This window comes from Sinohyriopsis cumingii, chromosome 17 (genome assembly GCF_028554795.1).
Source record: "Sinohyriopsis cumingii isolate HCF-2022 chromosome 17, ASM2855479v2, whole genome shotgun sequence".
NCBI classification, from domain to species: Eukaryota; Metazoa; Mollusca; class Bivalvia; order Unionida; family Unionidae; genus Sinohyriopsis; species Sinohyriopsis cumingii.
Window position 1 is genome coordinate 61,472,798 of NC_142977.1, and position 123,893 is coordinate 61,596,690.

The following is a 123,893-nucleotide window of genomic DNA, read 5'->3' on the forward strand; positions in this document are numbered from 1 at the left end:
GTAATGGTGCAAGCTTCTTTCAAAGGATCGACCCCTCCGTGTTCCATGAACAGTTCTCGAAATTTTCCACAGCAACGTCGTAAAATGTCCACGTCGGAACGACAATACTTTAACATTTCTTCCTGAAAGTCGAAAGGGTCCGAGGTGTGAGCCTGGTACCAAGCGTAGAAAGCTTCTCGTTGTTCGGTACGCATGTTGTCGGGGTCGTAATAGTGAGCCTCAGGTAAATGGGGTAGAACGGCGTGTTGATTGGCTTCCGTATTGAAAAAGTGTGGAAAGTACCCTTTAGCCATTTCTGTCAGTCCAAACGTTTTAGGCATTCGGCTCAATGGCCAAGTAACTCATCGAATCTTTAAACTGTACTTGTCCCACTTGCATGAAAATGATTTTGGCTCCGTTCAAAGTCACTTTAGGACGCTCGGTGCCTTGTTCCGTATAGTATCTCAAAAGAAACTGTCCATCGTATCCGGAGAAATTGTGAGCCATCACCGTGGCATGACGATGACAATCTCCGTAACGTTCGATGTCCTCTTGGCTCCACGTCTTGTCGATGGGGTCTAAAACCCATTGGGCAAAATCGGCTAAAGTGTTCGGTCCTCGAAAGATTTTTTCACGCCCTCCGGGAATCTTGCTACAGTGAGGGCAATGACTGAAGATAGGTTCCTGAATGCACTTCTCGCACGCTCGATGAGCCACGCAGAAATTAGGAATGTGAATGCCGGTCTCTTGCATGCATTCGAAATAAAAAAAGATGAAATTGCCTTTCTTCTTGTGACCGTCCTCTTTCTCTGGTGGAGGTTGGTATTTTTGCACGTAGCTTTGGTGTTCCAAGTCCACGATGTGGTGACAAATGTGACATTTTTTCTTTCCTCGACATACGTGTGCCTTGGCAGTATTGGTACATATGCCTTGTCCACACGTAGGGCACAATCTCAGGAGTTGACAAGCACATTTCTGCTGTGAACCTTGCGTCTTCAGATGTTGTTGGTAACAGGTAGGGCTGACAAACGTGCGCAGACAAGTTGAACAAGGCACTGGTCCTTCGCTCAGACAGGGTGGAGAGGCCAAACATCCTGAGCATTTCAATCCGCAATGTTTGTGTTGCTCTCGATTATTATAACCATGGTCACATTTCTCACAATAATAACCGTATTCCAGGAATGCAGTGATACTGGTAATGGTTTCGAAATGGTCATCATGATAATAGACATGAATGTATTTTCCGTCCTTAAAGTCTTGGCCTCGAAACAACAGAGGTCGGCGCACTTCTTGAGGGTGCACTTTCAAGGTGTAGCGTGGAGCTAGGGCATCTTGCAATTTTTGCATCTCAGGAATGCCACAGGGTGTGTCTTTGGATAGGTCAGCTTGTTGCAACAGGAATTCTGCTTCGTTTCGTTGTTTGGCTCGGTCGGATCGTTGAATAGTTTTCCAGGTTCTTTTCCATTCTACCGTGTCGTTCTTGTTGGCATAGGTTCGTCCCACCACGATGGCTCGGGCTAAACACATCTGGTCTTGAGAATTGTGAATTTGGACGAGGCTACGCTTAATGCTGCGAAGCTCATTCACCAATAACATCTTTTTGCGTCCAGTCCCTTGAGGAGGAGAGACGTGGGTCATGTCCAGTGTGGCTTTTCCATCGGTGATGTCAAACTGGTCATTGGATTGTTGCACGTGTTGAATCTTGTCCATGACTTTGGAAGCAGTCAATTCTGCAGGGGTGCTAAACTCGATCCAAACAGGGGATTTCAAACCGTCGTGTTGTATGGAAAGTCTCAAGCGATCGTCTTCTTTGGGTTGACATTGTCGCTTGAGTGCGGTGAGCAAAGAATCCCACACCCCCGTAATGAACCCTTCTGCTTTCTCTAACGGTACTTCGGACTTGAAATCTTTAAACTTCACTGAGTATTTGTAAGCCGTGGTTCTAAATTTTCTAGAGGAGCGCTTTTCCGTCTCTCGAATGGAATAGTATTTTTCAGGGTTGACTAAGGGTGGTGAACTTGGTTTAGAGGGTTCGGATTCTGGTTCACTCATGTCCTCTTCAAAATCACTGGCATGAATTTGTGCCAAGACTTCAGCCCTGGTACGAGGCGATGGATCACGTTTCTGCCTCTTACTTTCTTCTTCTTTCTTCTCGAATGAATAGGATCGTTTCATCTTGAGTAAAAAACGTCAAATGACTCAAGTTTAAACACCATAGACTAATTTATAGTCATGGCAAACCAGCGTATATAAAAGGGTGTGTGTCTTTGTCCTTTCACTATTCTTTTTACTCTCTAACCGAGCACAACGATGGAAGAGACTAGCCAAATCGAACGTTTCATCAGGGCTTTGCGAGGGGTCATTATAAAATTCTCTTTAGACCAGCCCACGGACTACTCTCCTTCCTTTCGAGATAAAAGTCAAGATACTTGCTATATCAGTCAAAAGAAAGGGCATTGGTCTTCAGAGTGTCCAGACCGTCAAAAAAGAAAAAAAGGAGCTTAAAAAGACAAAAGTCAAGATACCTGTTATTATTGTCAAGAAAAAGGACATTGGTCTCCAGATTGCCCAAAAAAGAAACAAAAGGAGTCAGAAGAAGAGAGGGATTCTTCAGAAGAAGAGAGGGATTCTTCAGAGGAAGAAGAGGAAGAAAGAAGACAATTCCATTTACAAGAGGCAAAGAAAAAGGAGAAGAAAAGAAGAAGGGAAGAAAGTGAGGAAGAGGATGAAAAGATTGTAACGGTGAAGAAATTTAAAAAACAGAGAGACTAAACAAGGAGACAGAAGAAGTTTATGAACTTTTTAAAGTGCTCTGTTGTGAATTGTGAATTGGATTGTAACTATGGATAAAAGAATAAATTAATTATATAAGGTAAGTGTCTTTGAGTTTTGATTTTAAAATAAGAAGCTACACTCACGCACTCATATACACGTACTATAGGGGTAAAATGTTTTTTTTTCTTTTTTTTAGTTATTGGCAAATTGAAAGGCTATCTCTTTTCGAGAAACGTGGGTGGCCCTGAAAAGGGCCTTTTTTTTTGGTGTAGGGGTGAGTTTAAGCAATCAACTTTAAGTGCCTTAAGCCTTTGCCACGGCCAAGGCCTACTTCTGGACTGCGTACTGTTGATGATGATTGGGTTGAAATCACTAAGGGTGGTACGGTAGGCTTAGTCACAGGGTTGACGTGTTTAGCTCGGGAAGGTCGTATTCTCTTTGGTCGTAATAAAGAAGTCTGATACATTTGTTTCAGACTTCTTAACTCCGCTAAAATGTCCAACAGTACCGTGACCGTTTGATTTTCACCCTCTTGTTTCTTTGCTGCTACTTCTTCTTGTTGTTGATTTTTTTCTTACCTCTTATTCCTGTTGCTGTTGCTGTAGGAGAAAAGCTTGTTCCGCTTCCTTTTGTCGTTGTATAAATTTCTCCAATTCTTCTTTCTGTCTCTGTCTAAAATTCTCCACTTGCGGTAATGAAGAAGGTAACGAAGGTTCCGGAACAAATTCTTGCGAGGTAAGAAAATCCACAAAATCCCAATTCACCTCTTCTGAAAGTAAGTCCGGGTTCCCTTGGGCGGTCTCCACTGCTGGTGCACTCCAATGAATCGTTTTTTGAGTTTCCGTCATGTTGAATCACTGTCGCATAGATTGACTGCACACAGGCGCTAGCGAATCTATATAGACCACGTGACGTCACAGACTGCTCTCTTCGGATTGGATGCGGGCTGACTGAATTTTGTAACGCGTGTTGGGATTGGTGAATGAACTCAATCCGTTTCAACCCTTCCTGTAACTATAAATAAGCGCAGTTCACTGCATTGATTCACCTGTTCTCGTCGCCTCACGATGTGGACCACAGTTGAATCATCCACCCTTGTGTCTTCAATGATGTTTAGGACGGACATGCTCATGTATGTCCGGTCCAAGTGGACTGTTGTTGATAGGACAGATACTAGTCTATGGATGAGAAGAGTTTACATAGAAAGACAAGGATGTCTCAAGAGGGTACTTGTGTATGGACCTGTAGTTAGAAGGAGTTTAAGAAGAAGAAGATGTGACAGATGCCATCTATGTTAATATTAATATTAACATAAACCCAAAGGCCCTTTTCAGGGCCACCCACATTTCTGGAAAAGAGAATGACTTTCGATTGCCTACCCCTTTTTTTAAAAAAAATTTCTCTTGACGCTATACAGTCCCACCCTGTTTAAATTCCTTTGACGCTATACAGTCCCTTATTCCCATGTTCAATTCCCCTTGACGCTCAACAGTCCCACGATTTTTCTCCATGTTAATTTCCCTTGTCGCTAAACAGTCCCACGATTTTACTCCATGTTAATTTCCCTTGTCGCTATATGTTCCCACGATTTTTCTCCATGTCAATTTCCCTTGTCGCTATATGTTCCCACGATTTTTCTCCATGTTAAATTTCCATTGTCGCTATATGTTCGGGGGGGGGGGTCTGTAATGCTAATTCCCATTGTCGCTATAGTATCCCTATTCACTACTAACCATGTTCAGTATGACGTTTTGCCAAATAATATTTTTTATGTCTGACAAAACGATATTTAAAGTCATACATGTATTTTACTATGTCCGCCATATTTGGTTTGGGGTCAGTTTGTGCATTCGAGCACATCCAGTTTTCACTATGAGGTATATGCAAGCGTATTGAAACACTTATAAAAAACAGTTTATGTAACGAGTTTTTACGCAGAATCAGTTTTGCTTACAATACAATAATGCACTTACCATGTCCTCAAAAATAAAATATCCATATTGTACATGTTCTAATTTTCCTGCAACACAAACCTCACTTGTAGGCCAATATTTACTGTTACCCGTCTTACAAAATGGTTTTAGTGTTTGGTCACGAATTGGTAATTACAAATGGAATACATACAATTAGCATTCAATATTTGTTTTGAATCGCAATATTTTAGCGGTAGTTATTATTTATTGCAATTTAAATCTATGTCTGACATTCATTATTTTAGCGGAGTGTTATATGGTGTAGCGCAACCGAAAGTTATAAACACGGTTATTGTGAACGTCATTAAGTATTCGTTGGACTGGCATCGAGTTCGTGTGAAATTATAATATATACTGTGTTCACATTTTGCAGATCTGCTTCCAAAAGTGGTGGGAAATATTATCATTCTCTAAACGGAAATTAGTTTCAAGCTATCATAATTGAAAGTATGCATTGAATTTTGCTAAAAAGAATATTAAGTAAACATCTGTAAATAAGAAAATCAAAGCTTCAGGTATTATAACATAGAGTACATATACATACGAGTATTTGACCTTCGTACAACTTACATTTGTGTTTCTCTATAGACCATTCATAATGAGATCCTCATGAATATTAATGTGTCGCGAAAACGAGGCTAAGCTAGGCAGATCAAGAAAAAAATATGGCGTCCTACTGTACATCGAGTAACAATCTGAGCTGTTTGCGAGATATTTATTTTGCATTCGTTGAGAATTTCATCACGGGTGTCTCCAGAAGTTTAAGGAATGAACAGATGACAAAAGGATTAAAGTATTACAGTGAGGGATATCTCTATTCTCTTAAACGTAAGTTGACTTACATCCTATCTTAAGTGGCTTTTTTCTCTACAGCACACAAAATACAAGTTAAAGATAGAGAAAAGAAACTATTTAAAGCATGAACTTACCTTTACGTTTACACACATTGTAAACGCCCCCATTCTTTTGAAAGGGTGTAGGTTAATTGGCGGATTGTACCTTCTTTCAAGGCGTCCGCTTTATTCGGTTCTCGTTATCTAGGAGATGATCGCCCTAGGTGTTATTGTCCGGATCTAGAATAAACAGAGATCGAAGCAGATATATAGAACAGAATGAGTCGAACCCAGGTACACATAAATCAAAATTTAATCAATTACATAAACGATGGAGATAATTCAATACATTAGGAACGTACACTTCCTTTTGGAATAATTCTTTCTACAAATTCAAAACATAAATATATCTATAATAATTTCCGATCTGTTTTACTGATAGAATTAATTCATCATACGACCAAGTGAACAGTCGAAGTCATCGCCTTGTACAATTGCATAACCTGCTTATCTCTAGTTCACTCCAATTTCACTGTAGCTTTTCTCCGTCCTTTCGCCGTATCTTTTCTTTCCTTTTCCTTTTGCTCTCCAGTGATTAGGTACATCTGAGGATACGTCTATGAATACGTCTGAATAGCTATTTTCCCCTTTTAAAACAAACAGAAAGAGAACACGTAAATTTTCTGTCGGTGATCCTACTGGGGATAGATCATTCCTCCCCTCTCGTTATCAGATCTGACTATCAGTATTGAAACAGATACCACAGCTATTAGTCGGCCCAAGCATGACAGACCAAAACAAACCTAGTTTCATAAGATTAATGTACTTCCAAATAGCTAATATATCACTTCACATTAACACACAAGACATAACAATTTCGTTCTAGTCTCAATTATACAAATGAATGAATGAAATTCATTATATGTCGGAACTTCGTTATTTCAGTGAAAACACACATTCAAGTCTTTATCATACGCAAAATCACACTTCGTGGCTTAACAACTTTAATTTCAGTCAATATGTACTTAAGTCTTTATCATACGTGAAATTGCCAACGACTGGTGAATTCACACGGATTCTCGTAACTCATATACATTAAAGTAATGTGAAATTCTTAGAACCCGATTCCTATACAAACAAGAGGTTAAATTCAAACAATTCGACAACCTTACATAAAGAAAGTTATTGTATGAATTATATATATATATATATATATATATATATATATATATATATATATATATATATATATATATATATATATATATATATATATATAGATATATAAACTCAACACAGTTATACTCATATCAAGAGATTTGATCTACAAATTTAAACAAATAAATTCATGCATATATTATCAAATATTTCAAGCAAAATATTATATTGGTATCAACAAATTACGTGAAAATTTACGCAAATACTTCGTGCTTCAAGCTTTGCTCATTTATACCGCCAAACTGTGTATGTCGACCTTCCAGACATCCGGTCCCTTGGACAAATGTTTTACGAGAGTATTTATTCCAAACTGACTCTCGGGGTCCCCTGTACCTTTACTCACGCAGTAAGATTAGACTAATTAGAAGTATCGAGGTGGGGTATGTACAGCTTGGAAATTTCTTGTGGGAAACATGCCCCTATTTTAGCGTAACCAATTATGATTAAATATTTTTACCGCCTTTTATCTAGGCGCCCAAATTGTGGTCAGCTTGGGTGGCGTTCTACAGTTTCGTATTTTGATTAAGGGTAGGAATTTTAAAGAAATGAATTTCCCCGGCTTTCCTCACTGGTTATACTGGCTATTTAAAAAGGACCTTGTATATCTTACGTCTAATACAAAGAACCTTTAATTCCCTTTATTTTGATGTATGATTGATGGGTGTACTATGGGTTATAGAGTATACAGCTTGACCTTACTCCAGATGTGCACCTTTCAAAAAAGTGCTAGCTCTACTTGGTCATTTTCACATCCCGAACTTCAGAGGTAAATTGCATAAAAAAGAGATAATAACTTTTTTTTACATTTTATATATTTTTGGTAATTCATTCATTGCACTTTCAGAAGCTGGTATTGTCTAGTCTGGCAAAATTCAGTTTCCCTATTTTAATAGCTGCTATGGATAGTGTACTTTAGACTAATTCAGGCTGATTTTTCAGCACAAAGGAGCAGTCATTATAGTTAGTAGTGTGCTTAAATCATATACAATTTTCCAAAAGTACAATATCCAAAGAAATATCATCCACATTACATTACTGTAGCATAGAGGTATGCCAGCCTTCTCTCCACTGTGCATGTTTTAAATGCGAACTGCTTCACCTTACATGCGTCACTCTCTCAAAAGTATATAATAACTGGTGAGCTCCCCCAGGTTTTCGACTAATGGTTTCTGGTAATTTTCAATTTAATTTTGACAGTTCTACTATGAAATCGAAGCTAGCCGTGTCCCTAATAGTTCGCATTGCGGTTAAGTAAACGAATGTATAATTTAAACATCTCTATCTCTACCGATCAGACATTAGAAATCATTGCAGTATAGCGATTTAACAAGCGCCTGTCCTCATAAATCTAACTAATTGTTCTCTGGCCCAAACTAATGTGCTTTTCGTAGGTCGACAGAAAATTGCCCCCCTCACATAGGCCCTTCTTTGAAGAATAAAATCAGAGATTTTACTCTCCAAATTTTTGGAGACCTAATCTGATGCATTTACACGTCCTCAGGTGAACCCTTTAGCTCAGACGTCCCTAGTCTACTTAAGCAGTCAGCCCCTACATTCCCGTTGCCCTTTATATACCGTACATGGACTTGGTACTGTTGCAGAAATAATGACCATCTCATTAATCGTCCATTAGTTATCTTTGCGTTAGCTAAATAGGCGAGTGGTTGGTGGTCAGTTTCTAAAAATATTTTCGTCCATACAGGTAACGTTGAAATTTAGATAGCCCAAAGATAATTGCCAAGCATTCTTTCTCAGAGATTGAATAATTGCGTTCTGCAGTTGACAATTTCCGGCTACTGTGTGCAACTGGGAATACGTGTCCGTCGTGCTCTTGTAATAACACTGTCCCTAAACATCTATCACAAGCGTCCAGGGCCGGCGCCAGACCCGGCCAGACTATCTGGAGCCCTAGGCAAGGTTAGAGTCTGGCGGCCCCCCCCCCCGGCAAATATCAATTTCCAAATTTATAAACAATAAAAAAAAATTTAAAAATGCGCCCCCTGAAATCAGCGCCCTAGGCGGCTGCCTAGTTTGCCTATATGGTAGCGCCGGCCCTGCAAGCGTCAGTACGTAGGACAAAATCTCGTGTCACATCAGGTAATTTCACAACTGCGTCTGACGTCAGTCTGTCATTCAACGTCTGAAATACTCGTTCATATGCATCTGTCTATATAACTTTCGTCGGAGCCTTTTTCCGAGTCAAGTCAGTCAATGGTTAGCAACATATCGACGATAATTCCCTGCCAGTCCAAATAAAGATCGAACTTCCGTTGGTCCACCTTTGAACAATCTGGGGTTAACATGTCTTCGCTGAGGAGTATGACATAGGTAGGTTAGTTTCCTAAACCCTACATGGCACTTAAATGGTCGTGCGGTCAGTCCCGTTTGTCAAAGTCACTCCTAAACGTTTTTCAGCAAAATGATATGATCGTCCCATGTAGCTGTCGTTTAGAGTAAACCGTCCATGAAATTTGAAATTCCAGTCCCCCTTAACGGTTCAGGTAATTTTCTCATCATACTCGTGAAGACACTCGGCGCATTCTGGACCCCGAATGGTATGATTACCCAGTGGTAGGTCCCATCTGGAGTTGCGAAAGCAAGTTTTGCTCTATCTTCACTTCGAACTAGAATTTGCCAGTATCCCTTGGACAGATCGATTTTCGAAAAATACTTCGCATTGGTCACCCCGGCAAATATGGACGAGTAAAAGTTCTACCTGGAATAACGTGGTCCTGTTCAACTTCCTGCAATGGGCGCAAAATCTGTGTGTACCGTCTTTCTTCTGCACCAATACAACATGAGAGCTATATGCCGACTCACTTGGTTCTATAACTCCCAAGTCTATAATAGCTTAAATTTCATTTCGGACAGTTTCTAATTTCGCATAGGGTAGCGGATATGGTTTCAAATTAACTGGCTTCTCATCCAATAACTTCAGCGTAAACTCCTCTAAATCCGTCTTGCCAGGTCGTTCTGTCAAGACGCTTGAGTAATCTTGGAGTAACGACTTCACCTCCTTACGTTGCTCTGACGTTAACGTCTGTCAATGACAACGTCGACGTAGGTTTCTTCCCTCGTCAAAGGACAACTAGAAAGTACTTCCGCCTCTCCTCCGTTGTCGTCAACTTCTTCAGTTACAACTTCAACAACCACGAACTCTGTGGGTGTCTCTCTTTCACGGTAACGTTTCAGGAGATCTACGTGGTATAGCTTCTCCTTGTCTCCTACCTGGATCGATAGTTCTGCCCACCCCTTTTCTCCGTTACCACGAATGTTCCCCTCCATAAGACTTGAAGTTTGCTGTGCTCTAACGGCAGCAACAACAACACCTTGTCACCCACCTCGAAGTGACGTTCCTTCGTCTTTTTATTGTAGCATTTGGCTTGACGCCCCCTTGCTTCGTATATATTCTCCTGAGCCAATTCAGAAACCTCTTACAGCTTGTTGCGGAGATCAACAACATATCGGTATGTTGTCCGCACTTCCTCGGATGCTTGTTCATCCGTCCATAATTTCTTTAATACATCCATGGGTCCCCTGACTATCCTCCCATATACTAATTCAAAAGGCGACAAACCCAAACTAGCCGGTGGTACCTTTCGATACGCAAAAAGTATCGCGGGAAGGTATCGATCCCAGTCACTGGATTTACCTTCACACAGCTTCTTTAGAGCCTGTTTCAATGTTCCATTGAAGCGCTTCACCAGACCATTGCACTACGGGTGATACGGGGTAGTCGTCAGGCGTGTACCGGACAGTAATCTGTTTACCTCTTCCATCACCTTGCTCACAAACTGCGTCCCCTGGTCAGTCCGTATCTCCTCAGGAACACCAAGTCTCGACCAAACTCCTGACAAGGCCTCTGCCACCAAGACTGAGTCAATGTTCTTCAAGGCCAAGTCATCCGGGTACCGGGCGGGGTAATCTACTATCGTTAGTATCAAACGATTACCGCTTACTGCCACACGCTTTATCAGACCTACTAGGTCCATCGCCACCTTCGAGAAAGGTTCGTCAATCTGTGGAGTGATTCCTAGTGGCACTGGGCGATGGGAAGTCTTAGGTGCCACCCGCTGACACTTGTCGCACGACAAAAACAGAACCTCCGAACATCCCGGCACACACCTGGCCAGTAGAACTCCCTCATCAACCTCTATCTGGTCTTCACCACGCCCATGTGGCTTCCAAGTAGACCCTCATGTGCCAGCCTAAGCACTTCTGCTTGCTTTGAACGTTTCGGTCCCTTTTTTGGCTTACCGATACAAAATACCGCGTTTCGTCGCGAGTTTCACCTCGATGTCTGGCAATTTCCGTATGGACCCATCCTTTGCGTACCTGCGTACCTTGTTGAGAGACAAATCTTCATCTTGAAGTTTCCTCAACTCGCCAGGTAGGAAATTGTTTATGGACGAAGTCGTGGGTCGTAGCGGCTTTGACCCTGACCTTCGCTTCATAACCCTCGACTCAACGGACCTGACGTGTACAGGGGTACACGTCATAGGGTTAGGCTGTGGCAACCCATACCTACACCCTTATATTACGTCATGAGACAGTCCCGACAAACACGCCGCTTGAATTCGCCCCTTTACATATGGCCAATCAAGATCAATGTTAACGACCGGGAGAGAATCTTTCGTCCGGTTAGCAAACTGGACTTCAACCGTCTCGCCTGTGTAAACTCCAGGCTTGATATATCTAATATATACCAAAGCCGGATAATTACAGCCGGTATCATATAACATGGTTGGTATCTCACAATGAACTGTAGCTACCGCTGTGTTAGTCAACTCCACTGTGTTCCGTTTCTTAACAGTAAAACAGATCGGCTATTTTTATAAATATATTTGTGTTTTGAATTCGGTGAATGATTTATTCCAAAAGGAAGTGTACCTTCCTAATATATCGTATTATCACCACTGTTTATGTAATTGATTAAATTTTGATTTCTATGTACGGGGGCTCGAGTCATTGTATTCTATATATCTGTTTAGATCTCTCTTTATTCTACCTTTAAGTTTACTCTATCTGGCAATAACACCGAGGGCGATCATCTCCTAGATAACGAGAACCAAATAAAGCGGACCCCTTGAAAGAAGGTACAATCCGCCAATCAACCCACACCCTTTACAAAGAGTGGGGACGTTTACACACATCAATATGTTTTATCAACAGTTTCATTAATTCTTATCCAGTCACGCTCTCTCTCTCTCTCTCTCTCTCTCTCTCGTAATTATTTCATTCATCTTGTCCCCTCATCATTTTAATTGTCCTGTTGCTATCTCTCTTCTCTATCGAGGTCATTATCATTCTACTGTTTCTATTTATTTTTTCAACGAGATAATAAAGTTCACTTTTTCTGTAATTACCACTCGTACAACAATTCATAATCTCTGAAATAAATGCGCTGCGTGGAGGTACGCCAGTTTTCGATGACACCCTTTTGTGGAATGGGACTAGGGGTAACATGTTTAGAAATCTACCATTATAAAACACCCATTTGCTTCATCGACATAACCTTGGTTGCGTTTGGATTTCTCTTTATTACATCATTCAGTTGCAAGAAAATACAAACACACCAACAGTCATCCAGTTTCTAACCTTAAAATTTGGCCCCTCATCACGACGTATTGCAACAATCCATTTTCTTCGAAGCTCCATGTTCTTCGCTGATGGAATATGATGGAAGCTTAAATCTATGTGAATTCTAGTATTGCCATTGCATAACGGAACATAGCACTATTCGTCACGATTTTTCCCCTTGCCAGTATCAATTGTAGCAGCTCGGTTGCGAGGTAAAATGAAGCTGGTGCCTAGCTTAGCCTCGTTTTGGATTCTTTGACCCAAGGTCACGCGAATACACGAATACATAAATGTATTCTGAGAATGGTCTATAATGTTATTATAACTGAATTTCATGAATTTCAACCATTTCACATAATTCTATTTATTAAGTTTGTTTGTTATTGTGAGTTTAATCTTACTCCTATGAACATTCTTGGATCTTAATAGTAACTTGTGATCACTATTGTTCTTTATACAAATTGTTGAGACTATTAGTGTGTGTTTGTGTGTGTGTGTGTGTGTGTGTGATTTTGATTTTTAACGTAGCTTCAACTATTTTTCTGTCATACCACTTTGATGTCTGCAGTGTAGCAGATTATAGCGATGTCTAGCATGAGGTCCCACCCAGTCACATTATCCTGAAACAAAGCCTACCACTCCAAACACTTACCTCCAACATAGTAACATTTTTATCAGTTTTTGGTATGACTCGGCCGGGGTTCGAAACCGCGACATCCCGCATCCGAGGAGACGCTCGAACCAATAAGCCACCGGAGTGGTCAAGGCTGTTAGTTATTATGACATGTCATGAAATAAAAGGAACGTAATAAGAGAAATGTAAATTCTGTTGCATTTATTTTTTTATCGACTAATATAGCATCCTTTATTTTTTCTCATTCAAGTACGGATTTTTGTGTGTAAAGTGGAATTTTTTCTCTTAACTGAAGAGAAAAGTACGAACATTTATTGCAAATTTTTCGACAGCCTGGCCGAACAGATTGGCGGTCGACCTAGTTTCCCAAAATTTGATATTGTTCTTGCATTTCATTTCTGTACAACAAAATGAATCATATCTGACCGTTTTCAGTAAAAGTTAATTATGAGGCACCGTAGTGAATAAAAGCTGGTCCAATCAGAACGCTTCCATTGAAACTGTAATGCCATATGTCCAGAATTCCAATTTCACGTGTTGATTAAAAAAAATCTTGTCCTTAAAGTTCCATTTTCTAGGTCGAGAATTTAGATTGTATCTGTTGAATTAAACAGTAGTGGTTGGAAGTTATATTTTCTATGTCTAGGTTTTACATTGTGTCGTTCGAATTACACGGCGGTGGTCGAAATTTCAATGCCATACGTCGAGAATTCCTAATTTACGTATTGGTTCAAATAGTTTATGTTGAAAGTTCCATTTCATATGTTGAATAATTTAGATTCGTCTGTTGAATTACACAGCGCTGGTTGAAAATTCGATGTCCAATGTCTAGGTTTTAGATTGTATCTTCTGAATTACACGGCGGTTGTTTAAATTTTAATGTCATATTTCGAGAGTTTCAACTACACATGCTGAATCACATTGATTGTGCTGAAAGTTCCTTTAGGTATTTTGAATTTTTAGATTGTATCTGTTGAATTATACAGCTGTGATTGGACATTTTATTGTGCTTGTCAGAATTGTTATTTTTATATGGTGAAATGATGTATTGTTGTTAAAAGTAGCATTACCGGTACACAATGTCCACTTTAACAGTTCCAAATAATATCGAGTATTAACATAAACCATTCGTGTATTCAATTATGAGGCGCCATTACATTTCATGCATTTACAGTCTGAAAGTTACCATTCACCGGTCGAGAATTGCTATGAATTTATTCGCTAGAAGTCGCCCTCGTGAACGGACCGCGTTATTTTTAAACAAGGAGGCCGCTTCTCGTTGCTGTGAAATTCAACAGATGAAATATAAATACTCGCCATATGAAATGGAACTTTCATCACAAACAGTTGCATACAAAGTGTGAATTAGGGATTCTAGGAATATGATATTGAAATTTAAATCATCGCTGTACAATTCAAAATATGCACTGTAAAACATCGACATAAGAAATAGAACTTTAAACCACCACTGTATAATTCAACATATAAAATCTAAAATCTCGATCTAGAAAATGGAACTTTAAGGACATGCAATTTGATCCAACACGTGATTTTGGATTTCTCGACATGCGACACAGAAATTTCAACTGCATCTTTCTCATTGACCAGCTTTTGTCCGCTACGATACCTCATATTTTCCCTTTGGTTATAATTCATGCATACTAACGGACGTTCTCTAGTTATGCCTTCAGGGGGCAGATGCCAATTTTTATGTACAAATTTAACGCCGCAATCAGCGACCTAGTATAAGCAATCATAAAAAATCAAATACACAAGTGAGGTCACAAATATTTTGGATACCTATATTGAAACAAAGCATAAGAATGTTATCCACTTGACCAAAGAAGTCAATGGCAGTTGATAACAGAAGAAGTTTATGCACCCCAATCCAAAATTGATACTTGCAATTTTCATGTCCGAAAGTCATTTTTGACACCATGTGATGCTCACAAGTGCACACACAAGCCCTTTTCCTAGATGACAATTCTGCACAATAGTGTGTACTAAACAGGCTGATGCAATTGAAAATAGTTGTCATCCATTTTTTTATATAGATGTTCTACTTGCTCCAAACCCATGTGTTTACTGCAATGGGAGGCTAGCTCTTCTTCCTAGCCGATTATTGGTATTTCACTATCAACATACTTGAGGGTAACTGTGGAAGGTGTACATGCCTAACATCAATTTCAAGAACAGCACAAGCCTGAAACACCTTGTTCACAAATATATCCATATCTTTAATTGGCAAATTATAGTAGCTGAAAAAGTCAAACCATAGCCTTAAATTAAGAAACTTGCCAGAGGTCAATTTACGAAACTGTACCCTGCCACCTCAGCGTTGCGTCTGACGTGCCATTTGTCACAGTTTGGGAGAGTGTACATGGAGATGTCGTTAGGCAAAGGTGCACTGATGTCGGATGTTGTGAGGTTATTGTATTATCTAAATTGACAAATCTATAAATGATCACACAGACACACTCACATACACACATTCGCGCCATTTATTCATGTCATTAAATGATTGTTATTTCATTTCATTTCAGAAAGGCAGATGGAAGATGGGACATGAAATAAACGCTATTTTAACAGCTTGCAACAATTATGTCGAATATAATTTATTCGCTTGATAGTCATAGTTTTCGTATTCCTCGCGAGGATTTTGAATCTCTGTTTCTTTAAGTTCCAACGTTATGCATTCCTGATGAAAACGACTTTTAAGACAGTCTGAGTTTAGTATATTTGAATTGAAACTTAGCTCTTTTGTTTTTCTTTCTGAAAAGTCCAGTCTTCTGTCTATCATATAACATTAAATTAAGGAGTTTCTTACATGAACCTTACGACAAAATTTTTGAATTACTTAAATATCCGTTGTTAAAGTTTATTTAGGATTTCTTTAGATAGTTTTCGTTTGCTAAAGCTACATCCATGAATTTGCATGGCCAAATTTGTTAATGTGCCCAAGAAGAGCAGATTTTTCTCTTTGATTTTTTGTTGCCAATTTCTTCACAAAAAACAGGACGGCATTGCGGTAATAACCAGTCTGTGACAATTTTGTTCTCGAACCAATAAGCTTCATCCAGAACCAACGTACAGACGTGCAAAGCTTTGCAAGGGAAACTTTCAGTCCTCCAAATTGCGTAGATTACAAATCTTCTGAAACTCTATAGGTCCTGTACGAATTAGGGCCACACAACTTGGAGCAATAAACAATGACAATCCTCAGCTAGTGAAGAAACTTTAATTTGACATTCACTTTTTTATAGTTATGTCTCTGTATTTATTTCTTCCGCAGGAGAAGACTCCGGTAGCCTAAATTATTAAAGCGTCCGCCTCGGATGCGGGAGGTTGCAGGTTCGAGCCCCGGCCAAGTCATACCAATACTCATAAAAATAGTACTAGCAGGAAATCTTGCGTTTTGCTATAGTCACGAAGATTATCAGCATCTTGAATCAAATGGACCTATGGTTTTAAGTGGAGAGAGGTCCATGGTGACCTATCTATCTATCTATTTATTTCTCTCTCTCTCTCTCTCTCTCTCTCTCTCTCTCTCTCTCTCTCTATATATATATATATATATATATATATATATATATATATATATATATATATATATATATATATATGCTTCTCTCTTTCTTTATTACATCATTTGGTATCATGGTATTCTCATCGGTCAACATGTATCAAATGATCCAAAGGAAATCCTGCTTTGATGGCCATCTAAACCAGACTAGTTCTCAGAAACAATTTGTTGGTATCTTATGGTATCTTAGTTCAAAATCCCTATCTACGTCACACATGTGGTTTACTTGAGATAGTCTGAAGACATTTAAGGCATACGAAAACGATATTTAGGTCTACACTATATGTCGAAAGAAACTACAAAAGTGGTCCGCAAACAGCGCTATACGTTTTTAATATAAATAATACCAAGATCAAAATTAGTGAAATTTCAGAGCGAACTATATTAAAATAAGAAACTAACAGTACGTGTTTCAAAAAAAGGGTAAAATTTAATTTTGGTAGTACAAATAAATCAAAGTTTCAGAAAGGAGATGTTAAGCTAACTTTTTACACTCCTTTACCAATCATATTTTAATTTTTAAAAGTCCATTGTGAGCTAAGAAACAAAACCTTTAAAATAAAACAGTGTTCGTCTGATCTGGACTCCGCACGAATACATTACGTTTAAAGAATAAATCAGTCGAATATTTTAATACAGTGTTTCTCAAACTTGAAATATTGGGACATCTGTCTCATGGGCGTACCCCTTCTCTCACTACCGCAGTGTCTTTTATTTCTTTTTTTTTTCTTCTTGTGTGAGTTGTAGTTTTTATTTTCTGTCAAGTAACCTCCTAGCGAAGATAGGTTTCCAGAATAACGCTTGCAAACATGATAACCTTGTGTGATTAGATAGTTTTGAAATCTGGATCTGAAGAGATTAAGGGTAATAAATATGTGATATAATTCGGGCTAGTCCGAGTTTCCTCTGACCCTTGCCACCCCATTTTTGATATCGGTTTTTTTATGTTGGTGTACACCCCAACATAAAAAACCAAATATCAAAAATGGGGTGGCAAGGGCCAGAGGAAACTCGGATTAAATTCGGGCCAGAGAAAAGCAACCGATATCAAACAAATATTGATATAAATTTATACATCGAAATGCGTTGTCAACTTTCACAAAAATCTTATTAAAATCGAGATTTCCGCGATAACGGAGATCCTTCAAACTCCAATACGAGGCTGTGTTCTTTTGGCTTTTCAATTCATGAATGGAATGAAAGCTTACACTTGTATGCAAATGAAGAACTTTACTGGAAGGAACATAGCGTCTATACGATAACTCTCCTGACCAGGAAATGAGAACTGTTATCTAAACGGTTACTAAAAATGAGTAGAATTGGAATTCCAAAGGTCGGCAGAACATAAACCATTATCGGTGCCTCTCAGATCTACTTATTACAAGTACATCTCGATTTTAATCGGATTGCTTTTACACTTGCAGATATGTTTCTACTGTGCCGACTACAAATGCCGATGACACGCGCGAAATTTTGACAGAAAATGTGCGTTCTTAACAATGTGACATTATCTAACATCAATACCTTACTTTCTAACAGCATTTATCCGTGCGGGCGGGTATGTGACTGCGGGGGTGAAACGCTCTTGTGAAAACTATTTTTGTGCTCCTGTATGTTTCGCATAGTTTGTATAGATCGGACAATTGAAGTTCCTTAGTAATGAAATTTCTTTTATCCTAACATTGGTATAACACGTATCACGATCTCCGTATACCGACAGAATCCACCCTATAGAAATACAATCGACTTACACACAAACCGAATATAACAAAATACAAAATGGCCGTAATTGTTCACTTCTTCACTTCTTTTGCTTTTTATGGTACCATAATTTTTTGTGTTGCTTTTATAAATAATTTGGTATGATCTTTTTAGATTATCTAGCCAATGCATTTGTAAGGCTCTTCTAAGCTGGCTCTTTTTCTATTCAATTATAGAATGCTCTGTTAGTGTTAGTGGAACCGTCTTATTGTATTTTGGTCATGTCCACAACCAGTACATTAAGAAGAACGGCCTTTTGAGAATAAACAAGGTATATTAACCCACACGTTTCTAAAAATAGAAACATTTTGATATCATAACTGGCAATGCATTGACCATTTTTGACCTCACGCCAACATACCGAAAATAAAATTATGCTCAGTGACTACAAATATATAGCATTCATTTTTTCTCCCATTTTTAGTTTCTACTCGCTTATGTCAAAGTCAACTGCAAATTTCAAAACCCCATATCTGCCGTCACATAATAAGCTATCTGAGTCTCTGCGGTTTGTTAGGAGTTATCGGTGAAAGAAATAATACAGACCCTGATCTGCCGGCACATTATGCGAGGGCAGATAAGGGTCTGTGTAGTTTTCAGTTGGATTCATCTATGCGAGTAAATACTGAAAACACACACACACACACACACACACACACACACACACACGTGTGTGTGCAATATTGCTAATCAGTATTCAACCAGCGACAAGCATATTACCGTCCTCACTTATAAGTAGAGACACGCTTAAAACAACAAAGATCATGATCCGCCATGTCATAATGCGCTTGTAGATCAGGGTCTATGTTGTCTTTTATACGGATTACTCCTAACAAATTGCACAGTCCCAGATCTTCCAGCGCATTATGCGACGGCAGATCTAGGTCTGTGCAGTTGGCAGTTGGAATCGACTTAAAACGAGTATATACGTTACTTAGTTATCGCAACACTGGATGTGGGCGTACCGAAAGGCGATGAGATCGAACAGAGTTTCATTGCTCTGACATTTGGCACAGAAAAAGAAAAGATCGCAGATTTACATTGGGAAAGAACAATAATCCCTACTGGTATAAATGTAACGAACTGCGTGGAAATTGTTGGAAATATTGCTCATATAGACAACTTATCCTGTTGATGTTGGAGGTATTGAACACAATGTCTTACTTACAGACTTATTCTTTATAACCTCCGGCACTATATATATATATATATATATATATATATATATATATATATATATATATAGAGAGAGAGAGAGAGAGAGAGAGAGAGAGAGAGAACTCGTTGGCTTCAAAATTAAAAAATACAATTTACATTGAACGTTTTTCGTTCAAAGAATGTAAAAAATATACTAAATGCGTACACAAGGACTATAACTCGACAAACTCTTTATCTGGGTGTGTAAGCAAACTACTAAATCGTTAAAAGATTGGATCTCTCTCTCTCTCTCTCTCTCTCTCTCTCTCTCTCAATACTCAGCATCCATTTAAAGCTTCTGATTAAATATGCACTACATGTACAAAACAAGAAATAAATTGTGCAGGTTTTTCTCGTCTTTCCATTTACTACATCAAGAGATAAGAGAAGCAGTCGCTATGAATATTAAACACACACCCACGACATAGCGTGTTTGTCAAGCCTTCAACATGATTTCGCATCGTTGGAAGCCACTTTTACCGTTTAGAAGGACCTATTAGGACATTTAGTTTCATCGAAAATGTTTCGTTCGTATTTGTGTTTAGACGCATGCTGCCTAGTTTACAATAAATCCTGGAAAGTAAACTCTAAATTTTGTCCAAAGAGTGTGCATACTGGCGTACAAACAGTAAACGGCACCCTTGGTGACGATGGTGGCCCCGCCAACGATTTTCCTGCAATTTAATTTTTATGAGCTCTTTTTGGCACGCAAACATCTCTGGCGCCGGGAAGCAATAGCCCTGTCGCACCCCCTCCCCTCCGTCGTATGTCAGTAGTTTATAAAGAATTCGAGGGAGACTTGTCCATACCGCAATTTCAATATGAGGCACTGTTAGGGAAAATGAACACGTTTAAAGGATCTGTTTAAGTTTCCACGCTATAGCGGCAAGGACCTTTGTTATACTAAATAAGAAAACGGCACCAATCCAGTAAGAAGTAGATTCAGTTAAGATACATCATTAAGCATTCTGTCAAAATTCTCGTTCATTTCTTGCGGATTGAAGGTGAAAGTTCAAATTTATGGTGTATAACAACTCTCATTTCGTGAAAGTTACGATGTTGTAATATAGCAGAACAAATCATTGTAATGCGAGTAGCGTCATCTGTTCTTGATCGGTGGAAAGATTATATAAATGGATTGACAGATAGACGGACAGGCAGGCAGAGAAACAGACAGATATATAGATAGACAGACAGACAGATAGATAGATAGCTAGCTAGATAGATAGATAGATAGATAGATAGACATATATAGATAGTGTCTGTGTGTTTGTTGAGGATAGATAGATAGATAAATAGATCGATAGATATACAGACATATAGATAGATAGTGTCTGTGTGTTTGTTGAGCAACCGTAGTCCGATAAATGAACCTCCCAGATATGTTTTGATACGTTATGGACAATATGTGCGTCTGATGTTACCTGTCCATTAAAATGTGCAATTTTGCTTCATGCAGATCCTTATGGAACATATCTGCGTACACTTTAGACACATACCGGTAATTGGCAACAGCCATATATAGCGCGAAACTCAAAATGTCCAACATGACAGAGGATTGTGCCATTCCACGTGCCTTTACAAGTCGGCAAACATATGATTTGCTCCGGAAATATAATTAACATGCCCCTTCCCCCAAAATAACCTTTCAGTTGACGTTAGCTGCACAGCCTCGAGAAATACCGGTAAGTGTATAAAATATACACCGATGTGTGCAGCCAAACTTTGCTGCAGATTTATGCATGTTTTATTGAATATGTGATATCAGCCCATAAATTACCAATTAATATCATCACGGGTAAGAGGCTGATTCACCGGCCCAGAACATACACTAGTATAGTGTTCTGTGTCACGCTGAAAGCATCATACCCGACTATAGGCGCATGACGCTTGTACAAAGATGATGGAGTCTCGGGTATTAAATCAGTTCATATGAAATGAGTCCTTCAGATGTTACAGAGTTTTGAAAAATAATAACTTCATCTTTACCGGAAAACAGCACGTGCAAAATAAATGGCTGTGCCACAGACTGACACCTAGGAATGAATTATATGAGTACGTACTTGGATGAATGGGAAAGCAAACTGTTTCTACGATCAAGAAAGCAACCAAATACACCTTGGCAATGTATTGACCTTAGTTATGGTGTTATGATCCATGATCTTGATGAGGAATTGTACGGGTTGGCGAAATTCAGTTCATTCACGAATTTAAGTAATGATGCGCTACTCTTCGGATACAACATAATTCCTGGATCGTGATATTCTTAGATAGGAACCATACCAAAACAAGCCAATGCGTATCAAATCCACCGACAAGCAAATATATTGAGCTCCATATTAAATCAAATCATCCAGAAGCTTTGAAAAGAGCAACACCATAAGGATTATAAATACGAATAAAACGAATGCGTTCGAGTAATGAAGATTAAAGAAAACATACTGAGTGACCAAAACGTACCGTTTTTGTACTCACCCAACTACAAACCGTACAGACCCACGTCTAATATCGCGTAATGTGCCGGCAAATCAGGGTCTATGCAGTTAGTGTAGCGGTTGCTACTGGCGGTGTGGTATTATGAGGTTGTACCTTCTTGCAAGGTGTCCGCTTTATTTGGCTATCGTTATCTAGAGGGTGATCGCCCTCGGTATATTAAAATAAAGTGTGAAATTTATAGATTGAATAAATAGAGATCTGAGCAGATATATAACAGAATGACACGAGCCCCCGTACATGGATAAACAAAAATTTAATCAATTACATAAACAATTGGGATAATACATTACATTAGGAATATAGACTTCTTTTGGAATTAAGCTTTCACCGAATTTCAAACAAATATATTTATTTAAATAGCGCATCTTTTTTAAATGATAGAATTAGTTCATCATATAATCGAGTGAATGATCGAAGTCATTGCTTTGTACAACTTCATAACCTGCTTATTCCAGTCCTCTCCGACTTCACTATGGTGGTTCTTCCAGGTCCTTTCGCTTTTTCCCTTTTCCGACCATCCTACTGTCTCGCCTCTTTTAGGCCCTCAAACTTTGTGTGGATAGGTGGAACGTAAGTAGATACTTCAGTGGATACGTCCGTGGAACGTCCGTGGAGCTATTTCTCCTTTCAAAATAAACAGAAGAAACATAAGTTTCTGTTAGATATCCTACGGGGAATAGATCATTACTCTCCTCTCGTTATCTCAGATATCGTTCTATCGGAATTCAACAGACCAAAGGCTGTCTAGTTAAGCTAAACATGGCAGACCATAAACAAACATCGTTTCACAAGATTAATGTACTTTCTAATGGCTATTTCAATACTGATTCACATTAATATTACACGAGACATAACGATTCCGTTCTCATCTCAATTACACGAATGAATGAAATGAAATTCATTACATGACTTACAACGTTATTTTCAGCGAATACAAACATTTAAGTCTTTAGCATACTTAAAATCATCTAAAATCGGTGAATTCAACGGATTCTCGTAACTCATACCAACTAAAACAATGCATGAACTCTTAGAATACCCACTTCCTATACAAACAAGACGACAAATTCAAACAATTCGCCAAACTTATATAACGAAGATCATTGTACGACTTCAGTTAGATTAACTCAAACACAGTTACACTCATTTCAAGAAAGTCGATCTACGGATTTAAACAAATAAATTCATGCAAATATAAACAATTAAATTCAAGAAAATCATTATATTGGTATCAGCGAACTACATGAAATTGACGCATATACCTTGTGCTTTCAAGCTTTGTTCACTTCTACCGCCAAAATTGTGTCCGTTGACTTTCCAGTCATTCGTTCCATTTAACCAATATTTTGCGAGATAATTTCTTCCCAATTCTGTCTCGTAGTCCCTTATATTTTCACTCCTGCATGAAAATTGCAGACTGACTAGATTTCTTTCGATGAAGGCAATTTAACCCCAAAGAATTTTCGTGTGGGAACCACGCCCCTTATTTAGCGTAACCAATCAGGATTAAATATATTTACCGCCCTTTTATAAATAGGCGCAAAAATTGTGGTCAGCATGACTTATATAATTCCAAACAACAGATCTAAAAATTTAAAATCTGACAGTTTCGATATAAAATCGAAGGTAACCGTCCCTTTTTTAGTCGTCTAACGGTTCTGTAAACGAAGGCTTAATTAAGAATCACTTCCTCTCCCGACACAGACATTAGAGACCATTGTAGTATAGTGATTTAACAAGCACTTGTCCCAGTAAATCTAATATATTGTTCTCAGGCCCAAAGTTAATGCGCACTTCATAGATCGATTGAAATTTGCATCCTTGCAGTTTGTTGGAGTAATCAGTAAAGCAAGCAACATAGACATTGACTCGTCGGCGCATTATGCGACAGCAGGTCAGCGTCTGTAATGTTTGCATTTAGACTTGACTATTAAATGAGTATACACAGTAATTTGCAAATATAGAATTAACCCTTGCAGTTAGTAGAGAAATAAATGCAAAGGTTGGATAAGAAAGATCTATAGGGAATTTTGTTAAAAACTAATGTGACAACCGACAGTGTACATCTTGCCCTAACATTCTCTCATGGGCGACCGAATTTATATGAAATACTTTTTTTTTTAAATTCGATCAGAAACACTAACTCAGATCTTCCCAGATTCTCCGCTTATAACTTTTAAGCGAGATACCTAAGATACATTTTAGTCCAACATCTTCGCCAGCAATGTTCCGATATGAAAACCCCATCAATGTAGATAGGGTTATCATATATCGGAACCTTGGCTAGCGAAGATGATTAGTCCATATGAACACGATCTACAACTCGCACCAAATAAGAGCAAGGGTTTGTACCCTGTGGGAAGCATTGTATAGCGTGCAAATATGTGCTGAAATCGAGCTATTTCTACGTGATGAAGGGAAAGATTACAGAATCAAAGGGCATGTAAATTGTCAATCGTATGACTTACCCTGTTTCATCCGAACGGTGAAGGAAAACGGTCAGTGCAGGTCAGATAGAAATTTATGTATACCAAATACTGTAAAACCTTTCTAAACTTAGAGCGGGAAAAAGATCATACTGTTGCAATACAACCAACCAGTGTTTGTGTCATTATTCAGTGTTAATTACTAGCGAAATCTTATACCGTTTCTACTAGCATATATCATGTGTCCAACTGCAAGCTGCACAGAACCAGATATGCCGTAGCTTGACGCAATCCAGATCCGGGTCTGTGCAATGTGGTAGGAGTAATCAGAAGAACAAACAACTTAAACCCTGATCTGCAGGCGCATTATGTAACGGCAGATCAGGATCTTTGTTGCTTGCTGCTTACCTAGTCGATAGTGATATGTAATGCACCTTTATGTTTTGACGTTAGATTGTGTACGTAACGTCACCGTCCTGTTGTTTACATTCATAATCCAATGAATTATGGTTTCCGTATTATACACCCTTATAAGTCGAGTCCAAATATAAACTGCACAGACTTAAACTGCAGTCACAGAAAGCGCCGGCAGATCTCGATCAAAACAGTTTAATAAGAATAACCAGTCGAAGAAAAACAACATAAACTATGATCTTCCGGCGTATGATGCAACGACAGATCAGGGACTATCTTATTCGGAGTTTTACTCTACGTATAAGTGAGTATGTACTGTGCATCCGTTAGAACTCCCTCGGGCCTCTCTTGCATACACACGTGTTAAAAAAAAGAGACAAAAAGGGGCACATCCCTATGGTTCATGGGTCTCTATAAATGTATAGGATTAGAACATGTTTTGGAAAGCTCTTGTACATTCTCAAAGGATGCAAGATAAACTGATGTTTGCATTGAAGATAACACCGCTGCGGTGGCCTAGTGGTAAGAGCGTCCGCCTAGGATGCGGGAGGTCGTGGGTTCGATCCCCGGCCGAGTCATACCACAGACTTACAAAAATGGTACTAACAGCTGCCTAGCTTGGCGCTTAGCATTAAGAGGTTAGTGTTAGGACTGGTTGGCCTGGTGTGAGGATAATGTGACTGGGTGAGACATCATGTTACATGTCTGCGGCATGATGCCCCAGTGCTAGACATCACTATAAACTGTCACGCTAGCGATATGACTGAAAAATTGTTAACTGGATGAACAGGATAGAAACAGAATAAATCAAAGTCCTAAATTAGCTCTTTCAAATATAAATAAGAGGCAACTATTATTAACCCAAGAAAAAGAAAGTTTAAAAAATGTACCCAATTTAGAATCCTTGGCCATTCTCTGTAAACTGAAACTGGACGTTACCAAACACATGTTGTCCCTAAGGTGCTAGATATTAACCTTTAAATTGGCCGTTACCAAACACCTATTGTCCCAAGTCATGCTAGGTATTAACTTTAAACTGGCGGTCACCAAATACATGTTGTTCAAAGAGATGCTAGATATTAAACCTTAAAATGACCCTTACCAATCACATGTTGTCCAAGATATGCCTGATATTAAACCTTAAACTGGCCATTACCAAACAATTGTTGTCCCAAGGATGCTAGCTATTAATCTTTAAACTGGCCGTCACCAAACACCAGTTGTCCCAAAAGATGCTTGATATTAAACCTTTAACTGGTCATTACCAAACACATGCTGTCCCTAGGTACGCTATATATTAACCATTAAACTGGCCATTACCAAATACGTTGTCCCAAGAGATGCCATCTTCGATAGCAAAGGTTCCGATAACCCTATCTACACCTTGGCTGATCGAAGATATATATTGGTACTTTATCCTAGCGACATCTATTGGATTTCATGTGTTGCCTCCCATAGTATATAATGCCAACTAACCAATAGCGTGCTGCATTGTATATCCGCCGAAAACGGTGGTTGCAATTGACCTGAAAAGGATGCTTTTTAAGTTTAACATCGAAAGTATCACTATGTTCCAGAGGGAAGCCATTACAGGTGTATTTAAGTGAAAAGTATTTGTGCAAACACGGACCGACACTTGAAAAGTGCTTGCTTATCAGTCCATTTAAGTAGCGTGCTTCCCTTGTCTCGATCACGTAGGAACAGTGTTCAAATTTGAACAACTTAATTTTGCCACAGAAGCACAGCAATATCTGCTCGATATGCCAAGATGTAGATAGGGTTATCGGAACCATGGCCAGCGAAGATGAAGAGATGCTAGATGTTAAACATTAAACCGGCCATTACCAAATACGTGTTGTACCAAAAGATGCCTGATATTAAACCTTAAACTGTCCATTACAAAACACATGTTGTCCCTAGGGACGCTAGATATTAACCCTTATAAAGTGTTAACAAGGATGAGGATGGATAAAAACAATTTTTGTCTAACTTTGCTTTTACTAAGTATGAATGTGTGTGTGTGTGTGTGTGTGTGTGCGTGCATGTGTGTGTGTGTGTGTGTGTGTGTGAGAGAGAGAGAGAGAGAGAGAGAGATTTTAACGTAGCTTTAACAATGTTCAGTCTTGTCGCTACGATGTCTGCAGCGGGACAGTTTATAGTGATGTCGAGCACTGGGAGGTCATGCTGCAATGTAGAATCATGTCCCACCCAGTCACATTATCCTGTCACCAGGCCGACCTGTCCTAACACTAACCTCTCAATGCTGAGCGCCTAGCGATGCAGCTGTTATTACTATTTGTATAAGTCCTTGGTATGACTCAGCCGGAGTTCGAACAGGCGACCTCCCGCATCTGAGGCGGACGCTCTAACCACTTAGGCCAATGAAAATGGAAACATAATCTTATTTCATAATTTAGAGCATGTTGGATACAACATTCATAATGATATAGATAAGTAATTTTGCCATATATTAAGTATGTTTGATTGTGACATGACACCTATAATTATTAATCATGTATTAGAAATTTCTGTAAAGAGGCAAAGTTTAATGTCCATTTTAGACACTACAGGATAAGCGAGGGCGATACTGCAAAATGTTGGAATCATAAAAGTTTTTTTTATGTTGTGTTGTAAACTTCGAATAGTACGGTATTTTAATGAGTTGTTTGAGATTGACTGTTCCACTTTTAAGCCACATAACTGAAATACGTTTAGATTAGCTTCAGTGTATGCTTACGAATCTGAAACAAAAGGGATCGACCACTTAGAAATCCTTGCCTGTTTTAGGTGGAACTTTCAAGAGTCGTACCATAAATCAGAAGATAACAAAAATAATACCTAGATACACTTCGACCGTCCGATCATGAAGCGCCAGTATCCTGTGTTTTAATGAGATATGAGATATGAACTAATTTCGCCCAGGATTGGGGAAATTCCCCATATACACCCGTAATGTATCCAAAAAGGGAGAACAGTAGAAATTCCCCTGATACATATGTAATATACTTAATGGAGGAGGATTGTGGAAAATCCCCTGATACACAATGTAATGTATCTAAGGAAGGGAGATTGTGGGAATTCCCCCGATACACAATTTAATGTACTTAAGGGTGGAAGATTGTGGAAATTCCCCTGATACACAATGCAATGTATCTAAGGAAGGAGGATTGTGGGAATTCCCCCTGATACACAATGTATTGTGGAAATTCCCCTGATACAAAATGCAATGTATCTAAGGAGGGGGGATTGTGGGAATTCCCCCTGATACACACGTAATGCATTCAAGTGAAAAGAATTGTGGACATTCCCCAGATACACCCGTAATGCATCAAAACGGAAAAGGATTGGTCAAATTTTTCATAATTATAGAATCATGCTAAACATTCCCAATCAGAACATTGATGATTGAATTTGTATCTGGAAGTGTTGGAACGACAAGCTAGCCAATCTTAAAGTTAACGTGATTGTGGCCATTTAGGTTAATGGACAGTCCTTGCAGAATTGTCAGCTTGCCGAGTGCTGAAAATCAAGTTTTACTTAATATTGACCAATCAAATGCTTTTAGTCTGGACTTAAACTAAAGTCTAGAATCCAGTAATCTGATTGGCTTACTATTAGATCTGACGAATTAACCAATTAAATGGCTTAAGTCTGGACTTTAACTGAAATTTAGAGTCCATTGATCTGAATTGATAAAACTCATGTCTGACCTAGAACTGACAAATTAAATGCCTTTAGTAACGACTTAATATTAAGATTTACGTTGGTTAAATACTGGGCTTGAGAAGAAATATCTTGTGCGTTATAACGACTGTACCCTGTCTACTCCCTGTTTATTTGAAACGAACGGGCTTGGGTTCAAGAGACTTTGCAAAGTGGCCCGCCTCATGGCAGTATCTGCACGTAACCTTCCTTGCTGGACACTGACAACAATGGATTTCATATGTTATGTGTTACCACAATACGTACATTGTTTCGCTGAATTTAATTGTCTCGCAGGAAATGTAGTCCTAAGTGAAATATTGAAGTTTCTGGATCTTTAATACAAATTAGTGTTTCTATGTGGTCTTGCATTACTCGCCTTTTGATCAGATGATTTGGATCAAGAATCCACGTGACGAGGATACTTTGTGCCAGCTTGGGCTGCAAGACTAGAACCCAATTAATTTACCACAGTAGACACTGTGTTGGCGAAAATGTCATAATCAGAGGTATCCTGTTAGTTGTATTAATTGGATAAGGGGACGAGAAATTAGATTAAACTCTTCAGGCATTTTTGCTTACAATGCTAAATCTTTAATGGTTTTGACATTCTCAGAGAAACAAAAATCCCAAATTCCTGGTTAACATCCATTATAAAAGACATGTTTTTATTGTAAAGACAAATTAACGTCATTGCACTATGATACTAGCAAGGCAGTTGGACTACTTACGGTTGATTCTATCAACGCCGTAAGACTACTTACGATTAAAATGTTGACCCTACCTGATATATTTAAGCGTGACTTCATTACTGCATTTTTCTTGAAATTTGGTGTATAAATCATCAAATAGAAAAGTTGAATCTAGTCTGGATAGTAGTTCAATCTTTCATATTTATCGACGTAGCATAAAACTTACAAAAGAGGCAGTTTCGTGTTTGACCCAAAACTCAAATGCAAAAGGGTGGAATTTTCTTTAACAACAATGGTGCATATAAAGGCTGATTTTTCTATCAATCCTAAACGAAAACGAAGCGAAAATGGCGTATTTGATCAAGTTTATAGATGCAAATTTTAGACACAGAAAACAGCAATTTTTGGAAATTTCTACACCTGAAGAAAGCGCGTTGAAAGATACGTTTACTTTAGTATAAACCTTAAATTACGTTTACACGCATTTGACTTTTAAAAAAAATAGTAGGGCCTGTGGTTAGCGTGTCAGACTCATGAACAAAATGGTGCGGGTTCGAATCCTACTTTCGGACCAGCCTGAGTCAGCTATCTTGGTACGTCATTGGGCAATGATACAAAAGTAACAGGTCAATAAAATTAGTGTTAATTAATCTTCGATCGACTTTATCCGTTGCATGCAAAAAATATCTCAATGTCATTTTCTGACCAATTCGGATATTTCTGAAATACAAAAATATACCTCCGAGGTATAGAGAATTTACTAATGGAACCGTAGCATGCTGCATTCGCCAACTTCTCATTAAGGCCCTTGTCGAAAGCAGTGATCGACATGCGTTTGAGGTATGATCCGTAGAATTTATCTCGAAGTTGCGAATGCTTAAATGTAAATTGTATATATTTTGAACTGCCCTCAAGCTCATAGTTGTTATTAGGTCACTATAACTTCAGCGACATCACAACAACTCACTGACGTTTTGTCACTAACAAGATCGTGAACAATAGTTTGAAGCTATTTGGAACATTTTAAAGAGAAAGTTGCAGGGAAAACATAAAAATTAATATTACAGGTATTTAATTGATGGCTGGAACATAGAGATTGTTATTTTAAATAACTACCGATCTGTTCTTCATAGCTAAGATGACTGTTCGTCTGATTCTTACGAATTTGGGAATCATCACAATGATTACCTCCAGTTCTCTTCACTGACAAATGCGTCTCACTTCAAGTATTAGCCAATCGAATTTCGTTCATCGATTTACAACGGAATTAAACGGTGATATTCAAATTTATATCTTATTCCACTAGACCAGCCATGCCGTGGGTTTGATAGCTGATATGCAATCGCTAGCCTTAAAAAATACCTGGTGGAAAAAAAAGGAAGTGAAGAGTGCCAGATTAAACCCCGTGGAGGCTCTTAGGCAGTTGAAATCTTAGCCCCCACCCTCGCAAATTATCACCTAATACGTTTTATCAATATTATTTTGATCCGTTGTCGCGGGTCCCTAGACCGGTGCCTGCTCTGCCTATTTGGTAATCCGGCACTTTAAGTTAAACAAACACAAGGCGCCACAAATTTTGGTGCGCCAGACAACCTTGTGAGCCTTCCGTAAATAAAATTTAATAAATAAAAAAAAGCATGCTAAATCGCACTTTCAAGGTAAACAATAATAACATTCACATCGGTCGGTAATAACGTTGCCAGACTGGTTTAGTTGTTTATTAGCCGGTCTTTCGCTCTATAATGATTTCGATGTTGTCAGTCCTTGTTTAGGGGGTGGAGTCAAATAATTCCGCACAAAGCAAAGAATCTGGAAGTGGGCCTGTTTGTTACCATTTATCCCTACACTGGTATCGGCAAATTGTTTATGCATATGCAGTCTGGGCAGGAAGAGTATATTTTATCTTCAAGATTAAATGAGACTGACAAAAGCAATGATAAAGTCCTCGATTCATCTTTGATCTGGAACTAAGTTTACAGATACGAATGATATGAGGAATTAAAAAGATAACAATGAGAGCAAAAGCTTTTCGATTCGACACCGGACTACAAAATATGTACCTGTATCAAAACGTATTGTTTGCGGGACATTAATGTCATCAGATGCAAGATGTATGATGAAAGTGGGCTGCAATTAATGCCCGTCTTAATTGTTGTGAATACAGTCTCAAATGTTGATGGAAATTGGGAGCTTTGCCAGCTTACGTACATTATGATCGCAGTTGAAGGTTAGGAGAAGATAGCAGTCATGTGATAAATGATGAAAATATTTCTCTTCGAAGTTCAAAATGGAAAACATATTCATATTCCAGCGGTGCAAATAAACAGATACGGCTATGTACGCTGTATGGGTACGACATTTATTGCCGGTACAATCGTACTGGAAAGACAGGGTCGCCGGTGTTGTCGGTACCGTACCGGTAAAGAGGTAACATCTACTTACTCCACTGTCAAACACGCATAGGAACTTGATTTTGTTGTTGTTATAGGGTTTAACGCCATTTTTCAGCACAAGATAGGCTATACATGGCGGCCAGTATTAATGGTGGAGGAAGAACCCGGGAAAATCCCGGAAAGAACCACCGACCCACGAGAAGCTACCGGCAAGCTTTCTCACATATCCACATTGGCCGAGCCCGAGACTCGAACCCACGCAGATAGAGGTGAGACGGCAGTGATCCGTGACGGAGAGCGCTTTAGACCACTCGGCCACTCGGGGCCCCTACATAGGAACTTGAGAAATAAGGATGTTTTACATGATGCATAGGTAGTGAAAATATGCTCCGATCCTTTTCCTTGCTTTGTCCCTTGTTTTTCTCTATGACTTTGAACTTGTCTAGATAACGTTCAGTATTATTGCTTTGGCGATACTTATAAAAGTCAGAATATACACTCATACTTTCATTTATGGGAAAATTCATCGAGGTAACTGGACCTCCTATATTGACCGCTCCGTTGGCCTAGTGGTTAGAGCGACGGCCTCAAAGGTCGCGGGTACGAACCCCGGTCGAGTCATTCCTTAAGACTTATAGAAATGGTACTAGCAGCTGTGTCACTTGGCGCTCAGCATTAAGAGCTTAGTGGTAGGACTGGTCAGACTAGTGTCAGGATAATGTGACTGGGTGGGACATCATGCTTTGTGTCTGCAGAATGATGACCCAGTGGTAGACATCACTATACACTGTCACACTGAAATCGTAGCGATATGACTGAAAATTTGTTAAAGGTACATTACAAATTTACAAACACAGGCAATCTAAACTGTCACACTTAAGACATCATAGCGATATGACTGAAAGGTGGTTAAAGCTACGTTAAAAATATGTAATAAAAAATCAAAGAGCAACACACACACACACACACACACACACACACACACACCATTCGCTTAAGTATAAGTTTCGGTTTCATGGGTATAAAACTTTAAAACAAAAAATAAAAAATCGATAGTTTGCAATCCAGACAAAGAAGTATCCTTATTAGGTCTGGCTTATTACACTAAAAGCCGTATCGATTGTCGGATTCATTATATCGAAAAACAATCGATTGATAATCGTTTCTAGTCAAGCTCAGAAAATACTCTCAAGGAGAGAAACCATTTTACAGTGTATGACTCTTGTTGACACAATGCACCACACCATTCTACTTTGTACTACATGGGTTGACACATAAATTATACCATTCTGTAGTGTAAAACACGGGTTAGCACGTGGATTACACCATTTAACAGTGTACTACACTGGGTAGTGCTTGAATTACACGATTTTCAGTGTACTACATGGGTTGACCCAATTACATCAGTCTATAGCGTACTACACTGATTGGCGCCATGCATTACATTATCCCAGTGTACGACATAACCCTTGCTCGTGACGCCAGCGAATAATCATGCTATATAGAGTATTTTTCCATTCAAACAAAATCTCGCGATAAGAATGACGAAGGCAGAGAGTGGACGTTTTTATTGCTATGTTGTAGAATCGAATGCCACCCAAGGTCACCTAGTATATTTCGGAATCCGTTATCATGCCAGTACAACTGCAAACATCAGCCATGATTTTGAATCATAAACTATAACAAATAATATTGGTTACATCAGTACTCGTCGCCTAGAAAAGTCATGAAGAATTAACAAAGGTAGAGTGGAAATATAAATAATTATTTCAGTTAACGTAAATATTTATGGTAAATGACTGTAAACTCCACGAATCTATGATTTTGTGTTTTCGTAAGACGTTAAATATATTAAAATTTGCTGGAGCGTTTCTCTGGGATGAAATAACAAATAATAATACACTTTGTCGCAGATACAAGGATATTCTCCACCACGTTGTCACCTTGTGTTACAAATACAAACAGACATTAGCTGATTCAGCGGTGCTAGGGAAGACGGCACATCATTTATGCTCGCCAGTGTGTTCTTGATTCCTGTTTTATGTACGCCTTAACTTCTGACCTCTGATAGAGTAGCTCCAATATTGAGCTTTGGGCGGAAACTACAGACATGTAACTCACTGACCACTGACTAATACTCGTAAGAATGTTTCAATGTCTCCATCAAATAGCGCTTTTCGTTATTGGCTTCGTCCTTTTATGGTCAAATTTTTGAGGTAGACCAAAGAGCGCACAGTTCCGACCGGTTCCGCATATATTCGCTTATACGGTGAGTCTAACTGCAAAAGGCATAGACCCATATAAACGCTCTTGAAAAGCAATATATTTAATAATGCCCACAGGAATTCAATAGCTTGACAAACTATCCAACTTACGTTATATCACAGCATTTGCGTGGATTTCTTTGATTGCTTATTGCATATTTTCTTGATCAGCGCTTGGTTTATGGTTTATGATGCACCAATGTCAACAGTTATTGTGGATTTCTCTACTGCACAAATAATCTCTGACATTTATCATTTCATAAACAGTCTCAAGCATGGATTGGCTAAAAAATGCGATTTTGCACGAAACAGTGTGATGATCTCGAGCGCAGGACATATAACGCATTAAAGAGTATTCTTTTTACCACTAAGATTTTTATCCCGATTCTGATTATAATACAGAGAAAACTTGAAAGTTCAAGTACCAGTCGGCATTCACCTTGTCAAAATTTTCGAAAGCTTCATTTCTGATACGATCTGTAGGTTCGACATTTATGGCACGAAATAACTTATACTTGGCAAATATATAAGAACAGTGTTTGTTATACGGGTTCTTCAAGATCGTGAACATATTGAATAGACCAGTAATCGGCATGACCCACTTTTGCTGTGAGTCTGGCCAGTATAACAAACCTTTCTTTTATAAATCCTTTAATATGGCAGTCACATCCAAACTGTTGTTGCAGACCGAATTATTGATTGGATTCTGTGTCTTCAGATTCTGAAATAACTTTTATATCACAAACACTACAATACGCATGTTTGCAATGATACAGGAGATAAATAATTATTGAACATTATAATACGAGGAAAATACCAAGCTTTAGTTCAAAGAAGCTGCCCTAATTTCGCTGCTGAACTTGATTTTGGACTTGACCTTGGATTTAGAATGGGCTTTGCAGCATGAATCCAGCCAGGATTAAATGTAATTGTGACATACAGCTAACCAATCAGGTTCCTGAATAAATAATTGAACGTATGAACGTACCGGTAATAATTTGGCATAACAAATTTGCGCTGAAGGAAGAAAGAGCATGATTTAAACTTCCAACAGTACCCAAGAGATGAATGCTTTTAAAATTCCAACGCTTGTCGCCATTGTCTCATCTGCAAAGACAAATGTAGATGTAGGAATCCCAAAAGTACGAAGAAGTGTTTGAACTGTTAATTATTCGAAACCTTAAAAAAATACTTGAAAATCCAATTTTATGCACAACATTCAATGTATTTCACAATTTTTTAAAAAGAAAACATTACAAGTTTCTAATCTGAAATGGTTTGCCGAATTTTTTCCCAATAATTACAAAATGTAATTTTAGTGTCCACTGGAGTTAGTTTGTGCTTAAAAGGAAGATAAATGAAGTTGATATTTACAAATTCTGTTTTTAATAAGCCCTTACAATTTACCGTTCTTAATGATTAGCGCACACGAACATGATTTCTGTGGTAATTATCTTGTCTTCAAAAAAGACAACCAGCGAAATATCAAACGTGAGAGGTCACTTCCATGCTCTCTGTGAGACATACAGCAAAGTAGATTCTCCGCCTCTAAGATCAGTGTTTACACGAACTCCAATACGCAAGACTAAAAATGGCAGTGATCGGTTTTAAAATAAACAGGATTTTACTAATTACATCCGAGGATTATTTCTCGATGGAAAACATCGGGGATGTTCTGATTGTATTATTTGTTCCTTGTGTAGACTGGTCCCATGTCGTTCTTTTACTACAGGCGTGCCAGTGACCCGGCCCGGTTTTATTGTTTGGATTTGATGTAAGATATCTGTTCTGAATATTATCAGGCATTACGGATTAAGAAATGCCATAATATCCAGCATTTTCCTGAAATTATTATTGTTTTATCTTTGAGGAAGACTGATTATTTCTTTTGAAATTTTGAAAATCATGAAGATATTTTTTAAAGACAAAAGAACTTCGGGGTATGCTAGGTGAAGACTACAGATTTTTGTTTGAAATAAAATAAGCATGATAATACAAAACCTAAAATTCTGGGGAACATGATTTAGAATTTTTGCGAAACTGGGCCAGTCATGAGCACCCTTGTATTTTGAGAGTGTTCAGGGCCTACGTTGTATCTTACCGTCCAATACGATTGGCTTATAACTATCAAACTCGTTGGCTTGTTGCAATATAGTGTGCAGTGGCTGGTACCGAATCCTTATGTTTGTAACTACGATACATAAAGGAGGGGATTTACAAATGTGAATTAAGTCAACAGTAAGATAGAAGTCTTTAATCTTCAACTGATTCGTATAACAAATGAAACGACACTCCTTATCTATATATATGAAAATAGTGCTTCCTTTAAATTTCAGACATCATACTTTTTTCAAAGGCAATTATAGCAAACCCATGAAATTGCAACAAAAATATCTACAAATAGTCCAGTGAAAACAAATGAAAAATATTCTTATTGCTTACACAAATTTGTAGGCCATTATTTGATTCATTCAATAAATGATTATAATGTACAACATCACAATAATATATTTATTGTATACATTTTTCATGCATTGGATTAGTCTTGTTCAATCAGACTCTTCGCATAGCCATACGGACCGCTCCGGTGGCCTAAGTAGTTAGAGCGTCCACGTCGGATGCGGGAGGTCGCCGGATTAGAATCCCGACCGAAGTCATATCAGAGACTTAAAAAAATGGTACTAACAGATGCCTCGTTTGGCGCTCAGCATAAAGAGACTATCGTTTGGACTAGTCGGCCTAGAGTCAGGATAAAGAGTCTGGGCGCTACATATCTGCGGCATGAGGCTCCAACGCCAGCCATCACTATAAACTGCCACACTGCAGACATCTTAGCGATATGACTGAACAAATTTAAAGCTAAAATAAAAATCCAAATCCACTCTCTCTCTCTCTTTCTCTCTCTCTCTCTCTCTCTCTCACACACACACACACACACACACACACACACACACACACGACAGTCTGGTTAAGAAACAAAAGTCCCTAAAAGGGACTAACGATGTTCAGGGTGGAAAAGAATTTCCAGGAATTCAAAATAAAATGATATCTTCCTTTAGTGTCGAGTGTTTACACCATCTTCAGCGATAAGAAGATTTTCAAAATAGCTTCTGTGATACACATACTGGATCCCAGCTTGGCACTATTTTCATTTAGAACAAAGCAATCATACTCATCATCCATTCAGGGGGAATAGTGACAACAAGGGTGATAAGGCAGTCGACGTGACAGCGATATTGGATGAAAGACTGACACTATTTTCATTTAGTATTTGGTGTAAGCCTCCTGCTATAACAATCACCCATTCAAGGGGAGTACTGACAATAACATTTTAAGTCAGTCGTCGTGGCAGCCATATTGAATGTACAGCTGGCTAGCATTATAATTTAGGACCAACCAAGTATCATAGGAAGTCTAATGGTGAAAACCCAATGCTGATATAGCCATCGCTTTGGAGAGGAGTAGAGATTACATATTTTTAAGATATGACTTTCCATTAAGCAGGAAGGGCAGTAGCAAGATTTTCAACATGGCAGTCATGGGGACAATACTGAACGTCTGATCAACGCCAATTTCATTTAGGACCAAATGGACACCATAATAAATCGTCTGGTAAAAGCATCACGTTAATATGACTTTCTTTTCAAGTAGAATCAGCCACCGTGCAGTTATATGAAATCAGATTGGCAGCTTGCTCTTTGCGGACCGACTAGACATCAGTAGAAGTCAGTTAATGAAAACCCCACGTTGATACAGCCATCTATTCAGGAAGAGTAATGATAACAAGATTTTAAAGATGGCTGCCGTGGTGGCTTTATTGGATTTAAGATCGGCGCTATTTTCCTTTCCGACCAACCAGACATCATAAGAAGTGAAAACCTGTTGCTGATACGACCATCCACTCAGGAGGAGTAGTGATAGTACGATTTTCAATATGGCCGCTGTAGTGAATGTGCGAGCAGCACCGTTTTAATTTAAGAACAACTTTATCACGGGATGCATGTATGTGTGTGTGTGTGTGTGTGTGTGTGTGTGTTTGTGTGTGTGTGTGCGTGCGTGTGAAATTTTAATGTAATCCTCCAGTTAGTTTAGGAGGATTAGCTATAACAAGCTTGTGCTAACGGTAGGACGACGGATGACGGACGGACGACGTACACTATACCATCTGTTAAGCTCTTCTGGCCTATGACCAGTAAAGCGAAAAAAAGAATGCAACGAGAATTTTTTTATAATATAAATCCAAACATGTTGCTTTCCAATAAAACTGGCAACATGGTTACATTCTTTGATGAAAAGAAATGTTGACTAACGTCATTGTGACGATAACATGATTTTTATATTTCACTCCATATGGAAATTTTAATTGGCTGATGAAACACACGTTATCTATTGGTAGCTGTGTTAACTTCTACCTTTTTAAGTTTCCGGATATTATTTTGGTATGAATTATTGACGAAAATTTGTCCAGAAATATTTTTAGATAGGGAGAGATGTCTTTGCATTTTAACTAGTACGAGGGTCTGCAGAAACTCCTTTGACTGAAAACACATAATTAATATTTTACCACATCCTCCTATGGAGAAGGTGTTACAGTGTCACGCGAGAGTCAGGTTGAACGAGACTAACGTAGGATACTCATTCTTAATATCCTCGGCTGCTGTGTAAAATATATTTCGGTTGATGGAAAAAATTGAACGACGCAAGCAATGTTCGGAATATTCAGATAATCTAAGACACTTTCACAAAGCAAAAATAAAATAAAATAAAATAAAAGTTTTGCTTGCATAAAAGACTGCATGACATAGACGAAGGGAAGAAAGAAAGAACACACAGTGGTGTGTCTGCTTTAAGAGAATATTGGTTTCTTTTGGTCAAATCTGCAAAATCAATTTGAGAATTGACAACAAAAGAATCCATGCATTCATTATTCAGGCATGTGCAAACCACGGCCTGCTACGTGGTTTCATCCATATATTTACATCATAGGGTTTGGCTTTAAAAATAGTTTATCCGGCCCGCGCCCTGTAGGACGTTGCACATGCCTAACGTAATTATTTATAACATCGTGTAACGTGAAATATCTTTTCTAGATTCCACACGCCAATCAATATTAATTTCATGTTTTTTGTTAAGTTGGCACTTTTCAATAGGTTGGATTAGCTGAAGTTCCCTTAACTCTGAATGTTGCTGGATATTTTATTGTTGTTTTGTGAATCTAAATAGTCAAATGTATACCGTATATACTTGCTAATAAAGCGTACAAGCAACAAAGATCCTGATCTGTAGTTGCATACTGCACCTGCAGATCAGGGTCGATGTTGTTTGTTCTACTGGTTACCCCTAATAAGCTGCACATGTCCAGATCTCTCGGTGCATTATGCCAGGCCAGATCTAGGTCTGTGCAGTTTGCAGTTGGACTGGTCTTATAAGCGTGTATATACGGTAGTCCGGCTAAAGGTTGGTTGTCGTTCTATCATTAGGATAGACAGGTTCAAACAATTCTGTGTATATCCCTTGGAATTTATAATCCATCATGTATGCATGCTGAGACTGCCAAACAAGCAGTAGCGTCATATAATTTATAATAACATTTGGCTGGACCGTTTCCAACCAAATTCATATGTTAGTATAGGAGTACATAAGAACTGCGTTACACGGTCAAATGATGAAGATGTCATACCTGTAGCTTTTCCTCCCGTAGGCGCTACGGGGGAGAGGAAACTGATTATTCGTGCCCAAAAATAATTGAGAAGCTTATAATTTCGCTCTAACGGTTTGCAATAATAGATACTGCCTAGATATAAAACGTACATTTCGACGCAGAACTTATAATTGGCGTCAGACAGGGCAATACAGCGGAAACACAATAGGAGGAAACAATTCGCAGCTTAAAAGCGACCTTCTGGCAAGACACTGATATTTAGATCCTTTAGCCCCTATTCCCACCGGTTTCCATGTTTTAATGTTTTGTTTATGGCGTTCCATCGTTATCTTGTGTTGTTCTTTGATTTAATTCATTTATATTTATTGTTCACACGAAAAATCTTACTTCTCGTGAACCTTTACACATGATGAGAATAACATAAACACACACACACACACACACACACACACGATACTCGTCCAGTGTATACCCACCCTAACAATGAATATTTCAACTGTCCATTCTATGAATTGAAAATACGTTCGGATAATGAAGGCATTTTCTTATGACCGCTCTTCATACTTGTTTCATCCTAGAAATTGCGGCGCCTACTAATTGCGTATACACATCCGACTCCAGGAATCGAGGATAGGAATCTTTTTCCATCAGTAACTGGATCCGTTTTTGAGCGGTACAAAATGTATCTGCAGTGGGATGCGCTAGATCAACTTCTGTTAACAACCTCGTTTTCGAGTCCAGATTGATCTGTAAATATGAATTAAAGACAACTTGTTGACACTAAATTTCCATTATTTTTAAACATAACGCTAAATTTTGCACTCTGGGGGCAATACATAATAATTTTTTATACGTATAACTAAGAGCTCTGTTTCCGTTCAGTAAATTGTTTATTTTTCCAAGTTTCCCTCCCCTAGCCCCTGTCATTGCACCATAGTTTTAAATTTCCAAATTTCCTCAGATGCAGTCGCGATTGTTACGGTAAATTTTTCTACTAACACAAAAAGTGTGTGTGTGTGTGTGTGTGTGTGAAGGATGTGTAGTCATGATTGAATCTATACGAGTGTAAGTAATAAATGCCAGTAAACCACCGTCTCCAAAAAGCAAATTAAGATTCGTGATTGGCATATATACGAAATGGCGACAATGATGTAAGAACGGAGTTTTTTCTCATTGGCGTTGAACCTTCTAGAGTAAGAAAGAAAGTACTACGGGTTTTGATATTTTTTTTATTGTTGTTGTTGTTGTTGCTATGGGTTTGGCGCCAATTTCCGAACATGATAGGATATACATGACGGCCAGTATATTTGGTGGAAGAAGAAATCAGAAAGTACCACTGACCTTTTTTGTGGGGGGGAGGGTGCTCTCCCTGTTTGATCTTTACAGACCAGTTACGGAGGCCCTCCTGCCCTATTTGTAAGTATTGTGCTATACTGTATGAGTTTGTTATTCCGTAGTTTGTTAAAATTAAATTATATATATATATATATATATATATATATATATATATATATATATATATATATATATATATATATATATATATATATATATATATATATATATATATATATATTTGTAGTAAAAGGTATTCTTCAGGCATCCTCTCGTTTTCTACTCTTTGCCCTCTTTTTTTCTCTTCTCCTAATTCTGTCTCTTTCTATTTTTTCTTATTTCCCTTTGTCGACAACTCAGGTGATTTTGTCCCTGTTGTTGTTGTTGATGTCTTGGGTATTTGTTTTCCTTTATTTTGTTCGCCTTGTGGAGTTCTTTCTTGTACTTCCTTTTGCTTAGGATGAAGTGTAACTTCTCTGTTCTCTGTTGCTGTTTGTTCTGCTGTTGTTTTTGTTTTAAATGTTGCTGGTGGGGTCCCTGTTGTTGTTTGTGTCTGATTATCTCCTGCTTGGGTTGATGTTGTTGATTCTATTTGTGATGGTGTTCGTATTTTCTGGTTCTGGTTCGTTTTCCCTTGTTGAGAGATTTATTTTGTTTGTTTCTGTATAGATTCTTTTTGCTCGTGCTTTTGTTGTTCTTGCTGTTGTTGTTGTTGTTGTTGGATTTTGTTTCTTCTCCTGTCTAGCTTGTGTTTGCTTATCTTTCTGCTGTTGCTTTGTAGTTTACGTATCTTCGTCTGGTTGTTTCGTTCCGGGTATTTGTTATTGTTGTTGTTGTTGTTGTTTCGCTCTTGGTATTCTCTGTGTTCTCTGTTCACTATCTTCCATTGTTGTCTAGAGGTTTTGGGTACATATGTGCAGTGTATGTCCGGTCTGTTGACATCTATTGCATTTTCTGGGGTAAATGCACCTCTTAAAGCACGATTTGGCCAAAAACCCATGTAGAAAGAATGCCTTTTTATAAAACTTCTGTTAGTTTACTCTTTTATATCTCCAAATTTTGTGTCCCATTGTAAATAGACGTCATGGGGATTGTAGCTAGTCTTGATTAAATGACACTGAGTTTTAATTTTGCCTCGAACTTTTCGATCGTTGCTTCCAGAGGTATTTCCAATGGTATATCAGAAAGGTGCAATTCTCCCGTTTGTTTATTATCTTGCACAAGATAGGTGTTGGTTGTCTGACTGTTACTGTTTCCTCTGCAATATTTAACTCTCCAAAAGGTAGTACAGATTAAGTTCCTTTAGGGCGTACGATGTGTCCTTGATATCATTTCCGGTTTATTGAACATATTTGTTGCAAACATTCCGGGTTTATAACTTTTATTGCCTTCATCACTGATGTTATTCCCGGTACTCTTTCTTTGGGTATGCCTCTCATGTTAAGCTCCTGTGTTCCTATTTTGTAAGTACATCCCAGGGAGCTCCCTTCGTTAGTTTATATTCGTCTTGTCTGAAAGTACTTTTCTAATTCTCTGACGTCTTTGTTTGCTTTGTTGGCTGTTATTTTTTCTCGTGCGTCTCGCGTGGTTTGTGAACAGTTTTCCATGTTGAATTCTTCTGTGATTTGTCTTCTTAATATTATAGTAATTTTGCTTTTCTATATGATTCTTAGCTCATCTTTTGAAGTATCTTTGAAAGTGACTTGCATGGTTTCTCTTTCAGAATCCGATGGACTTTCTCGCGGTTTGCTTTGTACGTGCCATTGCCAATAATAAAGTAATACTTTACTTTTCAAGATGGAGTATCATAATCTACCGACCTACGGGAAGCTTTACCACATACCCACATTGATCGAGCCAGAGACTGGAACTGACGCGGACAAGGGTGAGACGTCAGTGATCAATGTATTTACGTTGTGTAAAAACAAGTAAATTGCAAACTAAAAAGCCCAAGTTGAAAACGTAAGAGAAAGTCTTTTTCTTTTTTTTAAAATTGATTTTATTCCTTAAAAAGTTATAATTAGGTTAGCTGTATATATATGTATACAAACTTAACTACCAAATCTCATTTGTTACGTCAAGTGGTTTCGCATATTTTCCAAACAATGTTATTTTACCAAAAAGAAATCTATGTCCAAAATGTTTTAAATCTGGTTATCTAGACTGTAATACAAAAGTAGTGAAGGGGGACACTTTACGGACAATGGGAATTAGCATTAAAAACACCCTTGGGACACTTTACGGACAATGGAAATTTAACATGGAGAAAAATCGTGGGACACTTTACGGACAAGGGGAATTAACATGGGAATAAATCGTGGGACACTTTACGGACAAGGGAATTTAACATGGGAATAAATTGTGGGATACTATACGGACAAGGGAAATTTAACATGGGATTTTTTTTTTTTAAAAAAAAGTTTTTTTAAAATTTAAATTTAAATTTAAATTTAAAAAGGGGTAGGCAATTCAAAAGACTATCTCTTTTCGAGAAATATGGCTGGCCCTGAAAAGGGCCTTTGGGTTTTATGTTAATGTATTCATTAACATAAATGGCACCGCATTGGTCTTCTTCTTGTCCTTAGGCTGCGTCTTACTGTTGGTCCGTACATCAGCACTCTTTTCAGGCATCCTTGTCTTTCGACGTAGATCCTACGTATCCACAGGCTGGTGTTTGTCCTGTGGACAACGGTCCACTTCGATCGGACATACATGAGCAAGTCTGTCCGAAACATCATGGAAGACACAAGGGTGGATGACTCAACTGTAGTCCACATCTTGAAGCGACGAGAACAGGTGAATCAATGCATTGAACGGCGCTTATTTATAGGCGGAGGAAGGATTGAAACGGATTGAGTTCATTTACCAATCCGAACACGCGTTACAGAATTCAGTCAGCTCGCATCCAATCCGAAGAGAGCAGTCTGTGACGTCACGTAGTCAATATAGATTCGCTAGCGCTTGTGTGCAGTCAGTCTATGCGACAGTGATTCAACATGACGGAAACTCAGAAAACGGTCCATTGGGGTGCACCAGCAGGGGAGACTGCCCAAGGGAACTCGGACTTACTTTCAGAAGAGGTGAATTGGGATTTTGTGGATTTTCTCTCCTCGCAAGAATTTGTTCCGGAACCTTCGTTACTTTCTTCATTACCGCAAGTGGAGAATTTTAGACAGAGACAGAAAGAAGAATTGGAGAAATTTATACAACGACAAAAGGAAGCGGAACAGGCTTTTCTCCTACAGCAACAGCAACAAGAAGAAGAAGAGGTAAGAAAAAAACAACAGCAAGAAGAAGTAGCAGCAAAGAAACAAGAGGGTGAAAATCAAACGGTCACGGTACTGTTGGACATTTTAGCGGAGTTAAGAAGTCTGAAACAAATGTATCAGACTTCTTTATCACGACCGAAGAGAATACGACCTTCCCGAGCCAAACATGTCAACCCTGTGACTAAGCCTACCGTACCACCCTTAGTGATTTCAACCCAATCATCATCATCATCAACATTACGCAGTCCAGAAGTAGGCCTTGGCCGTGGCAAAGGCTTAAGGCAGTTAAAATTGATTGCTTAAACTCACCCCTACACCATGAAGAAAAAAGGCCCTTTTCAGGGCCACCCACATTTCTCGAAAAGAAATACAATTTCAATTTGCCAATAACTCAAAAAAACTCACCCATGTTACCCTTATAGTACGTGTCTGTGTATGAGTGCGTGAGTGTAGCTTCTTATTTTAAAATCACAACTCAAAGACACTTACCTTATATCATTCATTTATTCTTTTCTCCATTTTTTTACAATCCAATTCACAATTTATAACACAACACTTTAATAATAAGTTCATTAATTTCTTCTTTTCTCCTTGTTTAGTCTCTCTGTTTTTTGAATTTCTTCACCGTCACACTCTTTTCCTCTTCTTCCTCCTCGCTTTCTTCCCTTCTTCTTTTTTTCTCCTGTTTCTTTTTCTTCACCTGTCTTCTTTCTTCCTCAGAAGAATCCCTCTCTTCCTCTGAAGAATCCCTCTCTTCTTCTGAAGAATTCCTCTTTTCTTCTGACTCCTCTTGTTTCTTTTTTGGGCAATCTGGAGACCAATGTCCTTTTTCTTGACAATAATAACAGGTATCTTCACTTTTGTCTCTTTTAGTCCCTGTTTTTTTTCTTTTTTGACGGTCTGGACACTCTGAAGACCAATGCCCTTTCTTCTGACAGATATAGCAAGTATCTTGACTTTTATCTCTAAAGGAAGGAGAGTAGTCCGTAGGCTGGTCTGAAGAGAATTTTCTAATGACCCCTCGCAAAGCTCTGACGAAACGTTCCATCTGGTCAGTCTCTTCCATCGTTGTGCTCGGCTTGAGAGTGAAATGAATAGTGAAAGGACAAGACACACACCCTTTTATATACGCTGGTCTGCCAGGACTATAAAGTAGTTTATGGTGTTTGAACTTGAGTCATTTGACTTTTTGCTTTCAAGATGAAACGATCCCATTCATTCGAGAAGAAAGAAGAAGAAAGTAAGAGGCAGAAACGTGATCTATCGCCTCGTACCAGGGCTGAAATCTTGGCACAAATTCATGCCAGTGATTTTGAAGAGGACATGAGTGAACCAGAATCCAAACCCTCTAAACCAAGTTCACCACCCTTTGTCAACCCTGAAAAGTACTATTCCATTCGAGAGACGGAAAAGCGCTCCTCTAGAAAATTTAGAACCACGGCTTACAAATACACGGTGAAGTTTAAAGATTTCAAGTCCGAAGTACCGTTAGAGAAAGCAGAAGTGTTCATCACTGAGGTGTGGGATTCTTTGCTCACTGCACTCAAGCGACAATGTCAACCCAAAGAAGACGATCGTTTGAGACTTTCCATACAACACGACGGTTTGAAATCCCCTGTTTGGATCGAGTTTAGCACCCCTGCAGAATTAACTGCTTCCAAAGTCATGGACAAGATTCAACACGTACAACAATCTAATGATCAGTTTGACATCACCGATGGTAAAGCCACACTGGACATGACCCACGTCTCTCCTCCTCAAGGGACTGGACGCAAAAAGATGTTATTGGTGGACGACCTTCGCAACACCAAAAAGAGTCTCGTCCGAATTGACAACCCTCATGACCAGATGTGCTTAGCCCGTGCCATCGTGGTGGGACGAACCTATGCCAACAAGAACGACACGGTAGAATGGAAAAGAACCTGGGACACTATTCAACGTTCCCATCGAGCCAAACAAGGAAACGAAGCAGAACTCCTGTTGCAACAAGCTGGCCTGTCCAAAGACACACCCTGTGGCATTCCTGAGATGCAAAAATTGCAAGATGCCCTAGCTCCACGCTACACCTTGAAAGTGCACCCTCAAGAAGTGCGCGGACCTCTGTTGTTTCGAGGCCAAGACTTTAAGGACGGAAAATACATTCATCTTTATCATCACGATGAACATTTCGATACCATTACCAGTATCACCGGATTCCTGAAATACGGTTATTACTGTGAGAAATGTGACCATGGTTATAATAATCGAGAGCAACACAAGCATTGTGGATCGAAATGCACAGGATGTTTGGCCTCTTCACCCTGTCTGAGCGAAGAACCAGTGCCTTGTTCCACTTGTCTGCGCACGTTTGTCAGCCCTACCTGTTACCAACAACATCTGAAAACGCAAGGTTCACAGAAGAAATGCGCTTGTCAACTGCTGAGATTGTGCTCTACGTGTGAACAAGTCATACGTACCAATAATACCAAGGCACACGTATGTCGAGGAAAGAAAAAATGTCACATTTGTCACCACATCGTGGACTTGGAACACCAATGTTACGTGCAAAAATACCAACCCTCACCAGAGAAAGAGGACGGTCACAAGAAGAAAGGCAATTTCATCTTTTTCGATTTCGAATGCATGCAAGAAACTGGCATTCACATTCCTAATTTCTGCGTGGCTCATCGAGCGTGCGAGAAGTGCATTCAAGAACCTATCTTCAGTCATTGCCCTCACTGCAGCAAGATACCCGGAGGACGTGAAAAAATCTTTCGGGGACCGAACACGTTAGCCGATTTTGCCCAATGGGTCTTAGACCCCGTCGACAAGACGTGGAGCCAAGAGGACATCGAACGTTACGGAGATTGTCATCGTCATGCCACGGTGATGGCTCACAATTTCTCCGGATACGATGGACAGTTTCTTTTGAGGTACTATACGGAACAAGGCACCGAGCGTCCTAAAGTGACTTTGAACGGAGCCAAAATCATTTTCATGCAAGTGGGACAAGTGCAGTTTAAAGATTCGATGAGCTATTTGGCCATGCCTTTGAGTCGAATGCCTAAAACGTTTGGAATGACAGAAATGGCTAAAGGGTACTTTCCACACTTTTTCAATACGGAAGCCAATCAACACGCCGTTCTACCCCATTTACCTGAGGCTCACTATTACGACCCCGACAACATGCGTACCGAACAACGAGAAGCTTTCTACGCTTGGTACCAGATTCACGCCTCGGACCCCTTCGACTTTCAGGAAGAAATGCTAAAGTATTGTCGTTCCGACGTGGACATTTTACGGCGTTGCTGTGGAAAATTTCGAGAACTGTTCATGGAACACGGAGGGGTCGATCCTTTGAAAGAAGCTTGCACCATTGCCAAAGCGTGTTCCTTAGTGTATCGACAACGATTCATGCCTGAAAAGACCGTGGCTGTCATCAGTCCTCAAACGACCCACTTTGTCAAACGTCAATACTCGGTCAAAGCCCTACGTTGGTTACATTACTTGTGCGACAAGGAAGACAAGTGGATTCAGCATGCCCGCAACGGAGGGGGCGAAAAGACCATCGGAACGTATTCGGTCGATGGCTGGGACTTAGAAAACCCCAAGATTGTGTACGAGTTTAACGGTTGCTTATTTCACGGATGTCCCGTCTGTTACCCTGACCGTGGCACTAAAAATCAGTTTTTGCAACGAACCATGGAAGACTTGTACCAGGACACTTGTCAGCGGCGCCTAAAGTTGGAACAGCAAGGATACCAAGTGGTGGAAATGTGGGAACACGAGTACGATCACCGTATGAAAACCGATCCCGAGTTTAAACGCCTCGTGGAAAGTTACCAGTTCGTGGACCCGCTGAACCCGAGGGATAGTTTGTACGGAGGAAGGACCAATGCCACCTGTTTGCTGTACCAAGCCGACGAAGAGAAAGGAGAAGAAATCAAATACTTGGACGTGTGTTCGCTGTATCCCTACGTGTGCAAATATTGTCGTTTTCCCGTAGGGCACCCACAATTGCTGACGGAACACATCGACCTGAAAAACATTCGACAATACGAAGGCTTGATCAAGTGCAAAGTTTTGCCTCCCACGAACCTCTACCATCCCGTCTTACCTCACCATTGTCAAGGCAAATTGATGTTTCCCTTGTGCCGTACTTGTGCCGAAACGTGCAACCAAGACCAAGCTTGTCAGCACAGCCAGGAAGAACGTGCCTTGACGGGAACCTGGGTCAGCGTAGAATTGTTCAAAGCTCTGGACATGGGATACCAACTGTTAGAAGTGTACGAAATTTGCCACTTTCCCAAGACACAACAATACCGCAAAGGTGACCCTACTCAGAAAGGCATTTTCGCCGACTACGTGGATGCCTTTTTGAAACTGAAGCAAGAAGCCAGCGGCTATCCTTCCTGGTGTCACACTCCCGAAGACCAAATAAAATTCAAAGAGAAATACCGGGAACAAGAAGGCATCACTTTAGACCACATCGAGAAAAACGAAGGCAGGCGATCGTTTGCCAAAGTGATGTTAAATTGCTTGTGGGGTAAAATGGCACAACGACCGTGTTTACCCAAGACGGAATATTTGACAGAACCTTCCCGCTACTTCCAGATGATTCACGACAAAACCAAATACATGAAACACGTGGACGTCGTTCGAGAGAATTTAATCTTGGTCAATTACGAAGAAGATCTGGACTTTGTACAAGACGACCCTTTTGGAAATGTCATCATTGCGGCTTACGTGACAGCTCATGCTCGCTTAAAATTGTACGAAGCTTTAGAACTGTTAGAAGAACGCGTCCTGTACTTTGACACGGACAGTTGCATTTACATCCATCACCCGATTCAACATCATCCTAACATCGAAGGAGACCGTTTAGGAGCCTGGACAGACGAGCATCCCGACGACAAGATTCTAAGTTTTGTCAGTGGCGGTCCCAAAAATTACGGCTACGAATACCGTGACAAACAAGGAGAAGTGCACACGACGTGCAAAGTGAAAGGACTGACTCTGAATTATCGTACCAGTCGAGTGGTCAACTTTGGGGTATTGAAAGAAGCCTTGCAATCGGGAGAGGATGGAAACTTTAAAGTGACCACCTACCAGCCGAACAAGATTGTACGTTTACCCACTCACCACATCGTCAGTCGGCCCCTGGAAAAAGTCTATCAAATCGTGTACCAGAAGCGAGTTCGACTTCCCAATCATTTCACCTTACCGTATGGACACGTTGGTATAAAACATTGGTTGTAAGAGGATAGTTACGAGAAAGATGACTTCGCCACAGCAAGAATCGAGTGAGAAACCCGATGAGAACTCCAAGTTCAAACCCTACCATTTTCCAGTCTTCTTACCTGACTATTGTGATTGTGCCCGTCGATTGGACACGTTTCAGAAATGGCCTACGGATAGGGAAGGATTACCTTCTTCGCATGTTTTAGCTAGAACAGGATTTGTCTACTTGGGACCTGAGTCAGGATTGGGATACGAGGTACAGTGTTTCGCTTGCGGACTGAAGTTACGAATGGATCTATGTATCTATAAAGATTCAGCTATTCTGGAACATACTCGATGGTCTCCGCACTGCCCTTACCTTTCTATGGCCTTTCCACCCATTACACTACGGTACAATGTTGACGGTACCTTAGAGACGGTACCTTCCGAAACAAGACATAAAAAACGTAAAAAAGGAAAGATGTACAAGCTGGAGACTGCATTGCGACCAGTATAAAAAGGGGGCTATGGTCAAGATCGATAGTTCATTGTGACTACCAAGACCGAGCGAACAAGATGAATACTTTGAAAAAGACATCGTTTCAGTTTGGGGATTGTAAAAAAGTTGTATCTTCCTCTAGTGTGACTAATACTGGATGGATAAGACCCATGCATTGCGACGGAAAATGTCCGGAAGGAAACTGCGATTGTCCATGTGGTTACCATTGTAATTGCGTAACGGAGTTTGCAGACGAGTGCGATTGTGAGCCTTGCGATGGGACCGATGCTGTACCTTGTGACCTGAGCGATGCCGTAAAGCATCATGGGAACTTTAGTACCCCTACCCCTGTCATGGAAAGTGATGCTGTGCGTGTCAAACCTGTGGGATGCGAAAGCGATGCTGCTCGTCCTCTTGGACATTTTACTGGGTTTCGTTTTAAAGGGGAATGTCCACCTTCACGTTTACCTCCCTACGGATGTCATCCAGCCCTGAGCAAACTCCTGCCCATGTCACTCAACCCTCATCGAAACGAACCTGTGAAAAACGAATATTCGTTTCCTGTGCGTTCGTCGGAATACTGCGACTTTGAAAATCGTCTTCAATCGTTCAAAGGAAAATGGCCAAAGTATCTGGGAGGACCGACCCCCGAAGAATTAGCCAGAGCCGGATTTTTCTACTTGGGCGAAGGAGATAAAGTCAAGTGCTTCAGTTGCGGTGTGTCACTTCACCACTGGGAACCGCAAGATTCGGCCTACGTAGAACATGCTCGATGGTCACCGAATTGTCATTACTTACCTTTAGTGGGACCGAGACATTGAAGTAACTTCTTACCATAATCATCTGTTCATGGATACTTTACAAGAGAACATTCGTGCTTTGCCTGTGGAGTTGAGAGAACGCATTTACCGAGAGCTGGTCAAAATACAAGTGAAACGTAAAGAACAATTGCATCCGATACGTCACCGGTGTTTGAACCACTGGTACCTGAAGGCTATACAAGGACTGATTCAATTGAAAGTGTTCCATTGGACAGACATTGATCAACGACCTCCTGGTTATAAAAAGGAATGGTTTGGTATTGACGATTCTATTTACTACATTGTAAACGTATTGCATCGAATTCCAGAGGAAGAGTTAACGAATTACCAACATCTTTCACACAATGTCAACTTGGTGAAAGAGGAAACTTCTGAACGAATTGTCATGTGTAGATTAGTGACTCAACGATTTAAATTCGACAATGAATTAAAACCATGTTTGTGCAAAGAGTACATTTCTTGTGTCAGACCAAAGAGGATTTAGTATGACCTATTCATGGATACTTTACAAGAGAACATTCGTGCTTTGCCTGTGGAGTTGAGAGAACGCATTTACCGAGAGCTGGTGAAAATACAAGTGAAACGTAAAGAACAATTGCATCCGATACGTCACCAGATCTTTAACCACTGGTACCTGAATGGTATAAGAGAACTGATTCGTCAGAAATTCTTTCAATGGTCAGACATTGTTCAAAACTTTGAGGTCGCTAATGATCGACATGTTCATGATTATGGTTACTTCGAGATTCACCTACAGCAATACATTGAGGAAGACAAGTTAAAGGATTACCAACATATTTTACGTGGAATCTACTTAGAGGAAGAGGAAACACCTAAACGAACTCTGACGTTTCGGTTACAGTATGCAAGATTTAGATTCCCTACTGGAGAACGAAGATCTCTGGCTAGAAAGTACGTCTATTGCATCCAAAAAAAAGAGAATATAAAAAGAGGCTGCCATGCCACGGTTTATGTCACATGTCATCCAACAGATTCCGTGGAAGGAACTCAATGACCATATTCAAACCGTGGATCATTACCATCAATTATTACAAGAACTGTATCCATTCAATTTTGGACGACAAGTGGTGTGTGTCTTAGTGACTTGTTTTCTGGGATTTCGTTTACCAGCCGATTCTTTGTGGACTCTTTACGATCAGTACTTACCACCTCCATGGCCTTAAATGGTCACGAAAAACTCCTTTTGCTCAAAGCCTTGCGTTTTCATCTGGATACTTCTCGACCTCAACAGGAAAAAAAGATTCGTCAACTTTTAGCGACCCAAGACGTGTATGACGATGTGTGTGTAGCTTGTGACTTACACCCTCATTGGACAGATGTTCGTGATTGGAAAAAGGGGGGTTTTGAGGCTTGGACCCAAGAAGTGGCCCAGTATGCACAAGAGTTGTTCAAGGAAAAAAGTTACTTTTCAACCCGTGTTAGTGACGGTGCCAGAAGAACCCGTCACCGAGAACAACCACTCGCTTCAGGACAGGACTGTCATGGACATGCCTGAAAGGTCATTCCGGGAGGACACTTGTGTGACAATACCTCATGTAGAGACTGTAAGAACATTACACACTGTCCCTAGGACATCTTGGTTAACCAAAACATGTTGTACAGACACTTGTTTATATTCCACTTTGATCGCTTTGCTGTGTTTTATATTCCTGTACATCACTATTTGGGTTGTATGTATTTTTGTCTTTCGTGTTCATATTTGAAACATTCAATAAACGTGTTCTGAAAAAGTATATAAACTCTTGTCTTGTTTGTTTTTTCGTGTCACAAGTGACATTTCTCATACCATGGCTACCTCTGCTGTCTCTGCTCCCTCTTCCTCTACTGTCAAAGTCATCGACGAACACTTAGATCGTGCCAGTTGGGAGGCTTTGTATCTTCGCCATCCCTTTAACATGCTCATTGCTGGACCTAGCGGTTCAGGCAAAACCGAATTCGTCAAACGTTTGATCGAACATAAACATCATTTGATCGATCGGCCCCCTCAACGGATCGTGTGGTGTTACAAAGAGTGGCAATCGGCGTACAGCCTCTTGCGAGAAAGTCAAGGCGATTCCATCGTGTTTGTGGAAGGCATTCCTAAAGAAGACGATGGCATCGTCTCTGACTCCCGTCTAACCCATTTGGTCATTTTCGACGACATGTTAGGAGAAGACGAAGAAGAAATTAAATTGTGGTTTACGCGCAAAGGGCATCACCGTAATGCCAGTGTCGTTTACATCACCCAAAATTTGTTTCAACAAAGTAAAGCCCATCGCACCATCAGTCTCAATGCGCATTACGTGGTCTTGTTTAAAAGCCCTCGAGATAAATCGCAAGTGCAAGTCTTAGCCAAACAGTTAGGAACGCCTTGGCTGACTCAGGCGTACGACGATGCCACTCAAACGCCACACGCCTATTTACTCGTCGATTTGAAACCTACGACCCCCGAGGATTTGCGATTTCGTACCCACTTGTTTCACCACTGGTGCCAAGACGGAGGGCCTGTCCTGTACACGTCTCCGTCCTCGACTTCATTTCACTCCCCATAAAAAAATCTATAAAAACCTCAGACCCTTTTTCGTCTGTCTCACACAGTGTGAACATGACGTCCCTTCAGTCTCATCTTCCCGTCAAATTGATTCGTGCCTTGTATGGCATCAGCCGAGAAAAAGATCCACAAACACGAGCCCGTGTCTTAGAAGCTAGTCTCAAAGAAGTCTTACGATGGTTCACGGTGACGGCACGTCAATTACTCCAAGGAATCATTCAGATTCCTCATCAAACCCAACGCTTTTTCGATCGAAACAAAGTCGCTTTGGTCCAACTGGCCGATCCCCGCATCGACACTCAAACCAAAAAACAAATCATTTTGAAACCTGGAGGGAGCGGTACTCTAGGAGGGGTCATCATTCGCTCACTCTTAAGATGGGATCCTAATGCCCCCAAAGTTATCCCCAAGACAAAAGTTCAACGAAGCCCCAAGAAGAAAAAGAAAAAGACCAAGTCCCCAAGAAGAATAACTTCTCCAGTGGCAGGACCCTCCTCTTACCAGACACCACCATCATCACCCCGGAAAAAGAAAAGAAGCCCCAAGAAAAAGAAACAGAGAAAAAGTCCTCAAAAAAAGAAAAGTCCACAGAAGAAAACTAGTCGCAAGAGAGGCACTTCGGCCAGGACGCAACCTTACACTCGCAAGCCACGACCTGCCACAACGTCTCCGGCAGCCTCACGTTTGTCCACTTCTCCGTTGATGTCACCAGGAACTGAAGAGTACTTGGAGACGTTGATTACACCAAGAACTTCTCCGTTGATGACCCCCAAAAGAACTTCCCCAGTGGCAGGACCTTCCCATTTAGCGGCAGTGGCTGCTGCTCACAAAGTACCTTCTCCCAAAATCAAAGTCCATGAAAGATCGGGCATGTTACAAAGTTTACTGGATTTGTCCAAGCAAGAACTGGCTCGATTTAGTCCGTTACGTACCCCTGCACGACGTGTCATGCCTGTCCTCAAACTGATAAAACGTAAAGACAATCAGTGGCGACGCGTTCCAGTATAAAAAAGGCCTGTGACCGAGTAGGGTATCAGTGTTTTTAGGTGCTCCTAAAGACTCAAAGATGTCACCCTCCAGAAAACCCCAAGGAAAGAAAAGGAAAGGACTACCACCACGTTTAGCCAAACATGGGGACCTGTTATCTGTCCTGTCCAAAGCTTCTCCACCCCTACGAAAAAAACTCATTCAAACAGCCTCCAAAGAGGTCATCGATACCGTGTGCGAATGTTGTTTGAACGTTTTGAAAGGCACGATCCCTTTGTCCAAACACCAGAAACAATGCTTAGGCAAACATCGTCACGTTCTTCGGAAAATGGTTCAAAAGAAAATTCCCATTCGTCAAAAAAAGAAGATGTTGGTCCAACGTGGAGGCATTTTACCTCTCTTGTTAGGCCCCATACTGAAAGGAGTCTTGGGAACCATGTTGGGAGGACTGATGGGAGCAAGATAAAAAGGCCTTCGGAAGTCCCAAGATCTCAGAATTCACCCCTGACAACCCATGGAAGGACGAAAACTAGCTTTAGTGCCTTACAAACGATGGATGGAATACCATCGGTGGCAAGAACAACGCACCCCGCATTTACCTCCCAATCCCAATTTGAGCGAAATGTCCCAGTTACAACACGAATTGCAATCCTTGCTGGATCGCCAAGATTTGTCCGAAACAGAAAAATCGCGAAAGTACGGTCAACTCTTGCAAAGACTGCAACTCTTTCACCAGAAAGCTTTAGACGAAACAGCTTTACCCACTCTGAAAGATTTTAAGACCTTGATGAAAAGTCCAGCACCATCACCAGTACCAGTACCAGTACCAGTACCACCAGTACCCGTGACCAAGACAGAAAAAGGAAAAGAAGAAGAAGAAGAAGGGTTTCAAACTCCACCAGAAAAAGTACGCAAGTTAACAACACCACCTACCTCCAGAATTGGATGGATTAAAAAGATGATGGCGACCCCTTCTTCCTCACAAGAGAAAAAGAAAGTGAAGACAGAAGTGAAGACAGAAGTGAAACAAGAACCGATATCCCCTGCTCAGACATCCTCCTCCTCTTCGACACCTATTGCTGGCCGCACACGCAAAGCCTTGCAATCCAAGAAAATACCCCAAGAGAAAAAGAGTAGCCTCTTCCAAGAGTGGGTGCCTTATTAAGACACCAATCCACACAAAAATGGAAAAAGTCTTAGCTAGCATTTACTACGATCCCTCCCATCCTGCAGGTTACGCAGGAGTTCAAAAATTGTATCGTGCTGCCAAAACGCAACTGAAAAGTCTCCGTTTACCTCAAGTGCAACGATGGTTACAAGAACAAGCTACCTACACTTTACACAAACCCATTCGACGCAAGTTTGCCAGAAGTCGCACCCGAGTGGAAGGCATCGATCATCAATGGCAAGCCGATTTAGCCGATGTCTCTCATTTGGCCAGCTACAATCGTGGCTACAAATATTTGTTTTGTGTCATCGACGTCTTTTCCAAATTTGCCTGGGTCGTGCCCTTGACTTCCAAATCGAGCAGCGAGTTAGTGCGAGCCCTGCAACGGGTGTTGAAACAAAGCGGTCGTCACCCTCTTCGATGGCAAACGGACAAAGGCACCGAATTTCTGAACCAAGCTTTCCAAAAAGAATTAAAGAAACGTGACATTCATTTTTTTACCACCGAGAATCCCGAAACCAAAGCCAGCATCGTGGAACGTTTTCAACGCACTTTGAAAGAACGCATGTGGAAATATTTTACGCATCACCACACTCTGAAGTACATCGACATCTTACCGCACCTGGTGCAAGCGTACAACCAATCTTACCATCGAAGCATCGGACGTGCCCCGCAAGACGTGACTCCCGACAACGAAGTGCTGGTGTTCGAGCGCCTGTTCGGTACGTCCCCGACGAGGGCTGTCCCCAAGAAAAGTGGAGAGTTGGCCGTAGGAGATTGGGTGCGCATTGGCAAAACCAAACGCACTTTCGACAAAGGTTACTTACCTAACTGGACGACCGAATTGTTTCGCGTCACTGGACGAGTGCATGGCCGTCATCCTGCCGTCTATAAATTGGAAGACATGAACGGAGAAGTACTCAAAGGAACGTTTTATTTGCCCGAGTTACAACGTGTCACCAAAAAAGAAGACGACGTGTACGACATCGAAAGCATTCTGGAACGCAGAACCCGTAAAGTGGGCAAACGACGTGTCAAAGAAGTCAAAGTACGTTGGAAAGGATATCCACCCAGTTTCGATTCTTGGATCGACGCTTCGCAAGTCATCGACTATAAAAAGAAGAAGTGACCATCATGCCCTTTCACACATCAGACGCAGCTACGTCGACCACTCCTTCTTCCCCTAGTTCTTCTGTGCAAGATTTACAAAAACAACCCTTGTGGGTGTGGTGTGGAGAACGTGTGCCTAAAACGCAAATCGTCTTTTTCTGCCAAATCTTCGTGGTGTATTGTGTCATCGGGGCAGCCATCGCCAATTTGAGTTTGCAACAAGGAGACAAACAATTGTGGACCATTTTATTGAGCAGTTGCATCGGTTACCTACTTCCCAATCCCTCCCTGAAATTCTCCTCGAACGGGAACGTTGTGTCCAGTGCCAGTGCCAGTCACCACTCCAACCACAATCAGAACCCCATTTTGGGCGGAGACACACCTCTGACATCCACTAATATTCCCTCGGACAGCCACAGAACTCTGGAATTATGAGTCACCAAAACCAATTTTACTTAACCTTACCCAGTGACAGTTCCATGGAGGTGTTTCCCAACAACACGTTGTGCTGTTACACAGCCAAATTACCTCAAGCCATCCCCTTAGATCACGAAGCCCATTGGGAAGTGGCTTTAGTAGAAATGATTCACCCGACCCAAGTCCTCAATGTCATTGCCCAGCAAAATACTTTTACGGTGGAAGTTCATGACGAGCAATTGCAAGAGTACTTGGATAAGAATGTCAAATATGACAATAAAACCTATGATGAGAAACTTAAAACGTGGACCTACAACTTTGTGATTCCCCCAGGCTATTATTTCAGTGGTCATCATTTGGTCAGCGCCATAGCCTCCAAGTTTAATGGTGTGTTTGGGGAAGTTTTTAAGAAGGACAATTTCAGGAACAAAAGTGTCACCATGGAGTACCACAAAGTAGCTCGTCGCTTCTTGATGAAATTTGAGCGAAGTAAAATCGTGTCCATTATATTTTGTCCCGAATTGTTTGACATGTTGGGCGGGGACATGGAGCTGAGGAAGAACTTAGAACGAAAAACATCACCCGAATTACCAGTCATTTTCGACAACGTGACTTTTGGCCAGTATTTTCGTACCCCGGTAGAACTGAACCAAGGACTGAATTTGATGTTCGTGTACTCCGATGTGGTGGAATACAACGTGGTGGGACACACCTCCGTACCGTTACTGCGTGTCATTCCTTTCAAAGTAGATTCTGCCACAAACGCTGACGAGGAAGGTGGAAACACTTATCACGTCCACCGCGAATTTGTCCATCCTCACTATTTGCCGGTCACTAAGTCGTATTTGGACACGGTCAACATTACTATAAAAGGAGATTTGGGACAAAATATTCCATTCACTAACAAAGGAAAAGTCACGGTGAAACTCCATTTTCGAAAACGGTTCTCTCACGACTCGTAAGTAAGTCATGTATCCAGTGTACCAAGGGGTGGCTCGACAGCGAGGACACGGTTTAGGAGACATGTTAAAATCGGCCTTTCGTTCGGTGGCCCCAGTGTTGAAACCGATGGTGACACGAGGATTGCACGCCTTGAAAGATGCGGCACTGACACAAGGCAAAGAATTTCTCCAAAATGTCATCATCGACAAACAGAACCCTAAAGAAGCCTTCATGAGGGCAGGCAAAAATGTCTTGCTGCAAACGGGCAAAGACATTTTAGGCCGACGAGACACACCTATAAATGCCCTGCAGGCTACCGAGTCAAGCATTCAGCAAGGACAAGGCAGAAAGAGACGACGAAGAAGAAAACACCCTTTCACCAGACTTCAAGCGAGAAAGGCCAAGAAAAGAAGAACCGTTCGAGACTTAGACGTTTTCGATTATTGAAACACAGCAACAACAAAAAATGATGCACCGAGAGTCTTGCGCTTGTTCCAAGACGGAACTGGATCTGTTTGCCATGCCCCCCACCATGATGACCATGCAAGAATCCCAATGGGTGGAATTTCATCCCGTCTCCTCATTGACAGCCTCAGCTCCCATCGAGTTTGAAATCAAAGGACAGCCCGAAGATTACATCGATCTGAATAGCAGTTACTTGTACCTGAAAGTCCAAGTTCTAGATAAGGAGGATGGTGCAGTAGAAGACACTGAGAATATAGCTCCCGTCAACAATTTCATGCATTCCTTGTTCAGCTCAGTGGACTTGTACTTGAATAACAAACTAGTCAGCAGTAGCATGGATACTTACCCTTACCGTGCCTACCTGGAAAATCTCTTGACGTACGGAATAGATGCCAAGGATACTCATCTCAATGCTTGTGTGCTGTGGGAACCTGACGAAGCGAACGAGTTCAACACATTAAAAAAAGACAATGACGGCTTTGAGGAAAGACAAAAGAAAATCCTAGGTGGAAAGAGTTTAGAACTGATGGATCGTTTGCATTTGGACATGTGGTTGCAAGAGAAATATTTGCTGAACGGTGTCAATGTGCGCCTGAGACTGAATCGCAGCAGTGCCGCTTTCCATTTGTTGGCTGATAGTGATGCTACTAAAGGTGGCAATCCTAAAAGCACAATCCTACAAGCCAGACTCTACGTACGGCGCGTGGAAGTGTTACCCAAAGTGGCAAACGACATCAGTCAGACGTTGAGCAGAACGACAGCCAAGTATCCCATCCGACGTGTGGAAGTGAAAACGTTCACCATTTCTGCTGGACTACAATCCATAACCGAAGATCATCTGTTCCAAGGACAGTTACCCAAACGTTTGATCCTTGGTATGGTCTCGAATGCAGCCTTCAACGGAGCCTTCAATCAAAATCCTTTTAACTTTCAACACTTCGACGTAAAGAAAATCGAAGTCAGTCGTGATGGCAAGACCTTGTGTACCCGACCTTTCGAACCTGACTTTAGTGACAAGAAGATGAATTACTTGAGATCGTACTTGTCCCTGTACGAAGCCACCGGTCAGTTAGGAACCAACACCAGTCACGGCATTGAGTATGAGGATTATGCAGGAGGCTATGCTTTGTGGGCTTTCGATTTCACTCCAGACCAAGGCAGCGACGAGGGACATTTCCACCCTATAAAATCCGGCCAGATTCGTGTGGAACTTCAGTTTGCAGAACAACTGAAACAGACAGTGAACGTCATCCTGTATGCAGAATTCGATAATACCATAGAAATCAACAGTTTGAGAGAAGTCATTCTAGATTATTAGAAAGCCATGGAAGACTGTTATCCCTCTTTACCTAGTGGAGAAACTTTGGAGATGGAATGTAAGGAGACCGTGGAAGGAGAAGAATCTCAAGACAAAGACGAAGAAGTTTTGATGAAGTCGAGATGGCCAGAACAGGAAGCCCATTTAGTCTCCTGTTTTGCCAAACACTTGGTCGACAAAATAACGGAATTGATCAAGAAAAATTGCTATGGATGTCAAAACGATCATCCCAGTCAAATTCAACACGATAAATGCCTGATGTTGAGTCAAGAAGAAAAATTGGACGAGTATCTGGACGAAGCTTGGAGTCTCATCTCGAATAAAGACGTGTTGCACCAGTGGTATAAAGACTTGCGTGAACATTCTTGTCCAGCATTAACCACTCAAGAGATCCATCGTATCGAAGCTCTCCTGAATCAGAGTGAGGAAACAGAACGAATAACCGTTTATTCGTCAGACATTTTCAAGCAAAAAGTCAGGATCGAATTGACGACTTATTATTACCTGTGAAGAAAAAAACACACAAATCAATGGATACCTGGGAACTTTATTACCTTTTGAACAACAGTTCGTATACGGCTTCTTGGAATCCTGTCGTCTGTGCTAAAGATGAACTCCCTCATCGCAAACCTAAAGACCATCAAGCTTACGTGATCAACACGGACGAAAGTCATCTCCCAGGAACCCACTGGGTAGCCGTTTACTTTCCTCAAGAAGGATGTGTGGAATATTTCGATTCGTACGGATTGCCCCCTTTGGAAGACGATATCATCGACTTTATGAGAAGAAATGCTCAGACTACCCGATTCAATAACGTGAAATTACAAGGCACAGATTCCTTGGTGTGTGGACAGTACTGTGTGTATTTTCTGCATCATCGCAGCCTGGGCTATTCCTTAGAACATTTAGTGACTCATTTTGATCCTCGTTCTTCTGCTAGAAACGATGTGAAAGTAGATCGATGGTTTTGTGACCATTATGCTTATCTTTTGTCTCAAGCTAGGAAACGTAGTGTCCATCAATGGCCTAATGATTTCCAACAGTGGAAATCACAATTTCATTCACAACGTTGTCAGCCCTGTTTAAAATAGATTGTCCATTGAGAAAAAAATGTTTGTGATTTGAAAAAATTGTTTGATGTTATAGTGTTGGATTATTGTTAAAAATGTTAGAGTTGTTGTTTAGTGTTAAGTGATTTTTGAATAAAAAATGTTGTGTTTTGAAAAAATGCTTTTGTCTTTTGTTTAGCTATAAGAATGTTGAATTGATGCTCTTTCATTTCTTACTATCCCTCTCATGACAATCACTGAACGTTGCGAATCGAAAACCGTGTGGGGGATGTTTTCCTTCACGTCCGCGCTTTCACTTTAAGAACCGGGGTTGTTTCCAGTCTAACCATCCATTGTCGACTCATCCTCCTACGAAGATGTGCTCCAAACTAGCTAAGCTCAACGAAGCCTACGTGAATTTGCATAGGGTCAGACACAGTCTGATACCGAAGCCAGAAGAAATAGAGAACGTGAGAATGTTAAAAATCACTGAAGACCTGATAGAAGAGCTCTTCAGAGAAGAAGTGAACAGGGAGAAAGAAGAATGGACAGAGAAGTACAGACTTCAAAAACAGCAACAACAACAACAACAACAACAACAACAACAGCAGCAACCTGAACCTGACAGAGGCTTTGTCGATTGCCGTATCGACACCAAAGAGTTCTTCTTCTCTTTCCGAAGAAGCAGACCTATTGCCAGAAAGTCTATAATCAGAGGACATCGCATTCTTAGAAACTAAAAAAGAATGCCATAGCAAACAAAAAAACAGCCCTTTTCAGGGCTACCCAATACTCTAGAAAAGAAATAACTATTAATTTGCCAATGTGTGAAGGTGGAGTAGTGTGAAAATAAACACTAACTCTTTTTCAAAAAAATGTGAGGGTATGTGTTTGTGTGTTTGTGTGATTGTGTTTGTAAGTGATAAAGTAGGTTGGTGTGGATAGTAGATTAAAATGATGTTTGTTTTTTGGGCTGTTTGAGGTGTATATTTTGGGTTAGATTGGATTGCTTTGCGTATGTGGATAGTCTATTGAAGTGATGGGTAGCATAAAAAAGTGAGCGAGTGTTTCTTTTAGGTCCGCGCGTTGTTGTTTTTTTTTTGGTCATGATCTAGGTAAGATGAATTTTATGTTTTTTAGGGGGATGTTTTCCTTCACGTTCGCGCTTTCAGTATAAATTGAAACTCGTTCGGCAGTCCAGCTACCCTTGTTGATTGATCAACACAGCCAGAAGAATGACTAGCAGAATAGTGAAACTGTTAGAACTCCAGATGCACCTGGAATATGCCAGGCGGATAGTAAACGAACTATCAGCGGAGGCTATAGTAGAAGAAGCAAGAATAAAGAAGGAAGAAGAGGAGAGAAGACAGAGGGAAGAGGAGGAAAAGAAAAGAGAAGAGATGATGTCGTTTAATATTCCTGAAACAGAGGATTGGGGTGCTGAAGCGAATCATCCTCCCTCTGCGCTCCCTAGAAGAAAGGTGAAAGAAGACTGGGGAAGAAGATGCGTGTGCGGCGCCAGGCCAGGAAGGTGCAACCATTAGATAGGTGCATCTGGAGTTTAAAAAAAACAGCCCTTTTCAGGGCTACCCAATACTCTAGAAAAGAAATAACGATCGATTTGCCAATGTGTGTAGGTAGAGTAGTGTGTATATAAACACTAACTCTTTTTTAAGATAGTGTGAGGGTATGAGTTTGTGTGTTTGTGTTTGTAAGAGCTCAGGTATGTTTGTGGGAATAGTAGATTATGGGTTTCTTAGCAAATGTGGAGAGTAAAGTTAGGGTTATATTATATGAAATGAGAAAGTAGGGGGATGTTTTCCTTCACGTACGCGCGATGTTGGGTCATGATCTAGGTAAGATCCATTTTATGTTTTTAGGGGATGTTTTCCTTCACGTTCGCGCTTTGAGTATAAGAACCCACAGTATTCGTCGTTCAAACCATTCTGCACAGAATAAAAAAGAAGATGGCTTCGAACCACCTTGACAAAATGGAAAAATTGCAAAACGTCCTCGACAATTTAGGAATGATGGAGCAAATGTTGGTTAACCTAAACGAGGATCACTATTCATATAGTCCCCATCGAGTGAAGATGGAGATAAACAATTTACGAAAAATGAAGGTAATCATCAGTGATCTGTTGAAAGAAATAAAGGAGGAGAAGGAGGATGAAGAGGAAAAGATAAGAATAAGAACATGGAACGAAAAAATTGAAAAAGAAGAGGAAAATGAGAAGAGGAAGAAAGAAGAAGAGGAGGAAGAGAAGAAAGAAGAGAAGGAGAAAAAAAAGAAGAGAAAGAGTGTTGGAGATAAAATAAGAAGTTGGTGGAGGAAAAGAAGAAATTAGAAGCAGAAGAAGAAGAAGAAGAAAACCCAAAGGCCCTTTTCAGGGCCAGCCATATTTCTCGAAAAGAGATAGTCTTTTGAATTGCCTACCCCTTTTTTTTAAAAAAACTTTTTAAAAAAAAAAAAATCCCATGTTAAATTCCCCTTGTACGTAGAGTGACCCACGATTTATTCCCATGTTCAATTCCCTTGTACGTAGATTGACCCACGATTTATTCCCATGTTAATTCCCCTTGTACGTAGATTGACCCACGATTTTTCTCCATGTTAAATTTCCATTGTACGTAGATTGACCCAAGGGTGTTTTTAATGCTAATTCCCATTGTACGTAGAGTGCCCCCCTTCACTACTTACAAACAAGCTTACCAGGTTCTATTTGTTTATATTGAGCAGTTTTGTTTTCGCAGTCGTAAAAATAGGATTCCCAGGATTGGATTCTTTTCTTCATTGTTTTGAATGTCGTATTTGATTCAAGTTCCATAGCGCCACACTCGACTGAAGTGCCAAAACGCTATTTTTAAAAAATTCAATCTTTTTTCCGACGCAGACTACAAATTTTGTGGTCAGGCACACATAAAACTGCATAGCAAAATGTGGAGTGCTTGCTAGACGCATTTGGATAATAATAGTATTAACTCGCGCTCCCTTACCCTCTTCACACACTCTCTCTCTCTCTCTCTCTCTCTCTCTCTCTCTCTCACACACACATGAAAATAGGCATGTAATTTGTTTAATAACAGAAGTCAAATTATTTTGAGGACCATATAAAAATCTCAATATCATTCAACACGCTACAGTTATTTTCATCACTTTTGAAAATACAGATATCATGGATATGATTATGATAACCTCAAGAAGCGATCCTTTAATTACCACAACTTTAAAAAAAAAAACCAGTATGAATCTACAGAAGTTAAAACAGATATCAACTTACCTCCTTTGGTGCTTTGATAGCAATGTACTCAGAGAAAATCTGTTGTGCCCTCTCCACAATATGACTGGGTTTAGTTGATTTGAACTCCTCACAAGCAATCCAAAAATCCAGATTGTCTTCACTGTATTCAGATTTTAGAAATTCCCGGAACAGTTTCAAACCAACTGAAATAATAATAATAATAATAATAATAATAATAATAATAATAATACAACATTAATAATAATAATAATAATAATAATAATAATAATGATAATAATTATTATTATTATTATTATTATTATTATTGGATATCCAATCCAACTTTACGAAATTTAAGTCTTTTATACAAAATGATACTTGTAAAATTCTGATAAGATTTTAGCAATATGGACTATAAAAGTGTTAAAGATTAGAGAAACGGTTTTATCAATGACTCCTGCTACATAATATTCTAGATTATATATATATATATATATATATATATATATATATATATATATATATATATATATATATATATATATATATACTTGCACTATGCAGATTCTAGGGTTTCCCTTAAGTTCGTTTGTGTGATTACTGTGTAACATATACTTGTATTGCATCAAATTAGAAAAATGCAATAATGATCACTTTCATTTATATCACTTTCAATAGATATGATGTTCTTTTGTTACTCACTAAACATTGTATTGCACAACATGATGTATGGATATGTGTCATGGGCCAGTGGCATGTATTACAATTAAACACTGATTATTATTATTATTATTATTATTATTATTATTGTTGTTGTTGTTGTTGTTGTTGTAGGCCATCATACCAAATACATATTGCTTAATATGTAGTACACCATTTCATGGAAGACATATATTCAAATAAATTTGGCTAAATTTGACACTGACAGACTTTTGACAGTTTTACCTATGTGTGAGTGCAATGTTTGGATGTTATATTTCTGTCAATATTCAAGGTATATTATTCTTCCTTAGTCCAGCATAACTACGACATGTCACAATTAAGTGAAACTCGTTCACAATAAAGTGAATCTCGTTCTCTATAAGTGATACTCGTTCTTTATATTTGTGTTACCATATCAAGTTCAGCCTATTTTCATAGCGAATAAATTCAGACCTTCCAGCATTTGCTCCAACTGGCAAATTTATTGCTCTATGCCAGCAGGTTAAATTTCGTAAATATGTCTAGCATGGATCACAGGGAAAATATTTGCCGTGAAAAGTTAAGTTTGATACACTTATTTTAAAAGTAATCGCCCCATTCCACTTGATATCTTCAGTCAGTTTATGCATGCAAATATATTTACATCGCTGTTTAGGTATTTACATAAACAGTCTCTTCACTCAGTTCATGAATGCAAATATATTTACATCGGTGTTGAGGCATTTACATAAACAGTCGATCATCAGTGATACTAAGTCTTAACCAAACATTATCATATTCGTATTTTAATAATATACTTTTTTACGTTATTTGCCCAACAATTATAGTTTTCGCCCCATTTCAACTGGAGATTGTAACAATGTGTTTTGTATTCTGCGATTTGGCATATTTAAAGAACAAAACTAGTACTTAAAAACTGAATATTTGTTTTGAGTGTAATCGTGTTTAATTCTTGAAAAAAGTTGTATATTCATTGACATCCCCAGTATAAACTTACAAAACACAATGTGAATCTTTTCTATATCAGGTGCTTCATGAAAGTTCTATATTTAGCATCCACAATTCAAAATAGGCTAAACTTTTGTATCAAATACGTGAAAGGAGGAATGTATAGTTAATCTGCGAAATCAACATAGTCTACTCTTCAATGTGTGTATAGATTTTTCTCTGCTCGACAGACCATTGATTTCTGACACCTAAAGGAAAAGGTTTTAAGACGAACATGCTATGAACAAATTTATAATAGTGTCCAGTTGTATTTTCCTAACCATATTATTGCTCATACCTACGCTGATAACCTCACTTACAGAATCCGAGAACTCGTATTTTTCTAAGATTAATTGATAGTTTCCATCCAAAGCAAAACCCTCTTAACATATATACTGTATGTAGTTAAAAAATTTCTGGACACGAAACACTGTATCCTGGAATAGTATTATATCATCAGCATGAAACAATAATAAAAAACATTTATATTGTTTCTGGTGATATTACCCCCCCCCCACCCACACACACACACACTATCAGCCATATTACTCTGAACATCATTTAGGAACAAAACAAATAATATCGGAAGCAAAATATATCCTTGCCTACTCTACTTTGCCAATCAAAAGCATTGCGACGACAATTAGATTTAACAAAAGCATTAACATCTTTATAGGATGCTTCAATCACGTTTTGTCCCTAATAGTATATTATCAAAGGTAAGGATATAAAATATTTCTTTTTACTCGACCAAAAACCCAATCAAAATATGTATGATGACACAAAATCTCCTTCGCACTTTACTCACATATTTGCTTATTAATGAGTAAAGTATAAACATATTATCAACTGTTGCGTATCCAGACCTGAAGCCAGCCCGTTACTTCCCTAATTTACGGTAGAAACAGATGATACTAATATTACGGTGGGAACAGTGGATGCTATTATTTACAGCAGTAAAATGGGATTCTATTATTTACGGTACGATAAAGGGATGCTAATACTGGTGGCACGAAAAGCGGATGAATTATTTACGGTATGAAAAGCGGATGGTAGTATTTTTTGGTAGGAACAGGATGCTTGCAAATCGGCCAAATTGTTCAATGTTATTGACATACAATGCATGTATGTGTCTGTTCACTCGTTTTTATATTGCATTTTTAATATTAAATAATAATAATAATAATAATAATAATAGTAGTAGTAGTAGTAGTAATACATTTTAATATTACATATTATAATTGATAATAATAATATAAACAACGTATTACATGTTATATTATTATTATTATTATTATTATTATTATTATTATTATTGTGTGATATCTAAGCTTCCCTGAGTCAATAAAACAAATCGCCTGACCAGTTATTCTTAAAACTTTTTGACGTTTTAATCCAGAAACTCAATTGATTTGCTCAAAGTAAAAAAAAAATTTAAAAAATAGCTACATTTTTAAATTTGGTACCTTCCATTAAAATTAAATTTGAAATATTGAAAGTATCTATAAATGCTGCAGCACCCTCCCTACATGATTTATTGCTGTGAGTATGTACATCTTACGGAAGAAAGAGTAAACACAAGAGAGCGAAGAATTATGCGTTACCATAACAGAAAAAACTAAACAGAAACAAATAATACAATTTTGGACGTAAAATGAAAATCTGCGTGATTTTTTGTTTAAAGAAAGCTAGTTTGAGCGAAACAGCAATATTTTGAGGAGGTCACTCCCATTTGACCGATGCCCAAATGGTTTGCCCCACTGTACGACGAATCTTTACGATTGAAAGACGGTGCACGTGTCTTTTCACCTTGGCTGGTTTACTATACGCTGGTAGGGGAATATACACAGCTGATGTAGTTTTGTGGAACATGACCAATATAGCGTCTTAGCGTATATCTACAAGGGATCAGCAATCTCTGGTTTGGATGCCTGTCACTCTTATACTTTGCGAGTACTTTTTTCTGACCATTCAAACTGCTATAGTTAGATTTTTTGAAGTATTATGGATGTTTGAATTTGCATATGGGCTACTGACGGAAGAGGTGCTTAAAGTTGTGGTCTAACGCTTTACGCTTTGTTTTGTTGTTATTTGTAGGAGCCAAGATTGAAATTGGCATTATTTCTTATCCCCGTTATGGGTGGTTCCAGTGGACGTTGTAGCTGGTATGTACACAAACGTAGTTAGCATTATTTACTGATGCTGATTTCTAGCTATGTAAAGTACATAGTCAGATTCCTAGCTTTAGTTCAGAAAGAAGACAACCCCGAATAGAATGAAGGAAACATGAACATATGGCGAGAAGGCTTCTATACGAAATATAAGAACTGACGGAAAATGCGTTGCATTGTCGCTTTATATTAGAGAAGGAAGAGTCTAGTGTTGAGCACTGTAAAAACGAAAGAGACGACCGGTCTGATTATATTTACCCCAGTTCATGCACTGCTATCAGACATCTCCATGTAACAGTACCAAATTAAGAATCTTGTCACTGTCTTGAAAACACAAGAGTGAAGCGATATGGTCAATCACGCAATAGCCAGCGTAGAATAGTCCTCCGCAGCAATCGCGATGCACAAGCATTTGTCTCGAACTATCACATAAAGTAAACTTGGCAAGGTCTAAATGTCGAAAAAAAAGGTCGAGAACAGCAAGGCTAAAATCTCGTGGGACCAGAACGTGAACACGTATCACATGATATAGTATGGAATGTCATGCATAAGACTTTGTATACATGATGTGATGTGTGATGTGATTTGGATTTTTAACGTAGCTTTAACAATTTTTCAGTCATATCGCTACGATGTCTGCAATGTGGCAGTTTATAGTGATGTCTAGCACTGGGGCATCATGCCGCAGACATGTAGCATGATGTCCCACCCAGTCACATTATCCTGACACCGGGCCGACCAGTCCTAACACTAACCTCTTAATGCTGAGCGCCAAGCGAGGCAGCTGTTAGTACCATTTTTGTAAGTCTTTGGTATGACTCGGCAAGGGATCGAACCCACAACCTCCCGCATCCGAGGCGGACGCTCTAACCAATAGGCCACCGGAGCGGTTTGTATACATGATATATTAAAGAAGTTTATTTAAAAGAACAGGTAAGAACAGGTAGACATGATAGAGATAGGAAGCCATGTGTAAGAACCGTTAGACATGATAGAGTTTAGGATGTCATATTTAGAAACATGTAGACGTGAAAGAGTATTGAAACCATGCGTATGATTGGTTGGACATGATAGAGTATAAGAGTCCATACGTAAAAACAATAAGACATGACAGAGTATAGGAGCCCATGTGTAAGAACTGGCATACATGATAGAATATGAGGCCATGTGTAAAAACTCATATATATATATATATATATATATATATATATATATATATATATATATATATATATATATGATACAGTACAAGAGGACATTATAACAACTGGTAGACATGATAGAGTATAGGAGGCCATATGTGAGAACTGGACGACGTCATACGAGTTAAGGAGGCCATGTGTAAGAACAGTTACACAATATAGAATATTGAAACATGCACAAGAACAGGTAGACATGATAGAGTATATAAGACCATACGTAACGAAAACAGGTAGACATGATAGAGTATATAAGACCATACGTAACGAAAACAGGTAGACATGATAGAGTATATAAGACCATACGTAAAGAAAACACGAAGACATGACAGAGATAGGAGACTTTCCTAAGAACTGGTAAACGTGATACAAAAAATAGGAGGCCATGTGTAAGAAAGGGTATATATGAGAATATAGGTGTGTGTGTGTGTGTGTGTGTGTGTGTGTGTGTGTGTGTGTGTGTGTTTGATTTGTAACGTAGCTTTAACAGTTTTGCATCCATATTTAGCACTCGGGCATCATGCTGCAGACCAGTAGGATTATGTCTCAGCCATTCGCAGTATCCTGACACCAGGCCGACCAGTCCTAACACTAACCTCTTAATGCTGAGCGCCCAGCGAGGCAGCTGTTAGTACCATTTTTATAAGACTTTGGTATGACTCGATTGGGGTTCGAACCCACAACCTCCCGAATCCGAGGGTGCAAGAACAGGTAGATGTGATAGGACATTGAAACAATGCGTAAGAGCAGGTAAACATGACAGAGAATATGACGTCATGCGTAAGAACGGGAAGACAAGACAGAATGTATGAAGCCATGCTCGAAAACAGGTAAACATGATAGCGCATAGGAGGTCTTATGTAAGAACTGGTAGACGTGAAAAGAGTTGGAGGTCATGTGTAAGAACAGGTAGACATGAGAGAGAACGGGAGGTCATGTGTAAGAATAGGTAGACATGATAGAATATAAGACCTGTGTAAGAAACGGTAGACATGATAGAGTATAGGAGGCGATATGTAAAAACTTGTAAGCAAGATAGGAGGTAATGTATAAAAGCAATATACACGACAGAGTAGAGGAGGCCATATATAAGAACAGATAGACACGATAAAGTAAAGGGGATCGTGCGTAAGAACTGGTAGACACGATACGAGTTTATGAGCCCATGTGTAAGAACAGTTAGGCATGGTGGAATTTAGAAGAACATATGTAGGAACAGGTAGACGTAATAGAATTAGAAGAACACGTGTAAAAACTGGTAGACATGATAGAGTACAGGAGGAAATCTGTAAGATCTTGTAGACAAGATAGCAGGTAATGTGTATAAACAGACAGACTTGACAGAGTATAGGAGGTCATGCGTACGAACAGGTAGACATGACAGAGTATAGGAGGTAATGTGTACGAACAAGTAGATATTTTAGCGTCTAGGAGGACATGTATAAGAAAATGTTAGACATTTTAGAATATAAGAGACCATGTATAAGGACTGGTACAAAGAACTGTGAAACATGAAAGAGTTTAGGAGGCCATGCATAAGAGCTGGTGGACATGATAGAGTATAGAAGGATAGTCGTAAAAACAGGCAGACATGATAAAGTATAGGAAGCCCCTTGTAATAACTGGTAGACATGGCAGAGTAGAGGAGGCCATGCATAAGAACTGGTATACAAACAAGAACAAAAATCACTACATAGCATAAATAACCATAGGAGTAACAACGATCCCTTACGCCCAACACGAGGAACAAAGTAACAAAGGACAGAAAACCAGCCAATGGATCTCGTAAAGATTTTGAGTAAGAAATAAAAAAAAGAAAAAGAAAAAAACAACAATTGAAACCTTCGTAGAAGTAGCTTTGGGAAGTAACAGGTCACATGGTTTGTGCACCGTGAGAAAATGAGTTATTGCTCTTACAAATACAACATCTAAACAAAACACGACCGTCCTATGGATAATATTATAGTAAATCTTTTAGATCTAAGACCAAGAGAAGCGGCCCAATCTCAGCTAAAAGTTTTTTAAAATACCATTAAGGGCATCATAGAAAACCCTGTGCCAAAATCCACTACATTCTATAAAATGAGCGGAGCGGATTTTTGTTCCTTGCTTGCAACGATTCATCAGGTGTTGCAACACCTGCGTGTGATGCATTTGTAACCAATTTAAATCAACTTCAGATTATAGTTCCCATGAAATTGAATCAATGATAAGCGTAAGACAAAGAAATCAAAGAAAAACGTAAAACAAAGAAACGTACTTAGCTCTCTAACAGGGAATTTACCTTGCTCTCTTACAGAACTATGATGTAGAATTTACCTTTCTCTCAAAAGTATACCTTACAAATCTCTAAAACAATTCACCTGGGTCTATAACATAATTTACTTTTCTCTCAAAAGTATACCTTACAAATCTCTCTAAAACAATTCACCTGGTCTATAACATAATTTACCTTTCTCTCAAAAGTATACCTTACAAATCTTTCTAAAACAATTCACCTGGTCTATAACATAATTTACTTTTCTCTCAAAAGTATACCTTACAAATCTCTCTAAAACAATTCACCTGGGTCTATAAAATAATTTACCTTTCTCTCAAAAGTATACCTTACAAATCTTTCTAAAACAATTCACCTGGTCTATAACATAATTTACCTTTCTCAAAAAAGTATACCTTACAAATCTCTCTAAAACAATTCACCTGGTCTATAACATAATTTACCTTTCTCTCAAAAGTATACCTTACAAATCTTTCTAAAACAATTCACCTGGTCTATAACATAATTTACTTTTCTCTCAAAAGTATACCTTACAAATCTTTCTAAAACAATTCACCTGGTCTATAACATAATTTACCTTTCTCTCAAAAGTATACCTTACAAATCTCTCTAAAACAATTCACCTGGTCTATAACATAATTTACCTTTCTCTCAAAAGTATACCTTACAAATCTTTCTAAAACAATTCACCTGGTCTATAACATAATTTACCTTTCTCTCAAAAGTATACCTTACAAATCTCTCTAAAACAATTCACCTGGTCTATAACATAATTTACCTTTCTCTCAAAAGTATACCTTACAAATCTCTCTAAAACAATTCACCTGGTCTATAACATAATTTACCTTTCTCTCAAAAGTATACCTTACAAATCTTTCTAAAACAATTCACCTGGTCTATAACATAATTTACTTTTCTCTCAAAAGTATACCTTACAAATCTCTCCAAAACAATTCACCTGGTCTATAACATAATTTACCTCTCTCAAAAGTATACCTTACAAATCTTTCTAAAACAATTCACCTGGGTCTTTAACATAATTTATTATGCTCTCTAGGTTACAAGTTATCTTGCTCTCTATAGAACATAATTTTTGTATTGCTCTTGCACAGAGAATTCACCTGTCTTTCTGATACAGAATTTACCTTGCTCTAAAACAGAACGTTTCTTGCTCTAATAACCTTGCCCTTTAAAAGAATTTATCTTGGTCTCTGACATAATTTACCTTGATCTCTGAAACCGAATTTGCATGCTCTTTAACAAAGGATTTGTTCGTTCAGAACTTATAAAGCTAAACAAATAAACAGCATCATTGTAACGAGCATAAAAGGTAAAACAGTCATCTGTGCCGTTTGGAGTTGCAAACTCTATCTTATTCAAATATTTGTCATTAAATTCTTAGATGATGCGGAACATTTTGAAAAGTCTCGAATAATTTAAAAAGATCAGGTATCGATAGCTATGAAGGTATAACTTTGAGAAGAAATAAAATACATTCGCCATCTAATGAAAAGAGAAACTAATACCTCTTTGGGGAATGCATTTACTTTGACAAACTTTATTAAGCTAATAGTCTTAGTGTATCATATTTCAAATGAAGCGCCCCCCCCCCTTCTCAACAAATTGATTATATTCATTAAAAAAAACGGATACCCTTATCAAAAAGTAATGATTCGAACGATTTGGACCATTCCAGTGCCTCGGATCTGGAAATTTTTCTTGCTTGCATTTTTAATGTCGATTCTTCAAGACATGAGTCAGTGTTCCGTCTCCTCAGAGCCTTTAGCTTTCGTTTCACGCAACTTGCTCTGAAAAAATAAATGTACGTTATAATTTTTTAGTTTACCATGGTGATAATAAACACTTACGTTTGTTGATTGAAATAGATAGACATGCATGTTTCTGTGAACAGACAACATTAACAGCTGTGATCATTTCTTCTTTACAAGCTCAACTCACGTCCTTATTTTAAGAACATGTTATTTTAAACCTTCGTAAATGTGTATATTAATGAATGCGAAAAAATTGAAAAGATGCATGCCTACATAAATATGCAATGCTGAAAATTACTTTTTTAAAGTGGTAGCTAAGACTGTATAGCGTTTACGGTCGAAGAGAGAGAGAGAGAGAGAGAGAGAGAGAGAGTTCCAAGCATGTTTAACGAATTACCAGTTTGCGAACGAGACAGGCCAAAATTTAGCATTCATGCTTACATGTTAAGAGTTTACTTTGAAAAAAAGATATATTTTCTATATAGATAAAAGTTAAGCCAGAAAGTAGAAACAAAACGATAACGAAGACAATAGCAAAATGAATAAATGCAACTATCATTCTTACGCTTACAAATTGTTTTATTTAGAAATTTAAGTGATTATGCAGAACGCAAGTAGATAATCAGATAACTTGTTAGATAAGTTTGTGCACTTTGTTTAGATCGCATATTAAGAAAATGTTTAGCTTGAAAACGTCAGCAAAATGTCACATATAATAGAATGTATGACGACATTAGTACAGACGTGTGATCTTTTGTTTATTATCAACCATTGCGTGCTTCTTGGAAATCTAATAGTTTAGAATATATCAATTCTCGTCACGAACTGAATAAAAATAATAGTAACAAAAGCAAATAACGATAAAAGGTGAGAAGAAAAATACACATTCCCGCCCCGAAAAATAATCTCTGATTAAATTATTCACCATTACCCTTTCAACTTCGATTCTCTCACGATTCCAAACATATATTCTGTTTCTATTAGTTTTCAGAGAAGAAACGGTTCACTTTAACAGAACATGTTGAAAACTACAGGAACTCACATAGATGATTTGTGTTTTGTCTTCACTGGTACATCCTCGTGGTGAGAGTCAGAGATGTCCAATCTGCCCAACATGGCAGCATCAGCGCTAGAAGTTTTGTGGACGCTTCTCGGTGGCCGCAGTGATTCTTCGTGTGAAGTTGCGTCGATGAGAGTTCTCGTCTCTGGGTGTTTTTTACTTCCCGTTCCTGACGTTCCCAAACTATGTTTTCTGTCCTATAGGGAAATGAGAAACAGTCTAGTTTGTTTTACGGCGAAGAACGATTCACTACGAACACACAGTGCCTGCCGTAATAATGATATCACAACACTGGCAGTCGAATGACGATCTTTCCCATGACTTACAAACGCTTTAGTTTGTTGCATGTTTTAAAGAGCGGCTGTGACAGTATTTAAAAAGGAATATCATCGATCTCAACAAAATCATTTAAATATAACAAGAACTTAGAGCAAGTCTATTTCAAACCGGCAGCCAGTTATTTATTAAAACGGACTATTTCGGGACTTCTGAAGGAAATTATCTCGGTCAGCAGCTCGATACATTTCTTGGTCGCAGTAAACCACCGTTCGTTTTATATACGCTTCAGTGACTGGTCTTCCGATCGCTATACATGAGCAATCTGTGATTACAAAATTCATAATTTTATATAAAGGATAGAGTCTTATGTCCGGTTGTTGAAAGCATCTGATTAACTCGGTTCTTAAAGCCAATCCCTTTGTCAATATTCTACAGAGTTATCATGACTAAATCTCACTTAAATAATACAAGAATGTCACGACAATAGATAATTAAATGTATTTATGATACAGATTTGTCGTTACAAATATGGCATTATAGAAAAGCGGCCGTCATTAAAACCAAAGCTCTAAATGAATAATAATAATCCGATTAATTGCTTCCACACATGCCTTATAAGCTGAGACAAAAACTGGCATATGACAGGCTGAAAAACATAGATGACATAATGGTACGTTTATGTGTACTGTCATAAAATCATTCAGATATTTTTAGAGGTCGTAATTCAGCTTATCATAACGGTGTAACGATGCCCCTAAGCTCGTTCACTGAAACGTTAAAAAAAAGTTATTTAAATGGAACAGCATGTAAATCGATATTATACAGCCTAAGTTCAGTACTTATAATAAATAGAAATTAGAAAAAGAGCATCAGTTTTGTTGAACAAAGTTACTTTATGATAATCTTTTATCGTATGTGTGTGTGTGTGTGGGGGGGGGGTAATTTTTAATTTTTACGTAACATTAACACATGAAACTTTTATATCGTGCCACTGTGTAACCGTTGCACCTGCATCTATTACACGCCTTTTGCGCCATGCAAGAGGGCGCATTGCGCCTATTCTAAGTCTCCAGGGAGGGTTGTAAAAGTAAACAAAGAGGACATGTTTTTGAATAAATGCACAAGGGTGACGCCGGAGAAATTAAGATTTCACTGAATGTATTAAAAAGCCAATAATATTAATTAAAACCTCACAATTTGGTATTCTGAAAGGCTTACTTGTATGAAAACGGCAAAATATACCAAAAAATATTCATAAAAGTCCCAATTTTGACATGAACCCATAAACTGGGGCACAACAAAAACAAGAAACAAGAGTCCCTCAAAGTGACTGATGCTATACTGACCACAAAAAAATGTTTCCAGCAATCCATTATCGAGCGAAAACAAAATGTTCAATTAGGCCGCTATAGTGGTCATATTGGGCATACATTCTGCACCATTTTCATCTAGGATCACGCCGGCATCATTTGAAGCTTGCTGGTGCAAACTTCAAGTCAGTATGACCATTCGTATAGGAGGAGTAGCAAAAACAATATTTTCAAGGTGGCATTCGTTGCATCTGAATCTAGTTCAATACTGGTGTCATTTTGCTATTGGTTGTGGTTGGGTGCCATCTAGATATCATAAGAAATATTCTGATGAGAATCACATGGCGACATGCCTATCCATTCCGGAGGAGTAGCGACAGCAACATATTCAAGATGACCACCTTGGTGGGCACAATTCTGACTAGACACCGTAAGAAATCGTCTGGTGAAAACCCAATACAGATATGACTATACGTCTATGCCACATTGGCCATATTGGATATCAGATCTGCATTATTTTAATTTAACAACAACAAAACATTACGAGGAGTCTTTCAGTGAAACCCCATTGCAAGATAATCATCCGTTTAGGAGGAATAGCTACTGGCACCATTTTTCTTTAAGGGTATTCAGACAACGTAAGAATTGTCTTGGTGACAACTCCATGTCGATATGACCAGCTATCTAGAAGTAATAGTAATAGCAATATCTGAAATATGGAGATCAAATAGGCACTATTTCCTATACCCATTACCAGAGAGGGAATTGCACTGTAATACGAACGAACTAGAAATTTTCCTTCTTACACACTGATCACGATAGTATGGTGCAATTTAATATTCCTATATTCACCATTTCCTATACCCACTACCAGAGAGTGAATTGCACTGTAATAAAAACGAACTAGACATTTTCATTATTACACACTGACCACGCTAGTATGGTGCAATTTAATAAAGCATGATTCAATATGCATGAGCAAATTTCTAAATCAAACAAGCGTATATCTCTGTCAAGAACTGTCAGAAAATGTTGAGAGTTTAAATTTACCGGCCTTTCTAACGAAATAAAAACCACCAAAGTCCAAGAAAAAAACGCATCGCTCCAAATTTAGTTTAAAGCTATGAAGTTCTTAAATATTTACTGAGATTGAACGAAATTAGTTATAGCTTCAGGATTTTAACTTAAAATCAAGACTGAAAAGCAATCAAACTCAGCCCCATCTTTTCCTCCACTTGGCATGCACGGTTTCCAGGAACTCGCATGTTTATGACGGTTTAAGAGGCTAACATGTTTGTCCAGGTGATAGTAGTGTTATAACGTCAGTTTAAAATAAGCAAAAAAGAAAAAAAAATTCTAGACTGTCACATTCTAATCGTTTCGAAATTTATTTATGTTGACTTCGATTCACATAAATTAAGAATCGACGTTCAGGAAAAAGATCATTCGGGTAGATAGAGTCTAATTTGTAGCAGTCAATATAATCAATTTACCCACTTGGGACCACCGAAAAAATGGAGAGAGAGAGAGAGAGAGAGAGACTTACACCATCTTTGCTTCCCATATTATATTGCAAAAAAAGTGCATAGTGTGGCACCTGGAGATCACTTTCACTTCCAGCACTGCGACTGCGCCGCAGTGGATGGGATATCAGATTCTGAAACCGTCTTTTTCTGGAATCACTTTCTTTTGGACATGTCTCTTTGTCATCTTCTTCGTTATCTTCAGTTATACTGCATATTTTATCTCGATTCCTTTCACACTTTGCTTCCTCCTCTGAATCATCGTGATAATACTCGCAATGAAAGTGCACATGAAAGTCTCCAAGTCTGGAACACACATCATCCGCCTCGGAGATACTTTCCTTTATACCCACCCCTTCATCTTCCTCAATACTTTCTCGTTTCGAAGATAACTTTTTCGACTCTAATAACCTGTCGCTCCGACTTTCCTTGGATTGCTCAGGACTTTTCACCATATTATGATACCCCGATCTATGTGTTGATCCAGAGTCAACTGCATGTTGGGCAACTGAGTCGTCTTCATGTACAGAACGAGCGGCGTCTGACTTGTTTTGTCCAGACGAACCTAGATTCTTTGAATTTTTGCCGCATGTATCTTTTGTGGTTTCCCATGGCAAGTGACCCTGCCTCGAGCGTTGTCCTTCGGCCGATCCCGGTCTAGCAATGGAGGTCAATTTGGATTTCGGACCTGATGGTTGGTGTGCATAATAGTCAAAATATTCCTCGTGCTGTTTGCCATGAGGCGATGGCGGTTCATCGAGCTGAACACCCTGTGAAAAACAAAAATAAATCAGAAATAAAATAAACGTAATGCGTAACTAGACTTGCATTTGCAGAACATGTATGCTCTCAATGCGGAAAAAAATGTCAAAATACATTATTTTAAATTTTTTTTTAAAAAGAAACTTTGTACAAAAAATAACGGTCCAAATTCACTATACCAAATTTCACATTAACCTGACGTGTCTTCTGCTAAATCGCCGCAACAAGATTTTTGTAAAAGTAAAATATAACAAAGATTACAGTTCAAAGAGTCTGTAAATTTGTAGAAAATGTAATGGTTTCTGTAACTGCATTAATACGTAATCAGGTGATTCATACCCATGCATAATAGTCTGTTGAATATGTTTAGTCAACATTGAGTGTTGTTTGTGAAATAGAGCACACGCGCTTCTCAGGATGTTAATCTGCGCTTAGTGTATTTGTCAAATCAACAGTTATTTACCTATAAGACCACCCACCCACCCCGCGAGAAAAGATTAAAATATCGTATCATTAATCTTTTCGACAAGAAAATGTATCCCTATAGCTCTTTTCCATATATTTTTCTCTATATATGATCTCTCTCTCTCTCAATCTCACACACACACACACACACACACACACACACCCCTCTGATACAATATAACATAAAAATGTAAAAGACCAAGTTATTTAAACATTTTTGGGGTCATGCAATTTCGCTTCCCACGGGAATTTATATTTGTGGGAATATGAAGGAGTTGTGGGGAACTTGGAATGGGATGCAGTATGACTTTATACGGACTCAAAAATGTATGGTACAATGCTTGTGCAAAGTTAAATGTAGGATAGTACTGTACATTTGATTATTAAAGTGTATGATATGCAATGAAACCACGCAAGGGAGGGGTCAAATTTATATGTAAGATCATTTCAAATTTTTTCCCCAACCCTAACAAATACTTACTGCTCCCTAAAATATTTAGGGACTTCTTTGATTAACTCCCCTTCAAATCTATTCCTGTGAGCTAAAACTGTTGTACCTAATGATTAGCATCTTCGCTAGGTTCCGATATGATAACCCTAGCTACATGTTGGCTTATCGAGCAGATATTTATGTTGCTTCGGGATTATGAATTTCATTGGCTGCGGCGGCAACCCACCGCATACAATCAAAATTAAGTTGTTCACATTTGAACATATTTCCTACATGATCAAGACAAGGGGAGAACACAACCTGAATGGACTGATAAATAACCAGTTTTCCACTGCCGATCCGTGTTTCTATAAATACCGCTCACTCACATACAGTTGTAATGGTTTCCCACTGGTACGTAGTCATACTTTCAAAGTTAAACTTACAAAATATCCTTTTAGGTCAATTGTCTCCTCCATTGTCGGCCGATGTACAATACACCACTGTTACACGTTGTTGGTTAGTTGACTAATCATGACGTCCAATAGATGTAGCTAGAACGAAGCACAACAATATATGTTCGATCTGCCAAGGTGTAGATAGGGTTATCATATCGGAACCTTGACTAGCGAAGATGAACGTTTAGAGGTAGCTTTAGGTTCAAAGCATCGAGCATCAGAGATGGTTAAAAAATTTCAAGTCATTTTGCATTGATAACAACATATTATTCTTTAAAACTATTCCATAAAAATGTTATGGATATATTCCAAATTATGTAATCAGCAGCCATTTTGTGGCATGTTAGCAGATTTACCGTTGGTTTTATGTTGTATTTGGAAGCTGAAATAAATTAGTTGAATCTTACCAAACATAATACACAAACAGAACGCAAATCGGGCTTAGTATCTATAATTATAACTTTAAAGTTGATTTTGCTTCCGTGTGTCTTGTTCAAAATAACCAGTTTTGATGACCACATATAGGAGAAACTGCGAGAATGCACATCTTGGTAAAATGGGATGACGATCGTTTGCTAGTAACCTTATCTGGAAGCATCCAGTCTTCGCCATAGTCGCTAAATATGCGATTCTGCTAATTGGCGATTTATTATCTACTTTTGGATATTATCCCTACGCCGACCAGCTAAGAGGACACGTTCTTATGTTAAGAAAAACAAAATAGTTCCAAACACTTGGCCCCAATACTTTCTTTATTTTCATGAATTGCTAAGGTCATTCCAGTCTAACCACTGGCTATAATTTAAACTACGTAAAATTCTGAGTAAAAATGTCTTCACACATGTTATTTCAAAAAGTAATATTGCTCATGCTTTTTGGAGAGCCTCCCTTGTCCAATTTTCGCGGTGCGCAGATTGACGTGTTGTCAAGCTCTTCAGTTTGGGAGACAAGTAAATCTAGCATGCAGACCACAATCACACAATGCCAAGATAGAAGTGAGCGGTTTTGAGAAAACATCGGAAGTTGTGAAGTTTGGGAAGCATATATTAGCCTTCCACACAGACTAAACAAATGATATTGGAACAAAAGGGATATATTATGCGATCACACTACGAGAACTAGTACAATGTATAGCACACTTCCAGGGGCGAGGCTAACGATACATAACCAAGCCATAACAAGCAAAGTAAAACTTGTATTTATCTCATTATGCGTAAGGTATGGGAAACACTTTACGTTGGTTAGACAGACAAAGTCTTTAATAATCTATTATCATAAATTTGACCAGATGACTAAACATTCGACAAAGGTCAAGAGGTGGGACACTTTTCATTCACTGGGCACGTCTTCAGTATAGATGGTGATCGCCTACTCATGTTGTTTTGAAATTCTTACATTTCCAACTGTGCAATTTTTTTCTCTCCATCGAATCATAATACGAATATTATTAGACTTTTTGTCATATATTTCCTTCTGGTTAAGTAAATAAAAATGGTGGCCTTTGTCTATATATATAAAAATATAAATTATGTCTCGTATATTATTTGATAAAGAACAGTACAGATACATTTTGAGATAGGCAAGCTTTGTGTAGGGGTCAGAATATACGTACAAAGAAATAACGTTAAATCACGTACCACGATAGCGATAAAGGAAAAGTATTTACTTCGTGCTAAGTAAACAAAGAAAAATAACCTTCAAAACGAATAAAGAAAGCGTAGCCACCCTCCACCAGCCAAAACCTTGGAACTGTGGCAAAAATGGAATTGTAAATAACGGGCGCAGTTTCGTCCTGTACGTACTTGCGACGGACCTGTGTGTGTGTGTGTGTGTGTGTATATATATATATATATATATATATATATATATATATATATATATATATATATATCCGGTCGATGTCTTCGATACGTATCTTTACATTAAAGGTATCGAAGTGTAAAGCCTTAATACAAATGCCAGAAACTCGAAGATAAAAAGGACATTTAGTGCGTTCGCGAAATACCATAGTACTCTCTTAAAAGTCGACTTCAACTGCAAAGGCATAGGTCTGCCGTCGTATTATACACTGGCTGATCCGAGTCCAGACAGTTTTATCAGGCGTAATCTATAAAACAAACAACATAGACCCTGATCTGCTGGCGCATCAGATGACGGCAGATCTGGAATTATGCTGCTTGCAGTAGGGCTCGACTTTTAAGCGAATATAGACGCTTTGTCGAACTTGGACGGGTTTAGGCAGTGATTCAGATTTTAACATAGCTGCAAAACTTCATTTGTAGTTGTGGCCCCTTCAGTCTTTTAAGAATGTAGAATGTAACAGAAGGGCACTATACTTTTGTAAATTGAAGCTAATGTGGTATGCAGTACAGTTAAATAGTGAGTATGGCGAATATTGCACACGGTGTACCATCTTTATCAGCATGTTCCTTTTCATCCATATTTGAGATAGGAACAACAGCGAAAACAATATAGTCATTCGCCACTTAGACGATGACGATTATGCGACAAGAAACGATAAATATGATGTCCTTAAAATCTCTCCAACTGTAATACAACCAGACAATATGTAGTATTACCTACTGTTAAGTAAATAAATTTGGACATTTTTGCCGTTGTATTTTGCATTAGCTATTTTACTTCAAGCATGATGGAACAGTTTGAATATAATCTGCCCAATGTGTTATCAAGCCTGTTGGTTCACTTATCAAATAAAGAAAATAATTATGTCAAATTAATATAATGATCCATTAGGTGTTACATATTTTTTTTAAAAAGTGCTGGAACGCGATAATTGGCAGATCACATTTTGCATATATAAATGTCGACCAGTTACAAAATGCCAAGTCTTCACTTTTATATGGTACATGGAAAACACTGAACATTACGTCAATTTACAGTTATTGTTTAAGAATAGCATCAGTTAAAAGTCAGATGTTCCATGTGATGCTGCTAAATGAAAGAATATTCAATATCTTCGACAATACATTAGGCTTCTTTCGCATAATTTTGCCCGTATATGAGAGATAAATTGCAATTAAACAAACTGATATAACGACTGAGTTCTTAAATTCGCATTTTTCACGAAAGCTAAAACAGGAATCTCTTGCCAAAACAGGAACGTTCTGGGACAAGCCTGCAATGCACATGCCCGATCTCTCAGAGGAAATATTTGATGTGCTTGAACAATAAGTAAAAGGCACTAGTATATTGCAGTTATCCGATAATCCAAGAGTCACTCCGAATGTGGAAAAGGTCACACTGAGTATTTATGGTATGATTTAGTTACCATCTTGTTGATGTATCCACGTACAAAGTTTGATCAGTGAACGTGCCACATTGTTCAAGAAATGGCTAGTGTTACCAACAAACAGACTAATGGGAGAAATTAAAAATGCTTGAGCTAATGATAGGGCATTGGGATAAAACTAAACTACATCTTACGTAATCACAATATGACTTTCCTAAGTTTTGACAAATTTATGCGGTATTGCGTCTTTGTAATTTGAATCATTTCTAAGAGGAAGAGCTCAAGTCCCCACCAACCTCCATCCCCACTGTATATCACAGAATAGTTTCTCTAAAGCTCATGTCACGTGGCAGGTTTGATGACTAGAGCACGATGTTTCAAAAACGGTTCACAGTTCTACGGTTAATACTGAGCTTCAGTATACGTGATTGTGAACACCTATTTTTGGTACATACAAATTTAAATTGCTTTAATGAGATGTATGCTTGCTGAGTGCCTTAAAACACCTACTTTGATTAGAAACTGTCGCAACACGAGATGTTTTAGTTTGAAAAACATCAACGGTCGTAATTAGAAGCCGCAGCAAGGAGTCATTAAACCAAAATGTTTTGTTGTAAGTCTAAATAGCGTAGGATTCCCTTGAACTCAGTGCTGTAAAAGTTTACTGTAGTAAACATGTTCGTTTGTAATTTTTTAATTTCGCGTGAAAAATGTAGCAATGAATTATTAAATGGTATTTCAGAATTCTTAAAAGCCGCTAGAAATACTCTGATTATTATAATTAACCGTACCACGTGTGCATCGAAGTTTCAATTGACAATAAACAAAAATCCACAAACCATCTATATATAACTTGTGCTGCCCTCACCTTAATTCGCGTATTCATCTCTATTAAATGATTGTCGGGACGCAGTACTAATCCGTTAGGTGTGCCCATGTGCAATTTCTAATCAGCCGTTCGATATAAATCCCTCACGCTGTACAAATGTAGATACTAGTAGGAATTCACTGGTGCTTTGCAAAATAAGAATTAAACAAAAACACCATAGCTTTCCAACGCTTTGAATACATTAAGAAACGGTAAATGATAAACAAAGTATGCCAATATAAAATAACCATGATTCCAATGCATTGTAAAGTAGGCGCTGGGATGTTCATGTTCTTCCCGATGATGACATTGTTTTTTCGTCGCCAAATAACATGGACATACGCAGACAGACAGAAGGAGGAAGGAAACAGAAGCAACATACATTGGATGTAACGACATTCACCCCTCCCAATTTTTGTTTTGCAGTAATCGATGCAATTTACAAATATAAATTTTGCGAGAGTGAAGATTTTTTAAAAAAGTCTTTGTCTTCTGTTTTTTTTTTCTTTCTCGGAATAAATAAATGATTACGCTTTCTAAAGAAAAGACTTGAAAATTGCCGCTGCTAAAGAATACAAAATTTAATCGAAAACACACCATCTCTTAGATCGTTCCGAAGCACATCGGTCCTTCCTGAAAAGCACAAGCATTAAGAATGAAACAACAAAGCTTGGCACGCTCAATCTGCCGCAAGTTGCGGACAGCTATTGCCGGGGATTTTGCTGCACCCACCGGAAAGCTCTGTACGTTTGCTTCTATTTTCTAACTCGCTGAGTTATTCCTCACACTCGAACAAAAAATACAACAGTCCAAAATCTTTCTGTGCCCTAGTTATAACCTATCTTTAACGACAAATGCATGTGTGTGAAATCGTGGTTCAGAATATTGGCATCAGAAGAGTTAAAATGGTGTGCTTTGAGGTCAGCGGTTACGCAGCTGGAAAGATTAATATTAGTTTGCATTGATAGCTATTGAGAAAATAGTCTCACAGTTCAGGTAACACACAATGCTAAGCTTGACGTTTAGCCTGGAATGTCTTAACTGAGTCTATTTTATGTAAACCTTTATTTCAGTTGGACTTACTCTATGGATACGTTTGATTCTGTGTCAAAATCTTTAATTTATTTATTTCTTCAATTTTTGCATTGTCCGACAATGCCAATTGTGGTAACAATGCGAATAAAGTTTCAAAGTTTTGAATGTGCATCACTATGTAAATGATTTACAAAATACTCATTTACTGTCTTCAGGTATTGACTCGGAATATGTAAACTCAGACATCGCTAACTATAGCCATTTAAACATGTCCTTATGGGTTTAACGACATTTTCAGCACACGATAGGCCATACATGGCGGCCAGTATCACTAGTGGAAGAAGAACCCAGAAAACTCCAGTAAAAAACACCGACCCGCGGGAATCTACTACCCACGTGAATCTACTGGCAAAGTTTCTCACATATATTGGCCGATCCTGAGACTTGAACACACTCTGACAAGACCGCTCCAGTGGCATAGTGGTTAGAGCGTCTGCCTCAGATGCGGGAGGTCGTGGGTTCGAACCCCGGCCAAGTCATAGCAAAGACTTACAAAAATGGTACTAACAGGTACCTTGCTTGGCGCTCAGCATTAAGAGGTTAGTGTTAGGACTGGTCGGCCTGATGGCAGGATAATGTGGCTGGATGGGACGTCACGCTACATGTCTGCGGCATGATGCACCAGAACTAGACATCACTATAAACTGCCACACTGCAGACATATTTGCGATATGACTGAATTTTTTTAAAGGTACGTTACAAATCCTAATCACACACACACACACACACACACACACACACACACACAGAGGTGTGATTGCAATGTTTGACAAAGTCGCTTTGGACCACTCAGCCGTCCGGGGCCTCCATTATATACTTATATATACTTATATGTACAGAGAACGAAGAAAGTGTGTGTGTGTGTGTGTGTGTGTGTGTGTGTGTGATTTTTTTATTTTTAACGTAGTTTTAACGATTTTTCAGTGATATCGCTAAGATGTATGCAGTGTCACAATTTATGATGATGTCTAGCACTGGGGAATCATGCCGCAGACATGTAACATGAACTAACCTCTTAATGCTGAGCACCAAGCGAGGCAGCGGCTACATCCATTTTCATAAGTCTTTGGTATCGCTTGGTCGGGTTCGAACCCGCGATCTCCCGCATCCGAGGCGGACGCTCTAACCACTAGGCCACTGGAGTTGTCCAGCTACTAAAGGCTATATGTACTAAACATATGTTTACAAAATACATTCTGTATGGATCATACAAAGCATGGGAAAACTACAGAAAACAAAGTAATATATAAACGAATTAATCTGAGAAGAAATTGTTTAGAAAGATATGCTGGGGCATTAACTCTAGAAACTTCATTTCAACTATTTAGCCCGATATTTTTAATAAACATTCTGTTGGTCAATATAAGATCAATCTTCTTCAAAGAACAAAAATTGTAAACAATGCCAGAGAAATATGTGAAATCAGCAATAATTTTGTTTTGGTCAGTCCTCAAATATTTTGACTCTTCAAATCATCAGACTATCAAGGCTATTACGGACAAAAGTAACACAGGCACGATTTTTGAATTTAAGCAGGATAACCATTAAGACGGGTATGAAATTATGTAAAATTTAAAATCGAAGAACGCTACTGCAAAGTGTCCGTGTGTGTGTGTGTGTGTGTGTGTGTGTGTGTTAATTTCTTGCGAAACTGATAAAAGTTGGGCGCCAATCCTTGCTCGATATGTTAGAGATCTAATTAATACAACTTTAGAGTCCATTTCTTTCTCTAATCCTCTTAAGGAAGCAAAGTAGCTCAAGATTTTCAGAAAAAGATCACCAGCCGACTTGATAAAATTAACTATAGACCTCTCTGCAGTCTAGTCATCATATCCAAACTATCTGAGAAATCAACTGAGACACAATTAACAAGATATTCTGAGAACATTGTAACAAATATTTGAGTGTGTATCCCATGTGTCATGGATACCAGACAACTATTTCGTTTACTTGAAGGCTGGAAAAAGCCCTTTCACTAAAACATATATGTAACTGCGTCCTGGTGGATTTATCTAAGGCTTTTGACTGCCTCCCCGAAGATATTGTCATTTGCAAACTAAGGGATTATGGTATGTCAGATGACTCAGTGGGGCTCTTACTGAGCCCTAAGTCATATCGGAAGCAGCAAAATTAGGACACAGGGTGTCTTGAGTAGACGACTTGAAATTCATAAAGGGGTTCGTCAAGTGGTCAATCCTCAAACCTTTGCTTTCTAATGTCTTTATCCACGATATTATTTTAATTTTTAAATATGGCTCTTCATATAACTTTTCTGATGATACTACTTTGTTATTTTCCTCACCTTGGACCGCAACGGTGGCCTAGTGGCTAGAGCGTCCGCCTCTGATGCGGGAGGTCGCGGGTAAGAAACCCGACCGAGTCATACCAAATACTTCTAGTTGCCCGGCTTGGCGCTCAGCATTAAGAGGTTAGTGTTAGGACTGGTGGGCCTGGTGTGAGGATAATGTGACTAGGTGGGACATCATGTTACGTGTCTGTAGCTTGATGTCCCAGTGCTAGACATCACTACAAACTGTCACACTGCACGCATCGTAGCGATGAACTAAACAAGTATTAAAAGATACGTTAAAAATCAAAATCACACATTCCCTCATCTGACTTAATGCTCTGACTGACACACGTAAAACAGAGTACAACATTATGATTGACTGCTTTACTGCGAACAAGATGCAAGCCAACTCGGAATGGTTTTAAGCACTGTGGTTTGAAAACGATATTCTGTATGAAGCTTGTACTTAACATAAGAAGTGATGTCATAAACTGTTAAGCTGCTAGAAATTGACATTGAAAGAACAGTTCGATTACATTTTAAGGAAAATCTTTGTAGGACAGCTTCAAGGCAGCTGTCTTGAAACGTTCTGGTCAGAATTATCAAGACAACAAACTAACACTCTTTCACACATTGTCCCTTAGCCTGGCACTTCTGTACCTTAGCCTGACAATTGTGTACCTTAGCCTAACAATTCTGTCCCTTACACTGGTATTTATATTCACATGACTGTCATTTTTGCAGTGACATTGAATACTGCTACGCTTGAAAGAAAGAAAGAAAAAAAAAACAAAAGAGCGTGCTCAGAGATTTGTGTCTGATGATCACACAAGCGCGTGCTTTGCGATTTGTGTATGATGAATACAAGAGCGTGCTCTGATATTTAAGTATGGTGATAACACAGTTATTATGAACCCTTACTTAAGGCATAAATGCCAATCCTGAAGGTGCAAAGACTTTGAGCTATGGCTCTAGAGACCTTCACAATTCTGAATAAATGTGCTCCCAAATATTTGGATGATGTGATATGTTTTGAACACAATGCATACAGCTTTAGATATTAAAACATTTTAGATGTCCCAAGCATTAAAACCTCAGCATATGAAAATTTTGCCTTTGATGTGCAGCTGCAATTCTGTGGAATGAGCTACCTAATCATCGTGGAACGAGCTACCTAATCATCGTGGAATGAGCTACCTAATCATCGTGGAATGAGCTACCTAATCATCGTAGAGAACAATCAAATTTTAATTTGTTTAGATCATTAATTTTATCATGGAATGGTAAACACTGTAAATATAATATCTGCAAAAAAATACCCCAACGCTAATCCCACCAACCACCAACTTGCCGGCTATAATAATGTGTTACAATCTTCGCCTCAGTATGTTTTTAATCCTAAATTAATGCTTAGATTTTTAATTTAAATTTCTATTTTAACCTATTATAATAAGTAACACAGCCTTTGTATTTTATCCTTCAAATCACCATAACAAGTGTTTTCTTAGTTATCTAATACATTTTCCCTTTTAATTACTGCCTGTTTAAAATGCTTGACTTGTTTTTATTTTACGTTAAGTGCTAAGTGTTTTGTCCAAATATATCTAAGTATTACGATGTCACTGTATATTTGATATTTTGTCTTGTATTTTATGTCATGTCGGTAAAAGGCTTATGCTGACTTGTTTTAAATCATGCTGACTATAAATAAATCTAACCTTTATAAAAGTTATTTTGTCCTATTTTAAATCAGACGAAGTCTATAAAAGACTATATTAAATTTTGACATGATCATGTGACCGCATGACTAGTCTTGAGTATGTTTAAAATGTTGGCGGTACAGTGCGAAAGTTTATGAGAATTGTTTTAGTTGTAGATATTGCTTCTGAGAAAATAAGCACAGGAAAACTGGAGCAGATATGTAAGTATATCACATCCAAGAATAACTTTTTGTTTTCTTTGCAGACTTTCAAGCCAAAGTTGAAATTATTTAAAATGCCAACGGGTCGAAAGCACGTAATTATCTGAAAATAACTTGTTAGACCCAGTAAAAGTGTTTCCACCAGGGCGAACAATGCAAATCCAATTTTTAAAAAAATGAATAGGTCTTAGTAGAATTCCTTAAAAGGATTATAGTTACCAGAGTCAAGTTAAGCGAGAAAATTACCTCATTTTGTATTCATCCTTTCAAGGTCAAATACTATTTTTTCACGCATGCGTAGTGACTGTCAATGAAGGTCACTTTTTCTAACCCTAATATCAACCCGATTCTGAAACTAGTCCAACTATCGATATCAGCTGCCAAGGTTTATTTTCAACTTCTAATCGTAAATAAGCATGATGACAAGCTTAGGAGAAGCCTTGCAAACGTAGAGTGTCTATAAAAATATAGGACAAGCAATGAGTTTGGATCGAAACACAGCTAATTATCAGGTATGAAGATCGATGGGTCGGACCTGGCGTTAAATCTCACATATAATTCTGGGGAGATATAAACGTTTTGTGATCAGATAAGTTGGCAAAACTCCTGGCTTTCATTGACGCTCGTCGGATTATAGAATCAGGATAATATAGTTTTGGGCACTGCAATGATAATATCGTATCCCAGGCACGACTGTGGGCAGCCCTACTCAACCTAGAAAACAACTGTTAACAAGAAAGACCGCTAACATTAATCATTGATATTTTAAGTCGTATAGCAAGCCATTAAATTCCATTGAATGTCAGTTTTGCAAATGTCAAGTGCCAAGTTGAATAAACATGAGTCAGAGACATATCGAGACCACTGACGAAATCACGGTTACAAAACAGTGACGGATCCAGATGTAGGTTCGTAGATTCAGACGCACTCCATCACGTCCCCTCCCCTTTCTCACTTCCATTCAAAAAAGAAAACAAATCAAACCAAAGAACAAAGAAAGTTCTTAGGAAGCAACACAAAAAACAAAAAAAAAAAAAAAAAAAAAAAACCCAAGAAAAACAACAACGTTCAACTAGTTTGGTTCAGCGTCGGGAAAGTGTCTATAATCAAGAACAAATAAAATCAAGATTGTTTTATTCGGGTAAACCCGTTATAAAGTAAGTATAAGATAAAATTAGACAAAACACCAGCAATATTTAAGTCTGCTAGAGGTGTGGATGAACAGGTCCCTAAAGTTCATATGAAACATGCCCATTTATCTCTTCGCATGATTTGCCACTGCCATCAGGGCAGAAAGGCCAAAGATGGCCTGTTTCACTTGGAAGCAGTCCAATACATTTGCATTTGAGAATCTTCACCAAATTTACATTTGTAATCTCTGGGTAAAGATGTACTATTTCGTTCACGGTTACTAATTTCTAAGTAACAGGACGTGAATTAACGTTTATTCCATAAAATGTCTGCTTTTCCAATTCTTCTTTTAATACATGGATACGACATGCCGTTGAACTAGACTGGGATTTTACTGTTGTGTAACAGGTTTTCACCAAATGTCACAATGAACCGGTTGTCGCACAATGAAAGAATCTCCCTTAGATAATAGCTATTCATTGTCAAGAAAAAATAGCAATATACAGTTAAAATGAATTCGTTTATTTCGATAAGAGCAGTCACATTTCAATGACATTGTCGTCGTCAAAATTGTTTCTAGGTATATTTCTTAAACCCTTAGATACGCATCATACTTATCATAAAACATTGTGAACGTAAGACATTTCATTCAACGACACGCTCCGTCGCATCTTTGACTTTGGGGTCAAGGTGACAGTCATGGAAAGATTGCTCTTCGGTTTTGGTTAAAGTTTTTTTTTCCCATTTCTTGATAGTTCTTAAACGCAGAGATAAGTTTTCTTCATACTCCAGATGAACCATGAAAACACCAGGGCAATTCATTCTGTGAAATGCTGGCTCGACCCTTTTACCTTGAGATGAAAGTTAGAGTCGTATAATATTCACGTTGTTTTGCTTACGAATTTTTCATTTACCGATATTTTCTCAACCATTGATAGATTTTCTTCACACTCGGGATGAATCATTATGAAGTTAATCCAATTCAGTCTACAAGATGCTGCCTCGCCTGTTTCGTTGTAGTCAAGGTAACAATAACATAAAATTTGCGTTAAGGTTTTGTGTAAAGTCTCTGCATTTGACTTTATTTAGTAGATCACTCTATTGATTCTACGGCACGCTTGCTAACCTCTTTGGCCTTGGGGTCAAGGTCACGTTCGTAGAAAATTTATGTGAATTCTTCCGATTATGTTTCTTTTTCTACTGTTTTCTTATATTTCCTAACACCTCGGGGGTCTTTTTTCCTTGGAAAAATCATGAAACGAAGGCAATTCATTTTACGAACTTCTCACTAAATCTTTTGAAATTGGGGTCAGGGGCATACGTTTCACGGTAATACTTTAATCGTGGATTCGACATGCAAGCCCTGTCCTCTTGGTTGAATAGGACCATATATGACCAATATAAATATAGTGTTTGCTTTGCTTTAAGTGAAATATTACGAGACTGAGCTAATTGGTCCATTATATTTCCTTGGTGGCCCCTTACATTTTCAAATGGCTGTTTGCTTTTCGTAATTTTGCATTACTTTCCATGGGAAACAGGGCCAAAGATCCATCAAAATACCAGCGGTTTTGTAAGCTAGGGGGAACCATGCAACGCACGATAATTATAGATACTCTGCAGTATTTTGGGGTTTTCGAAGAGATGTTTTAAATTTCAGTTTATATTCCTCTTCCAACGAAAATTACTGCAACCAATTAAGAAATAAATACGCACTATGCGGCAACTGGTGCAGACCCTCTAACTAAAGTAATCATTGGGAATATGGTTTATTCTAAAATGCTTGAAATGGTTTCTAAGCAGGTTTATTTTTTGTTTCTCCACAATGATATGTTTTATATCAAATACACCGAAATGGACGATGTAAAATGGAGAAGAGACACTTATATGTAAACATCCTCGTATTATATAAACCTACATTGTCTGATTCTCAAACTTTTTAATCGGAGAAAGGAACCAGACTAAGATGTCCCAAAAAGTGGAAATTAACGTTTACAAACGCTTTCAAAAATCAAGAAATAGAAGTATTGTGACTTCCGAATCACATATATTCTGGTCATATCTTCGTATACAGATGTTCCACATATTTTGACCCATACAATAGGTCAGATGTGCCTGGAGTAGATTAATAACATTAGCAACATATTAAAGGCAAAAGGTTCTGAATTTTATGGACGAAAAGAATATGAAAATAAATAACTTATCCTTGTAAAAACCTTATCTGACTCAGGGACAAGGCCTAAATTACAACACCATCCATTGTGGTGAAGACAACAGGAGGCCCTGAAGCAATAACTTCCAGGACTTTTGCTTTGCGAATATAAATACACTTCTGAACATCTACCTCTAAAGTCTGGAACAGGAAGATTTGGTTGGTCTGAAGGGACTCTAAGTCAGTGGCGACAAACTCCAAGGAATGTGCGCTGAACGAGCTTCCTGCGTAATCGTATGCACTGTCCGTTAGAAATATTTAATGCACCAGGAAACTTGCTATGTACTGAGATCGATTCTGTTTAGGAATCGATCGGAACGTCACTCAGCCATTTCCGTCAGCTCGAGAAATAACCTCGGATGTGGTTGTAGAAATACACATTGATTTGATGTGTTTCGTGAATTGCCTTTGGCGGAATGTACTATATAAGGTGGAGACTGTTCCGGTTGTGAATTTGTCTTCCTCCGCCACCACAATGCTCATGCAAAAGTAAGTTGTTCAGAACATAGTTCTCAATGGTGAAGAATTACAGCTCTCAGGCTTTATTTTCCGACTTGACGGAACTGGCCGAGGATGGCTAGTCTATTTAATGCTCCAAGAACCATAACTCTATATAGACATAAATTCTGATCACGAATATTTTAATGCACAAGAAACTTTAGCTCTGAACTGAGATCGATTCTTGTAAGGACTTTTTATAAAAATTAACTTTGTGCTGAGCTCGAATCTTGTCAGGGTTTTTTTTAATGCACATGTAACCTAACCTCTGTACTGAACTCGAATTTTATTCGGTTTAAAGATAGATGACAACTTAATATCCCAACTGTATCACAGTAAAAAAAAAAAAACGCAGCACCTTGTTTCACGAAGATCATACTGATAATGGGACATACTTGCACAGAATACGGAATGCGGGAGGTTGCGGATTCGAACCGAGGCTAAGTCATACCAAAGACATATACAAATGGTACTAACAGCCGCCTCGCTAGGCGCTCTGATGCCACAATGGGAGTATTTTTTTTTCATAGGAACCAGTGTAGAGTGTTCACACTTGAATCAAACCGTTTATCACAATTTTGAAATGAGTACTCCCAATGGTACGAAGGCTGGTGTGTAGAGAATTGCGTTAGAGGGAAAACATGCATTGTAAGCAAAACGTTCAAAGTATACGAGTGACCTAGAGCAACAGATTTTTCGTGGTTTTCCTGCGAAACAGAACCAGATTCTTGCACGTGCCCAGCAATTTCTTTCCATTAGCATGTTGTATACTGTGGACTTTCTAGCCTCTGAAAAACTTTGTTTTATACCTTTCTTAGTAGAAAAATTCAACAAGTTTCTACAACTTCAGTGTGCACTTTGCATATCAATACTAGTATATTTATTGTGTGCTTACATCCAGGTACGAGTCCACTCTATATGCAGTGGGGAAGTATGACTTTCGCACGTCATGTAACACTGAAATTCGACCTCTCCTCCATCCCAGAATATCATAGCCTACCTAATAAATACACTAGAACTACATGTCATTCTCTGCACCAACAATGTGTCCCACATTTCAAGTGCACAAAAATCATGCTCAGTCCGAAAAATTGCATCTCTCCTTTATCCGGTAAAATGCTGACAGCGTCTTAAACAAAAACATTTAAAAAAGCAAATAAGCAAGTCAGCAGGTAAGAAAGTGAGTCACATGTTTCGTCAGCCAGATTGTCTATCTTTATGTCAAACATGGGATTCGTATTTACTATTTATCAACAGTGTTGGCAAGAGATCGACAGTTGTGTCGTATACAATTCTGGATGGGGATAATTCACCCAGGATACTCAAATGGTAACCAACCATATTACAAATCAATTTTCCCAAATCCAGCAAGCTCAAGTTGAAAATATTAACAGCGAGAGAGAGAGAGAGAGAGAGAGAGAGAGAGAGAGAGAGAGGTGGGGTGGGGTTTAGTACGCCATGCTTTGTTCTACAAATATTATACTCTGAGATCACGACGCAGATTAGACATAATTACCTGTATTTAATGTTTAAAAGGTACATATTCTTCTATTAGATAACTGCCTTCCTTTTCATTCGTTCGTCGATCCTTTATTTCACATGACACACTCTCAAAGTCTGGCATTTCTTGTAAACTTTAGTCAATGTAGAGTTCAGTCTCGCACTTTCTCGCGCTAACATGATAATAGAGAGTTAAAAAATATATCGTAGCTTATCGATTACATTTTACTCGTAATATTTGTAATTATACGGGATTCTTTTACTTAAAATCCCAACCATGCCACGGGCAGGTGTTGAGTAAACTCCGAAATATGCCGAGTTTGCCGACTTTCAAAAGATTGCATCTTAAAGATTGTTTTGACGCGTGTCCCCGATTTTAAGATGAGTATTTAAAAATTGTTAATAATATAACTCGCGACATATTTTCCAACAAATGTGTTTGGTAATCAATTCCACACGTATGTATTTATTAGCCACCTGGATATCGTTAAAGTGTCAATTTACCAAACCTCTAGTTCAAACAAGTAGCGTTCATTATCTATTGTTTACGTACTAGTATTACAGGAGACCGATTCATACTCACAGGCTGGCAAATAATTCAATAAATAACATCGCGTTCTCAAGGCATCCAGTCGTGAATACAGATAAATCAGTGTGCTATTATTGTTGATATTGCTGCGGAAATAAATCTGCTAGCGTATCCTGGGAACAAATAAATGCTACATTAAGACATTAATAAAATTATGTGAACACCTCTCTTCTAGTTAAGTTAAATTTTTCAGTTCAAGGTCTTTGACCCGAACGCCTCGCAATCTTTAAAATCGAGCTATTTCTGAATACTTATCTATGGCTCCATTTGTCTATCTTTGCACATCTATCTATATGTGCCTTATTTTCATTCCTTTTTTAATCATCTACACTCTCTCTTTACTTTTACAAATATCGTTTTTGATACCTTTAATTATCATATATATATATATATATATATATATATATATATATATATATATATATATATATATATATATATATATATATAATGCTATTTCCTTCCCAAATTTACAGTTGTTCACTGTATCTTATTTTGAAACTTTAGTTGTGAAACTGTATTGTCATATTTTTGGGGTAAGCTCATATCTTCCAATCACAACGTTACATTTTCCGGTCAGATGCGGCAATCTGACGTACATTAACAAAGTAATTAAACGCTAATCCACTAGCCAGCAACTATTGATTTCGTCCACGAATAACTAGCAGTCACTAATCCGTTGGGGCAGTGAAAATTACCGCATGTCTCTATCATAATACATGTAGTTAAGAAGTGGTGACGAGTCGCCAAGTCCTTAACAATTAATTGATCTGTTTGTTGCGTTGATTGAGTACCTGCCAACACCCTGCAACTAAATGCTCGAGGCGCAAATGGACGTGTTTGAAACAGTCATCCACTCATCAAGTAATTAGTACGATTGATGTCAAAACAATCGTCGGGCAAGTGGAAGTAGCCGTTTGTACTGCCCGCAATAAATGAATTCGTTATTTCGATAACAAATGGCAGAGGGTCTCAATTTAGTATCGAACAATCTGAAGAGGTCGCGTTCTTCAGCTCACTAATAAATACAGAATTATGCACGACAATGGGGTCTTAATAAGCATAAACATGACAAGCTTTGTGCGGTAGCAACTGGAATCATGTCAACGTATCCGTATGGTGCGCAGCAACCACCGATATAGCAGAAGTTAGATGATGAAAAACAAGAGCGCGATTGCAAATATTTTTATGAGAAGAAACAAATAAAGTACCCCAAAAACTGGGGGAAAAGAACAGAAATGGCTGAAATATGACACAGGAAAGATTGTGATGCTGTCTAGTTTCTGCACTGAGTATTCGCAGAAATACGATAAGAGATGGGGTACTTCATTTGTTGATAGGTATCAAAATTTTCACAAATGGTCCCTGAATTCACACAATGCAAGCTCCTTACACATAATAGATGAGGGATGCGTAAAACCAGAACAGAAATTCATTTCCTCAGAAGCACTGCAAATTGCGGCATCAAGATCTGATGATGAAGCAGATACAGAACTTAATATTACATTCAGGTTTTCGCTAGTCTTGTTTTTAAAATGCAGTTGCTATTGTTTTGAGTTGATGTTAATAAATAACGAACGTCAAATTAGAAACTGAACTGAATTCTGTTTGATTTACATAAAAATATTAATTAAAGATCCTCTGGGTTAGTTTTAAAAAAGATCCTAATTTCGAGTCTCATTTACTGCATGAAAGTAAGAAAACGTGGGGGTCATACTCCAGTAGATAAAGACGCTATATTCTCTGTAAAATCTTGTCGAATGTGGCTTGTTAGATACAAATGGATTCAAGGGTTAGCATACTGAGTTTGCGACTAGAAGGATGCGGCATCGAATTTTGCAAGGACCAGGATAGATCGGTCGCTCTTGGACACACGGTACTAACTGTATGGAAAAATGGTATCCAGCCTGGAAATGGGAGAACATAAAATATTAGTATATATGGGTTTGGTTGGCCAGGATTGGTTAATAATGTAAGTTATTGTTTAGGAAAATAATCTTTTCAGAGCTATCCTTACTGTACGTGAAAAAATTGACGTTTTTTTATTGATGGAATTTCAGTCCTTTAACACTCTTGAGTTTGGAACACGCATTACTTAAAATAACACCTGACTCTTTGGTGCGGAATCGAAAGCACATGTTTCAAACACATGCAGGTCCAGAAATGCCGCGGCTCATAGCCTTTTCTCTGCAGAAAAGCCGACATCCAGGTTTCATCTATTCTGATAAATATAGGTTTGATCACGAGCACTCAGAAATTGTTATTTAATTTTTAATATGATGGTGTTTGCATAGATTTACGATGGGAACTGTATTATTTACGTGAGTCATGTTGTGTATATCTTGGAAAGGCATTTTATCTGGATTGTCTCTTCACGACGTAACATTTAATGAACTGCGGTGCCGGTAAACACCGAACCGAACGAAACAGACCAAAGCAAACCTTAAACCGAACCAAAGCAGACCAAACCACATCTTGGAAGTGGCAAGGCCGATATGATCAAATAGGGGCTTATTGATGTGTTGATGTGATCATTTACGGGGCCATTGATCAGTTGATGTGATCAGTTAGGATCATATCGGTGTGTTAATGTGATCAATAATGGTCATACTGATGTGTTAATGTGATCAATTAGGATCATATTGGTGTGTTGATGTGATCAATTAGGGGCATATTGATGTGTTGATGTGATCAATTAGGAGCATATTTATGTGTTGATGTGGTCAGTTGGGATCATATCGGTATGTTGATGTGATCAATAAGGGTCATAGTGGTGTGTTGATGTGATCAGTTAGGGGCATATTGTTGTGTTGATGTGATTAATAAGGGGCATAGTGGTGTGTTGATGTGATCAATTAGGGGCATATTGTTGTGTTGATGTGATCAATAACGGGCATAGTGGTGTGTTGATGTGACCAATTAGGGGCATGTTGGTGTGTTGATGTGATCAGTTAGAGGCATATTGATGTGTTGATGTGATCAATTAGGGGCATATTGATGTGTTGATGTGGTCAGTTGGGATCATATCGGTGTGTTGATGTGATCAATAAGGGGCATAGTGGTGTATTGATGTGATCAATTAGGGGCATATTGTTGTGTTGATGTGATCAATAAGGGGCATATTGGTGTGTTGATGTGATCAATTAGGGGCATATTGGTGTGTTGATGTGATCAATTAGGGGCATATTGATATGTTGATGACCCTGTCTTGCACTTGGAATTTAATAAAAATTACATATATTTTATTTATAAACCATCATTCATGGAAAACATCGAAACGGGGTATCACCCCCATCAACCGCCAGATAGGATGTTATGTACCCTCACCGCTCATGGAATGAAGGGGTTGGGGTAGTGATATGTGTGAACAAAGGCATATGTATGCATAGGATTCCACTAAACGTGCTACAATGATTGTAAATATTGTGACAAATAAAACTTAATTTTAAAAAAAAAAGGAACAATGAAATAATTGTGATAAAATGGCGTTAGAAAGTTAAAGCCTTGCCTAATAATGTAGACATATAATAAAACAAGATAAATACAAAAGGTAAAGATGTTAAACTTTGCAAAATATATGTAAAATAAAAGACAAAAGTACAACATATATAATCCTTCATATATATATAGACATTTTGTTTTACATAAACCGCATTCCCTCAACTAGTCTAAGATTTTCTCTTGTGGCACATCGTCATAAAGTTCACAAGAAGTACTTCGGTCTCGTGTTTTAAGCTACCTATTTTTAACACCAAGAAAGAATGAATTATGTGTTCACTTGGCTATTTCTGCAATTCTGATCTAGCTTCGCAGACAAAGAACACGAAGAACATACAGCTATGTTGCTTCCGATCTTCAGTGAGAAAATACTCGATAACACACTTAAACGATATACAATCAGAAAAAAAGAAGAAAAAAAGAGGATAAGTGGGTTACTTAAGATGTTTGCAAAGTGAAGAAGAATGGTTTATTAAATGTGTACATACGACCTATTCAAATGTGTACGTAAGGCATATTGAAATGCGTACGTAAGACCTATTACAATGTGTACGTAAGGCCAATTAAAATGTGTACGTAAGACCTATCAAAATGTGTACATAAGGCCTATTAAAATCGGTACATAAAGCCTATTAAAATGTGTACTTAAGACCTATTAAATATGTCAATATATTCAATAATAGTGTCTGGGAGCATGTGTCCCATTAAAATATTTCGCTCTTGTAAAACAACACACACACACACAGATATATATATATATATATATATATATATATATATATATATATATATATATATATATATATATATATATATATATATATATATATATATGGCGAATAACCGACCATTCAAGTACACTGGATCCAGCAAGAGATCACGTGTGTCAGGAATTGATTAAGAAAATGCAATAAACTGACAATAAACAGTGCAAAACTAGTATCTAATTAGTCTGAGCACTTTTCACTCTTAATGAGTCTTTTTCAAAGGCATATACAAACCATAAAAAGACAAACAAATAAAACACAAAAATCGTTGTGTTTGCAAAACTTTACATGGCTACTTTTACAGGAATTAAACCTTTAAATTTATTATATTTCATCTAGTTTATTTCAACTTGTTGCGGATGCTGGAATAAAACTAAAACTGAAATAAACTAGTTGAAACTATATATATATATATATATATATATATATATATATATATATATATATATATATATATATATATATATATATATATATATATCATTATACGATCTTATCATACAAGGCAAAATGTAAACAATTTATAATACACCAAGTAGTAGGTAACTACAGACACCCATATAAAGAATAACCATTCACAAAAAAACAAGCTTACAAACATACACACTTGCAAGCAAGAAAATAACCATACTCATACATACATAGACATACATTTATACAAGATAATAATACTCGTACATACAGACATGCATACGTACATACGTAATACATACATAACATGGGCTCCAGCGCATAGGTGCATGGATGGCACTTGCCCCTCCTCCTCCCCAATTTCACATCTGAACATGTTTTCGCTTTCATCTGTAAAACGTATTAGCTGACCACTACACGTCCCCCACCCCAACCGAAAATAATTCTGCGAGCACCCCTGATACACAAGATATAAGTTCATATTTAAAGTCCCCATATAAAAAATACTTACAGAATCTTCCCTTTCCGCCAGTTCAACATCCACCTGAGTGATTTGGGCTTTGGTTCTCCGGTAGCGTGCCATTTCTCTCATCAGTTATATTGCAGTACGGTAGTAGAACTTCCCAAAATATAATAATTTGGCCCAGTTGGTCCTCTTTCAAACAAATCATAGGACATGTCTATCAATGTCAAGCAAATAATTAATAAATTTTTACATCACCACAACTTCATTGTACAAAAATCATCCAATATATTGTGCAGTTTTGTTAGTTTGTCTTTCTGATTCCATTGGTACTATTATTTCCGCTTTGCTGAGTTCAGAGAACTATACATTTGATAGCTTTCTGCCTATGACGTGAATAGCAGCACATACCTTGGTGGCCGTTGCCAAGTAGGCACGTGCTAATTGATGCTGGAAGGGAGGAAGCATTTATACGCGAATGGCAGACTTTAGATAAATTGGGTGCAGTATTAGTCATTCTGTTCTATACAGGAGCGTCTATTGATTATAGAGTACCGCTAAGAATCAGAGAGTGCTTGCCTCTGACCCTGGACATTTGCATCGAGAAAGTGGGGAGAGGGTGGATAAACAGATCAGCCTTTTACGTTGGAATATCTTATACTGCGATTCAGTCTGCAACAGGAGGAATCCGTTTTGCTCAGACAGCGAGGATGTATTTCCCAAAATATATTCACTTGTACTTCTGTGTGCATATATATATATATATATATATATATATATATATATATATATATATATAGAGAGAGAGAGAGAGAGAGAGAGAGAGAGATATATAGATATATATATATATATATATATATATATATATATATATATATATATATATATATATATATATAGATAGATAGATAGATAGATAGATAGATAGATAGATAGACATGATTTATTTTGGTAGATCGTGAATAGATAACAAGGTAGGAAGGTAGGTAGGCACATACGTAGTTAGATGGACGGATGAATAGCGATCAAGAGAGATATCAAATTAGCTAAAAATATGTACAGATAAAACTATGCAAAATATACATTCATACTGAATTAAAAAGTAGCTACATTATATAAATAGAAAGAAATTAAAGAGAAATTAGTAGAATGAAAACAGACTGGTTCAGTAGGTAGAATAGCTAAATTTAACCATCGCTGATATGAAAGTTAATATAATTAATGTTGGTGTTCATATCATTAGCAAGGCAGTTTCATCAAGCTTGTTATCGCCAGCACAGTAAAATTAAAATATTGCAACTTATCACCTACTGTTAAGTGTCTGGTAGCCAAATCAGTTAACGTATCATGCTATCATCGAGTCCTTTTTCATGTTCGAATCACGCTCAAGAAAATCATATTGTTTGTAAAATCGACAACACGCAGAGTTTACGAATACGATGGTCAAATCTTGATGATATACCGTCAGTGTCAAATGCACTACCCATCAGACACGCATATTTATGTGAGACCTTGTACGGTCTGAAACAACCTCTGAGCCCGAGTTAAAGTTATACAAGCGCGTTGCTTACTTCGAAAATTGCAATACGAACATCGCATACGCGTACAAACCAGGCAACGACGCTATGAAGTTTCTTTCCAACATGCGTTCGAGGATCACATTAACGTTGCAACATTCGGGATCCTCCTGATTAAAGGTGGACATTGATCTCAGATTGCACTTGATTATATTGCGTAAACCCACAGAAAAAGGTTAACTTACCAGACAATGATATATATAAAATCGTAAACCTTGGTTCCACAGTGGTGCCCGTACAATCTTGAAAGCGAAGACACCAAGACCATCATTGGTCAAGTCGTTAAAGGTTTTGCAAAGATTCTCGAGATACTGGAACAATACACAGTCGCATGCTTAGAATGGAATCTTGCCAAACTTCATATTTTCTAAAACAACCCGTTTCGTGAGTTGAGTAATATTCCAAAATAAGAACGGACGACAACCGATATTTAAAAAGGGCGATCTTGTCCACGATAATACAGATCACTTTCGAAAAACCAGTAGTAACTCGGTGAAATAAAGTTTGGTAGCATTCAATTTCCTATACAAGTTTCTGTTTCCTTGACGTGCTGAACTAGTTTGTAGAACTCAACCCTTTTATGCGAAACTACTATACTATATGCACATGAGCGCAGTAATATTGATCTACTGTTGTTGAGCGGCATTGACGGGCCAGAGGCACATCACAAATGTTTTGTGGATAAAATTCCGTCAAGGTTGCTTTGGCTTGTAACGCAAGCACCAAGCAAATACATTTCTGCGTCAACGTTGCCAGCATGTATTAAACACTCTACAGTTGCTTGACAAAAATGACATTTTGATGCAGCGGAGTCAGAGAGACCTCACAGCGTACGATCATGCCAGAAACAGGCAAATCATTTTGAAATTAACTGCGGTACAACGGAATATGAACGTTCCATACGTTGTTTAAGAGGACGTTGAATGCGATAACGTTCCCAAGAACAACCAGAGTGTCGTCATAGGAAGCTTCGCCATCTTTGATCCGTCAGATATACCATAAGTTGCTGCACAAGTCCCATGCCGTTCTTTTCGTCAATGTTGTCAGCTGCGATGGAGCAACTGAGCGTTCAAAATTGTACTGCGGCTAGGGAGCTAACACCCCCAACACAGCTGAGGTGTTCGTTAAATCGCTTGATCTTGTAAGGAATCTCAACCGCATCAAATACGCCAACAAGTGCCATTCCCAGCAACAAGAAGAAAATGCATGCCGTTCTGGCTTGGTTAGCCACAGTTGATAGAATCGACGTAGTTTCTCCATTCCAGCCTGGACAAAACCGTGAGCAACCTTGCGGCAGAAAGTGACGATCGCTTTTCGATCACACGTGTATACGGAAGAGTCGTTGATGAACTTGAAAAGTTTGGCTTGTTCACCCATATGAGTAAATGAGCGTCTCGGACAAGATTTCTTAAACTCAGTTGCCACCTATTTACGCCTTCCATTCGGCACTGTCAGGCGAAGGCATTTCGCGAACGATTGATTGTCGAAATCTCTGTAACTACCACAATCTGTAATTTAGCGGATGACTTTAAAGTGTTTTAATATAACGCTATTCACGTAAACAAACTTGATCTTGCACATTGCTTCTCATTAACAGGAATATCCTATGATGCACTGCTGTCGAAATGCAGCGTCGAGTTGGGATTGATCACCGTCACTGTCCATCGAATAAGGAATGAGTGGTGGAATTTCAGTGGTTTGCCTCCATTTTGGTCACGCGAAGAACTCGAACCTATCTGGATAAAATCATGCGTCCACAAAACGTTTTATAATGTAAGTAATATAAATAATCTGTATGATAAAGCTATGATGAAACAGATGCCAACAAAAGAATTTTGAAAAATTGATCCGTGCAAGTAAAAGTCCACGTGCACATAGACGAGTATGACCACAACAGCGACATCGGTACTTCTTAGGAACTGACCTGTAATATGCGAACGAGCTTCGCCACACACACACACACACACACACACACACACACACCACAACGATTAACCACTGGCCTAAGAAGCAATGTCGGTGATCCACGAGTGGATCCTACCGTACAAGTGTGCGCTCGTGGAAGAGATACAACGTTTTCCTCCAGGTAAGTTAATCGAATTAACCAAGCTAGTTTCGAATATGCGTCGGAAACTCAATTATGTTATCAACATACGAAAGCTGCAGGTGTATATGCGGCTAGTGTGTTTATGCTGAGAATTCACTGACGGTTCTTTACATTAAAATGAACATATATCTGCAAACGGCAGCCACGAAAGACTTTTTCAAACAAATAAATAATGCCGTATCTGGGGAAGCCATGCTGAATCTCCAGAAGCAGGTTTGAGTTGATGATGTCCTGGGAAGTGTTCAGCAAGTTTCACAGACTCATTGACGGTGGTCTCGTAGCCTTGCATATTCGGTGAAAACTTAAGTTGCACGTTGGCTGGTTGGTATTTAACCTATCTAAATTACAGATGTACGAGTTTTATTATGACAAGGTCAAGACGCGCTATGGGGACAACATACGGATGATCTACACGAATACGAGCACATTGTTGATACATATTACAATCGATTATGTCTGCTCTTACATGGATGAGGCATAGCTTGCGTGCGAACGTGACACCAGCGAGGACATGAAGGACCATCTGCAATTCTGCAACGTCAACAAGAACGTCGAGGGGAAATTCACACATACAGCAAACTGTATCCGGAAGCATAGAATGTGTGTGTCTTTGAACCATGATGTGTTTGTCCCCGCTGAACATCAAACGATCGATGATCCCTGATAGGTCACCAACTTATACCTACGGGCAATCCCAAATCCAAAAACAGCTCTTGGTGGTAGTTTCGTATTGTCAGGAATGACTTGCAGTTATTCCCGCACGATTGTTATGTTATTGGACTTGGTCCATTGGCAGACGGCGCCAAATGATAGCGCTTTGCCTGTCTTCGAATTAAATCTGTGATCGTGAATTCATCATCCACCTTCAATTTTCAGCAGCGGCGGTAAAGCATGTGGTATGATTGCGACGCTTATTTGCCGAATACAATCGGCGGGTTTGATCCCGTTCGCGCTTCAGGAATCATTAGCAAATATGGTGTGTCGTTTAACACGTGTTGTGGTAAATCATTCGGTTATGACGTTATGACGTTACAGGCTCCGAGAAATTCTTTTCCTGCATTCACTTGCAACTGCCGCAGACATGGTAACGGCGAACATAGGTAAATGCATCCGAACGCCTCGGGGACGTTTGTAGAATCTTTGCATCCTTTCTCGATATAGCGACGATTATCATGTTTTTCTTTGGGTTTAAACGATATAGGAAATTGAGCTGTAAATGCAAACTTTATAATTACCTTTGTTTCTGATTTGATTGCACACCTGTCTACAATACTATTTCCTATCATAAAAGTAAACGTTTTTATACTTAGGATCAGTATATGGATAAATAAATATATATATACTTTGCTTGCTATTTTCGTAAGGTGCAACAGTGTGCTGACATGACAACTGTTGCGTCAAACTTTGAAATTGCACGTGCTGCTTAAGTAAATATTTTAATCAGATGATCTTTGCATTTAAAAAATTGTTATTGTTTGTGGGTGGGGTGGGTTGTTTTTAAATCCTTTCTTTAGATTTTTGGTATATCATGTTTTGTACTTAGTAAAAGGTCATGTTAGATTAAGTATCACATCCGACTTGCCGTGTGCAAATGTTTCCCAGAACACTCATGAAAAACTTTGAACCCTTGGACTTAAACAATTCCCTCCTGCTCTGGCAAACGTTTTATACACAGCAGACTGCATGGTCTATAAGAACAAATAATTCGTTCAAACCCTGTTTACACTTAGGTGGCATTTGATAAGCAAAACTTGACCCGTTGAAGAAATAAAAATTGTTTTCTTTTTCTATCAGTCACGTGTAGCTTGTACTGACATGATCTAATAATGTTACAACGAAGTAGGGCTTGTTATATAAAATTATCTTCACTTTGGATGTCATTTGTCAAGCCTCGGAGAAATAAATACATATTTTGAGAGGAAAAACTACGTCGATAGAAATACTCACAATCAATTTTAATGAAATGGACCCCGTCCCCCAAACATGTTTCTTTCATGCTTTCTATGACCTGGATGCCGGAGTGGGGACTTTGGGGTGAGGGAGAACTATAGTCCCTTATGCCAGTCGGCCTACCATAACTCTTACAAAACTCAGACGTCTGTCGTAGAACCAGTTCTAATTAAACAATTGGACATATACAATTTTTTTTAATAAGTCTGCTGTCGAGACCTTGAATTCTCAAGAATGCATAAAACGCTTTATCTCAATAAATACTATCTTGAGACCATAACCTTTTCTTCAGTTATCCTCAAATAAATACACATATATCCTTGACAACTGTAGACGTGCATATCATACATGCAGCGATAATATGTTTGTGCACCAGACAGCTGTCCCCACCACCATCATTACCACACAATTTATATCAATGAAATACACTCGAAAACCCACTATTCGAAAGTGAATTATGCGTGTACGTCATGCGATGCCGGCTTATAGTGTGCATTTCGATCGGACCACTGGAACAGGCGGGAGTGAACGAATGTTTCTCCTGATGGTCTGTCAATGTTTTGAATCCGTTTATTTTTTCACGTGACGTCACTAAATGTGTGTACTTCCAAATCGGCCATTTGGATTCTCTAGTCAGGCAAACCGGCACCTAACAACATTGTTCTTCCTACATAATTATGAATGCATGTCTCATTTTGTGCGCAAGGATATAATAATATATTGCATTCTGTTGTGCATGTCAACTGCATGAGAACACATGCGTGACTTTTTTTCTTGTTTTTCCTCAATAAAACATTGGAATTCCAAGCATCTTTGTTATTCTTTCATAAATCAATAAATCCATCAATAAACAGACGCATAAACAATGGATACACATACTAGTAGAAACATGTAATGATTTTAAATATACATAAGCTGAAATTTATTATTTGGTTATAGTTCAAGTTAAAAAGCCAATTGTTAATATATAATTTTATATTTCTAAAAGCATTTCAAGAATAATCGGTTTTGACAATTGGTACAAAGTCATGCTCCAACAGGCAAATGTTACGTTTTAATTCACTGAAGATGAAAATTCTTTGAACGGTTACTGCTTACATTTATATCATCCTACATCCATCATCTCCACCACAAATGCAATATTTGACAGTTCTTATTAAAATTGTTATGTCAGCTGTCTTTGGCATAAGCACATGTTTTCGCGAAAAGTATTGGTACTAAACGTTCTGGCATAATGCACATGCTATGAAATTTTATTTCCGTAACTGTTATTGTATCCCGAAGATCATTGTCCGGAAATACTCTTTCAAGGTGACAAGCTTAGGAACAGCACACAAAATATTTTTTTAAAAAGGCAGTATTGTCTGTTTGCATAAGAAAACAATGGCATATCTATTTGATATCAATATGCACGATTACGGTTCAACTTCACTTTTCTGTCTTTCAATATAAAAAAGGGAACTTACAGTTTTAGTTTTATTTTCGTGCTATAGGGGCGCATACTTTCAGGTGTAATATATGTATCATTTCGAATAAGTAAATATCCTTATCGACATTTAAATCAGATTATTATCTTGAATATACGCGATGACTAGTGTTGATTCAGGTTTGTTAAGGATTCAAAATGGCGGCGCAAGTACACGCGCGTTGCTTTGTGACGTCTCTGAAAACAACCCATTGTTCCATCTTATCTTTATTGATATCAGATAAGATTTCAAGGTTTGCCAGACGCCTGTCATCTTGTTTTCCCTTGCTCTCTGATATGGGGGTAATCTTTGTGCGTGCTGTCTCACAGAATCAGCACTGATTGCTGATAGCTTGAAAAAGATTGCTTACTTGGCTGACGTCTTCAAAAAGGCAAATGCTGTTGGCCAAAGTATCCGATTTATTACGATGCTTCTGATGTATGAAGATTTTGCTCTTCAGGGCCGGCCTTAGTCCGATTTGACCCATCTGGCCGAATCTGGCACCACTCTCACAGGGGCCCTGCGCGTTAGTAATTATATATATATATATATATATATATATATATATATATATATATATATATATATATATATATATATATATATATATATAGAGAGAGAGAGAGAGAGAGAGAGAGAGAGAGAGGGAGAGAGAGAAATATACACGGGACCCAGTCAAAATGATCTAAATCAAGCTAAGTGTTCGCTAAGGCCGTTACTGTTGTTATTATATTTAAAAAAATTGATTAGGGTGGGGGCGGGTAGCATTGCCTACCATGTTGGATGGCGGATCGGCATCATATATGCAGACTTTATAAGTTCTTTTATTATGCTGTCTATTAAATCGTGTAGACCTTTGTTGATTTGATTATATAACTTTTTAAAAAAGTTACTATTTTTAGTAACCAAGGCTAAAATGAATAGTGGATCAGCATAAAAATTAAAGGCAGTGCCGGATTCAACCCTATGGAGGCCCTTAGATCCTTAGGCAGTCGAAATCATGCCCCCACCCCCATCGCAAATTATCTCTTAATACGTTTTATCAATATTATTTTGATCCGTTGTCACGGGGTCCCTAGGCCGGTGCATACTCTGCCTATTTAGTAATCCGGCACTTATTAACGGTTTTCATGCTACGATTCTCTTGATCGTTTTGTTTCTATTTCTGTTCAGTAACCTTGAGCGGCAGTCTTTTGAAAGTTTACTTTTTTTTAAATATTGGCGACCATAATTTTTTGTTTATCGGCACGATTTTACAATCTTCAAAGAAGCTGTTTTTGCCGTAACGTGTTCCACTAAATTTCGTAAAATTCCATTAAGCAATTTTGTGCAAAAGCGATTTAAAAAATATTTATAGTCATAGGTTTAATTTTGCCCATTTTTTGTTTCTAGAAAAGTAATTTAAAAGTGCCACATTTGAACAGTACCATTTGTGCAAATTTCAAAGACCTTCTTGCCTGCCTGATTTTGTAAGAGTTTGTTTCGCGGTTCTGATACGTCCTTATAAGTGTACTGTTTTTACTAACGGCAGCAACTTTAGATGGCAGATCGGTATCATTTGCATAAAATCGAAAGGTCATTTTGCCATGTCTCTTTCAATCAAAGTCCAGTTCTTCAGAGCGGTTTTGTCAAGCTGTTTAATTTTTTTTATATATCTCTAGTAACGCCAGCCATACTTGATGTTGCAGCTGTAATATTTCCACATATTTAAAAAGCTTTCATGAGACCATGGTTGTCGTATTTGGTCGAATAATATTTTATTGTTTTGAGTAGGACTCGCATAAAGGTTTAGTTTTGCCTTTTTAGCAACGGAGGCCGTGTTTGATGCCACATCGGCGTCATTGGTACATATTTCAATGATCTTTATATCACGATGCTCTAAATCAAGTTGAGTTCAAACTAATCAAGGAATTTCTAAGAGGAAGTTTGAAGCTGTTTTCGTACGACGGACGACGCATTTCATACTTTCCACGCCACACGCAGGACCAAGATAAGGTAAACTCACTGGTAAGTCAAAGAAAATTCCCCCGAACTCCAACACCCCAACATGTATCCTTGCAACACGGATGCCCCGTCAGTATAAATGAATTAAAGGGCAGTTCAAAGTCAAGCAGAGGCATTAGTAAAAAAAATACATACTGACCTAATCCTTCTCAAACTTACATTCTATTTCAAAGTTTTAATCCACGAAGTCTTTTCCAAAATTATTGATCAAAAACCAAGTTCGTTACGGACGTGGTGGAACGTGATTCGAACGGACATGCAGTATATTCCCCCTCCACAGATATGGCGGCGGGGAATAATACTAATATTTTACATGGAATGGGTCGAATACCGAGCAAATCAAACATCCGCGTGAGCTTGGCTTGATAGTCCATTATCCCCTATTTCCAAGCAACCTCAAGACTACAGTCCTTGTCAAATGAAGGTTCGTAAACGTGCAAATACTAAATTAATTTACTCTTATCACCTAATGACCAAATAGTCTAATTTTACAGTTGTATAGTTTTATTTCCTCTTGCTTCACATTTCTATGACTTATTAGTAAGCATTTTCTATTTGAATACTAGTACTTCATAAGGTGTGAAACCAAACACGACACACACACTTAATACAAAAAATATTTTATTCCTACTTTAAATTACTAAACACGTATACCTAAAATATTAAGAGAACTCCTATGTTAAGAAATTAGGGGAGGGTTCATTTTATCCAATTAATCCATGCTGACATAACGTCTCGTCAATCCTGTACATTACGACCTCTGACCCTTGAAACTGGCTAATTCCTATGGTTAAAAAAATATCTCCTTTACACATACTCCGCATAATCAACAAACAATCACAAAAATCTGCCCTGGATTCATAACAATGATGTCTGTGCAATCATGAAAACTTTCCAACTGGGGACACAGAGCCTTCTTACTGAACTTTTTTTGGGGAGCCAAGGAAAATATTGATCCATTGAATTACTGAATTACTAATTAAAAGATTAACTGATTAACTGGTGTTTAATGGCACATCCACACATGGAATGCTATTAGCACCAATAACAGTTAGTAAGTAGATACGTTACCACTACTGATCCATTGGAAACAACCAATATTATCCAGCCGGTAATTCATTGCACACGGTCTACCTATGCTTAGTCTTGTCTCGGATTCGGCCGATGTGGGTATGTGAGAAAGCTTGCCAGTAGCTTCTCGAGGGTCGGTGGTTCTTTCCGGGGTTTTCCCGGGTTCTTCCTCCACCGTTATTACTGGCCGCCATGTATAGCCTATCGTGTGCTGAAAAATGGCGTTAAACCCAACAACAACAACTACCTATGCTTAGGCATTTCTATCCGCACGGAAAACATCAAAACCTTTACAGCCAAGATCGGGCTTATGAGTAGGCAGCTTTACCCGGGTCTACCTAAAAATATTCATGCAAAGGAGAGCTTTGTCCAGACAATTTTATTCTTTAAGAAAATGACGTGGCGCCCTATGCAACTAATGCTTATGCTGTCCTTTATTTATGTTAACATACTTAACATTTTTTTTTTAATTAATAATAAATGGACAACTTAGAGTAAGTGAATTTAAAACATAGACAAAATAAAATAAGTAAATAAAAAAAATGGACAAGTTAAAATAAGTGAATAAAAAAATGGGTAAGTTACAAAAGGTGAATTAACAAAATGGATAAGTAAAAAGAAGTGAATTCAAAATGGACAAGTTAAAATAAGTTAATTAAACAAATGGACAAGTTAAAATGAGTTAATTAAATATGGACAAGTTAAGATAAGTTAATTAAAAAACGGACAAGTTAAAATAAGTGAATTAAAAATGGACCGTTTAAAATATCAATAATTTACTGAGTATCCATATATACAGTACTTTGATTATTTTGCCTTATTAGAAATGAGTTTGTTGGGTACTCTAATAAAACGATAAATTGATATTATGCATATGGGTTTCTTCATATCATATTGTTCCCTTATAATCTAACTAATAGTTTGTTTATTTCAGCTAAACCGTAATTTAACCGTCCGTGTGTGTGATTTAGATTTTTAACGTAGCTTTAACAAGTTTTCAGTCATTTCGTTACGATGTCTGCAGTGCGACAGTTTATAGTGATGTCTAGCATCGGGACATCATGCCGCAGACATGTAGCATGATGTCCCACCTAATCACATTATCCTGACACCAAGCCGATCAGTCCTAACACTAACCTCTTAATGCTGATCGCCAAGCGAGGCAGCTGTTAGTTTGCAAGTCTTTGGTATGACTTGGCCGGGGTTCCAACCCGTTACCTTCCGCATCCGAGGCAGACGCTCTAACCACTAGGCCACCAGAGCGCTCTTAACTGTCCGGTATCTGCTTGTCCATGTTGATATGATAGATAAATCAACACCTGCGTTTAAGTTTTATTTAGTCATTGAAAAAGAATGCTGGCAATGAAGCCCTTAATTCATATCGTGTCAGACTTGTAATATAGCAGAGATATCGTCATGGAGTTTACCAGGGTGGGCCTGACCTTTACATGGCATTTGGAGCATCTCCGTCTCATCCCGAATTGAGTCGAATATCTCCGACTCCGAACGAGATTAGACCTATTTTAGCATGTGACTTGAAAGGCTGATTGCTTTATGGTATCACGGTACCAATTGTTTTTCTATAGACCTCATGGCTAACGATTTGTGAAATAAATATACTTTCTATCCTACCTCAGCATGCATGTCACACGCTGTCATAGAGAACAATTATAGACTGTCAATTTGGCAAGGACAAAACCAGGTACTCCATTACATTTAAGAGAGATAACTCTGCTGGAACTAGACAGGGGTAAGAGTTATCTAGTCACAAAAGACACATTTTGAGCCATGTGTACCACATTTATAAAAAAAAAATCATAAAAAATACAAAATCTGATCTAGATATCAATTAAGATAATCTCACATGTTACTAAAAGACTCACCTTTATTTATTAAGCGTCACACACACACACACACACACACACACACACACACACACAATCATGTAACTGGCGACTTCATCAGTCTCTCTTTTCTAGAGATCTAGTTAGCACTGAAACGGGCTGTTTCTTTTTCTAACTCCAAATGTATCTGGTTAATGGAGACACCTACAAGGCCGGGCACCACATACGCATCACCGACTCCAGTCATTGTTCCAATTGACAGTTGTGGTTGGCAGCGCACAGGCCACTCGAGTGGCTTCAGAACACCAATCTTCAGTTTGTGGAATTCTAAAGTCTCTCTCCCTTGCTATTATTCGTCCTGCCTGTGGATGTAGTGGCCTCAGTATTTGCAGGGATCACCGAGGCTACCATTCTTGCCTCTGCCTCTCCAATTCCTCTCCCCAATTTTCTATTTGAGCGATCACAGCTATTGGTACCGGTTGTGGCTGTGGCTGACGTTGTTGTGGCGGTGTCCTCAGCTCAGGCTTGACCTCACACGTTTGCCTAAGTATGAAGTGAGGCAAGATCTTTCCTTCTCCTCTTCCGTATTCTTTTTTCCTCCTCTTCCTCAAGTCTGGCTCTTTCTGTAATGACCTCCATGGCCAACTCATCCAGGAGTCGCCTGGCATACTCCAGGTGCATTTGAAGCTCCAACAATTTGCTGATTATGCTATCGTCTTTGAAGTTAATCAGGGAACGATGGGTAGCAAGTCTGATGATGATGATGATGATGATGATGATATTTGAATTCTAGTCGCTTTCGCCCGGACGGGCATGTGCGACTGGTTTCTGCCTGAACTGTAGGCTATTTAACTGATCGTGGGGGATGGAAACAGAACCACATCCAACAACGCGTTTATGTACTCAACGAGTGCTGATAACTTAAGCCGACACGTCGAGGGACAATAAGTTCCCATTCGAGCTGTATGTAAGGCTATCATGAGTAGGAATATGCTTATATTCCAGGTGTCTACCGACATAGTATGTAAAGTCAGTCGTGATTGGTCACGACTCCCATGACGTCATGACGAATATGAATCGGCCCACTCACTCGTCTGTTGAAATGTCCGAAGTGAAAAAGGAGGAGAGGGACTCGGAGGTATACGCCAAACGCTAACAGAAACTTACTTGAAATGCCAAGACCTGCTATAAATCAAATAATTATTGGGATTCCTTAAAACCAATTCTGTATTAGCCACAATTGTAAGCTAGCTAGTTATAAATTTACGTATATTATAAATTTAGAATATATTGTACTAAGCGTACATATTTACTTTAAATTATTAACAAAACAAGTTTTAGTGACTATAAAACATTTGTTAGTCAATATTTGGAAAAGATTAAGCATTTGGAACGGTAGCCAAAAGATCATATCAGTATGTTGGTTTAGTCAAAATGTGATTACAAGCCAAATAGGTACCACCAATTCTAAAGGCAATTTAGATATGTTAGCCCTAAAATGGGCTGTTAGGTCGGAAGCCTGAAGGTTTTCCGGCGGACTTCTTCTTCTCGTATCTCCGCCGCAGTACGTGGTTCTTTATATGTTCCCTCAGGTATTGCCCCAAACCCTTACATTTGTTCTAGCTCAATGGCGGTTTCAATGAAGGTGTCGAGAATGTACTCATGGTACGCTTTGTCGTAGTATTCGGTGAGGATACGAAACCCAAATTGCCATTGCTGTATTCTGGGGTTCCACGTCCTCGAGGTTCTCCAATGGAGAGAATGTTTGCATACCTCTATGCTACTTTAATGTAATGTGGCGGACATTTCTTTGGATATTGCATTTTGGAAATTGTACATGATCTAAGCCTGAATTAGTCTAAAGTACACTATCCATAGCAGCTATTAAATAGGGAAAATAAATTTTGTAAGACTAGACAATACCAGCTTCTGAAAGTGCAATTAATAAATTACCAAATATGTAAAATAAACTCCTATTTGAAGCTTGTTTTTGTTTTCTTCCAGTGCCTTAATAGCCATTAGGGCTAGTGAAGAAATAACTGCAATAACTCTCAGCCATCTTGGTGCCACGCCTTGTGCTGCAGTATTGGGTTCCATCACGACGTGCTCTTCTGGCTAGATTCTACGTAACTAGCAGCCAGACTGACGAACGCTCCGCTTTATATACCTAAAGCACGGAAGTGAAGGAAAACGGGAACCCATCTTACACAAAGACTAACAATACCCACACCATAACCAAAAACATGGAACGTGCGGACCTAAAAGAAACACTCACATACATTGTTCTACCTATAAACACACTTTATACATATAAAACACATACTTTCTTACAAGTCAGGGAAACGAAGTGTATATAGGCACACTTCTATCCCATCAGTTACAAACACACCAGCTATCTTACAAGTCAGGGAAATGAAGTGTTTATAGGTACACTTCTATTTTTTTTTAACCTACGAACACACCAATACAGACAATTTTGGCATGATAGTAGTATGTCTTTTCTAGATTGTTGGGTAGCTCTGAAGAGAACTGTTTCGTTTGGAGTTGTGGGAATCTCTTATCGTCGAAGATTGCGTCTCCGTCTGGCTGCAGGATTTCCGACAGGATAGGGTCTGCTTCTTCGGAAGGAGAAAGAGAACTCTTTGGTGTCCACTCTATACAGTCCCCAAAACATCTGTCTGGTTCCTGAGGCTGTTGTTGTTTATGCTATTGCTGTTCTCTCTGCTGTTTCAGACGTCTGTACTTCTCGGTCCATTATTCTTGCTCCTTTTTTATGTCTTCTTTTAAGAGCTCTTCTATCAGATCTTAGGCCACTTTTAACATAATGACATTCTCTATCTCTTCAAGCTTGGGTATCAGGCTTTGCCTGACACGATGTAAATTCACGTGGGCTCCATTCAGTTTAGCTAAATTGGAGGTTATCTTCATAGGTTGACGCATTAACAATGGATGGTCAGACTGGAGACCGCCCGGTTTTATATGGATCAAGCACGAACGCAATAAAAAACATCCCTACGGATTTTGGATACGAACGCTATAGCTCATCTCATGGTGAGGGATAGAGAGAAGTCAAAGAGCATGTATAATTATAAAATGTTTTAAAACAACTCACCAACAATATTTTTGATAACATTTTTATTCAACCAACAAATCATCAACAAATAAAGAGCATCAATACATTTTTTCAGAAACCACATTTTTGACAAGGTTGACAACGTTATAAAGTCGAAATAGACTTCGACTGATGGTGGTCATTTGGCCATTGATGTACACTACGTTTCCTAGCTAGAGGCAAGATATATCCATAATGGTCACAAAACCATCTATCTACTTTTTCATCGTTTCTTGAAGAGTCACGATGAAAATAAGTCACTAAATGTTCTAAGGGATATTCAAGACTGCGTAGATGGAGAAAATATACAGAATATTGTCCACACACTATGGAATCTGTGCTGTGTAATTTCACATTATTGACTCGTGTCGTCTGGGCATTTCTTCTCATAAAGTCGAAGACTGTCGTCTTTCAAAAGCGATAATCCACACGAATCAAAATACTCCTCAGAGGTATCGTGGGGAAAGTAGACGGCTACCCAGTGGGTTCCTGGGTGATGACTGTCATCCGTATTGATGACGTAAGCTTGATGGTCTTTAGGTTTGCGATGAGGAAGTTCACCTTTAGCGCACACGACAGGATTCCAAGAAGCAGTGTACGAACTTTTTTCAAAAGGTAATAAAGTTCCCAGGTATCCCTTTTTTTTCTTCTTCTCGTTTCACAGATAATAAGTCATCAATTTAATCCTGACTTTTTGCATCAAAACCTCTGTCAAGTAAACTTCCACTAGCTTCGTCTTCGTACTCTGTGTCAGTTTGAAACAAGATAATTTTGCCTGCTCTCAAGAAAGTTTCTTTGAAATTTTGTTTATCGATAATGACATTTTGAAGCAATTCTTTGCCTTGCGTTAAATCGTCATCTTTTAAGGCGTGCAATCCTTGTGTCACCATTGGTTTCAAAACGGGGGCCACCGAACGAAACGCCTATTTCAATATATCACCCAAACCATGTCCTCTCTGTCGAGCGACTCCTCCGTACACAAGATACATGACTTACAAGTCGCTAGATAATCGTTTTCGAAAACGTAGTTTCACCGTAACTTTCCCTTTGGAGAATGGAATATGCTGTCCCATCTCTTCTTTAATACCAATGTTCACACTGTTGACTTACTGATAGGTAAATAGTGAAAGTGATAGGTATTTACACCTTCCTCGTCACTGGTCGTGGCAGAATCCGCTTTGAAAGAAATGACTCAGAGTGTGTCCCACCACGTTGTACTCCACCACATCAGAGTAACAAAAATCAAAGTTAATCCTTCGTTCAGTTCTACAATTTAACAAAACAACTTTGTAAAATTAAAGTTATTGACGATGGGCGATATGAGTGGATCGTTGACCATCTTGATGTCTCCACCCAGAATGTCAAACAGTTGAGGACAAAATGTAATGGACAGTTTCGGCATCCAAAAATTTCATCAGTAGGCAAAGATCCTCTTTATGGTACTCGATGGTGACACTTCGTTTGGTTTTTAAGGCTTTGCCAAACAGCGCATTTAATTTGGAAGCAGTCGTGTCCACCCGATGTTGACCGTTAAAATAATAGCCTAGAGGAATTTTCAACATATAGATGTACCGTGAATTATCGAGAGACAAAGAGGCATATATAGTTTCGTTTTCATTAAAGTATTGTTGCACTTGGTCGTTCAGAACGTCGACCTCAAAAGTGTTTTGATTTTCAGTTATTTTTTTATTTGTGTAGGTTGAATCATTTCTATCAAAGCCACTTTCCATTGAGATTCGTGATCCAATTGGCTGGCCTAAGGTAATGTGTCCGTGAAACATCTCAAATTATTGTGGGAAACACATGCATGGAATAAGTAAAATTGGTTATTCATAATTCCAGAGTTCTGCTGTCTGAGTGGTCACTGGAGATCATAGAAGTGTCCAAAAGAGGGATTGCTATTTTGGTGGTGACTGTTGGAAGGGTGACTGACGTTGGACTCAAGGCTCCCGTTGTTACCGTTAGAGTATTTCAGGGAAGGATTCGGGAGAAGGTAACCGATGTAACTGCTCAGTAAAATAATCCACAACTGTTTGTCTCCTTGTTGCAAACTCAAATTGACATTTGCAACAACGATGACACAAAACACCACAAAGATTTGACACAAAAAGATGATTTGTGTTTTAGTCACGCGTTAACCACACCACACATACAAGGGTTGCTTTAGTGTATCTTGCAGAGAAGAACTCGGTGAAGGAGTGGTCACTGTGGTGGTTGAGGGTGTGTGGTCTATTCTTGTTATAGCCGATGACTTGAGAAGCTTCTATTCAAGAGTCACAACTCCGCGATATCCTTTCCAATGTACTTTGACTTCTCTTACACGACGTTTTCCCACGTTTGGGGTTCTTTGATCGAGAATGCTTTCGATGTCGTTTACTTCGTCTTCTTTTTTGGTCACTCGTTGTAATCGGACAAGTAACAAGTTCTTTTTAACAATTCCCCGTTCATATCTTCCAATTTATAAACAGGAGGATGACGGCCACGCACTTGTCCAGTGACACGAAACAATTCGCTGGTCCAGTTGGGTAATTAACTTTTCTCGAAAGTGTGTTTGGTTTTGCCAGTACGTACCAAATCTCCCGTCGTCAACACTTCACCTTTCTTGCGGACAACCACAGTCGTGGACGTATCAAACAGGCGCTCAAAGACCGTCACTATGTTGTCGGGAGTCACTTCTTGGGGGTCACATCCGATGCTCCGATGGTTGTACGCTTTGACCAGGTGCGATAAGACGTCGATGTACTTTACAGTGCATTGATGCGTAAAATATTTCCACATGCGTTCTTTCAAGGTGCGATGAAAACGTTCCACAATGCTGGCTTTGGTTCCTAGATTCTCTGTGTCGAAAAAATGAATGCCTCGTTTCTTTAATTCTTTATGGACTTTTGGATCAGAAAGTCGATGCCTTTGTCGGTTGCCATCGAAGAGGGTGACGACAGCTTGGTTCCAACACTAGTTATAGTGCTCAAACTAACTCAGTGCTCGATTTGAAAGTAAATAGCATGACCTGGGGAAGACGTCCATGGCACAAAACAAACATCTGTAGCCACGACTATAGGTGGACAAATGGGAGACATCGGCGAAATCGGCTTGCCATTGATTATCGATGCCTCCATTCAAGGGCGATTTCTGGAAAATTTTCGTCGAATGGATTTGTGGAAGGTGTAGTCGGCTTGTTCTTGTAACCATCGCTGCATCTGAGGTAAGCGCACACTTTTGAATTGAGTTTGGCAGAATGATACAATTTCAGAACTTCTCCGTATCCCACAGAATGGGATGGATCGTAGTAAATGCTGGCTAATAAAATCAGTCCTTTCTCTTCACTTGTGCTACTTTTGATGGGGTGAGGTGGTGGTTTGGAAACGGCTTTTACGTGTCCGACGTGCCAAGGGAGTAGAAGTCGCGTGTAGTGGTGGTGGTGGCGGTAATAGGATGACTTTTTCATGCTTCCTTTTTTCACTTCTGGTTTCTCTTCTTTCTTTTTGACCTCTGTCAAGGAGGAGTGGACATCGTCTTTTTAACCCAAGCTTTGAGTTCTTCTCGTTGGACTTTACTTTTTCTGGGGTTGTGACCTGGTCTTGACACCACAGCTTTTGCTTCTGGGTAAGTTTGGGTCAGGTGTGGCTTTTTTCTTGGGAATGGCTTTTGGGACATTGGGATCCCATTTTAAGAGGGAGCGAACGATGACACCTCTTAGTGAACAGCTACCTCCAGGTATCAAACTGATTTGCTTTTTGATTTGAGTGTCGATGCGGAGATCTGCCAGTTGCGCCAAGGCTACGCTGTTTCTGTCAAAAAAGCGTTTGGTTTAATGAGGAATGTGAATGATGCCGTGAAGAAATTAACGTGATATCACCGTAAACCATCGTAAGACTTCCGTGAGTTTGACTTCTAAGACACGAGTGCGTATTTGTTTTTTTCGCGACTGATGCGGTATAAGGCAAGAATCAATTGGACGGGAAGGTTTGACTGAAAGGATGTCATGTTGACGATGTGTGAGACAGACCAAAAGTGTCAGAGCTCTTTATAGATTTTGTTAAAGTCGACGGGGACGTTTACATTATAGGCAGTCTCTCTTGACACCAGTGGTGAAACATGCGTACGAAATCGCAAATAATAGGAGGTAGTGGGTTTTAAATCCACGAGTAAACAGGCATGTATGGTTTGATTGGCATCGTCGTACGCGTGAGTCAGCCAAGGAGTTCCTAACTGTTTGGCTAACACTTGCACTCGTGATTTATCTCTAGGACATTTAAACAAGACCACATAATGAACATTGAGACTGATGGTGCGATGGGTTTTACTTTGTTCAAACAACTTTTGGGTGATGATGTTCTTTGCGATAAAACCAGTTTAATTTCTTCTTCGCCTTCTCCTAACATGTCGTCCAAGATGACCAGATGGGTCAGACAAGATCCAAATGTCTTCGCCACGAATGTCTTCCGCAAACACTATGTAATCTCCTTGACTTTCTCGCAGGAGGCTGTACGCCGATTGCCACTCTTTGTAACACCATACTATACGTTGAGGTGGACGATCGATCAAATGATTTTTATGTTCGATCAAACATTTGACGAATTTGATTTCGCCTAAACCACCTGTTCCAGCAATTAACATGTTAAAGGGATGACGAAAGTACAAGGCAACTGGCACGATCTATGTTTTCGTCGATGGCTTTGAAAGTGGAGGAAGATGGAGCAGAGACAGCAGATGTAGCCATAGTAAAGGGGATGTCACTTTTGAAACAAAGACAGATGAGACAAGAGTTTTTAGACATTTTCAGGGCACGTCTATTTAAAAAGTTTGCAAATTGAACACGAAATACAAAAATACTTAAAAGCCAAATGGTTAAGTGCATCGATAAAGTACACATCAAAACGATCAAAGTGGAATATAAACAAGTCACTGTACAACATTTTTTGTGACGAATGTGTGGTGTCCATGGTAATGTTCTTTGAGTCTCTACATTTGGCACAGTCACACAGCGGTCCTCCCGGAATGGTCTTTCGGGGATGTCCATGTCAATGACAGTTCTGTCATGATTGGGGTGGTTTTCAACGGTGTCGGGTTCTTCTGACACTGCAGTTAAGACAGGTTTGAAAGTTACTTTTTTCACTGAACGTTTGAAGTCATGATCACAAATCTTCGGCATAGTTTGCCGCGTTTTTTGTGTGTCCAAGTCTCAAAACCAAAACTTTTCGAGTCACGTACATCTTGCCAGTGAGGGTGTAAGTCACAAATTACACACACATCTTTGTAAGCATCGTCAGTGACTAAAAGTTAACGAATCTTCTTTTCCCTGAGAGGTAGGGAAGTATCAAGATGAAGCCGCAAGGCTTTTAACAGAATGTGACTCTCGTATACATTTAAAGGTACCACCCTCGTGATTTGGTGCTACTGTGAGGTACAGATCATAAAGACTCCAAAACGAATCGTCTGTTAAACGAAATCCCAGAAAGGAAATCACTAAGACACAGACCATACGTCGATCACAGTTCAATCGATACAGTTCTCGTAATAAGTGTTGGTAATCCTCCACAGTCTGAATACTGTCATTGACTTCCCTACACGGAATATGTTGTATCACTAATGATAAAGGTCGTGACATGGTAGCAAGTTTGTATACCCTCTTTTGTTGATGGTAATAAAGGTACCTTTTGAACAGAACTGATCGTACTCCAGTGGCGTATCCAGACTGTTTAATCGCTAACTTGCACTCCACACGTCGCACAGAATTTTCCTCTACAGACAATATCTGTTCATGTAAAAGAGTTTGGTAATCCTCTAAGTCTTCCTCTGGAATTCGTTGCAGTATGGACACTTTGTAAGTAGAATGAGTAGCATCTAAAACCTTCGGAACATCGGGCAGTTGATCAATATTTGACCATTTGAACGCTTTCAAATGAATCAGTCCTCTGATAGCATTCAGGTACCAGTAATAATTTAAAAGTTGATAATTATTCGGATGCAGTTGTTCTTTGTGTTTGACAAGTATTTTGACAAACTCTTGGTAAATGCGTTTTCTCAACTCCACAGGCAAACAACGAATATTGTTTTTTGTAAAGTATCGATGAAGAGATTACCGAGGTCGTCCCAATAAAGGTGGGTAGTGACAGTGCGGAGACCATTGAGCATGTTCTAGACAAGCAGAGTTTTCTGCTCACACTGGTGAAGTGACACACCGCAACTGATGCACTTGACTTTATCACCTTCGCCCAAGAAGATAAATCCGGCTCAGGCTAGATCTTCGGGCGCAGGTCCTCTCAGATGTTTAGGCCATTTTCCTGGAAAGGTTTGGAATCGACTTTCAAAGTCGCAGTATTCAGACAAACACACAGGGAACGAATATTCTTCTTTCACAGGATCATTTCGATGATTGTACTGTGAAACCCGAAGTAGTTTGCTCAGGCATGGGTGATTTCCGTAGGGTGGTAGCCACATGGTTTCACGTTGAGGATGAAAATCAGTAAAAAGTCAAAGATAACGAGTGGAATCTTTTTCGCATCCGTCAGGTTTGACACGCACAGCACCACTTTCCATGGTAGATATTGTAGTAGTCATAGCAAAGTTCCCATGATGTGGTACTGAATCACTGTGGTCACAGCGTACGTCATGCTTGCAATCGCAAGGCACAGCCTCGCACTCCACTTGAGAATCACCGAACTTGAGTTGTATCTATGTAAAAGGATTCGTCTTTCTCGCTTGGCAATTGTAGTTAAAATGAACTATCTGTCTTGAACGTTTTCCCTTTGTATATGCTGACCAATATCGACGTGTACGAAAGGCAAATTGAAGTGATTCGGAAGCCGCACTTGCTTCTGGTACACGATTTGATAGTTTTTTTTTTTTCAAAGCTTGACTGATGTTTTGGTGTGTGGCTAAACATACAATCTTGTGAGGCTCGTAGGTCGTGACTTTAAAATCTTGATCCTCTCCAGACTCCAAGTTTTTCAACGCGCCAAAGTTCACCACTTGACTGGTGCAATAATTGAAAAGTCAATCATTTTACTTCACACTCGGTGTGCACTTTTCCTTGGGGTCCCGGTATTCGTAGTCGTAATATTTGGGACCGCCGCTAGAAAAACTTAAAATCTTGTTGTCGGGGTGCTCATCCGTCCAGGCTCTTAAACGGTCTCCTTCTATGTGAGGGTGCCGGTGACCCAGGCTATCGATGTAGATGCAACTGCCCTTGTCAAAATACAGCACACGATCACCTAACAGTTCAAAAGCTTCGTACAATTTTAAGTTAGCATGGGCGGTCACGTAGGCCGCAACGATGACATTTCCAAATTCGTCGGCTTGTACAAAGTCAAGTTCATTTTCGTAATTGAACACGAGAAAGTCTTCACGAAGGATGTCCACATGTTTCATGTATTGTTTTGTCGTGAATCATCTGGAAGTAACGTAAAGGCGATCGTTTGCCAAAGTGATGTTAATCTGTTTGTGGGGCAAAGTGGCACAACGACCGTGTTTCCCCTAGACAGAGCCTTTACGTTACTTCCAGATGACAATAGTTCATTGTCACTACCAACGTCAATCGAGAAAAAAGAATCATTTCAAACAGCAAGTATCGAGAGTAAGACTCAAGTCCAACGAGAAACTCAGGTGTTATTATATGCCTCACGATCACATCATCAATGCAGTACCACATCTTAGTCTATATAGTAACGCCATGACAAACTACGTGCAACTTCCAGACCACAAACCTTTACCTTATGGACATGCTGATATCACCCAGTATAAAAAGGGACGCTTTCCAAGAACGAAAATTCATTGAGAGGACAAGCGACGAGAAAGATGAATCACTACGTAGAAGAAAAAAAGAGAAGGAATAAACATCATTTACTTCTTTCACCACCATACCATCACAGCAAAGTGCGTTCAAGAAGGGAAAGGATTCAGTAGACCTAAAGGAGTATTTTAGCATCCAAATGACTTAGCGACCTCGAGAAAGTTTAGAACAACTTACACCTACGCGGTGAAATTTAAAGACTTCGCGTCTGACGTTCCAGCCGAGGAATCGGCAGGTTTCATTACGGCCCTACTTGACTCACTGTTTGATGAACTCACATGTCATTGCCAAATCAAAGATCGAGGTCGTTTGAGCCTATCAATGTATCACGACAGTTTGAACTCGCCTGTATGTCTCGGGTTTCGCACACCTGCAGAACTAACTTCTTCCAAACTTTTGAGGGCTATAGAAAACGTGCAAATGATGAGATAAAAATTTGACATCACCGATGGAAAAGTGACTATTCATATGGCGTATGTTGTACCTCCATGGGAAGAAGACGATGACTGCACTTGATCTGCTTACCGATAAGTGTACCTAGCACGATAGACATAACAGCAGATTTACAAATGAAAGGGAGTACGTGATGGGAAACATCTACGCTGCGACACCAATGGTAGCTGACCATATTTTGAACGTGTGTGACGGATATACAGATAAACATGTACTTTGTCCTGTTTGAATGGTTGTTACTTGTTTTGTTTTAGCTTTTTAACAAATGAACTGTAAATGTAAATACGTTGCATATGAAGTGATTTTAGAAAGGAGTGAGCTTTAATTTTAAACAGTAGTTTACTAGAACCAAGAACTAAATAACTCATAAGTAGGTGTTTCATGTCCAGATGTTTATCCATCAAATGGATAGTGCTTAGACAAATGCACAGGTCAGAGAGCCCATTTATATACTTGAATAAATGCTTTGAACAGATACAATTGACACTTCTTTCTCGAGTCTCTATTCTATCTGAGAGGCTTTCTTTAGAACATTTCTGTCCTCTTTTCTGTGTTTAGATGTGTATTTATTTGTTTCTCTGTCTGTTTGTCCCTATCCACCCTTTGTCCCTACAAATCATTTCACCCTATAATATTCTGACCCTATAAACCAGATAACACCACCCAATGTTCAA

At 38.8% G+C, this 123,893-nt stretch overlaps 1 protein-coding gene and 1 long non-coding RNA gene across 2 annotated transcripts; one reads left to right on the top strand and one right to left on the bottom strand.

The window, feature by feature from the left end:
- Positions 1–5,063: 5,063 nt before the first annotated feature.
- LOC149779073 (uncharacterized) lies at positions 5,064–16,496 on the top strand. Its single transcript, XR_016415368.1, has 2 exons — positions 5,064–5,555; positions 15,536–16,496. It is a non-coding gene; the product is annotated as an uncharacterized LOC149779073 (long non-coding RNA).
- A 5,778-nt stretch (positions 16,497–22,274) lies between these two features.
- Positions 22,275–100,265, bottom strand: LOC149779074 (uncharacterized). The gene is made up of 7 exons (XM_089939627.1): positions 99,892–100,265; positions 77,259–78,005; positions 74,106–74,320; positions 72,945–73,099; positions 63,994–64,157; positions 40,147–40,329; positions 22,275–22,653 (listed from the first exon to the last, which is right to left on the bottom strand). Exons 1-7 carry the CDS (start codon positions 99,970–99,972, stop codon positions 22,645–22,647), a joined length of 1,554 nt encoding a protein of 517 aa, XP_089795753.1. The 5' UTR covers positions 99,973–100,265; the 3' UTR covers positions 22,275–22,644.
- Between the last annotated feature and the right edge of the window lie 23,628 nt (positions 100,266–123,893).

Excerpts from the sequence above, each read along its gene's own strand:
- LOC149779074 (XM_089939627.1), bottom strand. The coding sequence starts at position 99,972 with ATGAGAGAAATGGCACGCTACCGGAGAACCAAAGCCCAAATCACTCAG. Across the intron at positions 74,321-77,258 it reads ATATGGGAAGCAAAGATGGT|GACAGAAAACATAGTTTGGG; the intron begins GTAAGTCTCTCT and ends ATTTCCCTATAG. Across the intron at positions 73,100-74,105 it reads ACAAAACACAAATCATCTAT|AGCAAGTTGCGTGAAACGAA; the intron begins GTGAGTTCCTGT and ends TTATTTTTTCAG.